This window comes from Mastigoproctus giganteus, chromosome 1 (assembly GCF_048544385.1).
Source record: "Mastigoproctus giganteus isolate SK-2022 chromosome 1, ASM4854438v1, whole genome shotgun sequence".
Classification (NCBI taxonomy): domain Eukaryota; kingdom Metazoa; phylum Arthropoda; class Arachnida; order Uropygi; family Thelyphonidae; genus Mastigoproctus; species Mastigoproctus giganteus.
In genome coordinates, this window is record NC_143575.1 from 194,255,555 (window position 1) to 194,377,450 (window position 121,896).

A 121,896-nucleotide genomic window follows, 5' to 3' on the forward strand; every position below is an offset into this window, starting at 1 on the left:
CTAAGAACAATCCATTATATACGTACTACTATTTAATAACTTGAAAAGTTATATATATTGATTAACTATCATATTGATTAAATATCATAGTGATTAAAAATCCATTCAGATACATTCTCAAGGTTTGATAGCAAAACACACAATAAATGCTTATGAAGGTTATATTATAAACGAAATAGGTAACATACTTGACCCATTTATAAAGCAATGATTTTAGAAAGTGCATAGTTGATATTGACAGGTGCTACAATGCTGCCAATTATCCATACAATTAATAACATAAACAATTATCTTAAAACCTACTTATTTATCTAAAAAAAAAGTAATTTCCGCATACATATGATTATTATTATTTTTTTTTTTATAATATATATTTATATTTTTTTTTTTTTTTTTTTTTTTTTTTATTAATTTACATATAAGACCATTTCATATATAGCTGGTCAATAATTAAATTTAAGCAGTATTAGCAGTAAGTTATTAGTTATAAAATAGCCAAAAATACATGTTAGTTACAATAGGATATGGTTATAATCAATACACTCTGTTTGGAGAGAGGTTTTCTCCCCATTTTTTCTCAATCATAAAAGATCCTCCTGGGATACTTCTTTTCATTAGTCTAAAGAGGATCACTCCCACCATTCAGTCGAGCTGGTCTCACTACGCAGCTGGATCAGGCCCTCAGATTCTGCCCACTGAGTGAGGACACCGATCGAGTGGACCGCGCAAAACTTCTCTTGGTGACCCCAAGGACATCTAAATTGGTGGTTTCGAACTGCAGGGAGACGGTCTTGAGCAGGGCAGGAGAAGTCTTTAATGTTCAGGACGGTCTTGAAAACAAGAGACTCACGGAGAAGCCGTGCCTTTTCCAAACCATCTGTGAGAATCACATGATAGCTTCTTAGGGGTTGGGTTAGCTGAGAATCAAACTCCGGGGAAAAGAGGGTTCCTGGTTGGAGAAGGAAAGCACCATCCTGACCATCTGCTGTAATGAAGGCAAGTTCTTCAACTGGCCCTGACTCCTGGATATCTCTCGTAAAACGAGCGTCTAAAAATGCCCAATCTTTAAATGGCACCTCGAGCGTCTTGTAAGGGCGACTCGTAGTGGCAATCTGGGATGGGGTAAGCTTGATAAACGACGGTCTGGCATCTTCAGCGTGCTGCTCCGGGGTGTGACGGGGAAGACTACCTTCTAAGGAGCTGTCGTCTTCACGTCTCCTTTTTACCACACGCATTCTTGCTGCCTCATGTCTTCGGCAGTGCCTGGCAAGTTTTTCCGGCGTCAATACCAGCTGTGCCCTGGTATGGTCTTGGCAGGAACTCCGAGAGGGGGGAAGAGGGTGCTGCATCCCTCCAAAACCAATTCACATGAGTGCCGAGGAAGATCCTCAGGCAACTCAACACATACCCCCATAATTTGGTTATTGCTGAAACTGTGAGTGGGAAGAAACAAAGAGAAATAGATGCTAAATTAATCTCTGTTTTTTTTTTATTTATTCTCCTCACTCCTTCCTTTTAGACAAAAATTTGCTTCATTTGTACTTCTGTTCACCTCTTATGTTGGAATCAAGCAGGAGGACATTTGCTGTCATTTACTCTTCACATTCATACTATCCATTTACTGTTCACATTTTTAATCTTCTTTCATTCCTCTTCACATATAGAATTTTAATTTTTTAACTAATATTATCCTTATTATTTATTATTATTTGCGAAAACAAGCTAAGCATGTCGAGACAATAAATGATCCTAATAAGGCCATAGAAAGGAGTATAATAGGTATTTTAATCCAAGAAATGAGGCCTCCATCCATTAATTGGTGGAACCACACTGTCCATGGCGACAGTTCCGATGCGTAACTTGCTATGTGTGAAACTTGTGAAAAGTTTGGGTGGTTTACTTGTAATGCTGGGTCTTCTAAACAGAATTCTATGTCCTTACAAGCTGTAATAGTTCGTGCGACTAGGCACAAGTTCTCATTATGGCATTTAATATCGGTCTTGAATTGAATAGTGTATGTACTAGTTTCTTGAGTTAACTTAACTGATCTTGTGGCCACTAATATGTTTTGAAAGTTTACAGAAACTGTTCCAGAAAGACATGTCGAAAATGCTTGAAAAGTAAGTGTATCCAGTGTATCACATGTAAAACATCCAATCGGTTTGGTAACCTCATCCACAAACTTTGGACAAACTGTGTGTGTTTCCAAGTAAAATTCGAATCCGAGAAACGACAAGTCTAAGGTTAATGGAGCTGATTGCAGCATTTTTGATGTGAGCCTACCAGAAGGCTCAACTTCTAGCTGATGAGAAACCTGCGTTTTGGGGAGCTTATTTATTTTGCTGGCTACCATTTGTTCTAAATAAGACTCGCTTTTTTGACAACGAACTTTCTCTTCATAGTATTGACACTGAATCATTCTGTCATCAAAAATAAAATGTTTCGACACACTATAATTCGCTTGTACGTCACCAATCTCTCCGTATTTTGGCCGTGATATCAAAGCTGCTTGGTCTAAGTAGGCTTCAGTACTATCACCAACTCTCAGAATTAAATGGTGTTCGAGAATGTCGGTGGGTTGATCAAATGCTCCTAAAACTTGAATTTCAATGTTATTTCGTGTGATAGCGAAATTCTTTAATGACAACGTCTCAACGGTTGTATTAGCGTGTGATTGTACTTCCACTATGTATCTACAAGTAACTCCTTCAATCTTTCGGACTTCATACACACGTGTGAAGTCGGGAACTAGCCAAACTCGATAGTGTAAACAGGGCTGGCTATCGATAATGAAACAATTCGAACCACTATCTCCTGCAATGCAATTTGTAATCCCTGGCCAACTCAAGGATTCCTTAGTCAATGCCTCAAAAAATATACATTCTAGCATACTCTTCTCATTAGTCAAAAACTGATAATTTTTACTTATTTTATTTATTTAATTTATATTATTTTTTTAATCCCTCCAAGCATCTCTGAGGAGGCTTGACCAATTAAAACTCTTTTCACTGTCCTGTGAATCAACCCTTGATGCAAGTGGTCCAAGCATCCACTGTAATGTCCTTTCGGCACCACCTGGTGGTTCATTTTGTTCAGGACTACTAAGGTCTACACTACAAGATTCTGCTCTTGAACTTCATCACTCGGCATCTCTACTTCAAGAATGGGATTACTCTGTCCTGTTTCCTCTCTTTCACTGGGAACTGATTCGGGAACTAACACTTCATTTTGTGGTGGGGGAGTGATAGTCACTACATGCGGAGTATGAGTCACTCGATTTCGGCTACGCAAGTTGTATCCATGTGTCTGTGTTGGCACTTGGGTAGCTTCAACTGATTTATCAGCCAGAATATTTTTATTCCGACTTGGGAGATTCCTTAAGGGAATGGATACTGGCACAGTTGTAGGCCGAACTGGTCTTGTTATCGCCGGCCTAGGGTCTATTGGTGGGATTAAATCACAAGCTTCCACAACAGGTTCATCAAATATCCAAGTTTCCTTAGGCACTGTCTCTGTACACGTTTCTTCCAGCGGTTCATTATCTTCAGCTTCTGCTGTCTCTTCAACTCTCAGTTCAGGGAAAACTTTTCGATCAACTACCTTTGTCAATCGGTCTACATGCACTAATTGCTTGTCTCTTGGGTTGAACAGATTCTGAATCTCAAAATTTACTGGCGAAGTTTGGTTGGTTACACGGTAAGGACCTGTACTCAATCGAGCCAGTTTCTTTGTTGTGCCTACTTTTATTTTAGGAGTAAAAAGATAGACAAGACTTCCCACACGAATATTCTTGTCTACAGCTACGGTAGCTCTTCGTTCTTCTTGTTTTTGCACTGCCTCTTCCAGATGTTGGGCCACAATCTCATAGGTTCTTCTAAGACGCGCACACAACTTTTCAGAGTAATTTTCCAAGGATGCATAAGACTGTTTTTCTTTCGCATGCCATAAATCAGAAGGCAACAGTAAGTCTCTACCATAAATTAAGAAGTTAGGCGATTCCTGAGTAGCACTATGGGTTGCTGCATGGTACACAGCTATCGCCAATGGCGTCATTTCATCCCAGTCTGATTGAGCCTCATTTGTGACATGCGATAAAATATTTGCTAAGGTGCGATTTAGACGTTCTACCTTGGCATTTGTTTGCGGATGATATCGAGACGTATGAATTTGATGAATATTTAACCTCTCACACACTTGTCGTAACAAAGAAGACATGAAATTTGTGCCTTGGTCTGTAAGAATGTACTTAGGAATTCCATGCCTAGCAATCACATTATTAATAAAAGCTGTTGCAACTTCATCCGCTTTTTGAGTCTGCAGTGGGACCACTTCGGCATAACGCGTAAAGTTGTCAACTGCCAACAGCAAATACTTGTTTCCTTTCAGCGTCATTGGGAGAGGTCCCAAAATATCTAACGACACCCTCACCCAAGGGGCGTTTTCGACTGGGACTCTCATCAGAGCCGCTTTCGCTTTAGGGTTAAAACCTCTACGTTCTAAACAAGATGGGCATGATTCAATATAATTACGGATGTCTGCGTACATGCCTGACCAGAAAAAGTCCCTCTTAACTTTTTCCAGTGTCTTCTGTAACCCAAAATGGCCTCCAGAAAGTAAATCGTCGTGGCATGATTTTAAAATTTCCCCCTTCAGACCTTCTGGAACAACTAACTGTTCATTTGGGTCTTCTCGGGTGTTTCCAGAGCCAGATAGAGTATAGTGGTATAATAATCCATCATTACTCATATAAAAGGAATCTGGCACTCTTGTTGATGCCTGGGGTGTTCCTTCTAGCGCTTCAATTAATTTCCGCAAAATCGGATCTTCTCTCTGTAGAGTTTTGATCAAAGTTCTGGTTTGATTTTGAGGAAAAATCACTGATTCCTGATTTGCCTCTGTTGATAATGGAGCGACTACCTTCGTATTTCTTGGTTTCCTATTTTTTTTTGTGTCTCATCTTCCTCTAAAACCGGTCTAGAAAGAAAGTCTGCATTTGAATGCACTTTACCAGGACGGTAGATAATTTGAAAATCGTATTCTTGCAACATCATACTCCATCTAGCTAAGCGGGGCGATGGATTCTTTAGATTAAGCAAAAAGCTCAATGGTTGATGATCCGTTATTAAGGTAAAATGATTTGACACTAAATAAGGCCTGAATTGCATGACTGCAAAGATTATAGCCAAGGCTTCTTTCTCTGTAGTACTATAGTTCAACTCTGACTTTTTTAACAATCTGGACGCATAAGCTACTGGCTGTCTAGAATTCTCATCTATCTGTACTTCTAAGCATGCCGCGACACAATATGAAGACGCATCAGCAGATAGGACGAAAGGTCGGGAAAAGTCAGGATAGACCAGCAAAGGTGGTGTAGTCAAAACAGCCTTTAACTGATCGAAAGCCTGCTGCGTTGAGCTGTTCCAGACGAATGGTGTTCCTTTCTTCGTCAAATTTGTTAAAGGTCTCGCAATCTCCGAAAAATTAGGAATAAACTTCCTGTAAAACCCTGCCATTCCTAGGAAAGATCGCACTTGTTTTGCATTCCGAGGAGGATGCGCATTTCGAACAGCAGCCACCTGGTCTGCATCAGGACGAATACCTTCAGAATTGATTAGATGCCCAAGGTATTTTAAATGTTCTTTTAGGAACTCGCATTTCTTGGGTTTTAGCTTAAGGTCGTATTCTCTCAAACGCTGGAAAACCTTTCGCAACTTCAAGAGATGTAAATCAAGGTTGGGCGAAGCAATAATTATATGTTCAAGGTAAGGGAAAACCGATTCTTCTCCGAGTCCATGAAGCACTAATGATAAGGCTTTTAAAAGCGACGTAAAACTATTCTTTAACCCATGTGGCATTCGAGAGAATTCATACAAAGATTCACCAGTAGTGAAGGCGGTTTTGTGACGATCAGCTTGGTGCACTTCGATTTGGTGGAATGCACTTCGTAAATCGAGAGAAGTAAAATAACGCGCTTGCCTGAGATGTTGGAGTACCTCGTTAACATTAGGGAGAGAATAATTTTCAGAAAGAATTTTTGAATTTAATTTTCGAAAGTCCACACACATTTTATAACTCGAATCAGGCTTTTTGACTAGAACTATAGGCGCTGCGTATGGGGAATGGCTTGGTTGTATGATGTTGGACTCCAATAGTTCATTTACCTGCCTTTGAACTTCATTTTTTAGCAAATATGGAACTCTATAGGCTGTCTGCTTCACCGGTGTATCATCAGTCAATCTAATCCTATGTTTTAGCACCTTCGAATTTCCTAGCTGAGCTGGGGACTTGGCGAAGATATCTCTATATTCGTATAACAAATCAGACAGTTTATGCCTTTGATCATCTGTCAAGTGATCGAGGTCAAAGTCTTGCAAAGTCACGGGAGATGTAGCTTTCTCATTAGCTTTCTTACCTGTAAAAACAACTGTATTATCCCTAACACCCTCAAGACTAGCAATATTCATCCCTTTGGGAAGGTGGAGCGGCTCGTCTGTCAGATTGGCAACAAGAACTGCCACTTTGCCATCTGGACCTACTCTGTCTATTGAGCATTTAACTGCCAGGTCGTCACGACCTAAGTTAGAGTTAGGTTCTGTCAAAACCAACTGTTCGGCAAAAACAGCAAGTTGGTTACAAACAGCTGTTACTACTTTTTCTGATGAGGCGGGGATCAAATGTTTACCTGTTAATTTAGCTACCGACGGTTTTAAATTCAAATACTGGTCTCTTACGCCTTTCTCCTCGCTACCCTCTTCCCTTAAGCAAATGTTCAATGGGGCAGAGTGTATAATTCCGTTACCTAGATCTATGGTAAATGAAAAACGTCTTAAGACATTAAGTCCTAATATTAAATCATAACGACCCTTAAAATTCCCTGAAGCTACTAAAACACTTTCTTGGAAAGTAGCATCACCTAACTTAAAATTCGCTGTAACCTCAGTATAAATTGGAACAATATAGCCAGAAACTCCGGTTATAGTTAGGTCTGGTGTTCTCGAATTTAATGACTTATCATGCTTAATTTTATTATATAAATCTGTATTCATAAGCGTTATGCTAGCTCCTGTGTCCACTAGAAATTTAGCCGGAACACCTTGAATAAACCCACTAATCAATGGCAATTTGGAATCATCATCTAATATATATACCCCTTGTTGTACGTTTTTACTACGGGCATACGATTTAGCGACTCCGTTTACATTTTTTTTCAATGAGGTGGTTCTATAACATGAAAAACTCTTTCTGTTTGGTGCAGGAATTGATCTTTGTCACATATATCTCTCCCTATCTGTTTTGTAATTAACTTGATTCATTTGCCTTCCCAAAACAGCTTTAGGTTGAGTTTGTTCTAAAATACGCCCACTTTTATTTATTTCTCTTCTTTCCCTATTATACGAGTTCATATTACCCTTATTTCGATTACTATAATACGTTCTATTTGCTATTTTGTCTCTATTCCTGTTAAAATTGTAACCCTGACTGTTAGCATGGGGTGTCCCATTTTTTGGTAAGGTAGTGTACTCGCGCGCGGTATACCTCGCGCACCGAGGAGGAGAACAATCTGGCGTCGGGTAATAGTTGCCCCGACAGCCGCATCGATCAGAACAGCGGCCCCTGCCTGCTGTAGTGTTAGCTTGGTTACGGTATGCTTGCTTCCCGGCATAACTCGGTTCTCCGTAGCGCCTGTGATAACGAGTATCGCTAGCGTCTCTTGGCAACGCCCTGTTCGACTGTAAGTGCCTTACCGGGAACGCTTCGCGGTCGCACGAAGGGGAAGATGCATAAGCTCCGGTGCTCCATTTTTGACATGAATTATTTTCATTGTTTGTAGAATCTTGCGTTTCTAATTTATTTTGCATAACATTATTTACTGATAGAGTATATAACGATTGTTGTAGGTCTCGTATCTGTTCTTGTAACGGCTTTAAAAATTCTTTAAAATAGCTTACTTGTTGATTGAGCATTTCTCCATCACTATTAGTTTGCCCACAAAGAGTGTTAACGGATCTATGTTTTGAATCCGATATGAGGTCATTTGTTTCCTCACGCTTCGCTATGTTTATCGCTTGTGAGAAAGTTAACGGATTTTGGGAGAGCACCATCCTTCTAATTTTATTTGATACCCCCCTGAGAAATTGAGCCAACATTGCCTGGTCTAAAATTGATAATGCCTCAGGCGACTCACTTTGGGTTTTAAACGCTAGTCGTCCCAAATTTCTAACGCGGGCGCTAAAGTTCGCCACATTTTCGGTGGGCCCCTGAACAGCATTTGAGAATTGACTCAAGCATGTCACTATTGGTTCCGTTTTTTCGAACTGGGCTAAGAAAGCATTCTTGAACACGGTATAGTCTTTTTCTCTACGTAATTCTAATGACTGTGCTAAGAATTCTGCTGCAAGAGAGCGAAACTTAGCTTTACAGACTGCCAGAAGTTCAGAATTTCCCCAAAGAGCTAATTCTCCTACACTTTCTAGCATTTCGAAAAAATATTGAACAGATGGGCCTTCATCAGGGCTGCCTGAAAAAACTGGAACAAGACCCAAGTAACCTGCAATATTAGCCAACTGCGGTCTAGCTGCATCGGGAGGAGACTGAGTCTGTTCTGTTACGAATAATGGAGCTGAAGGATCTATTCCGACCTGTGTGGTTTGTGGGGACTGTCCCTCCATTTTAAACTTATTCCTGTGTAAGTGAAATTAGATGACCCTATTAGTTTTCAGATAAAATGTTGGGGTAAGCCTATCTATGTACTGTGGGATCCCGTTTTCCAAAATAGTGTGACCTACCTTTACGTCGCTGAAAACATAATTATATAACGTTAGTAATCAATACTCTTAAACAAAAGTGTTACAACATATAGCAACTATTTATTTTATTGGTTTTCCCTTCTCTCTTAGGTGTAAAAATAGTACTAGTTACTAGTTGCTAACTGTTGTTCAATGTGGGTGTTCCTGAAGAGGACCGTGTTACTTGTGCTGATGTGCTGAAAAACAAACTGCCTCTACCATTCTCTGCAAACACATCCACGGTACAAGTGTCTTCCCTTCTACAGTAGTAATTTTCTTCTATTTCTTCTTCTCTATTTTCGTTCGTTCTACTGCTGTTTCACACTTCAGTCTACAGCAATCCTAGTTACCAATAAGTACTCGTAAAACAGTTTTTCATCCCGAAATGACACATTCAATCCTGGTCGCGATTAGCGCCAGTGTAACGCCGCCTTTTCTCTCCGTTATAGCGCGGGCATGCTACTGTAACTTTCACCAATATCCATACAACCTTCAAGCATGCTCAACACTAAAATGAATGTCCAGAGAGTCGGGTTTTAATGTGCTCGTCTACCAGTTTGTATTAGGACATAAACCTCACGTGTTCTTCAATCTTATTCGTGGAATAAAATTGGCAACATCGGAGGGCGCTGTGTTCTCCACCCCGATTCTCTATTGACTTAATAGAGCCTCGAGAGTGGCCGCAAATAAAGGTTCTTTCTTAATTCGGATTCCGTGATCCGTGTGTAACCAGAGAATGTCATGAGGCAAAATTAGCAAACTAACATGGTTTATTAAACAGCAACATTACATAACAACATTACATATAACATACAATAAACATAATATAACCGTGTCTAGTATCCAGATAATTGTTAAGTTAGTTTAAGGGATATTTGGTTGGTACATTAAATCTGTGTATCTTCATGTAGTTAGGCAAACAACGATTCCTTTCCTTTAGATGATAACATAGATATTCTCCTATCTTAGTGTTAAATGAGTAGCAAAGGTAATTGCTGGGTAAATAATAGAACACAATATGGTATCATTGGATAATATTACTTTACTGTTACAATCACATCAAACACATCTTGAAGCTTACTTCAATGAGAAGAAAGGTGGGTATAATATGACATACTATCATATACAATTCTATTGATTAAAATGGGGTGAACTTACCGCAAAGTTCCGAGCCACGTCGGAGCGAGGACTTCACTACCTCCGGCATCATCTTATCTCGCTTCTACTCGGGGTAATACCGCTCTCTGCCTCTTTTCTCCTTACTGCTCTCGAATCAACTCGACTGCGACCACTGGACCACGGCAACTGGACAACTTTCTGCTCAACGAACTGGACCACTCCCTCGACGACGACTCGCCTCCTCTCCTTTGTTCTCAATCTCTATATATAAGTTTGTCCCCTTTCTGCCGTCCCCTCTGAGATGCAGGTGTTCATCTGGACGGTCAGGCAAAAAGGGTTTTTGCTTGACACTTTTAGGACCTGACTCACCCAGGGACGATATTTATTAAGGGGCTTGCATATTCGTGCAGGGCTGCTATGGAGAAGTTTATGTGACATTCACCTCTCCCCTTTTTAGCCTCCCCACTACCAAACATTCCGCTGATACATGATTCAGTCGGCCTCAGTAGTATGACTCTTACAGGGGCGACTTTTCTCACTTCAGAGTGTCATATCTCACATCCTCTCTTTTGAAAACATGCGTCAGCCCACTGCCTGGGGGAAGATGACCACTCTCCACTAGCTGGCGGCACATGACGGGGGCGATACTGTTTCACTTGCGCGGCGTCACCTGCCCACCACAGGGGGCAGCGACGCAGCCTTCTCCGTTGGGGAGGGAGGAAGCTTTTACTTCTACAGGCCGTGGCAGAGAATTAGCGTTATGAAGATTACTTATTAAGATAAGCCCAAGAGGTAAAATAAAGCTATTTTACAAAACTCTCACAGAGAATGATCTTTAGAATTATTCAGATCATTTGTGTTCTTTAAAAAGTGAAATTAAAATTAGATTTGAGGTGAAGCCATGGATGTTAGATCCAATTGGATGCGATGCCTGGTCTGCTAGTAAAGAAATTCAAGAACTCGTTGAATTAAAATGTAACGAAGAATGCAAATATAAATTCGAAAAGGTGGAATGGCTGAGTTGTGGGGATAATACAACTAAACTTCTTTATCCAACTATGTCGTCTGAATTGGCCAAGAGAATACATTAGAATTAAACATACTAATATCATACCAAAAAATTACCTTTTAGCTAAGAAGCATGAGGCTCAGGGATTCCATTGAATAAAAAAAGTATAAAGTATTTTCTTGTTTATATTTTCATGGGGGGGGGCGATTAGGGAAAAAATTGTCCTTCGGGGGCGATAATTAGAAAAAGTTTTGAGAAACACTGGTCTACGTGAATGCAGTGTACCTATATACCTACCAAGCGGTGGGGTCGTCTGCTAGCGAGAGGGTTGACGGCGTCGCATTGCCCAGCAATCCTACGAATTCTATCTTTTCAGTGTACTTTACTATATTACGGAAATTATATACTGTGCCGTTGCAAAGTAATTAGTCCGTTTAATGTTTCCGTGCACGCTCATATTATGGAAATTTCTTCTGTCTTACCGTGTAGTTAGATCTGTTTCCCCTTAACTTGCAATTTGCACATATCGCAGGCTGATGTTAACAGCTGCGATATGAGTTTCCGGGAGAAAAAACTATGCTACCTTCCGACACCGACTACATCAGCCACATTGTGAAGAAGGCCCATAAAAATTCCTCCCGTCATCGAGGGGGACTCGAACTCATTTCTTTTCCATCCGGTGTGGGGAAGCCGGCGATCGTACTCACACCGGGTAGGAGGACCTGTGCTACCCACGAAGGCTCACACTGAATGAGATCTTTTCAGATAGTGAGCAGGGGTAAGAGTTGTAAACAGTTATTTCTGTGCTTAAGGCAGATAATTTTTTCTTCCGAAGTAAATAAATAAATAAATTTTCTGTTTATACTCAGGAACGACCAAACGGTCAGAGGAGTTAACAAGATAGACAGATTACAAGAAACAGCACCGTATTCAGTAGTCACGGGCTTGAACCCCGGTCACTCAAGGCACGTGTACTTATGCACCCGCGCGCCTGACCATTAGGCTACGGCGGCAGTTGATGGTAGTTCGGAAGTGTTTTCACTCATCTTCAAGTTGATATGTTATAAAAGGTCATGCGGTCTTCCTTATATTATTAATTTTTTAAAACGTTTATGGTCCTTCCAGCCTTGTTCTAGATACATATAATATGATCATGTCCAGGCTCTGAAAGGAGAGGAATTTTCTTGTCTTTTACAAGTATTGATACACTGTATGTCCTCAACAGTCATTACTTTCTTACACTATGTATGGAAAAGTCTGGGTCCGATTCCAGTTTTCAATTGAATTTAAATACACTTTCTAGTAAGAACGGAGAAACTTCCATACTGATGCCAGCCTCAGAAGGAAAGTCCTTATATCGACTTAGAGATGTAGTCAAGACTGAATTTACCGAGTGCAGCGGCGAGGTTCTTCTAGAGGTGGTAAGTTAGCATGAGGATTACAGAACATTGCATTTAGTGTTATTCTGGAGTAGTAAGTGGTTATAATCGCCTTCTGCTATAAAAAGGCCAGGGTTGGAATCCCATCAATAACGCAAGGAACTTTTATGGACTTCTTTTAATACACTGTATGTATTAAAATGTAACTACACTGTACTTTTAATACACTCCATTTCTGGGTTATTTGCTCTTAGGCAAGGAAATTAAGGTTTCTCTCCCATCCCTTCTCCCCCGATATTTACGGGAGGGAAAACCATAGAAAAATTGTTTTTTCATCCGGCAAAACCGAGAACAGACACGCGGTAATTCGAAATGAGGTAATTCTCGAATAGCCCAAATATGACATTTTTATTTTACCCAAACACTTCCAAATTAACGGCCCTCGTGGGCAGCACCGTTGATAGAATCATCGTCCTCCCCACATCGGGTGGAAAAGACCTGAGTTCGAGTCCCGTCGATGACGTAAGGAACTTTTATGGGCCTTTTTCCCAACGTGACTGTGTTAGTCTGACTTAGGCGAGGATAGCATGGTTTTTACTTCCTAAAATCTGAGTTTTCTTCCAGCATAAACAAAAAATCGACTACAGAACACACGCTATTTACAAACAGCATGTATGCGAAGCAATATGGTATTAGTCACTAATGCTCCTAAAATCAAATGACAACCAAAATACCGCACTGGTTACAGTCGCATGCTTTTTTCGCCCGTAAATTTTTTTTTTTTTTTTTTTTTATCCCACAAAATCCTCGTGGGTAATCGTTGTTCTCACTACACCACGTGGAAAAGAGCTGAGTTCGAATTCCGTGAATGAGGCGAGAAATTTTTACAGGTCTTTTTTACAAAGTGTTTGAAGTATTCTGTCTCAGGTGAGGGTAGCATGGAATTTTCTACTGGAACCTCGGAATTGTCATCCAGCAAACGACTTCAGAACGCACATATTACACTGAAAGGACAGAATTCGTGGGACACCTGGTTTCTGGGCAACGCGACGCTGTCGTTCAGAAAACAGCAAACGACCACAGAACACACATACAATTTACACATATTACACTGAAAGGAGAGAATTCATGGGATACCTGTTCCTGGAGAACGCTACGCTATCAACCCTCTCTCTAGTAGACGAACCCACCGCTTGGGAGGTATATAGGCACACTGCATTCACGTAGACGGTAATTCGAAGTCGGTATGGATAAACGTTGTGAGTTAACCGACTTTGAAAGAGGGGCGATAGTGGTTGCCCGATGCATGGGTCACTCTATCGCGGAGATGATACAGAAATTGCACTGACCCCGTTCGATAGTATCAAGAGTGTATAGGGAACACACCATATCATAAACAGCACTGTGGGCAGAGGAAGGTAGTGGATGAACGTGCCCGTCGACGTCTGTCGCGCATTGTTTCAGCCAAATGGAGAGCAACAGTAGCAGAAATCACCTCCAACTTCAATGAGGGAGATGCCAGAAACGTCTCCACCAAGACCATCAGGAGATCATTAGCTGTAATAGGTTATGAAAGCCACCAACCCACCAGAGTCCCATTGCTAACACCATGACACAGGACTCTACACCTCAACTGGGCGAAAGAACATCGGCACTGGACCTTGGATGATTGGAGACGGGTCTCCTGGTCCGATGAGTCTCGTTTCCAGTTATCTCGAGCGGACAGGAGGGTGCGTAGCACGAAGGTATGCACCCGTCATTTCAACAAGGAACTGTTCAGGCAGGTGGACGGTAGTAATGATTTGGGGCGTGTTCAACTAGCACGAGTTGGGACCTCTGGTACGTCTAGACGCATCTCTGAACGGTCCAGGTTACGTGTTCCTCTTTGTAGACCATCTGCATCCCTTCGTGGTCATCGTGCACCCAAGAAAAATAACTCTTTCAGCAGGATAATGCGGCTCCCCAGAGCCATGGTGACCAGAACATGGTTCGAAGAGCATTTCCATTTCCATTTATTTACACACACAATTTTATGTACATTCTCATGATATAAATAATTTATATACAAGATTATATACAGTTTTATAGACATTATCATATATATATATATATATATATATATATATCCATACTATATAATGGTAATCAAAGTACTGTGTGTGTTTGCATGTGTGTTCTTATATTGGGGTGGCTTCTAGGCCTTAGCCCATCTCCACCTTTGTACTCTGTTATTTTGCAGAAACTCTGCATAATGGGTCTGAAAAGTATCAGTGTATGTGTGTTGTTTTGTTTGTGGCAGGCTATTATGCCACCAGGGTGCAGCCAACGTATGGGCAGCTGCTGCCTGGTGCCCATCCCTTAGCACCGGGCCTGGGTCAACAGTCCTCCTATACCGGTGTTATTACCACCGAAAATCTCGCACCCGCCAGAGGGAGTGCAATACTGGCGAGTGCCTGCAATCCCGCTCCCAGGTTTCCCTTACCGGAGAGCCAGCAAAAAAAAAAAAAAAAAAAAACTAGTAGTTATATACATAATGTTCTAGCAAAACAATTGTAACAATTATATTAACATATATTCTAGTCTTAGTCTTTTTCACCACAGTTCATTTATTCTCAGTACATTTTCTTATTTTCAAATGAAGTCACAAGTTGAACTGTCCAGTTTGATTTCATTCAAGAAAGAAGTCAGTTCCAGAAGTAGTCTTCCCCGGATCTCAGATGGTTGGAAGTCTCAGATTGGATGCTTCGATAGAACTCTAATGGGAGGATATACAGGTACCCTCGGGTGTTAACAGGATTCTCATAAGAAGAGCATTCCGCAGATTTTATCCCCATGGAATAGCCTCCCCCTTCCCTGGACATGAACCATGTGGACAGTAACGCTGGGTTCCTATGTGCCGCCAGTAAGCAAATTAAAATTTGCTGGCCAAAATGTTGAATACTGATAAGCGTTAACCAATTAGAAAACAATGTTGAAAAAATTTCGGCGCGCTCTTGAACTGCCGCCCGTAAACGACGCTTATCTCGCCTACCCACTTACGGTGGCCATGCCCGTGGAGCGTCTTTGGGATGCTGTGGAAAGATCCGCTCGAGTTTTGGATCCTCAACCCAGGAATGCGACGGAATTATGGACAGCAGTGAATGGAAATACGTGCGGAAAGCTTTCGTGAACTAATGGACTCAATGCATCGCCGTGCGACTGCCCTTATCCGTGTGATAGGTGGGCCTACCAATTACTTGGTAGACATCCCAAGATTTCTGTCCAATAGGTGTACATGCTTCGCAATATGGCCTTTGTTGCTGATATGCCTGAAACCCTACAAGAGTCTACAACCTACCTATCCCACCAAACAGTAAATCTGCTATACATATGCAATTTACAGATACAATATATTGATGCCTTGCGTCTATACATCGTGTGTTGTCTTGATGAATACTATAAACAATCCCAATCCAACTAAGCCCTGCCTTATTCAGTTTTAACTAACATTTCATTTATTATTATTATTATTATTATTATTATTATTAGCTACATGGTGCAAGGAAGCCTGAGGCTTATGTTGCACCAGCCAAAAAAAAAAAAAAAAATCCCGAGTTACCCAGTGTGTGAGAGAGAGAGAGAGAGAGAGTCAAAAGTAGAAGGGAATCACCAAGAAAGAGAAGAATGATGACACCCAGCTCAGGACCTTGGGCGTGCCAAGCCCATACTCACCAGATATGAGCCCCTGGGGTGACTAATAATGAATGTTCCGTCATTACTTTTTCTGTTCTTTTGTTCTTCTGCTTTCTGTATTCATTAAATTAATTCTTGCCCGGATTACAGAACCGTTATTTAAGAGTGTTAATTCTGTGCTTATTATTATCTATTATTACATTACTATAACATTAAGTATTTTTTAATTTTCGCACTGTATAGAGAAGAAAGTAACATGAAACGCAGAGGCCGCTTTTTTGTTTTGTTTTAGAACTAAACATGGCGAGTTCCTTGCCAAGTGTTCCTCCAGCTTTGAAAGCTATTCAGCCGTATGTAAAATTGGCTATTGAACATGAGAAGAGAGACCCAGTTATTACTTATTGGAGTAAGTAGAGCATTCGTTATTTATGTTCATTAATTATTTCATTATGCTATTAACAAAAGAAGAAAGAAAAGTAACAAACTACAGCACAAATTTGTAAGTTCTTTTAGAAAGTGTAACAGCGTAAAAGCATAAGAAAAAAAATGAAAATTATTTATTTTTTTAATGTATATACAAATAATGGCCAAGAAACAGTTGGTTTTAATAATAAAAGGATACCCCTTTTGGAATGAGTTGTACACGAAATGCACGAATTAAAACGATAGTATAGTTATCCAACATTGAATGTCTTATTAGCATTGGTAGAGGCATATGATGCAAGAAGGTTATGCAGCATCAGCCAAAAAAAAAAAAAAAAAAACTTCCATTTCACCCCTCCGTTCGTTCGAAATACCCGTCCAGCTGAGCCTTAAATTTATTTAGGCTGTCAACTTCCACAGCAAGGATGGAAGTCTGTTCCACCAACCAACTACCCGCTGGCTAAAGGCAAATTTCCTCACACCTATCCTGTCTTTCTTCAGTCTGAATTTATGCCCTCCCAGGTGATTATTTGGAGCAAGAGGAAGAATCCCATCGGCACTGAGCATGCTGAAACCATTCAAGGCTTTATATACCTCTATCAGATCACCTCGCCGGTGTCTAGTCTCCAGACAGTGTAATTTGCATTGTAATATAAATGACGAGAAGAAAATACAAAATTTGAAAAGAATAAAAACTGGTTTTTTTTGTTTTTTTTTGTATTTGTTGGCGCATCGGCTTCTGTGGCCATAATGCACCTCCCAAGGTTTTTGCAGTACTTTGATCCAAGCCCGAGGCGGGATTCGAACCCGCAACCTTTGGGTTGCCAGGCAGGCACTTTACCCACCCGGCTAGCCCGGTTGGCTATAAAAACTGTGCATTACTAATAATATGTACTGTAACTGTTTAAAGATATTTAGAATAGGGTCTCCCATCGAGACTGCATCAGTTTTAGGGTGTTTCCTCCACCCCCCTCCCTTCACGCTGTTTTAAAATAGGAAAACGAGTTCCCTATTTTAAAACAGTGGCAAGGGGTGGATAAACACCATAACTAACACTAATGTTTAGTGGGTTAGACATGTCGATCACTGCCTTCTTTTTCTCGCTGCCAGTTTGGAAGTGGGATCTTGTTCTAAATTTTACCAAGATCTTTTCATATACAAATTTATTTGTATGGCGATTTCGTTATAATTTTTTTTTTTTTATTTCATTAACATAGATTTTCAGTGTTCTTTTCAGTACCCACAAGATACTGAAAAATCATATTCAATGATTTAGCAGTAGAGCACAGCAGTTTTAATTAGTGGGCAGGCATGGTTTGAATTTCTTTGGTGCTGATTCAAAACAGACCCCCAACCACACAGCCATTTTTGACTACTTCCCATAAAGAAGTGTTTTATATATACAGTGAAGCTTGAATAATTCGAAATTACTTAATTCGAAATAATTTTTATGCCCCTTCAGCTTTAAATTATCCAAGCTCTACTGTCTATATATTGGTTTTAACAGTCCTCAAGCATGCTGTCATAGCCTAAGTCTTGTCTGTAGAAGTGCGTGTGTTGGCTGATTTGCATGTTGTCTATCTGAAAAATCTGGAATAACTCATGGGGCCGTTTTACATCCACCACCTGAGACTGGAGAACTACAACTGCAGTTGAAGAGGACTTTAGAAATTCCTTCAGTTATCAGTGAGAATCAAACTCTGACCACTCCAAACAAGTGGCAGCACCACATTTATCAGTCATGGGCTTGAACGCTGGTCACTCAAAGCACATGTTCTTATATACTCTTGTGTGAATCTACTTTACCACTCAGCTATGGCGGCCTTCAAACAAGTGGTAGATGTCAGTGTATCATGCCAGCTAAGCTGCAACATAAGTCCATAAAAAAGTTTTGTTTTGAGCAATTAGGGTTCCTATGAGAGCATTCTAAATGGAATGGCAACATAATGATTTATGATCTATCCATAATCGGAGAAGTCATTCAAATATTCCCTTTTTAGAGTGTTGTACAAGCCAAAACTTAATTCCCTAAACCTGTTGAAACTAGACATTATCCTTAATGCTAAGAATGAATTTTGGCACAAAAATTTTGAAACAACAGTTATTTTTCAGAATCATCAAAAATATATGATTAGAGCAATTGACTGCCATGCATTCCAGCCCATAGCATGAATATTTCTGAGTTTAATTCTACTTTATATATGAAATATGAATTTTGTGGGAGATTGACTAGGTACTACAAGACTAGGGTGGTTTGCTCATATATGACTAGTGAGCAGCACTCAGAGTAAGTAGTAGCTTATTGGTGAAAATCTACATCATCTCTCAAAACAGCAAGTGTAACATGTAGTAGTAGTGGCATGTGATGCAAGAAAGCAAATGTATGAGCTTATGCAGCATCAGCCAAAAAAAAATCACACCATTCCCTCCAAATGCCTGTCCAGTTCCTCCTTAAATTTATTCAACCTATCAACTTCCACAACGACAGATGGAAGTTTGTTCCAGCAATTAACCACCTGCTGGCTAAAGGCAAATTTCCGCACATCTATTCTACATCTGTCTTTTCTTAATTTGAATTTATGCCCCCTTAGGTTCGTAATCTGAACAAGTGGAAGGATCCCATCAGAATTCAGCGTGCTCAACCCATTCAAGGCCTTATATACCTAGAAAGGAATAGCGAAAGCTTAAAAAAAAGGCCTTATATACCTCAATCAGATCACCGTGCAGGTGCCTAGTCTCCAGCCACTGCAATTTGTAGAACTTAAGCCTCTCTTGGTAAGAGGATCCCTTCATTCCCCTCACCAATCTTGTTGCCCTTCTCTGTACATGCTCAAGTAAATCAACATCCTTCCTAAAATGAGGCCTCCAGACCTGTACGCAGTACTCAAGGCGTGGCCTGACCATTGCCTTATACAGAGGGATAATCGCCTCCTTTTCCCTGCTAGCAAAATTCCTATATATCATTGTCAAAACCCCATGACCTGCCCTGGCAGCCTGTCTGCATTGCTCAGAGAACTTCATATCTGCCTGCGCAATTACTCCCAGGTCTTTTTCATTTTCTACCACCTTAAGCGTAGTACCACACAGTTGGTACGTTTCTCTGGGGTTACTTCTACCCATATGCAGTACTTTGCATTTGTCAAGGTTAAACTTCAGTTGCCACTTCTTAGCCCATCTGCCCAAATTATCTAGATCCTGTGGCGGTAGCACACTGCCATTAACAACCCTGCCAACCTTTGTATCATCTGCAAACTTTGACATTAAGCCTGATATACCTTCATCAATATCATTGATAAATATACAAAACAACAGTGGACCTAACACCGAACCCTGTGGGACTCCACTAATAACATTAGTCCAAGAAGAGCAGCACCCATTGATTACCACCCTCTGTCTTCTCGCACTTAACCATCCTTTTATCCATTGTAGCAACTTACCCTTAATACCATTCTGCTCCAATTTGTACAATAGTCTTCCATGCGCAACAGTGTCAAAAGCTTTCCTGAAATCCAAATATATAATATCAAAATTATTTTTTGCATCCAGTTCCTTTGTAACCACATCATAATATCCTATCAAATTTGTCAGACAAGACTTTCCTTTAACAAACCCATGCTGTGTCTGAATTATTGCTGCAGTCTTGTCTAGATGATCCTGCAATGCATCTTTAACCAGCGACTCCATTATATAACTGGAACAGAAGTTAAACTAACTGGTCTGTAATTACTCGTGTCACCCTTCAATCCCCCTTTGTGAATTGGGGATACATTTGCACATCTCCAGTCCGTGGGAACCTCCCCTGAGTCCAAGGATGCTCTCATAATTATGGCTAAGGGTTTGCTTAGTTGCTTTGCCGCCTCCTTTAATATAACTGGATAGATCCCATCCACCCCAGGTGCTTTTCTTACGTTTAACTTCAACAATTTCTCTTCTAGTTTGCTCTCAGTTATTACAAAATCATTAAGTATCTTGCTACAATTTGATAACCTTCTGCCATTTTCAAACCTTAATAATTCCTCACATGTGAATGTAGATGCAAAATACTCATTCAGTTTGTTTGCTATCTGAGCAGGATCATCAGCAGTCAAACCATCGATGTCAAGTGGACCAATCAGATTCGCCGACCGGGCTAGCCGAGTGGGTAAAGTACCTACCCGGCAACCCAAAGGTCGCGGGTTCGATTCCCGCCTCGGGCTTGGATCAAAGTACTGCAAAAAAAAAACCTTGGGAGGTGCAATATGGCCACAGAAGCCGATGCGCCAACAACTACCAAATCAAAAAAAAAAAAAAAAAAAAAAACCAATCAGATTCATCCCCTTCCTTTTAGAGTTTATATAAGTAAAGAAATCCTTGCTGTTTTTCTTAGCATCTTTTGCCAAGGATTTCTCGTAATCTGCCGAACCTCCTTTGTGACCTGATTACAGATTAACTTATATCTGCCATAGGCTTCTGAGTCGCTTGATAATTTATATGCATCCCATGCATTTTTCTTCTCTGTTACGAGTCTCATTAGTTCATTTGACAACCATTTAGGCCTAAACCTTGAACAGTATTTCTTAATAGGTATGAAACTTTTAGTAGCTTCCACGATTAATTCCTTGAATGCTTCCCACTTAGAATTTACTGTTGGTAACATCGTCAGTTGATCCCACTGTACAGAATTTAAAAACTGCCGGAGACCACTGTACTCGCCTTTACGGAAGCAAAAACCGTTTCCTTTACCCCTGATGGTAATTAAATCTTTAAGTAAATCCCACGTCAGTACACTGTGATCACTGCCACCTAGTGGTTCTTTTATCTGCAAATTCCTAATAGATGAATGATCACTGCTGATAACCAGATCAAGAGTATTACTTTCTCTGGTTACCTCTCGAACATGCTGCTGCAGAAAACAATCATCCAATAAATCCACAAAAGTCTGACTAGTGTGTGAGTGCCCAATCCACAAGTTCCAGTCAATATCTGGGAAGTTAAAATCCCCCATTATTAAGACATTCCGATTTACTAGCCCACTCTTATTTCTCTGTACAATTGTTCATTGTACTCATTCGAGTCATTAGGCCTATAACACACTCCTACTCTAATTTTTGCTTTCGCAGTGCTTATGTCACACCAAACTGACTCAACAGTGCACTGTTCATCTATATAAACTGGATGCACTTCTTTTGATTTTATGTTTTTCTTTATTAACAGCATAAATATTCTGTTTAACTAGATGGATGTGTTTACAGTACATTACACATGTGACATATTAATTTTTTTGTAGTATATCAATATGTACCTTTTGGCCCTTGACATTTATTTCTAGTGAGAAAATTATGAAAATAGATGCATTGTTTTTTTGTTTACTGTCTCCTTCAATCCAAAAATATGTGTATGGGTTTTTCTAAACTCCTTATAATTTCAGCGATGTCATACTCTTTGTCTACTTACAGCTGAAACTTCCATTACCTTTCAACAGAAATGTTTTTATTGATTTCTCCATTGAAAATTCCAGAAAACTGTTAGCTATCACACAAAAACAAGAGAAATGCAGGATAAAGTTGAGCCTATTCTCAATAATTATATGCACGTGTTAAAAAACAGTTTAAAATTAGTATTATCTTTCATGGGAACCAATGTAAGCAGGAGTTGAGGGGGTTGTGTCCACACCACACAGAGAAATGTTGCCCCCTCAGTGTTACCAGGCAACACTAGTTGGTAGATGACTCTCCTTTACTGGTGCTATACTGCCACTCCACTTATTTGAGGTTTGAAGTGGTGAAACTCATGTTTAGTCTCTAGAGCAAAGTTCCAGCAACCTCCATCTATTCCATCATGCAGTATGATGAAAGTATAATTAATATATTTTGAGGTTAAGCTGGGCATCGTGGCAAGATACAATCTTCCTTATACAGTCGGACCTCTATACAGGGTGTCTCAAAAATATTGGTACAAACATTTAGGGGAGGTAGGTAACATCTAAAGGAATGTGACTCACATAGGAACCCATAACTGGAAATGTCACCGTAAGTCGGTACACGGCGCTTCATCAGTTCGCGAGAGGAAAAATTTCTGGTTTACTCGTTCAAGCAGTAGTCACCGCACAAAGAACATGCATTGATATATGAACTGTGAGCTGGCAGACATGAACCTAGTGTATGGATTAGCAGAGGGCCCACACGGTGTGTGCCCCCATGTGGCACAACATCGCTTCGCAGTAAATGAGCGGGCAGGTATGGTCGGTGACTGCTTAGTCGGCCCATACCTGTTACCATCCCGCATGAACTCTGCTAAATATCGGATCTTTCTTGAACAAGTTCTACCAGGGTTACTTGACGACGTTCCGGCAAATGTGAGACGCAACATTTGGTTTCAACATGACGGGGCACCTGCTCATTATGGAAGGTGTGTTCGTGACAATTTGAACAGCCATTTTGGGCGTTGATGGATTGGCCATGGTGGGGCCCTCAAATCTATCGTGTATAAATCGCCTGTGGAGACGGAAATGGATCTTGTGGCGAGACTCGTCTGCGCTGCTGCTACTGTCAAAGAAACTCCAGGTATGTTCGACCATGTTTGCCAATCCATGCTGGGTCAGTGTCATGCATGCATCGCATCTTATGGTGGAACCTTCAAGCATATGTTGTAACATCATGAAATGCATCCATCTCGTACTCCATTGTTAATATTATGTCAAATAAATGTTTGCCACTAATTGCTGTCTTGTGTCATTTCTGCTTCTTGTGCGTCTGCTACTACTTTCCCGTGACGTTTCCGGTTATAGGTTCCTATGCGATTCACATTCCTTTAGATGTTACCTACCTCCCCTAAATGTTTGTACCAATATTTTTGAGACACCCTGTATAACGAAATTGATCATTCCCTTTAAAAAAATTCGTTATACAGAAATTTCATTATAAAGAAATATGACCTTTTCAACAATGAAAAAATACTGTAAATTCAGAAATATAGTAAAAGATGGGAAAGAAGTGGGAATGAATAAATTTTCTAACATTTAAAACAATTTATTAATACATACATATTAAGAAATAACTACTTACATGATGCCCACAATTTATTATATACACTTTTATGAATTGTCGTAAAATTCTTGGTTGTTTTTTATTCTACACTGGATTCTACTATATACATTTGTTTGCATTTGTTTAAACTGTAAACACTCAGATATTTTCTGTTATATTTTCTTTCCACTGAAGGCCTCAATGCAAAGTTTCAAATGCTGCCATTTGTTTGGAAGGTTTAATATTGCCCTCATTTTCATCCAACTCATTGTTGATATTGTCACTAGTTCTTTAAATACGCCCCAAAATGTTGGCATCGCTCAGATATTCAGCTACTATGACATCATTATAAACCCCTAAAAATTTGTCAAGAACAATTTCTCCATATTAATAAATGGAACTCTTCCTAAGATTGCTCAGTGTCTTCTAGTAGTTCACCCCCATCTCTGTTAATTAGCATTTTAGCAAAACCTGCTTTTGCGAAACAATTCTTAATCATTGTTTTCATCACATCTGGACTCCACACTTTTGTCAACTCTGATATACACATCTGCAAATCTATAGGTTGGTTGAGTTTCTGTTCTCAATATAATTTTTTTCAGTATGCGCCTTCAGTGCATTTTCAAATTCTTGATCATGTCTTGGTCACTTGACTGCAGTTAAGATGAATTATTCAGAAGGAAGAAAACAAGCTTCACACTTATAAGTTTCGAAATTACCAAGCGAAGTTGGGCAGGGCAGTTGTCGACAGTTGACAATCATTGCGATTTTTCTGTTTTCTTTCATCATTCTATCGAAATTTAAAAATCCACTGCTCAAAAATTTCGCTTGCATTCAAGGTTTTTTGTTGTAGTTGTAGTCCAACTCTAATGACATTACTGCTCTGAAACATTGGGGTTTACTTTTGTCTCTTACTAAAAGCTTCAGTTTTTCATTACTAGCCATATTTGCAACTAAGAGCGTAATTCTCTCCTTACTGTTTTTACCACCTAAACATTTATCACCTTTAAAAATCAGTGTCTTGTTCGACAGACATTTAAAAAAATAGACATGTTAGATCGTGGATATAGCTTAGCTTAATTTTAACTAAACATTATAGTAACATTTTGAAATTAATATATATAATACAATACAGTATTTAAATGTTTAAGGTTTTTCTTAGAATTTTAAAGACTAACATAAATTACTATATTCATTTTGTATTTAAAGTTTGCAAAAGTATTTTTAAAAAAGTGTATTATTTTTTGTTTTTAGTAGAGAACTTTTGCAACATCAGTTTTCAAGATGTCAGTATCCAACAACTACTCAATCTGAATTTCTGTTAAATGTGGCTGTCCAAGAAATCCCTTTGTGAATATCACATTCATCTGTAACAGAATCAGCCCTCTTTTTTTTTCTTTTTTTTTTTTTTTCAATTTCCCGTTCAGGCATGTTATCATGGTCAGTTTCTGTTGCTTCATAAGAGGCATCATGTTTTTTCCAACCATTGTGAATATTGCTTCTCTCAGTACAGAGTTCCACACAATACTCACTTTGTGTGCAGCTTCTGTAAGTGTTAACGAAGTCAGGAACTTCATTGTCAGAAGAAATGTCACTTCTGTAATTGACTTTGAATGCATGAATGAGTCATTGATGAAGAGGCCAGATCAAAACGGCATTATTTTTGGTCGATGCATAGCTTTTATTTTACCATCTGTAGATACAAGTGAATCAGTAGGCTGATGAGTGGGTAATTATCCAAAAGCAGTAATGCTTAAATTCCAAACATTTCTTTATCACTTGCTGGCTAACTGATGAAATAAAACTCTCTTGAAACCATTCCAAGAAAGCATTTCTAGAAAGTTATCCATACATTTTAATAAATTTTACTGTTTGCAGCTGTTTCATATTTACATTTTTAAAATATTGCAGTCTAATTGTCCCAGTTACAAAACTGACAGCCTCTGGCTTCCAGCTTACGCAAAGGAGCAGTGTAACAAACAAACTAACTTAGTGTTAATCTTGCCTTCTTAGGAGCCAATTTAGGTCAAGAGATTTGCATGTAATATCATATAATGTAATTTCAGCACAATTGTACAACTGTTCACGGCGCCTCCATAGCCAGGTGGGCAGGAGCGGCAGTGCGTAGCACACGCTTCTTAATTAGACGGCCGACCGGGCTAGCCGAGTGGGTAAAGTACCTGCCCAGCAACCCAAAGGTCGCGGGTTCGATTCCCGCCTCGGGCTTGGATCAAAGTACTGCAAAAACCTTGGGAGGTGCAATATGGCCACAGAAGCCGATGCGCCAACAACTACCAAATCGAAATCAATCAATCTTAATTAGACCGGGGTTCGAGCCCGTGACCACCAAATATGGGGGATGTGGAAAGGGCAGGGAATGACCACCGCATATCCCCGGAGCAATATGGCCTTAGTTGCTAATGCTCCTAAAAACCAAATAACAACTGTTCACCACACTATCCCTCTTTATTTATTACTCTTTACTTTTCACTTCCACAAAGTTTTGATTCCCCCTGCTAGTTATTTCACCAGTTTTGTTTTTGTCAGAGCATTTGTAGTAGTAGACAATTCTTCACATTTTAAAAGTGTGAAAAAAATCTGCATATTTTTTGATTATTGGTCCTGAAACTACTAACCTTGAACTCTTCTTCTGGACAAACTGTCTGTATAAGCAAATATTGACAGTTCCTTCTTTGAAAGTTATCTTTTCCTCCTTTCTAGGCTGGGGGCATCATCCATGTATGCTCCCCCCCCCCCCCAAGAATATCAGACTTTTAATTTGAGCTTTTGAAATTCCATTTTTAACTTTCTAAATTATAAATAGTTCCCCTGCAACTTTCTTTTATTTACCATTAAAATGTTTCAATGTCATAAAAAATTTAAGAAGAAAAATTAAATATTATTTAATCTATACCTAGCAAATTGTACAAAACCATGTTTGTCCCATGAGAATAATGTGACCCCATTGGTGAATGTTTACAAACATTTGTTCAGAAATAAGCTGAGGACTATTCTCGCTATAGCAGACAGAAAGTAATTATTTGTGCATTTAAATACTGGACATTCATAGCTGAATCCATGGTTTATAATTGATAACAGTATAACCAGGAGCACTGTATTTTAAGGGATAGCATAGGTAAAGTTGGTAAAAGTTTATAAAAGGAGATAACATATTGCATTACAAAATATATGGCAGGAAATCTATTTTATGTTATCAAAACCATTCTTAAATGTGTTTGTGTGCAATATTGGTCTCGAGTTTAGGATATTAACCAGAATTAACGAGTTAATTTTTAAATACAAAACTAAATAGTTGGTATGTTTGTGAAAATGACTACTTGAAATTGTAAATGGGATAATAATTTTCTGTTTATACAGCAGTATGACCACTGGTTTAGAGGAGTTTACAGTTATTTTGACCATGATACAGTAATTATATTTAGCAGTCACACAGGTTGAACCCCACAGTCCACTCATGTGTTTCTGCATGCTCATGCTTGACTACTTGGCTACATTGCACTTATAAACAAAATGATAACAGTTGCATCAGTAGTGTAACAGATAAAATAGTTCTGTATGACAACTTATTACTTTGGGTATATATGATCAAATGTAGATGTAGGCATTTGATAATGCCGATTTATAAAATTAAACACTATTATACCATGTTGAAGAAACAGTTAGGAACTGCAACCAGTAATGTGAAGTGGTGCCAGCTGTTACCTGTATATGAGTGAAAACTACCGAATAAAAAGAAAATTAGAAATAAATGAGCAGAAGTTTATACACCCTGGAAAGCATAGACTTCCTACTTAAGAGTATGGTGCAACTGCTACCAGAGACCATCTAGGAAACCCCACTCTGCTTTGCACAATAGGCAAGTGCAGATACTTACTAAAGAAAAAAAGTTTATGGGAACAACACTAACCACTTCTTCAGACAGGCATTGATCCTGCAGAAATTCCCAAAAACATCCATTTCTGTCATGGCTTGCTGACAGCAAAAGAATCATGGATGCCCCACTGCCAGGCATCAAGACAGATACGACAATAGAAAATACATCTTAAATATACTTATCCTAATAACTAAGAATTAACTCAAACACTAAAAGACAAAATGTAAATTATATATTGATCACCTGATCGACAAACCAAATAAAATACAAATATGCAACATAACGTCTGACTGAAATTACACAACAGAATTGCAAATTAACTACAAAATTAAATTTTTAATTTCATAACCAAACAAGTTAAGACTGAAAAAATGCAATTAAATTAACAAACTAAATTAGAGTGTGAGTAACCATACCGAATAATCAAACTGTAAAAAGAAGGGACCCAAAAAACAAAGGAAAAGTGTATTTATCTTTTGTTCTGCATTTACTTTTTAGTTGGCATTTTTTTCTTTTTATCTATCCTAAACTATTCCTTGATTCTTGATAGGAAAATGAAGTCATATAAATAAGAGATAAATAAAAAAAAAACAAAAAACATGTCAATGGAAAGGGAATTGTTGATTAAATAAATTAACCACTGAACTTTAAACTAGAACTTTAATTTTGACCTTTATATTACTGATATTTTTAATTTGGTAATAAAATTTTTGATTATAGTACTAGGAGTTAGTATTATTATAGTTCAGTAACTCATTTAAAAAAAAAAAAAAAATCATATGCAAAGCAGACTTCAAATCTTGCCGTGTTAGCTAACTTGTTTATAATATTCTCGGTATATGCAGACCCACATATGGAATACATATTTGAACTTTATTAGCTTGGAAAAATTGTTAATTTGTCTCTCTAAATGCAACATGTCTTTCATAGTTCATGCTCGAACTCTACCATTGCTTTTGAGACCTACTTTCTTCTTTGGCAGTATTTTTTTTTTTTTTTTTTTTTTTTCCCTTCTCCAAAGAAGGCTTGCAGCTACACAGCCTTTGACCACATGCTCAATTAACCTGTATTCTTATAACTTAGGAAATATATCAATTTTTTTTTCACAAAAAAACAAATTTTAACTTATTATTCACTCCATTTTTTGAAATATTTATAAATTGAAATACACTAAACCCTCACTAATCCGGTTACAGTTAATGTGGATTGAAATACCAAAAATTCTTTTGCAGTTGAGTACTGTACTTTGAAAGACACATGGGATTTAGGAAGACAGATGAGTCACTCTGACTGCACTGAGAGAGAGAGAGAGAGAGAGATGGAACAAACATAATGTTGTCTTGCGTGTTGTTCAGTAATGTTGTTGACTCTGAGTCGGATGGGTGTTATTGCATATATCGCTTCATTTGCTAGTGCTTTATATGCATATAATACAGGGTGCCCCAAAAGTCACTATCCATTTGGCTAAATAAGATGAATTTCATAAAAATGACCAAATTACATGATTATACGCATATTTTTCTGCAAATTTTTTTATTATATTGTTCTACAACTTTTCATAATTTATTATTACTTTTTTCTTTCCAGACCCAAACGTACATATAATATTGCCATTAAAACATTTTTTTGAAATTCGCCTTATTTAGCCTAATAGATGGTGACTTTTGGGAGACCCTGTATTATAGATTTTTATAATTGTTGGCCAAACCACAACACCATTGCTTTGTTGTCGTCATTTTTCTGATAGTCATGTGTTTAATGCTATCAGATGTGCCCACAAAATCTAATAGCTTCCGTTTATTTTTTATGATGTTGCATATGGTTTGGTTACCAACATTATAATAGTTTATCAAAGATTTAATGGATGCACCATTTTAAAACTTTTGAATAATTTCAAGTTTTTGTTCGATTGAAAGCACAACTCTTTTGCATTTACCCACCATTTTCACGATTTCTAAACAAAAAAAAAATCTTTCTATACATTAAAATAATTTTCATCCTAGTGATATTTATTCAGCCAATGGGAGAAGAGAGATGTGGGTTACGTGGTAATATGTAACAAATACAAGAATACCTAACAGAAGCTTGTTTTAATGTGGTAAAACAAACTTCTGTTTAAGCGTGATCACGCGCTATGTTTATCTTACATGACTACGTGGTACCATTCTTGATTTCCATATATAACATATTTATTTAAATAAACTAAATGCAACAAGGCACAATTTATTTTTAGAGTTTAAGATTCTATATCTATATAATATTGGTGTAGATACACCATAGACAACTCTTAAAGAAAAACTACGATTGTAGTGTGAAAGGCACCCACCGATGAAGAGCCAACTAGTTTTGAAACGGTGCTGTCTTGGTTGTGGGGTCCACCGAGAATAAGTAAATAGTCTTTTCTATTAGTGAGGTGTTATTTATTCGTCGTAGTGCAATACTTGGTAACTCTTTGTGAAGGATGAACACAATATGAGATACAGATGAAATGATGCCTTTCACGCTACGATCGTAGTTTTTCTTTAAGAGTTGTCTATGGTGTATCTACACCGATATTATATAGATATAGTAACGTATTTATGTATTCATAGCTGAGGAAGAGAGACGCACAGAATCAAAATCTTCTGTATTTTTTTAATCAAAAGAAGTGAGCAGGTGGCAAAGCCCCCTAGTTTACTATTAAAATTTTTACACTCCTGACATAAATAACGAAATTTTTTTTTTTTGTGGTGCAATGGAGCACAACAATCCACGCGATGCCCTAAAACAAACTAAACATTTGTTCTCTTTCCATTGTTTTTTTTTTTGAGCTGCGGGTGTGAAGACAGTGGGGGTTGTGGGATAATAGGTACATTCATCTCCCAATCACGACTTAAATGCAGCTTCTTGTCTCTTATTTACAACTTGCAAAACATCTATTTATACCTATTCTATTTATTTCTTGAATTTTTATGATTTCCAGTGGATGGTTTTTTTTTTTTATTTTTTTTTTTTAATTTTGGCATCTTGAAGTGTCCCAGTTAATCGAGAGTCTGCTATACAACTTCTGAGTCTTTTTTCGATGAATAAATGCGTTGTCTTTTTATAGTTTTTTTAAAAAAGGCTCTACAGTGATTTTTTTTTTTATTTATTTTCTTCAACACTACCTATATTATTAAATTTTCTATTTATTCTAAGTTTTCTTAGTTTTTTTGTCTTTTATTGCAATCTTCACTAATCCAGATTATTGCTTAATTTGCATGACCTCTCCCCCAATTAATCTGGATTAGCATTAGCGAGGGTCTGCTGTAGTTCTATAAAACAACACTGCTCTGTGTTAGATTTTACACTTGACTATCTGGGAATTCTGTTATTTCAGTGATGGAGATAGCACTTGGGATTAAGCTCTTCAGAATGAATTATATTTGTCTACAGAGTCAAAATTAACCAAAAGTAACATATCATTTTTAATTGGATAGCATCACCCAGTAGACAAATCCATTATCTATTAAAAACTGAAGGTACTGCTGTGACTTGGCTTTGGAACTATTTGGTTCTGTCATCAGGCAGCCCATATTGGTGACCAAAGTTTTGCTAATATGGATTGTCTGATGGTGCCACAGGGACACAGGTCCATGTTGATTGAATGCTCCCCACACTTGTTGCAAATTGGATGGTTTGCAGATCTCTACTCTTGTTTGATCTTATTTCACAGGCACTTATTTGGATTGAGATCTGGTAACTAAGAAGGTGAATTCAGACATGAGAATGAATTCACTCATGTCTGTGGAACCAGTTCTGTATAGTTCTCTCTTTGTGGCATGCATTATTCTGTAAGAAAAACCCATTCAGAGGTGATACAGTGCAGCCATGAGGGGATGTGCCTGGTTAAAAACAATTTCCAGATAACCTCTGGCATCCAGATGTAGCCTCACAGTATCAGAGCCCTGTGTTCACCATAAAAACAGTGCCTATACATTACATTTCCACCACAAGCCTGCAGTGTTGACACCTTGCAGGATGGGTCCATGGACTTACATTGTTTTTTGCCATATTGTGGCACTCCCATCAGTGTGAAATAGGTAGAACTGGGATTTGTCAGACCAGATAACATTTTCTTCTAATCCTTCAGTTCTGGAGCCCACTAACCAGATCTTGTTTTTTTGCTGACCATTGTTGGATACAAAACCCCATCCTTGACAGGGTGCAAGTTAGCATTACCATTAGTGGCATATGATGCAAAAAAGCAAGCTTATACAGCATCAGCAAAAAGGGAAAAAACCCTTCCCATTTCACCTATCCATTCCCCACAACAGTTTATCTAGTTGTTCCTTCAATTCATTTAAGCTATCAACTTCCACAACAACAGTTGGATGTTTGTTTCAGCAATCAACCACCCGCTGGCTAAAGGCAAGCTTCCGCAAATCTATTCTGCAACCATCCTTTCTCAATTTGAATTTGTGCCCCCACATCTGTGTAGTCTGATCAGGTGGAAAAATGCCATCAGCATTGAGCTTGCTCAATCCGTTCAAAGCCTTAAATACCTCAATCAGATCACCTGTCAGTAATAACCCTGCCACCCTTTGTATCACCTGCAAACCTGGACATTAAGCCTGATATGCATGCCTTCATCAATATTATTGATAAATATTGAAAACAACAATGGGTCCCACACCAAATCTTGCAAGACTCCACTAATAACTTTAATCTACAAAGAGCAGTGTCTGTCAATTACTGCTCTTTGTCTTCTCCCACTCAATCTTCTTCTTATCCATAGCAGCAACTTGCCCTTAATGCCACACTGGCCAAATTTGTACAGCAGTCTTATGTACAGTATCAAAAGCTTTCCTGAAACCGAAGTATATACAGTAGACTTTCAGAATAACGGCACCTTCGGAGATTCAAGATGCAGTTATTTCGATTTTTTTCGTTATCTGGAAAGTTTTATTTTTAATATATTTAATGCAGAAATAATGAGGCTAAATAAGAAATAGAGATTAAGATTGCAATTTTACAATTGAATGATTTGTAGAATTTCTTCAAATTCAACAAATTTTTATGGCAGAATATAACAATGGATTGTCATCATGTTGACAATCCATTGTTATATTCTGCCATTAATACACTCCTACCTTATTATATCAAGTTTAGTCTGCGCAGTTAAGCACGGCAGTATTGTCACTGTCCTCCCCACACTGGGTAGAAAAGGCCCAGGTTCGAATCGCATTAATGATGCGAGGAACTTTTATGGGCGTTTTTTTTCACTCTGTGGCTGAGTTAGTCAGGCTCAGGCATAGAGCCTGTTTTTCGTCCAGCAAAACAGGCAAATTGACCACAGAATACACGCAGTTTACAGACACAATACATGGGTATATGAGTTAACTTTCCGGGTGACCCTAATATAATAGTTTGGATTATATCAAGTTTGTCACTTAGCTTTAATGTTGTTCTTATTTGTTCTCTGTATGAAATTTATTAACTTTAGGAGCCATAGTGAGGGATTTTTAATTTAAAATAAATGTAAAACAGCAATATAATCCGTGATATCAGTACAGAATTCACTTTCAAAATGGCGAATGTAAAAAAATACAGTAATCATGTGACTTTCCGCTTTCTTTTTTCGGCACTGCTGACATCCAATCTCAATGTGCTGTTAGCTCGAATGTTCTGTTATTTGGGGTGCTGTCATTTCGACAGTCTACTGTAATATCAAAATAATTTTTTGCATCCAGTTCCTTTGCGACCACATCATAATAACCAATCAAATTTGTCAGACAAGACTTTCCCCTTAACAAACCCATGCTGTGTCTAAATTATTGCTGCAGTCTTCTCTAGATGATCCTGCATTACTGCTTTAACCAGCAACTCCATTATTTTCCCTGGAACAGAAGTTAAACTAGCAGGTCCGTAATTATTCATGTTACCTTTTGATCCCCTTTGTTAATTGGGGATACGTTCACAATTCTCCAGTCTGCAGGGTCATTCCCTGAATCAAGGATGCTCTCATAATTATGGCTGCCTCCCTTAATATAATTAGATAGTCCCATCAGCCTCAGGTGCCTTTCTTATGTTTAACTTCAATTTCTCACCCACTTTCCTCAGTTATTACAAAATCATTTATCTTCCTGTTAGTCTGATAAACTTGACTACACTTCCCTAAAGAATTCCTCTTGTATGAATGTGGGTGCAAAACACTCAATCAGTTTGTCAACAGCCTGAGCAGGATCATCAATGTTTAAATTGTCGACCTTAAGTAGACCATTGCAATTCAACCACTTCCTTCTACCCTTAATATAAGTAAAATATTTGTTGCTTTTCTTGGCATTCCTTGCCAGACTTCTCATAATCTGCATTCGCTTGCTTAACCTCCTTTGTGATTGCAGACTAGTTTATATCTACCATAGGATTTTATATCACCTGATAATTTATACATACATTTTTCTTTTCTGCCATGAATCTTATCAGTTCATCTGATGTCCATATAGCCCTATGGACATCAGATGAAGACTATTTCTTCATCTGATGTCCTTGAAGAATATTGAAAAATATATTTTATTTGGTATGAAGAGCCTTGTAGCTTCTACAATTAATTCCTTAAATGCTTCCCATTTAGAAATTGCTGATGGTAACATTGTGAATTGGTCCAACTGTATAGAATTTAAAAACTGAGACCACTGTAATCACCCTTATGAAAGCAAAAATCCTTCCATTTTCTCCTGATGGTAGTTGTCTTTAAGTAAAAAGTTAAGAGTTGGTGTTTAATATCCTCACACCTTACATTGAACACAGTCATCCCTCTTAGGAATATCATGTCCTCTTCTAGATGGATCTTCAAACATCAAACAAGCAGTGCATTTTATGAGACCATGATTCAGAGAACAATGCCCCTTCAATTCTCCCCTGAGCCACAGCACTCTCACTATCTCGATCATTTGCTTTGCTGCTCTTCTCATGCTGAATTTTCTGAACTTCATGTCAGAATGTATATTTACTCCTAGGTTTGAATGTAATTTGACAGACCCCCATGAGTTATCTTAGTAGCCCATCTGCACTGCTCAGAAAACTTCATGTCAGACTATATATTTATCCCTATACCTTTTTCATTCTCTACCACTTTGAATATTGTATTGCCCAATTGCTATGTTATTTTGGGATTACTACCACCCAAATGCAGTATCTTGCATTTATCAATATTAAACCTCAGTTGCCATTTTGCAGCTTATCTGCATAATTTTTCCAAGAAGTAGCATACACTGATTCCTGTCATTAACCACCCTGCCAGCCTTTGTATCATCAGCAAACTTGAGACATTAAACTTGATTTGCCTTCGTCATTATTATTAAGTTTTAATGACACTGAAGTAGATTCTACAGTTACAGTTACTTTCCTGAACACTTCCCACTTAGAATTTGCATTTGTCAACTTCAGTTAGTCCTACTGAAAAGAGGACTAACTGACGCTATATAGGCTTGCTTTCTTGCATCATATGCCTATGCTAATGATAATATCCCTATAATGTATGCATTTGATGACTTAACCAATGCCTCCAATTTGTCAAATTTATTTACTATACCTTGCAATTGTATGCTGGACATGTACTTGCTTGTACAAGGTTTGATCAATAAGTAATTCCTCTTTGGCCATAAAAATATAGAGACAACAGATACAAAGTTGAAATTTGTATCATTTATTAAACAAACACAGGGAAGCATGTGTATATTATTCTACATAACCACATTTTTGCCATCATTCTTTCCAACTCATATATATACTGTAATAGGATGGACCCTGTTGAAACTCACCTGGCACTCTTTTCAGCTTCTCATCAAAAAATGTTTTTCACAAAGATAGCTCTTTATGTCCAGACAGAAAAAAATTGTGTGCCAAGCATGCATAGCAGGAGTTATGTGAAATTTCTTTAGTCTTTTGAAATATTTATACCATCTCCTTTGTACTCAAAGGAGGTGGTTTGGGTGGTCGCATTGCACGTATATGTGCTCTATAAGCCTTATAATGCTCACTATTAGTCTTCAGCATGTTGAATTTTTTTTTCCATCGAAATTTTTTATGAAATAAGGTAGAGAATGATGAAATAAATATTTTGGTTTTTAAATTTTTGAAATTGAACTACTAGAAGCTGAGATATAGTGATTTAAAACTTAAATGCGACACTCGTGCGAGTACCATGGTCATGCTATAGGGGTACTGATTGCATCGCTGCTACGTACGGTGCCATGCGTATCCACAGAAGCAAGTTACTCCCATGTGAAAACTGCCTGGGACATGCCTAAAAAAGTTTCACTTAAAGGAAATTGGGCAGAACCAAGTTTGGATGAGAATCAGGATCAAAATTCTTCACCCTACGTCTGCAATTTTCATCCAAGTCATATGAACAGTGTGTGACTTGGCATTATTATGGTGGAATATAATTTGATGTTCTGTTAGAGGTTTCTTTTTTGTTTTTTAGCCTTATTAAGCTTATCAAGCAGAACTTAACGAGCCTAATAAGACTATAAAAACAAAAAAGATTTGACAATACCGTTCCTTATTTATAGTATGAACTTTCAAAAAATCAATCAAAATTTGGCCTTCTCTCTCTCCCCCACCAAAAAAAAACCATTGTGGCCATAATGTTTTGTGAGGATCTGGCAATTCAAGGATTTTTCGTCATTAGAGATGACAGCTGTGGCAATTCTATAGGCTGGCATTTGGAATAAGAGTCATAATGGAAATCCCAGGTCTCATCACCTGTTATCAGGCCCTCAAAAAAATCGTGAAAATTATTGCACTCCAACAGATTCTTCTGCCTGGAAAATTTCATTTCCTTTGTTAACAACTTGGATTTGCAGCATAGTTTCCCATAATCCAATGTGTCCAAAGTGGTTAATACACTTCTCTTTGAATACCCTAGTGCTTGCATCATTGCATATGTGGTTACTGTCTTTTCTTTTTGTATCATTTAAGTATGTCTCATATTGTGAATACCTTCACGAGTTATCATGATATTGCACTACCTCGAATACATAACACTTCACCAATGGAGAAGTCTATTGTTACTTATTCGAGGTAATGCAATATCATGGCAACTCATTGTGAAGGTATTCACAATATGAGATATACTTAAATGATGTGAATTGTTAACTACTTTAGTAGGTTGCTGCGTACTAAAATGATGTTGCACTAACCTATACGTCAGTAAACATTTTTGCAACCATTTCACCACCGTTAGAGATGTTTTGAGCATGGTTGAATGTACCCTATCCTCAAAGATGGGTTATCCAAGGAGGTCCAGTTACCCAGCCACCATAATCTTTATAGTTGTCAGTTATGTTGATTTTTATATATGGGACTTTGTGAAGAAGAAAGTTTATGCTGAAAAAATCTAGTGAAGAAAGCTAATATTCCAAAGTGCCACCGCTGAAATCTATAACAATCTTCAACTATTGTGAGTTCCTGCATTTGTTTTGCAACATTGCTTAGCATGCTTTGAGGCTTAGGGTGGCTAGTTAAAACATTTGCTTGTAAACCTTTTTTAGAGTATGAATGCTGTTTTTTTTTTTTTTTTTTCTTCATTTATGTTGTTATATTATGCAGTTGGAGTTTCCTATTTTCAATACTTAAGTTTTAAATTACCTAAACATCAGGTAAAAAAAATAAGTTTTTTTATAAATATTTATTCGTTTATTTGCACAGTCATCTCCAACAAAGAGGAAGTGATGTCACAGGACTTGAACCCCAGAGCTAGGTGTGTGGGTCTTCAAGATCCCATGCCACTTTCAGTGATTTTGTGCTCTTTGTCTACTTAGTCTGCACAGATGACACACTCAATACCTTTCAATGAATGTGTTTCCTCTGATTTTGCCACTGAAATTTCCAGAAGTCTTTGTTAGTTGTTGCATTTAAAAAAAAAAAAAAAAAAATTGCAGGACCAATTTAAGCCTATTCTGGGTAATTATAGATGCACACTCTGAAAAACATGAACTTAAAATTAGCATATCTCTCTCGTGTTTATCCACACCATGGTTAGGGTCTGGCTAGTGTACAGTTGTTGAGTGCACAGGTTTTTCTTATGATGTTTTTCTCACTTTCAGTGAAAGATAATATTTAAATAAGAGACGATAGAAAATATCTAAAGCACTTGCAGAGGCACTTCATTTTATTTTCAAAAAATAATTCAAAATATATGTTTTTAATATAAAAAAATGATTTTTCAAAGTTGTGTTCATAAAAGGGTGAAGTAAATGTGGCATTAAAAAGTAAAGAGATTTGAATTATTTGTTGCCAATTTTTAAGGTATAACTTTTTACAGGTTAATCACTATTATCTCAAAAACTAAGCTTAAAAGGAAAAAAATGGCTAAGGAATTTTTTCTTCAAAATTGCCTTCTAAATCAAATATTTAAGTAGAACACCCTGTATGTCAGTGCTGTTTGCTTATATCTAATATCTTTAGGGATATCTGTTTTTGCATGAAGTTGATCTGTGAAGTCAAGTATGTGTACTTTATTGTAACATATATCTCTAGATAATTCTTTGTTATTAGACCTGCCTATCCAGTCAAAGTATTTGACTGGATAGGCAGTCAAATACTGCCATCCAGTTACATATGAATGGTCTTTCTGTTTTATTGATATTAATGTTACCTTTTGGTGTGTTGCATTCCAATGAATTCTTGCCCTGATTTGGAAGAAAATCTTATTTACTACATCCTTAATTTTGTTTGTTATACCTTCATCTTTTTATGACTGTTTTAACTGATCTTGTGCACACAAGATCAGTTAAAACAGTTTGGACCAGGTAACAGTGTTAATGGGGCTACACAGAAGAATGTATTTAATTTCAAGCCACAATGGCTTGTCATAGTCTCCATCAACTCCAAATTACATTTTTAATAAGGGTTAAAAAAAAAAAAAGGCTATTTGCAAATAAGTGAGCTATTTTCTTTTCAAAATAAAGTTTGATGATAGTATTGTAGTATTGTGTTATAGTGATGATTCTATTAGTTTATTAACAGAATTTTTAAGAAACAGTTATTAAAATTTGATTTGAAATACAGGGTTGTTAAAATTAAAAGTATCCATATGTAGAGAGCTCTGGAGTGAGTTCTAAGGCTTGTACTGAAGAGAAATTTGGACAACAGGTACAATAAAGAATGTGCTTACCATTTATTGGAAAAAAAAATTAGTTACAAAATTTGTCACTATATGGCACTGTGGCAATACAAATCATTTGGACAGTGCTACAATTGTTCAATGTGTCCTCCATTTTGAAGAACAGCATTTTCTACAGCAGAACGTAACATGTAACTAGAATAGCCAGCAGATGACGTCTAATGCTATCCTTCAAATCTGCCAGAGTTTGATATCCTTTCCGATACACCTGGTTCTTCTAAAAAAACCCACAACCAGAAGTTGCATGGAGTGGCCAAGATGTCTGGAAACAGCGGCCGATGACCCGTTCGTCTGTAAGGTGTTGCCTTGGCAATCTTTGGACACAACGGTGGATGTGGGGTGGGGAACCATCTTGCGTGAATATGGTATCCTGAAGGCACCCACATTGTTGCAGCTCTGGTATGGCGAAATTTGCCAACATTTCATAATATTGCTGTCCAGTGACGGAGCAGGTGCTGGGTTCAGTCAGTGTTACCTGTTCAAAAATATGGCCCTATCATGAATGTGGCCGTAAATCCACACCACATTGTCACTTTTGGAGAATGCAAAGGGACCTCTTGGATAACTCGAGGGTTTTCTGGTGCCCAAATGCAATAGTTGTGCATATTCACTTGTCCATTTTAGCAGAGTGGGCTTCATCACTCCAAAGGATGTTCCATGGCCAAGTGATATCCACTGTCATTTGTGCCAGAAGTGCATATGTAAAACGAATATCTGCATCACCATGCTTTAGCTGCTGTAGCATGTGCATTTGTAAGGATAGTACTGCAACACCTGATGCATTACAGTGGAATACGGCATGTCCACTTTATGAGAAACAGCTGGCACACTTGCACTACTACATGGAGATTGACTTGATAAGTCCACAACAGCCATAGCCACATCTTCAACACGAGAGGAGTCCACTCGTTTTTGTCCTCTACCTGGTTGAATACCAAGATGCCCTGTCGCTTCAAATTTTGCAATCATTTTGCAGACAGCACAAACAGTCATAGGTCCATGTGGGCCTTATGCACTTCTGACGCCGAAATTCTCTGATAGCCGCAGCTGCATTGTTGCTGTTCTGATACTACAGCTTCACCAATAGCATCTTTTCCTGCAATGTTGTTGGCATTACTGCTGTAGTGCAGACAAACATCTACTGTGTGATTTTGAAGAGACTGCTTTGCTTTTATACAGTACAGTAGAGCTGAGTAGTGGTGCTGTGGCAATAACTTACGATTATTCAAATAACATAAGTTATTTCCATAATCGTAACTAAGATAGTTAGGTGCCATACAGTGACAAATTTTATAACTAATTTTTTTTTTTTTTCCAATAAATGGCAAACACATTCTCTATTGTACCTGTTGTCCAAATTTCTCTTCAGTACGAGCCTTAGAACTCACTCCAGAGCCCTCTACATAGGGATACTTTAATTTTAACAACCCTGTATTTATTTTTATTTTAGCATGTCTATATGCTCTACAAACTGGACTGAAAATTGATAGAAAATCTAAGGAGAGCTTAAATTTTCTGATGGCAGCCATGGACTGGCTAGAACAGGTAGGGTTGCTAGGTGTTGAAATTAGTAAAGCTTTTGGTGTCTGTGCTTAATTCAACAGTCAACCATTGTACCATAAATTTTTTTAAATATTGTTTTTTTAACATCTTAAGTAAGAAAGCGTGAATCTTTAAACTACTGATTGATGGGAATTTGAAATCAATCTGTTCTCTTCAAAATATAGTTAACACTATAGATAACAAAATATAGTTTGCCAGGGTGGCCAAGTGTAACCACTTGGCCACCCTGGCAAACTATATTTTGTTATCTTACGAGAATATTCAAATATCTTACGAGAGGTTCAATATAATAAAAGGTTCAAAATAATGACAGAGGTCTGGTCCACATTTGTTGTGGTCGTGGGTTCGAATCCCACCCCTGGTGTAACGTTAAAGGGATTTCATAGATAACACTCGATACTGAAACATAAATATAGCGTTATAACTGTGTTGGGATACAAGTTTAGGGTTTTAATTTTGTACTGAAATTTTAATTTTATTGAAATTAAATCGAAATCATGACTCGGACCAGAGCAGCAAAACAAAAGGCTCAAGCTAATGGAAGTGCTGTGGCTCAGGGGAGAACTGAGGGGAGGCAGTTGCCCTCTGAATCACAGCCTTTTAAAATGCACTATTTGCTTGATGTTTGTGGAGCAGTCAGGTACGGGACATGATACTGACATGGGGGATGTCTTTGTATGTGCGCGATGCAAGGAGTGTAAGGAAATCAGGCGACAACTCAGCGTTGTTATGGGCCTATATGAGAGCTTGAAGGACAGGGTGCATGCCCTCGAAGGATTAAAAGTGAGGGGCCCATCAAGCTCTCAACTGCCCACACCAACACCAGAGCTTGCACTTGGGCATTACGCAACACAGCGGCAACCCCCAAGGCAGAATGCGCTGGTTCCAAAGGAACTAGTAGTTGTTGGGGACTCTATTGTCAGGGAAACGGGAAACATGCTTTGTAAAAGGGATAGGTGGAACAGGACCAGGGTATGTCTGCCAGGGGCAAAGGTTGATGATGTTGTAGAGCGGATATCTTTTAAGGGCACAAAAGGTGATATAGTTGTACACGTTGGCACTAATGATATTAAGAGTAGGAGACCGGCGGAATTACTTAACAAGTACAGGTCACTGTTGAAAAAAAGCCGTGAATTAGGGTTGAATTTGAAAGTGTCTGCAATTCTGCCCAGACACGATAGGAGGGAGTATATGATATGAGAGCCCTGTCGATCAATTTGGCCCTGGAAAGATTGTGCAAGGCTCAAGGGGTAAACTTTTTTTCAGCCTGGTCTGTACTTGTTAACAGGAGAGACTGCTTCTACAGGGATGGGATACACTTAAATAGAAAGGATGCAAGAATGTTTGCTGATGCTATCGAGGCAGTGTTAGATGGGTCGGAAAACTGCTAGATTGGAGGGATACAAGGACTAATAGATTAAGAGTAGCCACTGGCAGAGGTGAAAGTGATTCTTGAACTGCTTCTATTGGAATGAGCAGCAGCCTGGAAAAGAAGATGCAGGATATTTCAGAGACTGCTGGGAGCCATTGGGGTACAAGTAAACACATGGGTTGTGTTAGGGTAGCTAAGAAAAAGAACAGGTGCATGTATACTTGCGTGTACACCAATGCTAGGAGTTTAGTAAATAAATTTGATGAATTTGAGGTATTGCTCAAAGCATCAAAGGCGGATATTGTTGGGATATCAGAGATGTGGTGTCACACAGATATAAGTAATGCAGAACTGGAATTTGGGGAGTACAATATCTACAAAAAGGATAGACAGGATAGGAAGGGAGGAGGGGTTATGCTATTAGTTAAGAAACACATAAAATCCAAGGAAGTGAAGCCAGTCGACATCGCTGGACAGTGCAGTGTCGAGTCAGTTTGGTGTGACATAAGCATTGGGAGATCAAAATTGAGAGTAGGAGTGTGCTATAGGCCTAATGACTCTGATGACTATAATAAGAAACTGTACAGGGAAATAGAGTGGGCCAGTAAATCAGAGAGTCTTATAATGGGGGATTTTAATTTCCCAGATATTGACTGGAATTTGTGGGTTGGTCACTCACACACTAGCAAGGCTTTTGTGGATGTATTGGATGATTGTTTTCTAAATCAGCATGTTTGGGAGGCAACTAGAGGGAGCAATACTCTTGATTTGATTATAAGTAGTGATTCTTCATGCATTAAGAATCTGCAGATACAGGAACCACTAGGTGGCAGTGATCACAGTGTGCTGAAGTGGGATTTACTCAAGGAGGTAACTACCATCAGGAGTAAAGAGAAGGGTTATTGCCTTTGTAAAGGCGACTACGATGGTCTGAGACAGTATTTAAATTCTATACAGTGGGACCAACTGATGATGTTACCAACAGCAAACTCAAAATGGGAAGCATTCAAAGAACTTATCTTGGAAGCTACTAGGCTTTGTATACCAACTAAGAAATATTGTTCAGGGTTCAGGCCTAAATGGATGTCAGATGAACTAATGAGACATGGTAGAGAAGAAAAATGCATGGGATACGTATAAATTAACATGTGACACAGAAGCCTATGATAGATATAAGTTGATCTGTAACCAAGTTACAAAGGAGGTTAGGCAGGCGAAGGCAGATTACGAGAAATCTTTGGCAAGGGATGCAAAGAAAAACAGAAAGGAGTTCTTTACTTATGTAAACTCTAGAAGGAAGGGGATGAATCATATTGGACCACTTGATATTGATGGTCAACTGTTCATGATTCTGCTCAGGTAGCTAACAAACTAAATCAATATTTTGCATTCACACATGAGGAGTTATTCAGGAAGGGGAATGCCATAGATGAAGTAAACACTGGCAGTGAGGTAGATGATCTTGTAATAATTGAGAGTAAAGTGGAGGAGAAATTGTTGAAGATAAATACAAGAAAGGCACCTGGAGTGGATGGGATCTATCCAGTTATATTAAAGGAGACAGCAAAGGAAGTAAGCAATCAGTTAGCCATAATTATGAGAGCTTCCTTGGACTCAGGGGGAGGTACCCACAGACTGGAGATGTGCAAATGTAACCTCAATTCACAAAGTAGGATCAAAGGCTGACACAAGTAATTATAGACCTGTGAGTTTAACTTCTGTTCCAAGAAAGTTAAAGAAGCACTGCAGGATCATCTTGACAAGAATTCAGTTATAGCTCAGACACAGCATGGTTTTGTTAAGGGAAGGTCTTGTCTGACCAATTTGATTGGATACTATGATGTAGTCACAAAAGAATTGGATGCAGAGAATAACTTTGATATTATATATTTGGATCTTAGAAAGGCTTTTGATACTGTTGCACATGGAAGACTGCTGCACAAATTGGAGCAGTGTGGCATTGGTGGCAAATTGTTGCTATGGATAAAGGGATGGTTGAGGGGGAGAAGACAGAGAGTGGTAATCAATGGACACTGCTCATTGTGGACTAATGTTATTAGTGGAATCCCTCAGGGTTCAGTGTTGGGTCCATTATTGTTTTCTGTATTTATAAATGATATTGATGATGGTATATCAAGCTTAATGTCCAAGTTTGCAGACAATACAAAGGTTGGCAGGGTTGTTAAGGATGCTACTGATGCTATGCTGCTGCAACAGGATCTGGAAAGGTTAAGCAGATGGGCTGAGAGGTGGCAAATGAAGTTTAATATTGACAAATGTAAAGTACTACATATGGGAAACAGCAACCCCAGAGCAACGTATCAACTCTGTGGTACTACACTGACAGTGGTAGAGAATGAAAAGGACCTGGGGGTAATTGTGCAGGCAGATATGAAGTTCTGTGAGCAGTGCAGACGGGCTGCAAGAGTAGCTCATGGTGTCTTATAAATGATATACAGGAATTTTTCTAGCAGGGATAGAGAGGTGACTATTCCCTTGTATAAGGCAATGGTCAGGCCGCACCTTGAGTACTGTATATGGGTCTTTAGGCCTCATTTCAAGAAGGATGTAGAGCTGCTGGAATGAGTACAGAGAAGGGCAACAAGGTTAGTGAACGGAACGAAGAGTTGCTCTTACAAAGAAAGGCTTAAGTTTTGCAAATTACAGTGTCTGGAGACTAGGCACCGGCGAGGTGATCTGATAGTGGTGTACAAAGCCTTGAATGGTTTGAGCATGCTCAATGCTGATGGGATACTGCCTCTTGCTCAGAATAATCACCTGAGAGGGCATAAATTCAAATTGAGGAAAGACAGATGTAGGATAGATGTGCGGAAATTTGCCTTTAGCCAGCGGGTAGTTGGTTGGTGGAACAGACTTCCATCCCTTGTTGTGGAAGTTGATAGCCTAAATAAATTTAAGGCTCAGCTGGACAGGTATTTCGAACGAACGGAGGGGTGAAGTGGAAGGGTTTTTTTTTTTTTTTTTGTTTTTTTTGGCTGATGCTGCATAAGCTTGCTTTCTTGCATCACATGCCTCTACTAATGCTAATACCTGTTAACTCTGGTTTTAAAATAAAAAAAATAGACAAACCAACCTTTAAAATGTCATTTACAGACATAAGACACTGGTGGTTACCTTGCCACTAATCTGAATAATCCAGTTCAAGGTGCCTTGATTGAAGAAAGGTTTACAGTAATTTTACTTGGTTAACAGATTGAAACAGAATTGTTCCCTTATGTTGCTATGCAAAAGTAAGGTTTTGCTAAAAGAAAACAATTACCTTTCAGATGACTTAGATTGTGTTTATGAAATGTTTGGAGTGTCTTATACATGACAATTGAAGTAGTGGCAAAAAAACCCTGAACACTTACCAAATTAATTATTATTGATCTCAGAAAACAAACCATTTTTGAAATTAATCATCAAATAAATTTTTCAAAATTTATATAAAAATTACTCTGTTTAAAGACCAGAATAAAACCATTGGTCTTTAAATACAATGTGACCTAAAAGTCAGGAACCTCAAAGTTTCATTTGTTATATATGACATAAAATATATGGTAACTTAATGTCAAACTGATTGAATATCAGTGAATCGCAAACAGTAATACAAAATGGCAGTGACCATGCAAAATTGTTTTCCTTGTTGAAAGTTACTTTTCGTCCAGACCTTACAAAAAGCAACAGCATATGGACAAAAAATTGAACACATACGGTATGTGTCCATGTAATTAGCTCTTCGGAAAATTATGAATGAGATTTCTCTTCTTCTAAACCTTAGAATGGAAGGCATTGAGTTTTGTATATAGTGTCATATAAGTGTCTTGATTTTTGTATATATGCAAGATGTTAGTAATTGGCTGTGGCAGTTCGTGGGAATCACTGTGGCACCTATTCTTGCAGTCTGGACTACCAGATGACTCTTCCCAAAGAAAAACTTTACTCCCCTAATGTATTATACAATAAAAGAACTAGATAAATGTAAGTGGTTCACCTGTTGACAATGATTTTAATGTTGTATTGCAAACAATTGAAAAACCACACATTTTATACTGTTAAAGCTTAGTTTCATCGTTCAGATTGTATTAACAGCTAAAACACTATTTGGAGAAAGGAGAATTCACATTCATTCCATGTGAAGAGTGTTTCTCTTGAAATTCACATTTGCTTTATAGCAGGGGTGGCCAACTTAATTTGTGATGCAATCTACTTTTTTTCTTCAAAATGTGCTGCGATCTACCATCTCAAGAATTTCATTGCATGGTTAAAAAAGTTAATCAACACATATTGAAAAATGTTGTTTATAAATTTTAAAATTAAATACAATTCAGAATTCTTATTTTAAATTCATACATATTTAAATTTAATTTTTGTGAAGTTTGTGAAGTTTGTGCCTTAATGTCATCTGCCAAGCTTTCAAAAATTCGGGAATATATTGTGATAAGGCCAACCGTAAGAATCTTCTGCATGCAAGTCTGGAAGAGTAGAGTGAGTCTTCATCTTTGTTTGTTTCAAGTACAGAAAGGCTGATTCACATAGATATGTGGAACCGAAACAGGAATTTAAAAGTTCACTGCATTTTTTTCATTTTGGTACTTTTCTTGGCAAACATATTTCCAAAATTCTTTTTCTGACGACCTGGCTTTTAGAAAGATATTGTTCGCAATGTAATATTTTCTCCATGTGAAAAATCTCAGTGAATTTTTTTTCCGCAATTTGTTTTTTTATCTTAGTCGACATTAAATGGATAAGAAATATATTGAACAATGGCTTCAATTGTTAAATTTAAAAACAGGATATTTTTGCAAATGATCTTGCATATTTGCAAAATGATTGAATTTTTTTTCTTTGAGATCCTTAGCCATTGCCAAAAACTGATATTTATATGCAGAAATAGTACTAATCATATCACTCACATTTTTATTTTTTCCTTGTAATTCCAAATTCAGATCACTTAATTTACTGGTAAAATCTGCCAAAAAGCCAGATCACACAACCACTCCGTATCTTGTAGCTACTGATAATCATCTCCCCTTTGATCAACAATTTTTTTAATTTCATCCAGCAAATTTTGAAATCTCTGTAGAAACTTACTCCAACTCAGCCACCTCACATCTATGTGTAATATCAGATCTAGTTCATTTTCATTGAATTGCATTTTGTAATGTCTCCTTTGAAGAGATTGTCCTCTGATGGAATTCACAATTTTGAAAGCTATGTCCATAACACTTTTAGTATATAATCTTTTGCTGGCTAACACTTGTTGGTGGATGATACAGTGGTAACTCAAAAAATGAATCCATTAAGATGTCCCGTCATTGCTTTAGCCCCATCTGTTGTTATTGATACTAGCTTAAATAGTGGTAATTTAATTTTTTTCAATAAAATTTTTGAATGCATTAAATATATCAAGACCTAGTTCTTTCTTTTAACGAAACCATACCCAGCAGTTTTTCTCTAGTGGCAGAATAATCGAAAACCATGCGAATAACTGACGTCTGTAGATTCATCCAGTTGTAAAGAAAATGACACAGTATTAGCAATATGAGCATGCAATACTCATTTTTTTGATGTATTTCAAGTATTTCACAGTATTTCAAGATAATTGCAGCTCTTGAATAGCACTTTTAATTTCAATTTTGTTCTTAAAATTGTCAAAAAGAGAATCTGTTATTTTTAAAAAATGTCTTTGAATTTGACCATCAGAAAATGGTTTGCATATTTTTGCAAGAAGATGACTCACTTTAAATCATGCTACAATTACTGCTTTAGATTGTAAATTAGGTGTCACGAAAAAATTTTGTTGTGCGAATAATCTGGATTTAAGTTCTTTTAATTTATTTTTTCTAAGGTCACTATTAGGCAGAAAATCCAATTGGTATTTACATGAAGTGCGTTGAAGTGCCTTTCTAAATTTCCATTTTTGGGTCTAGCCTTAAAAGAAGCATTACAAATCGAACAACATTTTCCTTTTATCATTACAAAAAAGTATTCTAGTTCCCACTCTTGATGAAAATGATGTTTTACTCTTTTTCATAGTATTATTTTAAATCAAAGGGTATTAAATTAATGTATAAGTACTGTTCAGTTATTAATATTAAGGATTTGACACATACACTATGCTCTCCACAACATAACTGTGTGAATTTTCACTAGTCAAGCCTAGCGGCTGTGTGGTGACAAGAGTAGTCACGTGGTTCAATGGATTTGTAATAAGAGTATATAGTGTGGCACATATAATAACATTGAGATTTTGACTAATCTATTTTTATATATATTTAAAATTCGTCGTGATTGACTGAAATTAAAGCCGCAATCGACTTGTTGGCCACCCCTAGTTTATAGCATAGTTACAAATGATTAGACCCATTTTTTTAAAAATACACTACTTTCTGAAGGATATTTACCGAATTTCCAAGCTTTTTGATTGGGTGGAAGGTGTCAAGAAGGTTATTCTCAAAAGATTATGCAACTTGCCATGCCAACTGTGCTACAGAGACTGAAGTTGCCTTGATGCTCAGTGATTTATTATCTCAGACCATGAATCTCCTGATCTGAATTTGCCAGATTATTTCTTGCGGTGTTATCCCAAGGAATATGCTTTTAACACATTTGCTGCTGCTTATATTTGTGGCCCCGAGTGCCAAGCGATATTAGTGACCACAGCGCCTTTCCAGAGTGATTATCTAGTACGCTTAATTGTAAATACGTTATACCTGAGTTTCGAAAGTCCGATAACTCCTGAATATTATAATTAAATAGATATATTCAAATACTATAACCTAGAAAGGACAACCACCTTTCTTTAATCCCTCTTTTTATTTTTAGTTATTACTAACCCTTTTCTTCGCTTGGGTCACTAGGCGGCACCGCTCTTGCCTCCACGTGGCGGGGCTGGTAACCTGGGAGAAAAAGACAATCTCCCGGGGCCAAAAAGAGCATATCATGAGTAAATCAAACTCAGACTTATCTGGGCTGCCAGACGCAACCCAGATATCAAAAAAGAAAGACAGTTCCACAGCAGGAACGGCAAAGCGCCAAAAAACTGAGCCAGAGACATATCCAATTCCAACCTATCTGATCATCCATTCAACTGGTGAGAATGCAGTTGGCAAACTTTCTCCCTTTAGAATTCAAAAGGAATTGGAAAGTAAAGCAGGATCTCCGAAATCCGTAAAAAGACTCAGATCAGGAGATCTTCTCATAGAGACGTCTAATACCAAACATTCTGAGCGACTTCTGAAAACAAATTACTTTGCAGGTCTCCCAGTAACTGTAACACCCCACAGATCACTAAACACCTCTAAAGGAGTGATCTCAAACTGGGACTTACTAGATGTAACTGAAGAAATGCTAGAAGAACTGAAAGAACAAGGAGTTACTCATGTCAAGAGAATCTCCACGAGAAAAGATGGTAATCTGATCCCTACCCGCAATCTGATCTTGACCTTTAACACACCGAATCGTCCATCATCCATTAAGGCCGGATATCTGGTATGTAATGTCAGACCGTATGTCCCAAACCTGCTACGGTGTTTCCGATGCCAGAAGTATGGACATTCCCAAACAGCTTGCCGGGGAACCCCTACTTGCGCAAAGTGTGGTTCAATCGAACATGATTGCGAAAACTGTAATGCTCCTCAATCAGTATGTCCAAACTGCAAGAAAGATCATCCCGCTTATGCCAGAATATGCGAGCGCTGGAAAAGTGAGAAACTTATCCAGAAATATAAAACTGAGCATAATGTTTCTTACCAAGAAGCAAAAAGAATCATCTCACCACCAACTCATGCAGACAGACCTACGTATGCCCAAGCCATCAAAAAATTCCAATCAACCGGATCGCAAACTGAACTAACAGTATCCCCAAAACAGTCTTTCTCAAATTACGTAAAATCTTTGTACAGTGCAACTCAAACCCAAGCAGTAAATACACCAATTACCATACCACAAGAAAATGTCCAGAGTCCGGATCAAGGACCCAAAGAAAAACATATCCTAACTTCTAGTCACCAACAACAAATGGACACTGAAGAAAAATCAGCAGATGACCCTGTTCTTCAAATTTTTGTTGAAGAAGACATGGACACCGAAAGGCCTTCCTTCCCAAAAAAAGATAAAAGCAAAAATGAAAAACAGAAAACTTCAGCAACCCGAAAACGCTCAGAAAGCCTAATAAGAGATAAATAATGCACAGAATAATACAGTGGAATTGTCGTGGATTCCGTGCCAATATCGATGACCTATACGATCTTTCTTGTAAGTACTCACCAATATGTCTCTGCCTTCAAGAGACGTATTTAAAACCCCAAAATACACCAAAACTGTCTCGTTACAACATTATTAGAAAAGACAGAACCAATGGGAATATTGCACATGGTGGTGTAGCCATTTTAACAAACCAACATATTGCTACCAAACAGGTCTCACTGAACTCTCCCCTCGAGGCAGTAGCAGTCCGTGTGGCAGTTGACATCCATATGACAATCTGCTCCTTATACATCCCACCAAGCTATACCTTCCAACAAAATGATCTCAACAATCTTATAGCTCAACTCCCAACACCTTTCCTCATTTTGGGAGACTTAAATGGTCATCACACTCTATGGGGTAACAACAACATCGACCAAAGAGGAAAACTAATTGAACAGTGTCTAGACTATAACAACCTCCTTCTTCTAAATGACGGTTCACCAACATACGTTCACCTTCCTTCAGGAACAAGCACTGCAATAGACTTGTCTATCTGTTCAGCAACCTTATATCCTATTCTAAAGTGGACGATAAACAACGATCCGCTACATAGCGATCATTTCCCCATAATAATTGAATTACTTAATAAGCCATCTCATCATCCTACTAAAATTCCACATTGGCTCACTGAAAAAGCCGATTGGCAGTCCTATAAAAAATTAACTAAGCTTGATTCCGAAATAATCCAAAATTCCACAACTGATGAAGCAGTTGACTATGTCACAAAAACGATATTACATGCAGCAGAACAAACTATCCCGAAATCCTCATCTAAATTACCGATTCATCCAAAAACCTGGTGGAGTGATGAATGCCTTGTGGCTAAAAAAGAGCAAAGCAAAGCTTGGAATTCTTTTCGCCGGAGTCCAACTACAACCAATCTCATTCAATATAAGCGCACTAGAGCAAGAGCGAGATATGTCAGACGCTGCAATAAAAAGGCTGCTTGGATCCGATTCACTTCAACTATTAATCAAACAACGCCTACACATAAAATTTGGAAAGCAATCAGAAAAATGAGTGGCAAATATAAAACGATACCTCTACCCATCATGGAATGGAGAGGGCAGTATGTAAATGATCCTGCTGAAATTGCCAATATACTGGGCGAAACCTTTGCAAAAACATCAGCAATAGAAAGTTATACACCGACTTTCAGAAGATTAAAAACAAGTTTAGAAAAACAAAAGTTAAACTTCTCTTCAAAAGGAGATGAACAATACAACTTACCTTTTACCATTCACGAATTACACAGAGCCTTGTCAACATCTAGACGCAGTGCTGTAGGACCAGATAATATTCACTATTCCATGATTCAGAAACTTAGTACCGAATCATTACAGTTACTTCTTCATCTATTCAATAGACTCTTCCTGGAAGATAAATTCCCTAATCAATGGCATCGTGCCACAGTCCTTGCCTTCCCTAAACCAGGTAAAGACCCTACAAATCCCACCCATTATAGACCAATTGCCTTGACCAGCTGCATTTGCAAAACTCTCGAAAAGATGGTGAACCGCCGACTGATCTGGTACCTTGAAAATCTCAATCTCCTACATTCTGCACAATACGGTGTCAGACAAAACAGATCTACACTAGATATACTAGTCAGACTAGAAAATTCCATCCGAAATGCATTCCTCAGATCGGAACACCATGTGTTAGTCTGCTTTGACATCAGTAAGGCCTATGATTCCACGTGGAAGTATGGAATACTCCGTGAATTACATCGTCATGGACTTCGGGGTCACCTCCCGATTTTCATACAGAATTTTCTATGCAAGCGTACATTCCAGGTTCGATTCAAAACCTCACTGTCCCAAGTATTTTCCCAAGAAGAAGGAGTTCCTCAAGGCTCTGTACTCAGTGCTTCACTTTTTATAATTGCAATAAACACCATTGCCGGACAAATTCCAAACACTATTGATAAAGCACTGTTTGTAGACGACCTGAGTATTTGGTGTCATGCAAAAAACATGAATACTATTGAGAGACAGTTGCAAGGGGCAATAAATAAGATCTGTTCATGGGCTCAGACTAATGGATTTCAACTTTGTCCGGAAAAATCATTTTGCATCCATTTTTGCCGCCAACGAAAACTCCATCCCAATCCAGAGCTAGAACTGAATCGCCAACCAATAGCAGTTCAACCGAGCATACGGTTCTTAGGAATCACTTTAGACCAGAAACTCACCTTTGTTGAGCATATCAAAAGACTAAGAAACTCATGTCAACAAAAACTAAATATCATCCGGGTTCTCTCTGCAACTAATTGGGGAGCTGATCGCCTTACTTTATTACGGCTATATAGAGCATTAATAAGATCAAAGCTTGACTACGGAGCACAAGTCTATAGTTCAGCAAGACCTAGTGCCCTTCGCTGGCTTGACCCTATCCATCATAGTGGCATACGGATTGCATTAGGAGCATATCGCACGTCTCCAATACATAGCTTATATGCTGAAGCACACGAACCTCCTCTTTCGATCAGGCGACAACAACTGATACTACGTTACGCCTATAAAATTAGATCTATGCCAGAACACCCAAATTGGCAGATACTTTTTTCATCACAGCACACCAGGTTATACCAAAACCGCCCTAATGTTAATCGTCCTTTGGGCATGAGAATAAAACACCTCTTAGAAGAACTAAATCTGACCTTAGACAATGTGGCAAATAGCCTCCCATCCTCTCTTGCTCCTTGGAATATCATTCCGCCCTCATGTGACTTACATCTACATGAATGGAATAAATCTACATTGCATAGAGAAAATTTCTTGCAGCTATACCATGCAGTAGTGAACCAGTTTCCTAGCTTTTCCATAGTACATACTGATGGATCAAAGAATGATGTCCACGTTGGAATCGCCGCAGTTTTCCCAAACATCACATTAGCTTATCAGTTATCACGTGAGTTCAGTATATTTTCCGCAGAACTAATAGCAATTCAGGTTGCACTGAATCATATCGAGTCTTCCGATATTAACAACAGCATTATTTTCACAGATTCCTTAAGTGCCCTTCAAGCACTAAAAAACACAATGAACATGTCCAACCCAGTCGTGGAAAGAATAGTCAACTCTCTGCATACCTTATCAGTACTTGGGAAAAACATACACTTCTGCTGGGTCCCAGGACATATGGCAATTCCTGGAAATGAACTAGCGGACAATGCTGCCAAATTAGCTCACCTTTCATCTGAGAACAAGTGGAAAGTGCCTCATCAAGACTATCGACCAATAATCCATGAAAAATGCACGCGCCAATGGCAGTTATTATGGGAAAATCAGCCAAACAATAAACTTCGAAGTATCAAGCCAAACCTTGAGCGATGGCCTTCCAGCTTCAGTTCAATCCGACACCAGGAGGTAATATTGGCTCGTCTGCGAATAGGACATACAAATGTAACTCATAGTTATCTTTTAAGAGGAGAGATACCCCCCTCAATGTCATCACTGTAATACAATGCTCACAGTGAAACACATTCTGGTCGAATGCACAAAATATACAAGAGAACGCCAGATGCTTTGCACTTCAGCCACAACAAAAGATCCTACACTCACCTCAATTTTAAACAATGAGACAAATGTCTCAAGCATTTATAATTTTCTCAAGATAATTAAAGTATATCACCTCCTTTAGTTAGAAAAACCTTTTGGTCCCTTCTTTCCATTTTCTCTATTTGAAAAGAAATTACATGCATAGTTACCATATGCATGGCGCACTATGGCCATAGTTGCCGATGCGCCCAATAAATTCCGAAACAAACAAACAAACAGCTTATATTTGTTTGGATTCTTTATTTGTGCTTTGGGGCATTTCTCTGGGGCACTGGAACAAGTAGGCACTGCTTTTTAGTAAATGGATTTCATCTGTGAAGAATCATCACTCCTAGTAACACCAACATCTGTTGTTTATAGCGTTCTAACATCAATAAGTCCCCTCAACGTGGGCACCTGTACGTGGTGAGGGGACCTCCCAGTGATGCTGCTGGGTTTCCAGATTAGCATCACTGGGATCTAACGCCCATACCTTGGTTCCAGGGTTACATCTTTGGAATCCGGCGTGTGCAGCCGTGCGCCGCGACCCGTGGAAGCGGAAAGGGGGATCCTGGTGGTTGAGGGGCCCAGCCTTAATACACCACTTTGGCCCCTGCTTCGACAAGACGGGCGGTCCCGGACCGGCTCGACTGGGATCAATCGGCGGGTGGTTCTATACTGCTAGGGTCAACTGCGTTCCAATAAGTCTCCCTCCCTTTGGTCCTGGGACGGGATAAAGACTTATTGGTAACGTGGGTATGGTGTTCTAAGCGAACTCGGCGTCCCATTCGTGTACGCAGTACCTGCTAGTTCACGGGTGGGCGCCCCCTCGTAGGGCTCCGTGGTGGGTGAGGTACTTAGGCATCAGACATTTTTTCTTTACTCTCATGAGTAATTTAAATCCTTCTTCTGGGGCCCCAACAAGGCCCCTACCTAATCGATCGTTAGATGAGAGTGAAAGTAATTCAGCTAAAAGAGCCAGAACTGAGGAGAAAACAACATCTGTGACACCTCTTTTCCTCATTCTCCATTCCACCGGAGAGCAGTCACTTGGGAAAATGTCACCCTTCTTCATCCAGAAAGGATTAGAAGGGATGGCAGGTTCACCCAAATCCGTAAAACGGCTGCGTTCTGGAGATATTCTAATAGAAGCATCAAATGTAAATCAAGCTGAAAAGTTTTTGAAAGCCACATCTATAGGGGGAATACCCATCATCACAACCCCTCACAAAACTTTGAACTCTTCAAGAGGTGTGATATCAGAGTGGGATCTTCTTCACGTTTCTGAAGAAGAGATCTGCTCTGAATTAAAAGAACAAGGAGTAACAGCTGTCAAGCGAATATCCATGCGTAAGGATGGGAATCTTGTCCCTACCCGAGTTCTCATCCTAACATTCAACACCCCAAGGCCTCCAAGTTCCATCAAGGCAGGGTACTTAAACTGCCCAGTGAGGATTTACGTTCCAAACCCACTGAGGTGTTTTAAATGTCAAAAGTACGGCTACTCACAAACAGCTTGTCGTGGTAACCCTGCCTGTGCTCGATGTGGTGCTAAAGATCACGAGAGCAAGGAATGTATAGCTCCTAAGCCTAACTGTATTAACTGCCAAGGAGAGCACCCTGCATACTCTCGAGCATGCCAGCGGTGGAAGGACGAAAAGGAGATACAAAAGTTAAAAACGGAGCTAAACATCTCCTACCCAGAGGCCAGAAAACGCATACAACCAATAAATAGCGGAAAGCCTTCATATGCTCAGAAGGTTTCTGCGAAGTGCACTATCGGTACACAAACAGATATGACTATACCACCAAGAGAGTCATTCACGCCGATTGCACGCTATTTATTGAGTTCACAAAAGCCCACCACAAAAACACAATCAGCTGCTACTCCAATATCCGTACCTCCTAGTGCTCCACCACTAACAAAACCAAGTGGTAAAAAAGAGCAACCAAAATTAACAGAATCAATGGATGTAGAGGACAAGGAGGTACCGGACGATTCAGTCTTGCAACTCTTCGTGGAGGAAGAAATGGACACCGGACAGCGTCCATTCTTCCCCAAAAAAGATAAAGCCAAGACTGATAAAAGTAAGCCCTCAGCACCTCGGAAGCCGCCTGATGGACCCACCAAGCCAAAATAATGGCTAAATTCCTACAATGGAATTGTCGTGGATTCCGGCGAAATACAGATGATATCAAGGCCCTCCTGCAAAAGCATGAGCCAGTTTGCTTTTGCTTGCAGGAGACATATCTAAAGGCAAATGATGATCCTACCATGCATAACATCACAATCTTTCGTAAGGATAGAATTGCGGATGGTCCTGCTCATGGAGGAGTGGCTATCCTTGTGAGTAATCAGACCCCAGTTCAGCCTTTGCTAATTACAACCAGCATAGAGGCTGTTGCAATTCGCCTTACAGTGGGATTTTTATTAACGGTCTGCTCTATTTATTTGCCACCTGGGACTGACATCTCCCAGGAAGACCTTGATGATCTTCTAACGCAGTTGCCACCCCCTTTCTTACTTCTTGGGGATTTTAATGGACATAACACCCTGTGGGGTAGTGCTAACATCAATGGAAGGGGGCGGGTCATAGAGCGTATGCTCAATGACAATGCCCTTTCCCTTCTAAATACTGGAACAAACACCTTCTTCCATATGCCTACCCGTACTTTTTCTGCCATTGATCTCTCTATCTGCTCCCCTTCTCTACTCCCATCACTCACTTGGGAAGTGGAGGAGAATCCATACGGAAGTGATCACTTCCCTGTGATAACCTTGTTACACAGTGGGAGACCATGTCTTCCTTTTAGGTTACCACGGTGGAAGTTTGATCAGGCTGACTGGAATGCCTTCCAACATCAGGCAAATTTTGAACTCAGTACAGTCAGTCAGGAGCCTATCAATGACGCAGTAACGTACATCACAGAAATCATTGTCCAAGCAGCTGCGAATGCTGTTCCAAAAACATCTGCCCGGTTTCCACCATTTCCCAAACCTTGGTGGAATTCACAATGCACGGCAGCAAAAAAGGCTCAAAACAAAGCGTGGGGGATATTCCGTCGATATCCTACCACTTGTAATCTAATAGCCTTCAAGCGTGCACGAGCCAAAGCACGCTACATTCGCCGTCAGAGTCAAAAGGAATCATGGATCCGTTTTACATCATCTATTAACCAGGCTACCAATTCTAAGGTAGTCTGGGATAAAATCCGGAAAATGAAGGGAAAATATACATCCCACCCTTCTTCAATCCTAGATTATAATGGATGCGCTATTGCAGATCCAACTGCAATAGCCAATGCTCTTGGGGAAACATTCTCTAACATCTCCGCAACATCTTCGTATTCCCCAGAGTTCCTGGTCCTGAAACATAAAATTGAAAAGCAGGCACTTAATTTCAAGTCCAAGGGCCTCTATCCCTACAACGGGGCATTCACTATGCAGGAACTGAAGAGAGCCCTCACTCTTTCTAATGCAAGTGCTGTTGGACCAGATGGCATCCATTATGAAATGATTAAACGGCTTTCACCAAAATCTATGGATTATCTGCTCCTTCTTTATAACAGAATCTTTATTGAAGGGCAGTTTCCGGACTCCTGGCGGAAGGCAATCGTCCTTGCTTTTCCTAAGCCAGGAAAGGATCCAAAAGTCACCACCAATTATCGTCCTATAGCTCTGACTAGCTGTCTGTGCAAAATCCTGGAGAGAATGGTTAATTCTCGTTTAATATGGTACTTAGAAACAAATGACCTTCTCTCCAACATCCAGTGCGGCTTCCGAAGGAACCGGTCCACTTTGGACCATCTTATTAGATTGGAAACATCCATCCGGGATGCTTTCCTAAAACGCGAACACTTGGTGTCGGTGTTCTTTGACATGGAGAAAGCGTATGACACAACTTGGAGATTTGGCATCATAAAAGATCTGCATAGCCTTGGTCTTAGGGGACGACTCCCCATTTTTATTGAAAACTTTTTAGCCGATCGATCTTTCCAAGTTCGTGTGGGATCCTCACTCTCTCGTTCCTTTAGCCAAGAGGAGGGAGTACCACAGGGATCAGTTTTAAGTGTCACGCTTTTCGCCATCAAAGTAAATTCCATCACAGAACAACTTCCTCCAACCGTAAACGGTGCCCTCTATGTTGATGACTTTAGCATATTTTGTCAGTCATGCAACATGAGGGTTATTGAAAGACAACTGCAGAAAGCCATTGATTGCCTCAACTCCTGGGCACTTGAAAATGGTTTCAGGTTCTCGCCGGAGAAGACCGTTTGCGTACACTTTTGTCGTAAGCGTAATCTTCATCCTGAACCTGAATTAAGGCTCGGACAAAATGCTATTCCAGTTGCGGCGGATACAAAATTTCTGGGACTCGTATTTGATAAAAAGTTGACCTTTCTTGATCACATTCGTCAACTCCGCACCAAGTGCACAAGAGGGCTAAATATCCTCCGCTCTCTCTCCTCTACATCTTGGGGAGCAGACCGATGTACCCTCCTTCGGCTTTACCGTGCACTTGTGCGATCCAGACTAGATTACGGGTCCCTGGTATACAATTCGGCCAGAGACAGTGTACTTCGGTGGCTGGATCCTGTCCATCATCTGGCACTCCGTACCGCTATTGGAGCATATCGAACATCTCCAGTCCAGAGCTTATACGTCGAAGCAAACGAACCGCCGTTATCGCTTCGTCGTAAGCAGTTGTCTCTAAACTACGTTTTCAAACTGAAATCCCTGCCAGACCATCCTACGTGGCTATCCGTTTTTGAGCCACGATGGGAAAATTTGTATAACACACGTAAGACTGCCAACCGACCTTTTGGTATTCGTGTCCAAGAGCTACTCAAAGAATTTAATATCAAGGTAGACAAGGTTGCCCAAACACCGAAGCAACCCCTTCCACCCTGGCATGCTCATTTCCCGGCATGTGACTTGTCACTTAGAAATTGGGGAAAGTCGGACACTCCATCGTCTGTCTACCTGCAGCTTTATTCAGCACACCGAGCTGAATATTCTGACTTCGCGCCAGTTTACACAGACGGCTCGAAGTCGGAATCATATGTGGGATCTGCTGCTGTCTTTACAGACAGCATTACATCAGAGCAGATTCCCTCTGAATGCAGCATATTTACTGCAGAGCTGCTCGCTATAGAGTTAGCCTTGGATCACATTAGTAAATGCGAATACCAACGGTTCATTTTGTATACCGACGCTCTCAGCGTGTTACAGGCTTTAATATCTGTGAGATATAATTCTCATCCAGTTCTGTCTAGCATTCAGCAGAAGATTCACTTCCTCCGAGAACGTGAATATGATATCCGCTTCTGCTGGATTCCCAGCCACATTGGGATTAAGGGAAATGATTTGGCTGACAATGCAGCCAAATCAGCAGTTCCCAATAATAATCGCTGCCTGTCAGTCCCTTATACAGACTGCAGGCGAATAATACACGAAAAGATACACTCCCAATGGCAGGATTCGTGGAATAGACAGACTGCGAATAAATTATATCTTATAAAGCCTTTAATTGAACCGTGGCAGTCTAGTCTGCGCAGGAATCGTAAAGAGGAAGTTGTTCTCGCCCGGACCCGCATAGGACATAGTCATTTGACTCATTCGTTTTTGCTGAGGGCTGATGACCCTCCTATGTGTGAGTCCTGTGGCACAATTTTATCAATTAGACACATTTTAGTTGACTGTCCAGATTTTAGCAATATCCGTTTTACCGCTTTTAGCCATCTGACTGAGCCGTATACACTCAGTCAGATTTTATCTGACAATGACAATGTGTCTGCTATTTTTAGCTTTTTGAAAGCAATAAACGTTTTTAATCGTATTTAAAATTCATGTTATTATTATTTCGTTTATTGATTTATCATTGTAATTAGATCTGGACACGGTGGCCTAATTAATTAGGTCACTGAGATGTTAAATTTTTATATATTACCTGGTCTTGGCGCATTATAGCCTTAGATGCTAATGCGCCAATAAAACCAAACCAAACCAAACCAAACCAAACATCAATAAGTGCATTTAAATGAGATTCAAATGCATTTGTTAATGTCAGAACGCTTTATGATATGTCATCAGCATTAACATATTGTCCATCCCTGTTACTTTTCAGTCTTGATGTCCCAGGTTGTGGGTCCATTATAGCAACCCTCTAGGGTAAAATTTTATAGAAAAACACTTCTACAAAATTTTATCAGTAGACACATACTTAGGATGATGTTTTTCTTTTTCACAAAACTAAAGAATTAAAATTCAGCAAGCATAATCTTCAAAACATTTCACCTTTTCTTATAGAAAATACTAAACTAGATAAAATAATTTCAACATAAGCAAAGAACATATGAAACTGTAAACTAAGTATATAGCAATTAAAGCTAAGCAAAATCCCAGCTGTAATACAGTAGTCCATGGTTCAGTTGTTCATTTCATGTACTTTTTCCTTTTACAGTGCCCATTTATTTATCACAATTGAATAGACATATTTGTGTTATGGCACAAAAATTTCAGTTCGTTTTTAAACAAGTTTGCGTTCCAGCAGCTACTGTGACATCATCCTTGACTGTTGCCATTACTGAAAATGAGGCAAGAGTTTTGAATATTAGTATTAGTAGTGGCATATGAGGCAAGAAAGAAAGCTTATGAAGCATTGGGCGGGGGGAAGACTCCTACATTGCTTCTCCATTCTCTCCAAAAATTTGTCCAGTTTTTCCTTGACTTTATTATACTGCCCACTTCCACAGCAGCACATGGAAGCTTGTTCCAACAGTCAACCATCCACTTGAAGGCAAACCTCCACATGTATATCCTGCAACCAACCTTCCTCAATTTGAATTTATGCTCACTCATGAGTAGTTCACACAAGAGGAAGGAGGCCATCAGCATTAAGCTTATTCAATCCTTTCAGGTGCCTAGCCTCCAGACACTGCACTTTGCAGAACTGAGGCTTTCCTTAGAACACCATTTTGTTCCCTTCACTGATCTCGTTGATATTTTCTGCACCCATTCCAGCAGATCCACATCTTCCTAAAATGAGGCATCCAGACTAGTGTGCAGTATTCTAATGTGTTGCCTTGACAAAACCCTCGTGAGCTGTCATTGCAGCCTGTCTGCACTGTCAGAGAACTCCATGTCAGATTGCACAATTACCCAAGATTATTTTCAATATCCACCAACCTGAGTGTGATACCACACAGTTGGTATGTTATTATGGGATTGCTACTATATTACTACTACCCATTTGCAATGCCTTGCATTTGTCAATGTTAAATTTCAGTTAGCACTTTTCAACCTGTCTGCTTAATTTTTCTATATCTTCTTTAAGGCATTAAGCTTGATATGCCTTCATCAGTATCATTAATGAATGTTGCACATAAAGACTGCTGTACAAATTAGAGCAGTGTTGCAGCACCATCTTTAAGAACCTAAGTGGGAAACTTTGTATAATCACAAACCAGCAGGTATACATTTGTGAAACCTGCTCATGGAGCGGTAGATTAATCTGGACAGTATTGCAAAATATAGCTAAACACCACATCCCCCAGTCCTATTTCCACTCCACCAAACATGAGAAATATAACAATGGGAAAAAATACCATTCCAAATCAAAGCATCCAATAATTACAAGTTTCTGGAGTGTTATCATAAGCACATACATAGCATTATAATCTAAATGGTGGTATGTGAAAATCAGCACTCAGGTCACAGAATTAAAAGAAAACTACTGCCATTATGATTATAATGGTAGTAGTTTCTGATGTTAGAGTTATTTTAATGTTACAGAGAAAATTATTGAATTGACTAGGACAAAAAATAAATGTGAAATATTCAAATTAAAATCATGTTAAGATGAATTTTGGATGACTGCATTTTCTGTCAAATGCTCTCATTAGACAGAAAATCCACTCATCCAAACATCACTCATATTAAGAAGAAAATGCCAGGGTAATGTGTTCCTATCTCTGTAGGTAAAGAAATGCTTTTTTTTTTTCCCCTTCTTATGAAAACCCCAAACACGAGAGGTATTGGAACCTATAGTACTTAGTACTGTACATGGGTTAGAGGTTAATAAAATTAAACAAGATGAAAGAAGATATTCATTGGCATTAGACTTGAACTTCTGTAAATTGTAATTTTCAGGAAATATGTATGTATGAAGGAAGGTTGTTCCAGAAAACGTAAGTTGAATGAATAAATGAGGAAGAAGAAAAGTTGGTTTTGTGAGTTTTGAAGTTGGACAGTAAATGGATGTTGACTAGTTGCGGCGCATGTTCAGACTGCTTTGAAAGAGAGAGCAGGAATTATAGAAGAACAGTGCCCATGGAAGTATCTATAGAAAAGGCATGCAACAGAAACAGAACATCTATGAGACAGAGTGGTGAGACTGTTAGAGATGAGTCATTGATTAATCTAACTGCCCTCTTTTGAATGAAATCTAGAAGCATGAGAGAGGTTTTGAGGGCACTGCCCCAGATGTGGGAACGATATTCCATGGTAGGGCAGATTTGCAATTTTTACAGAGTGAACAGCTGTTTGGAAGAAAAGTAATGCCAAGAGCAAAAAGAGAAAACCCAATTTTTCAGATGCAGAGGAAGCAGTATTTGTAATGTGCTCGTGCCAAGAGAAATTAGAAGTCAAGGTAATCTCCAATAGAGATATATGATCTTGCCTCGAAATCGGAGTATCTTCGAAGATAAGAATAGGAGTAGAAAAATCTAAGATTAGTATTAATAGAGACATATGATGTAAGAAAGCAAGCCTATATAGCATCAGCCAAAAAAAAAAAAAAAAAAACTCCCATTTCACCCATCCATTCATTCCAAATGTTTTTCTAGTTCTGCCTTGAACTTATTTAAGTTGTCCACCTCCACAATGACAGATGGAAATTTGTTTCAACGATCAACCACCCGCTGGCTAAAGATTAATTTCCGCATATCTATTCTACAACTGTCTTTCCTCAATTTGAATTTATATACCCTCAGGTGAGTAATCTGAGCAAGAGGAAAAATTCCTTCAGCATTGAGCCTTCTCAAACCATTCAAGACCTTATACACCTCAATCAGATCACCTCGAAGGTGCCTAGTCTCCAGACGCTGCAATTTGCAGAACTTAGGGCTTTCTTGGTAACAGCAACCATTTGTTCCATTCATCAATCTCATTGCCCTTCTCTGTACTCATTCCGGCAACTCTACATCCTTCCTAAAATGAGGCCTCCAGACCTATATATGATACTCAAGGTGTGGGGTGATCATTGCCTTATACAAGTGGATAATCACCTCCTTATCCCCGCTAGCAAAATTCTTGTATATCATTGACAAGACACCATGAACTACTCTTGCAGCCCGTCTGCACTGCTCAGAAAACTTTATATCTGACTGCACAATTCCACAGGTATTTTTCATTCCGCACTGCCCTGAGTAGTAGTAGTAGTAGTAGTGGCACATGATGCAAGAAAGCAAGTGTAGGAGCTTATGCAGCATGGAGCTTATGTTGTACCACATGGTACATTACTCTGGGGTTACTGCTACCCATATGTAAGACAGATATAAGACAGGACTGAGTTTTAGAAGGATTGAAATCAACTAAGTTATCTTTGCCCCCACTGGAGAATTACCTGGAAATTGGCATTTAAGGAATTGGTAATGGATATTCAAGAAGTTGAAGCTGCTTGTGCAGGGCAAGGTTTCTCAATCTGGAAGGTGGAATGCAATGTGCTATCATCAGCAAAACTATAGATGGGATTTCCGGTCAATGGAAGAAGCTCATTAATATACAAAAGGAAAAGAGCAAGTGGAGAGCCATCTACCATCACTTGCAATAAGCAGTCAAAGAGAAAATTGGATACCCGATTACAAAAATCAGTTGGCAAACCATAAGATGGAAGCTTATTTAGAAGACCTTTATGCCAAACACAATCAAAAGCCTTTGAAATGTCAAGAGCAACTGCTTGAGTTTCACCAACCTTTTCCATTGAATTTGTCCAAAGATGGGTAACATAATCCAGAATATCACCAGTGGATTGACATTGACGAATTCATACTGGCAATTGTTGATCAGATAGAAAGTTTCTAGATAGTTTTCAGAGTTGGCAGTTATTTGATTCCCCATTACTTTAGAAAGAGTAGAAGTAACTATAATGGGACAATAATTGTCACCCTTTTTAGGACCTGGCTGGATATGAGCAAATTTCCAAGCAGAAGGTGTTTTACCTTTGGAATAAGAAAGTGGAAAAAAGGCAACACAAAACAGGAGTAAATTCAGTAGCACAGTTTCTGAGAACAAGTGGAGAAATACCATCAGGACCTGGAGCTTTCTTTGCATCAAGATTCATCAAAATCCTTTTGGCATCCTTTTTACAGAAGACCACAGGAGGCATTGAATGAGCATATTGAGAACTGTGGTATGTCATTTACTAAGAACATAAATATACAAGTTGGAAGAAAAATAGGATGCTGGCAGGTCGGCCTTATCCATGGCTGAAGTGGCAATAGAACCATCTGGTTTTGACAGAGATGGGCAAAAGATGTGGCCACTAGCTTTAGCAAGAGACTAGATTGCTCAGCTACCATTTGGACAAGAAGCAAGTTTTCTACTGTTTGCCTGTTCAAAATCTTGTTTGGACTGATTAATAACTTTACAATTGTTACAAGCTTTGGTGTAAGCAGAAAATGAAACTGAAGATTTGGAAACAAGCCAATTAAGATATGCAACATTCTTCTCTTGAATAACCTTAGCACGTTTATTGGAAAACCAAGGTTTAGATAAAGGGTGAGATTTTAAGGTAGTGTTGGAATAAAGGATTCCATCCCTACAAGAATAATTTCACTGACACAATCCAAGCAAACACTGACATCAGAAGTTTAGAAACAGTAATCTGACCAAAGAAAAGAAGAAAAGAAATCGCACAGATCATCCCATTTTGCATTCTTGTAATGCCAAACAACATGAGGTTGGAAATAATCATGAGAGACAGGCTCCATTGGGGTAGAGACCATCATCGGGTTGTCATCTGAAGTACCTAGAGGACCACTCACCTTGACTGTGTACCTAGAAGGGTTGTTTGTGAGAAAAAGATCAAGCATGTTGGCTGTGTGATTAAGATTGTCTGGTATTCTGGTAGGTAAATGAACAATCTGTGCAAGGTCATTAGGGCACAGAGTGCCAAGCGATCTTTCTAGCTTTTTCCCTAGGCCGAATACTAGTGCTTTAATAATCCCTCGCTGAGCAACCTCACTGCTTCACCACTAGCAACGTTACTGCTAACCTCGCTTGCAATGTTTCTGCTATCATTAGCAACGTACTGCTCTCCTCTTCTGCTAATTGCTTGGTCACTGGTTGGCACCACTCCTGCCTCCACGTGGCGGGGTCGGTAACCCGGGAGAAGGAATTCCCTCTTCCAGGGCTAAAAGGAGCACCGATGGATTGCGATGCATATCCAGACCTGTTAACTGTAAATCAGAGCATGACTCGAATCGTGCAAAGAGACTACGGACAGAAAAACAAACTACAGGCATGCCAGCATTTCTCATAATGCAATTGCTATCCACACAACCTGTCAGCAAGCTATCACCTTTTCTAATACAAAAATGTTTAGAATCGGTTGTTGGATCTCCCAAAATGGTTAAATGTCTCCAATCTGGAGACCACCTAATTGAAGCTGCTAAGCCAAGTCACTCAGAAAATTAACAACTTTTAACAATATTCCTGTGTCGGTAACAGCCCATAACACTCTGAACACCTCTAAAGGAGTTATCAGCGAATGGGACTTACTAAATGTGTCTGAAGAAGAGATCATTCAAGAGCTTAGCGAACAAAAAGTGACTCGTGCACGGAAAATTATGACAAAAAAAGGTGGCAACCTACTACCAACCAGGTCCATTATTTTAACATTCAGTATTCCGAATCTCCCATCTTCTGTAAAAGCAGGTTACTTAAACTGCAAGATTCGACCTTACATCCCAAATCCCATTCGCTGCTTTAAGTGCCAGAAATACAGCGATTCTCAGACGGCATGCCGAGGCAATGCCGTGTACCCTATTTGTGGCTCCAAGGATACTTTTTAGCTTCCACTCCCACTTGCCCAAACTGTAAAGGAAGCCATCCTGCATTTTCTAAAGCATGTGACCTTTGGAAAATAGGTAAAAAAATCCAGAAGTATAAAGTGGAGCATAAAGTCACATACTCTGAAGCAAGAATGCTAACCATACTATGATTTTTTTAGTGTTTCTCACCAACCATTGAAGTAAAAACGAAAGACGAAAAACCAAATTCTTAAAATTTTAATATTTACAATAAATTTATTTACAAACAAAACAAAATACCATATTACTGATGATAGCAATTTTAAAATAAGACAACTGTGATATACAGTAAATATACAAGGTGATAATACAAATACCGAATTTAAAATACAATAAAATATACTAGGTTAAAAGCGCTAAAATACTAACTGAAGCTTTCAAAGGCTTCTGCCTTCTTTCTCAACAGTGTACTTCTATTCTGCGGTGCATCATTAAATACCAGCAGGTTCGCGGTGCGTCTCACATAAACGTATACTGTTCCCGTCGGAACCGGAAGTGGCTCAGGAGCGTTTCAGGCAAAAACGTTCATCCCCTCCAAGGATTACCGCCTCAAAGAGGGGATGAATGCGTGCGCCCCTATCTCTATATTATTCTCAATAGAACTAATTCGTAAGCTCTCGAGCCACTTGCGGTCCCAAAATCTATGCGCCCGATCAGTGATGACAGCTTTGTCTGGGGAGATTTGATGTTGCTTCTCCCAGAAATGTTCAGCTACAGTGGATTTACCATAGTCTGCATTTCTTATTGCATTTGTGTGCTCCCCCAGACGATCTTTGAGACGCCGTTTTGTTTCTCCCACATAACACTCCCCACACTCTGGGAGTGTGGGGAGTGTTATGTGTATGCTAACCATGCCTAGCTGATCATATGCATCAGTCACCCAAAACAGTTGCTCAGCTGTAACCCAAACAGATGTCTTCATAGAACCGAATATTTCCTTTGCCACCTGGGCCAAAACTGTGCTAACTTACAATAAGAAAACTGCAGTCAGTGAGACCAGCAACACTCCAATCAGTATCCCAACTGATGCTATCTCAACCTTGGCCCAAAACAACAAAATCAGCTACTATTGAAAACCAGAAGAAAGTGAAACCACGCATTAGTAACATGGAAATGGAGGTTCAGTCAGAGGATGAAGACACAGTACTAGAGTTACATGCTAATGATACCATGGATACAGGACACCCAACCTTTCCCAGAAATGAAAAATCAAAACTAAGCAGACAGAAACCTCAGAAAAAACATTCAGATCAATCTTCCTCAAATAAATCCAACCAATGAATAAATTTCTTCAATGGAACTGTAGAGAATTACGCAGATGATTTGAATAGATGATATAGATGACTTGAATGATTTACTCGTACAAACTAAAGCAATATGTGTATGTTTACAGGAAACCTTTTTATCACTAGAAGTTTCTCTGAAAATTAAAACTTATACTATGTTTGGGTGAGACAGGGATTCTGACACTCCTGCCTGTGGTGGGGTGGCTATTCTTATCAAAACTACCATACCGTCAAGACAGCTCCAACTCCAAACCTCCTTAGAAGTTGTAGTGGTTGGATAGTAACGGGAATATTGTTAACCCTTGTATCCATCTATATCCCACTGAATTATCCTTGCTCCCAGACTGAACTTGGCAATCTTATCACACAACTGCCACCTCCAGTCTGTTTGCTCGGTGATTTCAACGATCACCATCCATTGTGGGGATCTTTCAACATGGATAGGAGAGGCCAATTAATAGAAATATATTCCTGGATAACCATAACCTGACTCTGTTGAATTCTGGCTCTCCAACTCATATCCAACTACCTACTGGTACTACATCAGCCATAGACTTATCCATATGTTCAGCATCTCTTTTTCCAAGCATGAAATGGTTAGTGCTAAGTGATTCATTCCACAGTGACCATTTTCTTATCAGTTTAATTCAAACACAGACAGTGTCATGTCTTAAACCGTACTTCTTGGAATTTTCATAAAGCAGACTGGAAAAACTATTCAACTTGTGTCCTACTTGACAACCTATATGTAAAACAAAAACACATTGTCAACGTAATTGATCACATTACAAGCCATATATTATCTGCAGCAGAAATTTCCATTCCAAAATCTGATCAGTGCAAGCATGTACACCAAAATCAGCGGTGAAATGAAGAATGCTCCAAAGCGAAATGAGAAAAAAACCGAGCCTGGAACCAGTTTCACAAATTTCCAACTACCACTAACCTAATTATGTACAAAAAACTCAGAGCCAAAGCAAGACAAATTAGGAAGACAGCAAAACATGACTCCTGGATTAAATTTGCCTCAAATATTAACAAAAATACTGACACTCGAATCATTTGGAAAAACATTCAAGCTCTCAATGGGAAATTTCTACCACTGCAATCTCTGATAATAACAATGCAGTGGGCAGGAATTATACTCTCCTAATGACATTGCGAATGCTTTAGCAGAATCTTTTTATAACATTTCTGCCTTTTATGTGACTCCCTTTTAATGCACTAAAACTGATGCAGAACGTCATAAATTTAATTTCTCATACATCCGTATAACCAGCTGTTTACTCTATCTGAACTGAAAGAATCTTTGAGCAAATGAACGAACTTTACCGAATAAAACCAGATCCGAAGTTGTGCCTCTCCAGTTTTCGGAAAAGCAGATGAGAAGTAATTCTGGGAAGGCTAAGAATTGGGCATACCCGACTCGCACACCTCTATCTATTAACGAATGACAGCGCTCCTCGATGCACATGTCGTGTACAACTGACTATTCGTTATTTATTAGTGGACTGTCCTCACCTTCTCAGTATCCACTGAAACAGCTTTAAATCATTTGCTAATGCACTGTCTTCACTAACATTATTGCAGATTCTTGGAGATGACCCTAATAAAACAGAACTGTTTGCCTTCCTAAATAACATAGGAATATAACAGGTATTGCAATAAAGTTAGTATTTCCTATTAATCATTAGAAAGCACAATATGGCCCTAGCAGCTTATGTGTTGTTAAATTTCATAACAACAACAATGAGGTCATTAGTAATAGTGAAAGCCTTAGCATTATGACAGCTGGGTCTTTGTGACTAGAAAATGGAAGCCAGCTGGAGTTGTGAACACTAAAATCACCAAGAAAAATCACTTCACTGTTAGGAAAGTTGAACTGGAGAAAGTCAAGTTTCAAAGAGTTCCAAGTGATTAGTGGAGTGGGAGAGCAATAGAGGCAACAGGTGAATCTGACGGAATGTGGTAGATCCAGAGAAGATCGAAAAGAGGAGATTCCAAATTACCAGGTCTCTGACATGAATATCAGAACAGACATATGCACAAGTTGTTGTTTGTTATTTGTTATTTGGTTTTTAGGAGCATTGGCAACTAAGGCCATATTGCTCCGGGAATATGCGGTGGTCAATTCCTGACCTTTCCGCATCCTCCGTATTTGGTGGTGACGGGCTCGAACCCCGGTCTAATCAAGAAGCGTGTGCTACGCACTGCTGCTCCTTCCCACCTGGCTACGGAGGCGCAATATGCACAAGTACCACCATTGAATTGATAGGAATCATACAGAAAATAATTTGGACAACTGAGATGAGCAGTGGTAGAATCAACTGATAACTGAGATTTGTCAGAAAAGGTATATGTGGTTTGGCAGACTAAGTAGAAATGGACATCATTGAGAGTAGAACTGAGACCACGAATATTTGTGAAATGAATGAGGAAGTGTTTGGAAGGTTTAGATCTCTTCGCATATAAGTTTGCTGTATTAGTTTGACAATTCATGATATATTCGGTATTAAGAAAAGGTGGGGAAACATTCTGTATGAAGTCATGCAATTTTTAGATATGGCATACCCAGCTCCTTGACATAAAGTGGCATAGTGTCGCCCCCACATACACACTACTCGAACTCCCTCCAGTCACTATCTGGCAGAGTAGAGGCAAAGAGATTATACACTAGCTGATCTGGAAGCCTCCTAGAAAGTTACCAATAGGTCTGGTGCGGTATACTAACTAGCGACTGGCCTGCAAACACTGTTTTTTCGAGGGTACCCCGAAGGTACCGTGGGCTGTACTCGCAAAATGTAAGGAAGATTGGATCTTGCCATGATATCCATCATAACTTCAAAAGACATCAATCATACTGCATGATGGAAGAGATGGGGGGTCACCAGAGCTTTGCTCTGAAGACTAAACATGGGTTCCACCACTTAAAGCCTCTAATAAGCAAAGTGGTGGTATTGCACCATTTGATGAAAGTCATCTACCACATGGTATTTCCTGGTAACAGAGGAGCAGCATTCCTCCATGTGGTGTGGGCATCATACCTCAACCCCTGCTTACATTGGTTCACACCTGGGTGGTCACCCACAGTGTGCTAGGTGCCATATTTCAGGACTAGGGTTTCCGGAATAGGGAAACTTAAATTAAAACCATCCGGTATATATACGTATAGATAAGTAGATTGGACAAAAGTGGAGAAAAGCTGACAAAACTGGAAATAGTAATGATGAAAAAAATCATTATATATACGTCAACTTCTCATTTACTTACAACTACATTTGACTTCGCTTCCGCATGCACTTTTTCAGCTTGGTTTCATTATTTTAACTAAGTGATACGTATATTTCATATCAGAAACAGAGACCTTGCTATATTTCCTTTAGTTTTGGCTGCTGACCCTTGATGAAGATGTTAAAATCATCAGATCTGTGGCATTAAGGACTATTTATAATATATTACTTTTATTTTTCAGATACCTAATGATTTTTTCCATTGTTACTGCTTCTGGTTTTTTCAGCTTTTCCCCAATCTACTTATCTACATTCAGTTATAGTCATTGGGTATTTCTAGTGCCCCTACTAGAAATAGTAGAAATATATTTTGTAACCTTAGTCCATAAACCATCCTAATATATCTCTAAATATCATTCTTTATTTTGCTCTAAATGTTCACTATAACCTCTTATTATTATATTAAGACATTGTGTATATAAATGAAAATGAGTGAAAGAAGTAAGAAAGTAAGCTAATGCAGTCAAAGGTAACTAGTGCTATACCTCAACAGTACATGAAGAATGTAATAATAATAATAATAAGGGAGGAGTGGAGAGAGAGAGAGAGGAGATGGGAAAAAAAAAAAAAGGAAGGACAAGTGAAATGTAAAAAAAAAATGGAGGAAAGGAGATAAATAGGGGAAAGGGAAGAGAGAAGAAAGGACAGTTCTAAAAAAAAAAAAAAACATATAATTCATATAAAACATAAATTTAATCAAGAAAGGATGTTGCCATACAATTCATGACCCAGGCATCTTCATAAGGTTTCAACCACCAGAATTGCAAGAAATAACAGCATTGTGTCTCTTTTTCTGATGTAAAATTCATGCCAATAAGTGTAAAAACTAATTTAGTATCATTTTTTAAATTCAAAAAATAAAAATTTAAAAAAAATTTCATCTCCTTACTCTTACTCTCCCTTATTATTTCTTTATTTTATATTATTATGTATACATATAATTTATGGATAAAAGTAATGGAGAGAAAGGGAAATAGAAGAGTGAATAAATAGAAAAGGAATAAAGGAGTAAGGAAATAAAATAAAATATTAAAAAATACATTGGAATGAAAAAATTATAATTCCTCAGAGCAGTTTAATTTCAGAATACACATACAAGTACGGTTAATATATTAATTTATATTTATATATTAACCGTACTTGTATGTGTATTCTGAAATTAAACCGCTCTGAGGAATTATAATTTTCATTCCAATAATATGAATCCGGAGCGCATAGGCCTCTTTCAATTTAAAAAATACAAATACAATAAAAAAGAATATTGTCATATAAATTACTTAACCTTAGTGTTCTATTTATTAGCTTGGTGTTTTATTATTTACAATATTAAGTGCTTAATATTATAATAAGCGCTTATTGTCTTCTGCATGTGACAACTTGACTCAGTGGACTGATCTTCATGAAATTTTATATTTAGTTCTTTTAAAATGCTATTCCAGATTTCATTAAAGTTGCACAAATAGAAATATGGCAGTTATTTCTTTTTTCCATACAATTTGTATGTAAAAAATTAATTCATAGATTAAACGTGGTTTTAATGCAGTATTGTTAGCTTTAGACAGTCCATGCATTCTTTTCATGTGCTGTTATGTAAAAACTCATGAACCTCGTACCACTTGTGAAGATATATATAGAAAGGGACAGACTTAAAAAAAAGTATACAGAAGAAGAGTAATGAATATTATCCATTGTAATTAAACTTAACATCTAAGTTTAGAGATCTAAAACTTTTTTTTTTTTTTTTTTTATTAAGTGTTCTATGAAGTTATAATCTTAGTAATTAGTTGATAAGAAGATAACTATATTTACTTTTTGCTTCTGTTAATCACAGAAAAGAAAAAATTCAATTAATTTTAAGAAAAAAAAATCAAAACAGCTGAAATGCAAAGTACTGCATACATTACATGATTTTCCTTTACTTATCTCTGAGTATTAGTTATACCAAGATTTTTCCTACTTTCTTATTAGTAATATCACCTCACCATTTTTCCCATCTGTTAGTTCTATTTATTTTTCTGAAAAATCTCATATCAGAAGGTTCTGATTTTTGATCAGTTTCTTTATCCATTTCTTAGCTATATAAGTTAAAACAGGTCTGAAAACTGTTTTGTCTTTTGGTGAATTCCTGCTTTGTTCCAATGAGTTTAATTGGCTTATTAGACCTGCAGTTTAGTTATTATTTATTTATTTATTATTATTATATATTTTTTTTCATACTTTGCATTCTGAAGACAGCCTCTTTTGTCTACAAAATTCTACAACTGTTGTAAATATAATATGGTTAGGTTTGTGTAGTGGATATACCTTAGGATAAATTTAAATTTTCTTTCATGAAAATTTTGGTAATTATTTTATGACTATTTTGATTTTGGAGATTACAGTAAAATTACTAAATTTTACATAAATGTGTATCATATAATAAATATGTAATAATTCGCATATCTTTTATATTTTTAGGAAAAAAAATCACGACATGACAATGATGCTATTACTAGTGAAATAGTAGCTCAAGCACATGTTGAAAATTATGGTCTTAAATTGTTTCTTTGGGCTGATGGAGAGGACAGAGCAGCTAGGTTTAATAAGTAAATATTTGTTAATTAATATCAGTATTCTGTGAATGGAGTTTTAATGAAATCATTTAACTTGATATATTAAAAATATACAAGGTGATCATCAAATTGTGCAACCCATGTAGTGAATCTACTTTTTTCACCAAAAAATGCAGTGTATTTATGAAAGGCAGTGCATATTCTGGTATACATTGCAATATTCTACTTTGCACAGCATTGTGCATGTGACTTTGAGTTATTTGCAGGTACATTGTGTTCGTTGAGCATTTATGCATTGTTCTTGCACAGTGTCAATACATGCGAGATGGTATCAAAAAGTTCATACCCCTACCTTGATAAAACATCAGTAGGAAGATGCTGTTTTTAATATAAGTTGTCTGCATGTGAAATTTCATTCCTGTAGGTGATCGTACACCAGAGGTGGAGCCCGGAATCTGAGGAAGGATGCTATATTCATATATTATGTAAAAACAGAGTGGAGTATCGAGCAGTGATCAAGTTCCTGCACTTGCAGGGCAAGAAAGCTCAGGAAATTGATGAAGAAATGAAATCTATGTATGGACAATTCTGTCCATCCTATGATACTGTAAAAAAGTGGAAATGGAAATTCTAGTGTGGTCGTATAAGAGTCTTTGACAAGCCAAGAGAAGGAAGGCCATCAACATCCACAGGCAGTGAGACGGTTACAAAGGTTGAGCAGCTATTGCTGAGCGGCAGACATGTGACAATTCATTTCATCACAAATGCAGTGCGAATTAGTTATGGGTCTGCCCACAGCATTTTACATGATCATCTGCACATGTCTAAGGTCTCCGCAAAGTGGGTTCCAAGATTGCTGTCGCCTTTGCAGAAGCATTGTGAAATGCAATGTTCTTGCCAACTGTTGGATTTGTGTAATGCAGGTGTTGAACTTTTTTCATCGGTTGGTGACAAATGCTGGATGTACCAGTATGATCCATAGACTAAAGGCATGTCAAAGCAGTGGAAGCACACCTCCTCTCAAAAAGCAAAGACCACGCCATCTGCGAAGATGATGTTGTTCGTGTTTTGGGACAGAAAAGGGGTTATCTTTACAGATTACCTACCTCTGTATTACCTACTGGAGAATATTACAGAAATCTTTTGTGTTTGAAAAAGGTACGTGATGCTTTGAAGGTGAAAAGGCATAGAATGTTAACCAAAGGTGTCTGTCTTCTGTCAGACAATGTACCGGCTCACACAGCCATTGCCACCACCATCTTTATTGCCCAGTGTGGCTTCGAACTACTGCAGCACCCACCCTATTCTCCTCACCTAGCACCATCAGACTTCTTGTTTTGAGAAATATAGAAACCATTGTGTGGACACCGCTTTATTTCTTCTCATGAAGTCATCAGTGAAGTGGAATCGTGATTTCAGGAAAAAAGTGTGGACTTCTATGATCAAGGCATTAAACAACTGATCCATAGGTGGGAGAAATGTGTTACTATACGTGGAGAGTACATAGAAAAGAATTAAAGTTCCTGTGAAGTTTCGCCTTTCTAGGTAAGAGTACAAACTTTTTGATACCCCCTCATACAGATAGGCATTTCCAGCTTATCTGATTCTGATGAAATCAACAGTTTTCCTCTCATTGTTCATTTTCATGAGATGAAACATCAAGGACCAGTATCCAAGATATCAAGCATCAATGATAAGACCAGTCTAGTTGATCTGTACTCAGCAGTGGAACTTAATAACATTCATCATACAAAAATCACTCAGAAAACTTGCTCTGCAAACTAAATTTTGCCTAGAGGAGTGTACAGAAGCCTATGAAATATTTATAGTTTCATCCTTATGGCATTCAAAGTTATTTGTGAACTTATAAAACCATACATAGAAAAATTTGCATTCTTTTCAGTGCTTTCAGCAGTTCATGTAAGGCAGTGTCAACAGCTTGGATGCTTTTTATTTTTTTAAGGGTTACCTAAGGCTTGACATAGCCGAGTGGTCAGGAGTGCGAGTGCAGTAGCACACTCTCTTTGAGTGGACCGGGGTTCAAGCCCCGTGACTGCTAAATACGATTAACATTTGTGTTGATTGATTTATTGTAAACTCCACTGACGTGGTGGTTGTGCTGGAGTATAAACAAGAACGTTAATTTCTAAGGACTTGTGGGTAGTCATCAAAAATCTCCAGGCTTATCTTCACCTGAATTTTTCTTTTAGGGCTATTTAAAACAAATTTTGCATGTAAATAACTTGCACACCAGAGGAATCCAAATTACAAATCATGTCAACTTGGGTATATTAGAAGCCAGCATCTGCATGCTGAAACTTTTGGCTGCAAAGAATAAATTCTTTGAAATCTATATTTCACTCAGTTGGGGAATTCCCCCTGGATACATAAGATTTGCACCTGCTCTACAACTTAAACTTACAAGATTGAAGAATATGAACTTTTTCATTAACAAAGCTCCGACCTGGTATGAGCAATAGATGAGATGACAATTTTTACTTATCCAAATCAAACTCTGTTCACTTTTTTGAAAAATTTGAAAGAAATACTCTAGTTTGAATTTTGAAGCAACTAGTGAAAGAATCAGATTTCTAGTGTGTGTGTGTGTGTGCATGATTTTTGTTCTTGGTTGCTTCAGACTCAACATGGATGGATATAGATTTATAGAAATGTGGCCGAATGCACTAATAATAAATGCATTAAAATACTAATCTGCTCTTATTTTGACTTTGCCCAATATTAGAATAAAATTATTGTTAAATCAAATTAGAATTATTTTTAAAATTTGTAAAAAAAAAAAAAAAAAAAAAAAATGGAAATGAAATCCTCGTTACTTTATTTTTATGCAGTAATATCCTCTACATCTGTTTCTTCAATTTTCTCTTTTGTATGCCCAAATTGAATGACTGATATCAACAGATATGATCCCTCCAGTTTTAAAACCTGTTTTTGTATTATTTATAATAAGCTATCTACAATTATTTGGAAACACAAAAAAAAGGTGGCAGCATGTACTTTAAAAAATAAGAAGTCATTTTAAATATTAACAATAGACACGTTTGAAGCAACTTTCAAAATATATACAGACAGTTCCTGCTTTGAGAGCTTTTTTTTTTTTTTTTTTTCCTCAAGTATCAACAAAATCGAAAATATGAACATTTAACTGCAAAAATAAATAAATGCTGCTAAACATTCACAAATAAGGCATTTAAAACTACATGCATAGCTATACAGTACTATTGTGTATTATTGTGCTATTATAGGTGCATTTGTTTGTTCAGGCAGAGATAAGGAGGAAGGTCCAACTCTTAATGAATTTTGGAAAGAATTCCATATTTTAGATGCAATCAAAATAATAAAACAAGCCTGGGACAAAATACAGAGAACACGAATGGTGTTTGGAATAAACTCTATCCTCAGTTTATTGATAATTTTAAAGGATTTCGAGAACAGCAGAGATCATAAAAAATGAAACAGAAGTGGTCATTAGTATTGCTAACCAATTGCAGTTTGAGATTTCTATAAATTACATCACTGATTTGCTTATCAAGCCCACAATGGAGAGCTCACAAATGAAGACCACCTTGAAATTACAAAATGTGAAGAATCTGAGGAAGAAGATTTAACAGCTGAAACCCCTAAACGTTCCTTCACTCTCAAGGGGTTTGACGAAGTTTTTCAACACGAAAAATATGAGATCTAAAAAAAAAAATACTGAAAGGGATTAAGAAAAAGATTCAGCTGTGTTAGGTTCCTGAATTACAGCCAGATCAAAAGAACTATATGATTGTATAAAGCTGTTGCACTTAATAGCTGTAGACTTAATCTTAAAGATGTTATCAGTAGCCAACCCTTTAACTTTTCTTTGTTTGAAACATGCTTGTCTGATAACATCTTTAAGTGTTTTTCTTAATTTTGACACACACACATGGCGCCTCCATAGCCAGGTGGGAAGGAGCAGCAGTGCATAGCACACGCTGCTTGATTAGACTGGGGTTTGAGCCCGTCACCGCCAAATATGGAGGATGCGGAAAGGTCAGGGAATGACCACCGCATATTCCTGGAGCAATATGGCCTTAGTTGCTAATGCTCCTAAAAACCAAATAACAACGACACACACATACAACTACTTTAGACCAGGATATTAAGAGACTTGGTGATCTCTGACCTGATTGTATGATAGGGAATCCAAGTCGTGACTTGGAACAGTTTAATTTGCTAAAGTTAATTTCTTTATAAATACTTTGTCATTGTCTTTATAGTTGGAACCAATTTTGATATATAGAGAGCTGTTCATATACAAATTTTGCATACTATCAGAATTCTGTAAACCATACAGGTGGTACACAAATAATTTTTAGCACCAGCATAATCCTTAGTTGCTTTGGGGGGGGGGACATTTCAAATAAAACCACCATAGCTTTTGCAAGAAACTATTTCTAGTTTATTATTGATCAGTTATATTACATGCTCAACTTTGCTCTATAATAATCACTGAAGCAACGCACTAGCCTCTACAGATACTTCTCACAGTAGCATGCTGTATTTTTCTTATTGCCATTCTGAAGGCATAAACAACATCTTTTTTGTATTATTACAGGTCTCTTCATATTTAGAGGGAATTTTACAAGTGCATGCAAAATGTCAGCATTCTTCTATCACTAGAATTCTTCTAATGACAGAAGAATGAACAGATTTCTTATACCAACAAAAACTGTCTGTTTCATATGGATAGTAAGACATCATTTGGTTTTTACAATCCGCTACAGACATATTTGTTGTATCAACAAACAGTATTGGGCTTGATTTTTGTTTGGCCTCTCTTGTTTAATAGAAATTATCAGAAAATCTCTTGTCTTTCTTTTGATAGCGACACCATTGGCATAACTGCATATACTTTCAGTTTTTATATTTTGCTGTTGTGACAATCTTTGGATTGTCTTTTCTGGCAGCATGTAATGTACAGTATTTCTTAGCCTTGAGTAATTGTACTGCAAGAGTATAGGAATTGTAGCAAGTAATCCATACAAAGAATATGTAATATGCATCTTATCTTCCACAAGTTTCAATATCACATTTGCAGAATACCCTTTTCCTTTAATCTCATCCAATACTCTTGTGTTTACTAGATACTTCAATATGACTGTTTGGCTCAGTCAGCATGTACTGTTTTATTACTTACTTCTCTTCTATTTTTGATGCATTGTCTAAAAAGTAAACAGCCTCTCCCAGAGGATTATGGATTTGTCTAGTGACAGCTGTTTACCAGGATAATAAATTTTTATAACTGTGCTGTTTGGGTGATCCTGTAAAGACCTGATTTTATATAGATAGCTCTCAAATTGTTGCTTAAAGGTGAAAATGACTCCTTGATCCATGGACTTTCTTTTTCATCCCACCAGTTCCAGAAGCATCACCACCTTGTATTCTCTTTACACTTACTTGAATCACACAGAAACAAAGGTTCAAAACATTTGTTTTAGTTTTGCTTTCAGATTATTTTCCAATCTCAGAAATAAGTAAATTTTGTGTTCATACTCTGGACAATCACAGGAATCAGGAGTGTACAATTACTATAGCCATTTACTAAGATAACATTGTAATACACCAAAGACACGAAACCATATGTAACTACAGTATGGTTACCAAGCATTTGGTGTAGTATTGGGTGAGTAGGTAGCACTTACTGTGTTATTATACTTACTTTATTTAATCCTTGATTTTTAAATTTAAAAAGAATGTAATTGAAAAAGTTAACTTTTTCAAGTGCATTCTTTATTGTGTTTATACTTAATAGTGACGTTTTCGCTTGAATGCATGTATTCCAGGAACAAAACTAATTTTGATAATAATAAAAAAATAAATAAAATAAAAAACACCCAAAATCAATTTTCAATTTTATTTAACTTCTGTATATAATTTTTGTGTAATGCATATTTGTTGATATTTATATTTGTTATCTGTCTGATACCCAAGATCTATCCAGCAAGTCTGGACAGAACTAAGCATAAGAAATATACCTATATTTTTTTATTTTTCCTCTATTAGAAATGTGGTTAAATCATTTTATACTGCTGGTATGATTTTTGACATTCTCACAACCTTTGGAGATTTAAGTGATGAGGTGAGTATTTCAATTGAAATGTGATTAATATGGATTTTTCGTGTGTAATATAAATAAAAATAATGCTAATAAATAAAAACTTCCTTATAAAATTTATAAGTGTTATAGTTGTAATTTCAGTGAAGTCTCTTTCTGTCTGTATACTCTCTATAAAGAAGTCTGAATGCCAGTTTCCTTAACTGCTAACTCATGTGGCGCATTATGTACACCCTGATATTCCTTGTCTGAGAATTCTTAATCTAGACTTTTTTTTTTTTTTTTTTATCTCCTTTGATTCAAAGTCCTTGACCTGTTCTTGTGAAAAATGTCTTCTGTAGACGACTGTTAGCCACTCCAGTCATATGTGAACAATATTGTAGTTTGGTTATGGAATAATTTCATAAATATTAACACAAATACATATTGCTGTCTTTATTGTATTTGCTTGCTAAGCTCACACCTGCCAACTTCAGATTTTTCTTGGCTTTGAAGCCAGTATTCTGCATGCACGCATGCACACGTGCACAGAGTTAGTTGTCTCTATATTTTAATCATTACAATTAAGAACAGATGTTTGAAAAGTTCTGAGACTGTACCTGTTATTTGGAACCAGAACTACATCAGAGCATGAGGAACATAAATCTGTGATGACAGACACATAGCTTGATATCCGTGCACATTACTCTGGTGGAAAAGGACAACATGGTTCACAGCTTCAGATTGACTGATTCAGGCAGTTTTACTATTTATTGTTCATAATGGATTGGTTGCATATTTAGCAGGCATCACCTTGCCTGCTGAACATGCAACATAGACTTTCCTGGTTAGTAAAGATGGGATGTAGTTTTGTGTCATGCTCGCATTTGGGAGAAGAGTGGTATAGAGTGGTCTCATCCATATTTTGAACTGGAAAATAGGTCCTCAAGATTTTGTCTAATTCTCTTCAAAAGGTGTTCTGATATCCTTGCCATAGTAGGCTTTCTGATCATTAACATCTGTGAAAACTCATGCCGAAACTTTTCTTAACTTCAAGAAGTTAATTTGCTTCTTAATCTTAACTTCTTGAAGTTAATATTAACTTCAAGAAGTTAATAGTATATCAACCAGTTATTCAAGTATAATTGGTTGATATACTATAATGCAATGCCTGCAGATATACCAACAGACTCGGCAGTTTGTGTAACATTAATGAATTGATAGAAGTTGATTGACCTCAGTGGTGGTTATCTTTGCATGCCACTTGATGGCAGTGGAAAATACCAGAGAAGTGTTGGCATCATATCAGTGTGATCCTCTGTTGCAAATATGCCCTTAAAATGCAGATACTTGATAACAATATGAAGTTTGGGTTTCTTCAATTTTGGTATTTTAAGCAGACATGGCTTACAAAAAAAGTTAGATATTGTGCTCATTGCATTACATTTCAGGTAAATATGATGATTGAAATTGCTTGAAATGTAGCACACTTCTTTCATAATACAGTAAACCCCTGCTATTCGTGGTCGCCGATTTAATATAAAATGAAACCTAAAAAAATGTGAATTTTAAAGTGCCGTGAACGTTTTCCGCCATAAAAAAACATGGGCGTGGCTAAAATTATCTTTCCTGGTCAAAACAGCGCTCGGTGGGTGGGTGGGGAGAGGGGTGACAAAATCATGCACGTGGATGTTTCTCGCTAATCCTTGTTCAGTATGTGTTATACGCTTGCCATGGAAGGTTTCGTCGTTTGCTTTTAATTTATATGCTTATAAATTGAATAAATTTATCAATTTATAAATTGATATGATTACAAAAGTGATAAATCTACCATTTTGTAGTGTAAAACAGACTTTTTCTAGTGTGTTAATGGAAGAAAGTGACTTTATTGTGGGCAAGTTCTTTCTAACCCGTACAAAAATATGGCTACGAATAACAGGGGAAATGTGAAAAGATCAAAGAAGGTGATGACATTAGCAAGTAAAATTCAGTTATTAGACAAAATTTCTAATGGTGAAAGTGTCTCCTCAGTGGCAAAACATTATAAAATCAAGGAGTCAACGGTACGATCAATCAAGAAATTGGAAGAAAAAATCTGACGTAGTGTCCGTGAAAATATGCTAATTGCTTCAAAAATTTGCTCTGTAACTCGTGAAGTTAAATTAGAAAAAATGGAAAAGGCTTTAAATCTGCGGATAGAAGACCGAACTCAAAATAAAATTCCGTTAAGTTCACTCATCATTCGTGAAAAGGCAAAACTCCTTTATCAACACTTTAGCAAAACTGGTGATAGCACTGCCGGGATAAGTTTTTTAGCTAGCAAAGGCGCTGGTTTGAAAGATTTATTTGAAATTTCTAATAAATATTACATTTAATATTAAATTGTTTCTTATTTTTATTTCGATGCCATATGCTTGCATTTCACTATGTACTGTATGTACATAGTCATATTATGAAGGTACATATAATACATACATAGACAAAATTTTAGACTAGTTTTTCTTTTATATTTCATACTTTGGAACGGAACCCCTTTATTACTATGGGAGCCATAACTCAGTATTCACATTTTCGGTATTTGCAGCATTTCTCAGGAACATAACCCCCGCAAATAGCTGGGGTTTACTGTACTGCTCTGTGTTTGAAAGAGATGATTTTTTTTTAATCATATGAAGGTACTTGATAACAATATGAAGTTTGGGTTTCTTCAATTTGGTATTTTAAGCAGATATGGCTTACAAAAAAAAAGCTAGATATTGTTCTCATTGCATTGCATTTTAGGCAAATATGATAATTGAAATTGCCTGAAATGTAGCACACTTCTTTTATAATACTGCTCTGTGTTTGAAAGAGATGATTTTTTTTTAATCATATGAAAGTACATGTAGTTTACTGAAACAACCTTATCTTCTTTGCAACATGTGCTTTCAAGTGTTTTAAATTTGCAAACTAAAATATCCAAAGGTAAATGATTGAATACAATTAAAATATGGTGGGGGAAGCATTTCATCTGCCAGGTCCCATCTTGTCACAAGACACATGACATCTGAAACAACCAAGGGAAGTAGCATTTCGGTAACTGCTGAATCTGCCAAAGGTATGGAGTTGAGAGGTTGTGGTCCTATGCAATGTAAACCACTAACAAAGGTCAAACTAGGCAGAAATGTTCTGTAGAGAAAATTTTTTGATCTGCCTGTTTTTGTATCCCCTCCACAGCATCCTCTGAAAAAATAAATCAGATAATGGGATTAGCAGAATGGACAATTTATGGAAAATTATAAAATACCTAGCGCAGAAATGGACCTGGATATTCCAAAGTAATCAACAGCAAAACAGATGCCAACAAACAATATGTACAAAAAATGTCTATGCAGGATGCAGTGGGGGGGGAGAAAACACCGACCTCAAACCTACTGATGCTAGCAGTAGCCTACTGAAATGTTTAGCTAGCGATAAACTTTTTCACAAAGGAAATTTGCTGAAAAAACTTCAGACATTAGTAACAAATAGATATGAGACATTGCTGTAGCAGTGTGCCAGTTTTGCCTCACTACTCTGGCATAACTTGAGTGTGAATTACGTATACGAATGGCCACAGAACAAAAGAATGCCAGTCCTATTTTTTGATCAATTTTTCATTAGAGTGCACTGTGTGGGGGTGATCTGTGGAAAGTTTCTGTCTGGGCTTCTTTGAATCTTCTGCCTTTAATTGGCAAATTGTTAGTGGTTTGCATAACATAGGACCACAGCCTTTAAACCCCAGTCCTTTGGCAGGTTTACAGATTACTGAAATGCTATTTTCCTTGGTTGTTTCAAATGCTGGTGCCTTGTGGTTCCTGATATGAAATTGGGGCCACTTTTTTTTCATCATATTATTAAATTTATTTTAATTCAAAAACTCAAAAATCATACTGTTTCAATGCAGAGAAGTGTATGCAAGTAGTTTGTAATTCCTTTACATTTGTTCCCTTCACTCACACTTTTGAAATGTAATGCAGTTATCAAATAACATGCCTGCCTTAGAGATTAACAACTTCAAGAAGTGCTTACCAAAACTACCTCCACGTGTCAGTGACAAGTGGTTTGGTTTCAAAATTGGTCCTTCTGTCACCACTACTATTGTTTCTAATACACAGCAGAACAAATTTATATCTGTTCCTTTGAACTGACATTTTATAATGTAGAGAAATTGTTGTTTTCTAATAAATTTATTTGTATGGTTTTAAATTTATAGGAAATTCAATTCTCTTAATTGCTTAGTGTTAGATATATAGAAACAAATTATGATAATATGCATTAATGTCATAAATATTTTATATATTAAACATAACATGTGACATAAGTGGTTGTAATTATAATCTGTAGTGGCAATCAGAATATTATAAATATAAGAAATTTTTGTAACAAGATTCTAAAAAAAAAAAAAAAAAAAATTTTGTTAATTAGATAAATTTTATACAGGTGAAATGTAATAATTAACTTTTGAAAGAATCTGTCAGTGTATTGTAGCAGTTGTCTGCAGCATGATTGCTACTATAGGTAATTGCAACTGCTTTTAATTATAATCTGATTATTTCTGTTTGAAAGAACTATGGACCGATGCAAACATCCACTTTTTGGTTTTAAGCAATGATGTAATTGCTGTCTGAAACCAGACATCAGTTACATCGTTGCTTGAAATTCAAATGGTGGATGTTTTGCATAACACAGTAAGGAGAGAGGGAGAGGAGCTGATAGGTAGTAATAGCTGCTAAAATTAATAGTTAATTCAAGAATTTTGCATTGATATTTATGCTTTAATTGTTTAATATGCAATAGTAGAAAGTTGTAGCTGCATCCTATAAAGCCAAAGATATTCTGCTGCTGATATTCTCTTTGCTTGAAAGAAACATACTTTTATATATAATTTTATTCTAATAATATAATATAATATATTATATAATAATTGAATAATATACCAGTAATTATATACTTGAATATATACCAGTAATTATATACTTGAATATATAATTCATATACAGCAATAAAATATAAATTATCTAGTCCTAGGAATCTCATGGCATTTTGATTCTTATCCTGTTACAGAAAATTTTATGTAAAATGATTTACAGAAGGAAACTTTTTGAGCTAATACTAAATATGTTCACTGTTTCTCCTGGTTGTTTTAACTATGGTTTTATTTGATATATGTTTTTAAGATTTATTTTTGTGATAATACATTAGTAGGATAAAAAAAGGTCCAGAACTGAATTATCTTTATTTTGTAACTTAGAATGTCTAGAATTGTTTACAGTAGCATTTTGGTTGCATATGCTGAAAGGATTATTTTTATCTGTGGTTAAAAATAAGTAATTTCATATCTTTTTGGAATTGCTTTTTGAACGAATAACTGTAAAATTTTAATTTTACTTAAAAGAAATTTGACTCCGACTTGTGTGTTAGTCACTCGTGCACTAGAAAAACCTTTGTGGATTTATTGGATGACTGTATTCTATAGCAGCATGTTAGAGAAGTAACAAGACGAAGCAATACCCTTGATAAGATTATCAGCAGTGATTCTTCATGCATTAAGAACCTGAAGGTAAAAAACCTGGATAGTTCTGACCACTATGTGCTGATATGGGATTTACTTAAAGACATAACTACTGTCAGGGGTTAAAGGGAAGGGCTTTTGCTTTCATAAGGATGACCACAGTAGTCTCAGACAGTTTTTTAAATTCTATTCAGTGGTACTGTCTGATGTTACAAACAACAAATTCTAACAGAGTGGTTATTAATGGATGCTGCTCTCCATAGGGCCCGTTGTTGTTTTCTATATTTATTAAAGATATTGATGGTGTATCAGGCATAATGTCTAAGTATGCAGATGATATTGATGATACAAAGCTTGGCAGGGTGGTTAGTGACAGTAATCAAGGTATGCTACCACTACAAGATCTAAAAAAATTAGGCACATGGGCTGAGAAATGGTACTTGAAGTTTAACATTAACAAATTCAAGGTACTGCATATGGGTAACAGTGATTCTGGATTAATGTACCAACTGTGTGTGGTAGTGGAAAATAAAAAAGACCTGTGGGGGGTAATTTTGCAGTAAGATATGAAGTTCTCTGAACAGTGCAGGCAGGCTGTCAAGACAGCCCATGGGATTTTGTCAATGATATACAGTAACTTTGCTAACAGGGATCAGGAAGTGATCCCATTGTATAAAGCAATTGTCAGGGCTCATCTTTAGTACTGCATACAGGTCTGGAGGTCTCATTTTAGAGGGGATATAGATCTGATGGAATAGGTGCAGAAAAGGGCAACGTGATTGGTGAAGGGAACGAAAGAATGGTGTTACTAAGGCAGGCTTCAGTTCTGCAAATTGCAGCATCTGGGGACTAGGCCCTCATGAGGTGATCTGATTGTGGTATTTAAGTTTTTGAATGGATTGAGCTAGCTCAATTCTGATGGCATTTTCCTCCTTCTCAGACTACATGCAGGAGGGGGCATAAATTCAAATTGAAGGACCATTTCAGGATAGATGTGCAGAGGTTTGCCTTCAGCCAGCAGGTAGTTGATTGTTGGAAGAAACTTTTGTCTGTTGTTGTGGAAGTGGGCAGTTTGAATACATTCAAGAACTGGACAAGTTATTGGAGGATATGAACAGGTGAGGTGGGAGGATTTTTTTGTTGTTGTTTTTTGCTGATGCTTTGTAAACTTTCTTTTTTTTTTTTGGATCATATGCCACTACTACTACTAATAATGTCTCCCAGGGGAACAAAAAAATTTATTTACAGATCTAAAATTAAAGTTATGCTAGGATTGTTTTTTGACTAGAAAAGCATAATTCACTTTGAATTTTTATCAAGAGGTCATAATGTTAATACAACTACAATAAACCTCCCAATTTATGAACATTGTGTGTTTCTGAAAAGTAATTCATATCATGAAAGTTTGTAAATTGAGTGCATTTCCCCATAGATGGTATAATAAGAAGATATGTTTCAAAAGAATGAAACAAGAAAATGTTTACTAATTGAAATCTTCACACCTTATTTTTACTGCAATAAAATAATACAAAAGCAGCTTATTTAAGTTAGAAGCATGAAATTAACCTTTTCTGTTAATTAAAAAATCAACAAATCAGTTTTAAATTAAAATCAATTAAAAAATTAAATTAATTTTTCTCTAAAAGGAGATACTGTTGATAATATGCCCTTCCACTACTTGTGTATATTTCAAGAAACATATACTTTAAACAGTGTACTTTGACTGATTGCATGTATAGTATGTTAAATATGGTAAACATAATATATAAGCTGAAAATATATCATTCTTACCCATTTTACTTTCAAATGGTGATGCTTCATGAAGTTACTGAAAAGTTTGACATAGGAGGTGAGTGTATAAATCAAATGTCTGGTTTCAAAAATTTTTGTTCACGACATCAGAGGTTCATAAATTAGTTGTTTGTAAACCGGAAATTCAATTTATATATACTAAGAAATCATTAAGTACTTGGGAGATGAAATCAGAAGATACTAGCAGAGATATTGGAATATTAGTTTATTAGATTAATATGACTAATTACCACCTTATTTCTTGTTATTAGAGAGCAACTTCCAGAAATAAATATTCATTTCACATACATGGAACAAGTTGGTTTCCTTTTCTAATTTATGAAGTTTTCAACCCATGCTGGCCTACAAAACTCATCTTGCATATACAGATAATTAACTTATCTCATGTAACAAACAATTTATATTTTGTTACTATGTATGGTTTTTTTTTTTTTTTTTATAAAATAATTCAACATCTGTTTCAACCAGTTGGCTTTGTCAGTTTTCACACCTTTACATGAAAATTTTGTTTTTATACTTCAACAAAGTGCAGCTACATTTATTTAATATTAGTCATACTTGCATTCATAGCAGTATTCTTCAGCTCTTTCATTATCAACAAAGATTTTGTTTCTTAATTTGAACTTATTATGACTTGCATTCAGAAATACCATTTAATCACAGACTGCAATTTGAGTTTCCAGATCGATAATTACAGATAATTTCTTGGACCTCTGTTCAAATATGGATATTTTAAACTCACAAAATTTGTCACATAGATATCTATAAAAGCTGTTTTTGTTAGTTACAGTATTAATGAAATAATGGCATTGAAGAGAACTGCTCAATCAGGTGTCATTTTTGATTTACCATTGAATAAAAATTCTTTGCTTTGCTGAAAAACATTATACTAATGTTTTTCTTTGTTATCATTCAACACTAAATCAAGTTCATTTCCTGCAATTCTATCAGCACTGATTTCCTGAAATCGGTGCTGATAAAATTGCAGTATCAGAATATATGCTGTAAATTTTTAAAAAATTCAGTGGAGTACGCTTTTTTTTATTTGTTGTTTTAAATTACTTTCAATTAAGGTTGCCCAACATAGAAAATATGCTAAATGGAAAGCTGCATATATTCACAACTGCTTGAAGCAAGGAGAAACTCCTGTTCCTGGACCAATGAATGAAGATGATGATTCAGAGTTTACAGGTATTTCATATATTTTATTTATTTATTTTTGCCAGTGAATGACTGTTACAAATATAAATCTGGTATATGAAATCTGGAATGAAAACTAATACAGTTGTCCTCTTCAGTCATGTGTCCCTCATTCATACTTACGAATTCTTTTATTTTCAGCGGATCTGTCACAAATAATCTCTTCCACAGAAGCATTGCTGAATATGTATACCATATTTTTCATTTATTTTGAAGATATTATGGAAGCTGTTTTACTCTTTTGATCTTTTTTATGCTCTTAATGAATTTATTGCAATAACTCTTAAGCGAAAGAAAGACAAAAATATCATCAGATAAATGATAAATATCATCAGATAAACTCCTATATATTGTATCTTGTGCATTTTCAGCGCCATTTTTATGACAAGTTACCTTTAATTTTTTTTGTTCTTTAACTTATTTTTAGATTATTGCAGTTGGTTTCTTATTTACATTGTCTCTTTGGTCTGGAAAATAACTTTACATATAAAATAAATCAAAATTGATTTCTACTTGTATTCTGTGTGGCCACTGCAACCAGAGGAGTTTACAACTTAATTGTAGCCATTCTGTCATTGTAGCCAGTATGCAAGCACAAAAGCTAGCAGTGAGCTATCTCTGTGACAGCATAGTAATTTTTTTATTCATTTGGAGAGGTCTGGGTTCAAATCTTGATGGGAACTGTAGGAATTCTTAAAGTCCCCCCCCCCCCTCAGTTGAGGTTATAGTTAGTCAATCCCAATAAAATAAAATAGGATTTCTCCTTGAGTTATTCAACATTTTTCAGTCCACATAACATGCAAATTGTTCCTTGAATGTACATTTTACAAACATAATACACTGGTATAATGTGACCTAAGATGTTGCTCTGCCATAAAACTAATTCTTGACCAGAAATTTTTTGCAGAATTCTACATTATATCTCTATTTAAAACTATACCTAGTATTAAATAGCAGAATAATAAGAAAGCAAAGCTTATACATCTCAAACATCTCATTGAAATAAATAAAACAAAATGTCACCCAAGTATTCTTATTTTATCTTCAACTTCCAAATATTTACCTAATCCCTCTTTAAATCTACATAAGATCCTACATCTACAAAGCTGACTTGTAACTTGTGCCAGTAGTAAATTATTCTTTGATCAAAGGCAAGTTTCCTTACATTCAGCCTACAATTACCTCTACTTAATTGGAATCTGTACCCTTGTATCATCCTTTCATGGGTGTAAACATCTCAACATATCCCCGTACAGATGACTAGTTTCCAAACTTTGCAGCTTGCAGAGTCTCTTCCTGTATGAGTTTCTCTTCACATCTCACACAACTCTTCATCATCCCTCAAGGGATGATGCCATATATTGTTCTTGCAGTTTTCCTTGCTACACGAGAGAGAGAGAGAGAGCGAGAGAGAGAGAGAGAGAGAGAGAGAGAGAGAGAGAGAGCTGTAATAGTCAGAGACTTCATAGACTGTGTTACAGCACTGAAATCCTCTTCATCTTCAACAGTATTAATCTGATAATTTAACTTGGGATCATTGTGGCCCTGAGGCAGAACCTCCAATTTACTATCATGAAATCTTAATTGCCATTTTTTAGAACAAATGTATATTTTGTCTAAATCTTGTTAATGAGAATCAGTGAATGTCTAAGCAGCAGTCCCTGGTTCTCATTAACAGCCCTCTAGAATTTAATAACAATCAGAAACTTTGACATGAAACTAATACTACTATTATCAATATCATTGAAAATTAAAGGCAAGAGCTCCACCACAAAACCTTGAGGAATTACACTCCTAACATTGCTGTATTTGGAGTGTTACCCATTAATAACTGCTGTTTGTCTTCTGCCATTTAATCGTCCCTTTGTCCAATGTAGCACCACGTGTACAGAATTTTTTTGTTAGCTCTCCCCGTGAATGATATTGGAGTGTTTTAAAAGTACAAAAATAATAAAGCACTGTATAAATAAAAACAAAAATTCATTTTTCTCAAATTTTCAGTTGTGTGGGGATATCATCTTTCTGTAAGTCGTTTCCGATGTCAGCTCCAGAAAGATGAAGCTGTTTTTCAGTTTGTATTTGTGCCCTAATTCCAGGATCTGCTATGATTTAAATGTTATGGAGAAGTAACTGCATGGTTATAAACAAGGGAGACTTGGATCACTTTCCTGCTGAATCTCATGCAAGGTGGGCTTGGCCCACTGTAAAAATGAACACTATCAGATGTTCTTCAGCATTATAAGGAACTACTGCTATCACCCGGCTAAAGAACTAAGGACTTGTTCCACATTTTCACTGAATAATTGGCTTTACGTTGGCATTACATTGGTCAATACACTGGCTTGAAGGGACTTAGTACACCTGTAGTATTTATTAGCCCGACTTGAAGAAAAATTGGACTTCGTTCGCTATACTTCTGACCCACTCGTATCATTCTTCATACCTCCTTATTTGCCAATAACTCACCCCAAATATGTAAAGGTATCAATTTACTCAACTGTTTATTTTCACTTTGTTATCTTCTGTTTTGTTGTGTGTTAATTTTCAATATCTTTGTTTTATTTATATTTATTCTTAAGCCAAATGTTTCAGATTTATTACTTGAATTCTTTATTTGTTGTTGCATATGTTGATGTGTTTGGGCTAATATGCATATATCATCAGCAAAGTCTAAATTATTTAATCTGGTCAACAATCCCCATTGTATTTGTGCATTTGTTTTTTTGATTTGTTTGATGCTTTCATTATTCACTCCATAATAATTAGGAAAATTGTAAGCGATGGTATACACATCCTTGTCTGACATCATTATTAGTAGTAACCTCTTTAGTCAGTTGGCCATTACAGAGAATCTTTACTTTATATTCTATATACATTTTTTCTATAAAGTAGAAATAGCCCACAATATGTATTAATTTCCACATTGCCTTTCTATCCATATCTTTCTAGCTGTCAAATTCCCTTTCAATAAAGCTTATAAATAATACTACTCTGTCTGGTTTTCAACTTTTGTTTTTAACTAAGTTTTTTATGCTGATTTCAGATTTTTCCCCCCCTATCACATACAGTTTATTTTTTCACAAGTTACTTAAGTTGATATCAGGCATTCTGTTATTGAATATATTAAATTAGGAGTGAAAATTTGTAAACAACATCTTCACATGTTGGCAACACTGTCTTCAGTCATTTGTTTCTTGACCTTGTGAGCTCCATGCAGCAGTGTTTATCAGTGTGAGCACAAGTTTGACATATATCATGTCAAACTTGTACTGAAAAGTGAGTAAAATATCCTCGCACAAGTGTTTGAACAAACTTATTTTGTTATATTTGTGGAAGTTATGTAGTCCTTGAGCAAAGACAAGATATTACAAAATTTGTAAAAAAAAAATGTGTATTATGCTTATTTTGGGGTGAAACTTGGTGACCAAGATAAACAATGGGCCCCACATAAAGTTTGCTGAACCTATGTTGAAGCATTGAGATTGTGGAAAAATAATAAAAAGAAGGCTATTCCATTTGCAATTCCCGTGATTTGGTGGGAGTCTACAAACCATTGTGATGACTTACTTTTACTTAGTTAATGTAGAGAGATACAATGCAAAGAGTAAGAAGGGCATTGTGTATCCTAATATTCCATCTGCCATTAGACCAGTCTCACATGGAGATAACCTGGTGGTTCCATGCCCTCCACTTATACTGGAAAATGTAGCAGCAGAAAGTGCTGAAAGAGAAGTTTCTGAAAATCAAACCGAAGTGTACATGCCTGGAGACAGAGTCCAGCCTCAGTTATTTTCACAGCATAAACTCAGTGATCTGATGAGATTTAAATTTACCAAAGGAATCTGCAGAACTCCTTGGTTCTAGGCTTAAGTCATAAAATCTTCTAGCATGTGGAATGTTTTTCTCATGGTACAGACAAAGAATAAGAACAAGTCCCCTACTTTTCTGCAGACAATTTTATGTTTTTTTGCAGTCTCAAAGGTGTGTTACTCCACAATGGAAATAAATATGGGTCAATTCCAAATTCTGCCCAGACACGATAGGAGGGAGTATATGATGAGAGCCTTGTCGATCAATTCGGCCCTGGAAAGATTGTGCAAGGCTCAAGGGGTAGAATTTTTTTTCAGCCTGGACTGTACTTGTTAACAGGAGAGATTGCTTCTACAGGGATGGAATACATTTAAATAGAAAGGGTGCAAGAATATTTGCTGATGCTATCGAGGCAGTGTTAGGTGGGTCGGAAAACTGCTAGCTTGGGGGGAGACAAAGACCAATAGATTGACAGTAGCCACTGGCAGAGGTGAAAGAGATTCTTGCACTGCTTCTATTAGAATGAGCAGAAGCCTGAAAAACAAGATGCATGATATTTCAGAGACTGCTGGGAGCCATTGCGGTACAAGTAAACACATGGGTTGTGTTAGGGTAGCTAAGAATAGAAACAGGTGCAGGTATACTTGCGTGTACACCAATGCTAGGAGTTTAGTAAGTAAATTTGATGAATTTGAGGTATTGCTCAAAACATCAAAGGCAGATATTGTTGGGATATCAGAGACGTGGTGTCAGACAGATATAAGGGATGCAGAACTGCAATTTGGGGAGTACGTCTACAGAAAGGATAGACAGGATAGGAAGGGGGGGAGGGGTTATGCTATTAGTTAAGAAACACATAAAAACCAAGGAAGTGAAGCCAGTCGTCATCGCTGGACAGTGCAGTATTGAGTCAGTTTGGTGTGACATTAGCATTGGGAGATCAAAATTGAGAGTAGGAGTGTGCTATAGGCCTAATGACTCTGATGAGTATAATAAGAAACTGTACAGGGAAATAGAGTGGGCCAGTAAATCAGAGAGTCTTATAATGGGGGATTTTAATTTCCCAGATATTGACTGGAATTTGTGGGTTGGTCACTCACACACTAGCAAGGCTTTTGTGGATTTATTGGATGATTGTTTTCTACATCAGCATGTTCGGGAGGCAACTAGAGGGAGTAATACTCTTGATTTGATTATCAGCAGTGATTCTTCATGCATTAAGAATCTGCAGATAAATGAACCACTAGGTGGCAGTGATCACAGTGTGCTGAAGTGGGATTTACTCAAAGAGGTAACTACCATTAGGGGTAAAGGGAAGGGTTATTGCTTCCGTAAAGGCGACTACGATGGACTGAGACAGTATTTAAATTCTATACAGTGGGACCAACTGATGATGTTACCAACAGCAAATTCAAAATGGGAAGCATTCAAAGAACTTATCTTGGAAGCTACTAGGCTTTACATACCAACTAAGAAATATTGTTCAAGGTTTAGGCCAAAATGGATGTCAGATGAACTAATGAGGCATATGGCAGAGAAGAAAAATGCATGGGATACTTACAAATTAACACATGACACAGAAGCCTATGATGGATACAAGTTGATATGCAACCAAGTTACAAAGGAGGTTAGGCAGGCGAAGGCAGATTACGAGAAATCCTTGGCAAGGGATGCAAAGAAAAACAGCAAAGAGTTCTTTACTTATGTAAACTCTAGAAGGAAGGGGATGAATCAGATTGGTCTACTTGATATTGATGGGTCAACTGTTGATGATCCTGCTCAGGTAGCTAACAAACTAAATGAATATTTTGCATCGACATTCACACATGAGGAGTTATTCAGCGAGGGGAATGCCAGAGGTGTATTCAACTCTAGCAGTAAGCTACAGAATCTTGAAATAACTGGGAGTAAAGCGGAGGAGAAACTGTTGAAGATAAACACAAGAAAGGCACCTGGGGTGGATGGGATCTATCCAGTTATATTAAAGGAGGCAGCAAAGGAAGTAAGCAAACCCTTAGCCATAATTATGAGAGCTTCCTTGGACTCAGGTGAGGTACCCATAGACTGGAAATATGCAAATGTGACCCCAATTCACAAAGGAGGAACAAAGGCTGACACAAGTAATTATAGACCTGTGAGCTTAACTTCTGTTCCAGGAAAATTAATGGAGGCACTGGTTAAAGAAGCACTGTAGAATCATTTAGACAAGACTTCAGTTATAGCTCGGACACAGCATGGTTTTGTTAAGGGGAAGTCTTGCCTGACCAATTTGATTGGATACTATGATGCAGTCACAAAAGAACTGGATGCAGGGAATAGCTTTGATATTATATACTTGGATCTTAGAAAGGCTTTTGATACTGTTGCACATGGAAGACTGCTACACAAATTGGAGCAGTGTGACATTGGAGGCAAATTGCTGCTATGGATAAAGGGGTGATTGAGGGAGAAGACAGAGAGTGGTAATCAATGGACACTGCTCATCGTGGACTAATGTTATTAGTGGAGTCCCTCAGGGCTCAGTGTTGGGTCCATTATTGTTTTCTGTATTTATAAATGATATTGATGATGGTATATCAAGCTTAATGTCCAAGTTTGCAGACGATACAAAGGTTGGCAGGGTTGTCAAGGACACTACTGACACTATGCTACTGCAACAGGATCTGGAAAGGTTGAGCAGATGGGCTGAGAGGTGGCAAATGAAGTTTAACATTGACAAATGTAAAGTACTACACATGGGAAACAGCAACCCCAGAGCACCGTATCAACTCTGTGGTACTACACTGACAGTGGTAGAGAATGAAAGGGACTTGGGGGTGGTTGTGCAGGCAGATATGACCCCTCGACGTGGGCACCTGTACGTGGTGAGTGGACCTCCCAGTGACGCTGCTGGACTTCCAGACTAGCATCACTGGGATCCAACGCCCACAGCCTAGGTTCCGGGCTTACATCAATGGAATCCGGCGTGTTTGCCGTGCGCTGCGACCCGTGGAAATTCGGAAAGGGGGATCCTGGTGGTTGAGGGGCCCAGCTTCAATACACCACTTTGGCCCCTGCTTCGACAAGACGGGTGGTCCTGGAAGGCCCGGCTAGGATCAATCGGCTAGTAGGCTCGCCTGCGAGGGTCAACCGTGTCAATGCCACGCCCCTACCCTCATGGTCCGAGGGACAGGATTCAGGCTGGCGGCGGTGCGGGTATAGTGTCTGGGTAGCCCTGGTGTCCCACTCCCGAGCGCATTTATTGCATGCCGGGTAGTGGGCGTCCCTTTAGGCTCCGTGGTGGGTGGGGAGCCCGGGCACTGAACAATTTAAAAAACTATATGAATCCTGAGAAACTTACTCCTTCAGGGGCCCCAACGCGGTCCCTATCTGAAAATTTAGACAGAGAATCAGATAGCATTATTGCTAATAAGAGGCAGCGAACCGAATTACCATCAGGGCCAGTCCCAAGGTTCCTAATCATGCACTCAACCGGTGAAAAACTGATTGGTAAAATGTCGCCCTTCTTCATTCAAAAAGGGTTAGATGGGTTAGCAGGTTCTCCCAAATCAGTTAAGAGGCTCCGTTCTGGAGACCTCTTAATTGAAACCAAAAATGACAGGCAATCCGAACATCTACTCCGAACAACATCAATCGGAGGAATACCTATAACGGTGACATCACACAGAACACTCAATTCATCGAGAGGTGTCATTTCGGAGTGGGACCTTCTCGACGTAACCGAGGAGGAAATCTGCTCCGAATTAAAACCCCAGGGAGTTATTGCCGTCAAGAGAATTACTGCGCGAAGGGATGGAAAAATAGTTAAAACCAGGAGCGTTATCCTGACTTTTAACTCTCCTAAACCTCCTGACGAGATAAAAGCTGGATACATCAACTGTTCAGTGCGTCCATACGTTCCAAACCCTTTGCGGTGTTTTAAATGCCAGAAGTATGGACAGTCTCAAATGGCCTGCCGTGGAGTCCTTGCATGCGCTCAATGCGGTGCAAAGGACCACGAAACAGCAGCATGTTCAGCCACAAAACCCACCTGTATTAACTGTGAGGGCGAACACCCGGCCTACTCACGAGCATGCCAGAGGTGGAAAGAAGAAAAAGAAATTCAACGGCTGAAGGCAGAGCTAAATATATCATACCAGGAGGCAAGGAAATCGGTCAAACCCCTGAATATCAACAAACCTACCTACGCCCAGAAGGTAGCAGGGAGATGTTCCGTCGGAACTCAGACGGACATGACCATTCCTCCAAAGGAGTCTTTCACTCCCATCGCGCGGTATCTCTTAACATCTCAAAAACCTGCACAAAAGGACCAATCAGCTGCCACTCCTATATCGGTACCTCCTAATGCTCCACAAGTAACAAAGATAATTATGAAAGAAAAGAATAAGAAAGGGAAAGTCCCCCCTAGTACCCAAGAAAAGATGGATGTGGAGCAGAAGGAGGTACCCGAAGATTCAGTCTTGGAACTCTTTGCGGAGGAGGAAATAGACACGGGACAGCGTCCATTCTTCCCCAAAAAAGACAAATCCAAGACTGATAAAAGTAAGCCCTCAGCACCTCGGAAGCCGCCTGATGGACCCACCAAGCCAAAATAATGGCTAAATTCCTACAATGGAATTGTCGTGGATTCCGGCGAAACATTGATGACATCAAGGCCCTCCTGCAAAAGCACGAGCCAGTTTGCTTTTGCTTGCAGGAGACATATCTAAAGGCAAATGATGATCCCACCATGCACAACATCACAGTTTTTCGAAAGGATAGAATTGCGGGTGGCTCTGTACATGGGGGAGTGGCTATCCTTGTGGGTAACCAGACCCCAGTGCAGCCCTTGCTAATTACAACCAGCATAGAGGCTGTTGCAATTCGCCTTTCAGTGGGATTTTTATTAACTGTGTGCTCCATTTATTTGCCACCTGGGACTGACATCACCCAGGCAGACCTTGATGACCTTCTAATGCAGCTGCCTCCCCCTTTCCTACATCTCGGGGATTTTAACGGACATAACACCCTGTGGGGTAGTGCTAACATCAACGGAAGGGGACGAGTCATAGAGCGTATGCTCAATGACAATGACCTTTCCCTTCTAAATACTGGAACAAACACCTTCTTCCACATGCCTACCCGTACTTTTTCTGCCATTGATCTCTCTATCTGCTCCCCTTCTCTACTCCCTTCACTCACTTGGGAAGTGGAGGAGAATCCGTACGGAAGCGATCACTTCCCTGTGATAACCTTGTTACACAGTGGGAGACCATGTCTTCCCTTCAGGTTACCACGGTGGAAGATTGATCAGGCTGACTGGACTGCCTTCCAACATCAGGCAAATTTTGATCTTAGCACAGTCAGTCAAGAGCCTATCAATGATGCAGTTAAGTACATCACAGAAAATATTGTCCAAGCAGCTGCGAATACAGTTCCAAAAACATCTGCCCGGTTTCCACCATTTCCCAAACCTTGGTGGAATTCACAATGCACAATGCACAGCAGCAAAAAAGGCTCAAAACAAAGCGTGGGGGATATTCCGCCGATATCCTGCCACGACCAACCTTATAGCCTTTAAACGTGCACGAGCCAAAGCACGATATATCCGTCGTCAGAGTCAAAAGGAATCGTGGATCCGTTTTACATCATCTATTAACCAGTCTACCAACTCTAAGGTAGTCTGGGATAAAATCCGGAAAATGAAGGGAAAATATACATCCCACCCTTCTTCAATCCTAGATTATAATGGATGCGCTATTGCAGATCCAACTGCAATAGCCAATGCTCTTGGGGAAACATTCTCTAACATCTCCGCAACATCCTCGTACTCCCCAGAGTTCCTGGTCCTGAAACATAAATTGGAAAAACAAGCACTTAATTTTAAGACCAAGGGCCTCTATCCCTATAACGGGGCGTTCATTATAGAGGAACTGAAAAGAGCCCTCACTCTTTCCAAAGCAAGTGCCGTTGGGCCAGATGGCATCCATTATGAAATGATTAAACATCTATCACCAAAATCTATGGATTGTCTGCTCCTTCTGTACAACAGAATCTTTACTGAAGGGCAGTTTCCGGACTCCTGGCGAAAGGCAATCGTTCTTGCCTTCCCTAAGCCAGGAAAGGATCCAAAAGTCACCACCAACTATCGTCCTATTGCTCTGACTAGCTGTCTGTGCAAAATCCTGGAGAGAATGGTTAATTCTCGCTTAATATGGTATCTCGAGTCAAATGACCTTCTCTCCAACATCCAGTGCGGCTTCCGAAGGAACCGGTCCACTTTGGACCATCTTATTAGATTGGAAGCATCCATCCGGGATGCTTTCCTAAAACGCGAACACTTGGTGTCGGTGTTCTTCGACATGGAAAAAGCGTATGACACAACTTGGAGATTTGGCATTTTAAAAGATTTACATAACCTTGGCCTTAGAGGGCATCTCCCCCTTTTTATTCAAACGTTTTTAGCCAATCGATCTTTCCAAGTTCGTGTGGGATCCTCACTCTCTCGTTCCTTCACTCAAGAGGAGGGAGTACCACAAGGATCAGTATTAAGTGTCACGCTTTTTGCCATCAAAATAAATTCCATCACAGAACAACTTCCTCCAACGGTAAACAGTGCCCTCTATGTTGATGACTTTAGCATTTTTTGTCAGTCATGCAACATGAGGGTTATTGAAAGACAACTGCAGAAAGCCATTGATCGACTGAATTCCTGGGCACTTGCTAATGGCTTCAGGTTCTCGCCGGAGAAGACCTTTTGCATACACTTTTGTCGCAAGCGTAATCTTCATCCTGAACCTGAATTAAGGCTCGGACAAAATGTTATTCCAGTAGTGTCAGACACAAAATTCTTGGGACTTGTGTTCGATAAAAAGTTGACCTTTCTCGAACATATTCGTCAACTTCGTACAAAATGCACAAGGGGACTCAATATTCTCCGCTCTCTCTCCTCAACGCGTTGGGGAGCAGATCGATGCACCCTACTACGGCTTTACCGTGCACTTGTACGACCCAAATTAGACTACGGGTCCCAGGTATACTCCTCAGCTAGAGATAGTGTCCTCCGATGGCTGGACCCTGTCCACCATCAGGCTATCCGTATCGCTACTGGAGCTTTTCGAACATCTCTTGTCCAGAGCTTATACGTCGAAGCAAACAAACCATCGTTATCCCTTCGACGTAAGCAGTTGTCTTCAAACTATGCTTTAAAGTTGAAATCCCTGCCAGACCATCCTACGTGGGCATCCGTTTTTGAGCCACGTTGGGAAAACTTGTACAATACCCGTCAGACTGCCAACCGACCTTTTGGTATTCGTGTCCAAGAGCTACTAAGAGAGTTTAACATCATGGTAGACAAGGTTGCACAAACACCAAAAGAGACTCTTCCACCCTGGCATGCTCATACTCCATCGTGCAACATCTCCCTTCAGAAATGGGTAAAATCTGAAACCTCGTCATCTGTCTACCAGAAGCTCTACTCTGCACACCAAGCTGAGTACTCAGACTTCCTGCCCGTTTACACAGACGGCTCGAAGTCTGAATCGTGCGTAGGATCTGCTGCTGTGTTTCCGGACACTATAATATCTCAGTAGATTCCTCCTGAATCCAGCATATACACTGCAGAGCTGTATGCTATAGAGCTAGCCTTGGATCACATTCGAACTTGTCAATATCAAAGGTCAATAATATATTCCGACTCATTGAGTGTATTACAGGCTTTATTATCTCCGAGATACAATTCTCATCCAGTTCTTTGTCGAGTTCAGCAGAAGATACATTCTCTTCATGAATACAAGTTTGATATCCGCTTCTGCTGGATTCCTAGCCACATTGGGATAAAGGGAAATGATTTGGCTGACGCTGCAGCCAAATCAGCAACACCCACTCGTAATCATTGCCTGTCAGTCTCCTATACAGACTACAGGCAAATAATACGGAACAAGATATATTCCCAATGGCAAGAACATTATACCAAATAAAGCCTGTAATAGAAACATGGCAGTCTAGTCTGCGCAGGAATCGGAGCGAGGAAGTTGTTCTTGCCCGACTCCGCATAGGACAGTCATTTGACACATTCTTTTCTGCTGGGGGCGGATGACCCTCCTATGTGCGTGTCTTGCGACACCGTTTTATCTCTGAAGCATATTTTAATAGATTGCGTTCATTATACCCATGTTCGCAATATACATTTTACCGCTTTTACTCATCTGACTGAGCCTTATACACTCAGTCAGATTTTATCAGACAACGACCACGTGTCGGCAGTCTTTAAATTTTTAAAAGCTATTAATATATACACACATATATAAATAACAATTTGACGAGGTAACCTTTTTAAAGGTTACCAGAATTTATCTTTATTGTTATTTTAATCGTTACTTGGCGCAATATGACCATAGTTGTTTTTGCGCCAATAAAATCAAATCAAATCAAAGCAGGCAGATATGAAGTTCTCTGAGCAGTGCAGACGGGCTGCAAGAGTAGCTCATGGAGTATTGTCAATGATATACAGGAATTTTTCCAGCAGGGATAAGGAAGTGATTATTCCCTTGTATAAGGCAATGGTCAGGCCACACCTAGAGTACTGTATACATGTCTGGAGGCCTCATTTCAAGAAGGATGTAGAGCTGCTGGAACGAGTACAGAGAAGGGCAACAAGATTAGTGAATGGAACAAAGGGGTGCTCTTACGAAGAAAGGCTTAAGTTTTGCAAATTACAGTGTCTGGAGACTAGGCACCAGCGAGGTGATCTGATAGAGTTGTATAAAGCCTTGAATGGTTTGAGCATTCTCAATGCTGATGGGATTCTTCCTCTAGCTCAGAAAAATCACCTGAGAGGACATAAATTCAAATTGAGGAAAGACAGATGTAGGATAGACGTGCGGAAATTTGACTTCAGCCAGCGGGTGGTTGGTTGGTGGAACAGACTTCCATCCCTTGTGGTGGAGGTTGATTGATAGCCTAAATAAGTTTAAGGCTCGGCTGGACAGGTATTTTGAACGAACAGAGGGGTGAAGTGGAAGTGGTTTTTTTTTTTTTTTTTTTTTTTTGGCTGATGCTGCATAAGCTCGCTTTCTTGCATCAAATGCCTCTACTAATGCTAATGCTAGCTCACTCTGTGCATTCGAAAGAAACATATGAGAACTTGAACTTCATACTTAATATTTGTTAACAACTATTAACAAATTTGTTAATATTTGTTAACTAATATTAGAACTTGAACTTCATACTTAATATTTGTTAACAACTATTAACAAATTTGTTAATATTTGTTAACAAATATTAAGTATGAAGTTCAAGTTCTCATATGTTTCTTTCAAATGCACAGAGTGAGCTATTGGAATTGACCCATATTTATTTCCATTGTGGAGTAACACACCTTTGAGACTGCAAAAAAACATAAAATTGTCTGCAGAAAAGTAGGGGACTTGTTCTTATTCTTTGTCTGTACCGTGAGAAAAACATTCCACGTGCTAGAAGATTTTATGGTAAAGCTTTCACAGTTTGTGAAAGCTTTACCTCAGGAAGGTTCCTGCATCAACTAGCTTTGTACTAAATTCCCATCGATGGCCCAAGAAAAGCTAAAACAAAGTATTTTTGTTGGACCTCAAATTCGCAAACTGATAAGGGAGTGGGATTTTGAAGGAAGTATGAATAAAGGAGAAAAACAGGCATGGATTAGCTTCAGGTCTGTTGAGAACCTTCTCAGGGAACAATAAGGATCCAGACCACAAGAATATAGTTGGCAAACTTCAAGAAGCTGGGCTGCAACATGAGTGTCAAGGTACATTTTTTACACTTCTGCATTGACTACTTCCCAGGAAGTCTAGGAAGTGTTAGTGAAGAACAGGATGAGAGGTTTTACCAGTACATTAAAGATATGGAGATTAGGTACCAGGGGAGGTGGAATGTCAACATGATGGCTGACTACTGCTGGATGCTGAAAGGGGACTGTAGTACATATTTTTATATTACCCCATATCATTGTCCTCCTGGCTGTGGCGGGCACAAGGATCTGAAAGAAAATAAAAAAAATTTACCCATCATAAATCAGTTTTTAAAATTAGAGGTGAGTGTTTAGTGGACTTTTTACCACACTGCCCTTTTCAATAGTGTTTTCGACATGTATTTAAATATAAAAGTCTAGTAAAGTAGCATTTTGTAATAATTTCAGTGCACAAATTCTGTCAAAATTAATAAAAATTGTGAAAATTCAAATTTTCTTTGTGATTTTTGAAGAAACCTGATGTGATGGAAACAAATGGAAGTCATTTTTGAAAGCAGCATTAGAAAGTAATTCAGAAACACTCTTTTCTGAGAAAACATCATTGAAATTTTTTCAAAATGCAGAGTAGTGTAAAGTGTACTAGGCCACTATCAACTATTCTTATTATTTTCAGTGTTGAAATTTGATTGATACAAGTTCTGTTGTTTCTGAAACCTGCTTGCTTTATCCTTTCAAGTATTATCCTTAATAATGCTTTTCCTATAATACTCAAAAGCATTATTCCCCTCCAGGTTTTACATATAGTTTTCTTTCCCCCATTTTTTTTTTTTTTTTTTTTTTAACAATTATAACCTATAACCTTATGTTTTACCTGTGGCCATTTTTCCTACCTCTGAATATCATTCAATAAAGGATAAAATATATCCATAGTTATTTTGATTTTTAGAAGCATTAGCAACTAAGGCCATATTGCTCCGGGGATATGCGGTGGTCATTCCCTGACCTTTCCGCATCCTCCGTATTTGGTGGGCATGGGCTCAAACCCCGGTCTAATCAAGAAGTGTGTGCTACGTACTGCTGCTCCTGCCCACCTGGCTACGGAGGCGCCCAGCTGATAGGCACGCCTCTGCGGGAATTGAAGGCTGTGGAGATTTAGAAGGGGTTTTTTCCAACGCATCACAAAATTTCTCTGCAGCTTTAGAATTGGCACTGGTGACTTCACCGCATACTTTAATGTTTTGGAAACCAGCACAATGCTTGAACCTGTTACTTGCTACGAACTTGGCTTGGGGTTTGCTGTACTTATCCTTAATATCTTCCTAAATACTTCATGCTTTTGCTTGAATGGCCACTAGACTCAGGGGTGCTTGCTTCTGAATCTGATTTTCCATCCATATAATTAATAGCTTTTCCATTTTCGATATAGCACCTGAACGCTGTTTTGTGATCACTGTTGATCTTAAATGTGTTGATCCTTTAATGTTCTTTTATGCGCGCACTGTCCCTTAAAATAGCATTCACTGTTGAAGCAACGAGACCTAATTCCATGCAATAAATGACAAACTTTGTCCTGCTTCGTACTTCTTAATTAATCATCTTCATTTCTAAATCAATTTTGTTTTGTTTCCTAGCACTGCCAGCACTTTCACTTTCCATTGGTCCCTTCCCCTTCATCATTGTAATAAGTAAATAGGAATAAAGAGAAGATTCTGAAAATTTGTTTTTTATATGATTGAAGATTTCAGTGAAGGGGAACAAATTTCACCATAATAACGTAAAAACCCACACAATTGAAGTTATCGGTATTAATGCAAATGCAATAAGACTGCGTTTACTACCCGTTTATAATTAGATGCACTAACAGAAAAGCCCAATAAACCGGAAAGTGCAAATTGTTTTTATTGTTTTATGGTTTGTGACCTCCAGAAACGTGCTTTAGAAAAATATCACAAAGGCATTCAAAATTGATTCTTATAACGGAACATATGATAAAGATGAAAGTATAGTGCAATTTCCATTATAAAAATGACCTTTTAGAGAGATAAATAGCTTAGTTATATAGCAAAAATTTCAACTTCCAAGGTCTTGGAACGAATTACCAAAAAACAATGTGTTATTGGGTTCACATTACGATATTTTTAAGTTTGCCCTGGCCAGCAAAAACTTACGTAAAGTCGAATTTCTTAAGTAGAGTATTACATAAGCCGGGGAGTGGCTGTTTAATGTTTTGAGGTTATTTAATGTTTCTGTAAAATACTTAATCTGTCTATCTTGTATCTCTTTCATTGTTTCAGGATTTTCCCTTCCTTATTCTTTGTTTCCCTCTGTTATTTTGGCACCTCCGTAGCCAGGTGGGAAGGAGCAGCAGTGCGTAGCACACGGTTCTTGATTAGACCGGGGTTCGAGCCCGTCCCCACCAAATACGGAGGATGCGGAAAGGTCAAGGAATGACCACCGCATATCCCGGAGCAATATGGCCTTAGTTGCTAATGCTCCTAAAAACCAAGCAACAAGATCCTCTGTTATTCTTACTTCCACATAATATTTTTGTTAATTTAAAGTCTTATTTCCCCATCTCTTTCCATGCACTTTTGATGACCTGTTCGTTCTTGTATGTATTCTTGATCTAATATTTTATTTTGTAATAGTTTCTTAATTTCCTTCTTTCCCCTACAAGTTGAATTGTTTGATTCAAAGTCCAACCTTTGTGCTTCCTTTGTTTCTTCTCCAAAATTTTTTTTTTTCCAGATGAACTTGTCCATCTTTCTTTAAAGATAGTCCTTTTATTTCTAATATTTTCTCTCCCAGTCTTTTTATTTATATTGTAAATTGTTCTTTATTTTTTTAATTTTTATTTCCAATTTCACTAATGAAAACTTTGTTCTTGGCTTTTTTTTTTTTTTTTTTTTTTTAAATTTTTGCCAACTTTATTTATATTGTTTCTGTTAAACGTTGATGTGTATATGCATCTGCTCCTCTCCAGTTTCTGAAATCTGTGGAAGATCTCCATCTCTTTATTGTTGTGGTTAATTTGGTTTTCTTGTCTGGTGATATCTGTTTTCTTATGTATTTCTGTATGTGCAAATGGCATTCCTTCTGTTCCCACTCATTAAAGGCACAGAAATCTTTGAACACATCTCCATTTTCATTCTCTATTGTTCCCCCTCTTCCCATTATGCATGTTTTTTTGTTTTTTTTTTTTTGCTGTTGTCTTTGCCAGCTTAGCATTCAAATCTTCCACAACAATTATATCTCTGCTTTTTATTTTATCTGTTACTCTTTGTAGCTTCTCATAGAAAATCTTTCTCTTCACTTTCTGCATTGTGTGTCAGTACATTTTATACAGTCGAAGCTCTATATAACAACCCTCCAGGGGAATGAGAAAAATTATAATTATATCAATCGTTTATAAAATCAGCAGTAAAACAAGTAAAAGCTTGAACATTTAATGTAATTCTACTAATACAATATAGTACAGTGGATTCGGTTTATTTGAGCCACTGGTTAATGGGGAGCAGCCACTTATTTGGGACAAATTTTAAAGAAAAGAACCTAATCGAGAAAAGGGTTTTCTTCGCTTAATCGAGGCAGGAGACCACAGCACTCGAGATTACCCTACGATTGTCTCCAGCCATACCACGTAGTCAGGTTGGACTTCTGGAGGTCGCAACCATAAAACAATGAAAACAATCAGCAGTTTCCAATTTATTGGGCTTTTCTGTTAGTGTAATCTATTATAAACAGATAGTAAACTCAATCTTATTGAATTTGCAATAATACCAATAGCTGCAATTCTGTGGGTTTTTACATTATTGTGGTGAAATGTGTTTCCCCTTCCATGAAATCTTTAATCATATAAAAAACATAACAAAAAATTTCAGAATCTTCTCTTTGTTATTGATTGCTTATCTTTTTTACTGTTTTAAATTTTAACCCTCCCCCAAATGTCAGTGACCCGAAATATCAACTATTTAATATGTACATATTACAGTAACGTATTAATTAAGCTGTGTGTGTAAGTGTAAATTTATTTTTATTTTGCTAACCAGTGGAAATTATTCTTCCGATTTTCACATATCATTTAATTTTTTAATTGGTAAGGTAATAAAAGTGTAAATTTGTGCTTAATATACCTTTACTTTTATAACCTGTGGATATTCCTCCTATTTTTGTTAATATTAGAATCGTGGTTTAATAGAATTAAAATTCAATTCACAAACATGATTACAGTGACCGGCGCTTACTACATATCATATAGTGAATGGTACTTTACTATGGTGAGTCCATCGTAGCATCATTTGATTGTAAAGCATGGGTTCGCTGTATTTTTAACTATTTACATGAAACTTTGCATAATTGGGGTAGACGTTTAATCGAGCCAAGATGCATTAGTCCCGATGTGTCCCAAATAACCGGAATCCACTGTGTAATCTTACTTATAATATATATTACAGTATTAAACAAGAAAATTATGATTGTAAATTTTGCATTGATTGTAGAGTGCAGTAAGGTTATAATTAAATTGTAAATTTCACTGCATTGGCTATATACCTATCAGATCTTAGCAAGAGAATTGTTTCATACTTTAAAATCTGTCAAAACACTGTTTGAATGGTAGAGCATGTTTTAAAAGAGAATGTTGAAGGTGCACAATAGCAGTTATTTTACTTTTGCAGTTAGGCTGCTTTACCCATCTCATACATAGTTCAAACATTCCAGCATCCTATTCTAGTCTTTGATTTGATAGAGAAGATATTCCTTGTATGGTTCATCCTCATCCCAGCTTCCCTTTCAGGGCTTTCACCAAGATAATTCATATCTCCAGTAGGCCTTTCTTTTGAGTCATTGATTTCAAGCTGCTATTTCAGTTTCTGTAGCAGTAATGTTTTTAGTATGATATGGCTACTAGCCACATGCAAAACTCTCCTTCTTTTGCATGTGGGCTTGGAACTGACATTGGCAGAGTTAAAATATTTTAATGATGTAAAAATTTATTGAGGAAAGTGCGTGCAGCAATGTTAGAAAATTACTGTTGGCCAAAAATGAAAGAACTAAATGTTGATTAGCAGCCCAACTCATCTGGAAAAAAAAAATAATGTAACTAAATGTATATTACTGTGCCAGTAATGTATAATATATATTTTATTTATTTTTAAATAAAGTTCATATCTCTCAAAAACAGTAGTATGAGTTTTTAGATAATTTTTTGAAGTTATAAAAAATTAATAGAATTGCCAAAATTAAAAAAAAAAAGTTTAAATTTGTTGTTTACTGAATTCAGAGAAGTTTATAAGAAAAGCCTTATCTTGAATGACTTACTTTATTTTATGAACTGTAATTTTTTTTTAATTTCATTCCATTTTATTGAATAACTTAAAAAAATATATGTAATAACCCTTTAACTTAGGAACTGACAGAGAAGGTTTTACTCAGCCTGTTTATCCCAGTGAACCTGATGAAACGCAAGAAAACACAGGAATGTATCCTCCTCCTCAGTCATTTCCTTTCATGCCTTCAGCAAACATTTCTACCAATTCTACCACTTCTCTGGTTGCTCCCATTCCTGGAGCACATGCTCCACCTTCTACTCCAAGTGGATCTAGTCAGCCTTCTCCATCATCATCAGGAATCTGTTATGTTCCTCCTCAAGCTTCAAGTAAGTTCAAGATATATATCACCCAGATATTTATGAATACATTAACTATATAACTGTTATTGCAGAAACTTATCAAGTATCTTTCTCACCTTGTAATATAATGACAAGAAGAGTGTAAGCATAAAGATGGATATTCTGTATCACTTTATCATTCTGCAGCTCTTTCTTGGGATCAGGTGTGGCTTTTTGACAACCAAGACAAATTCATTATCCTCGAACTAGTGGTCTCCATATCTCATTTTGTAACATAGGAATAGATCATAGAATCTCAACAGCATGGTAGCTCAGACCACATAACATGCAGATGTAGTTTCAGTTTCATCCTCGGGAAATATCTGAATTAAACATTGATTTTTGGTTTATTGAATGGTTACAATTGACAACTGTATAGCAGTCTAAAATCTACATTATTTCAGACTTTTCGAAAACCTTGTGGTCAAACTAAGTTATTATAATCTTATGCAGAATTTATATTTGTGTAACATTCAATAACAAAATGAAAGGGGGGGGGGGGTAAGTGCATATCTTTGAAACCGATGTATTCATTTTGAAAAAGTGAATTTCACAGATTATGCACATCAAAAAAAAAAAAAATTATCATCCAAATATGAATATTTGGATGATACAATTTTTTTTAAATATTTGCCCATCACTCTTATCAAAGTTATGTAATGCTAGATTTCAATTTAATAACTTGTGTTTTTTTTTTTTAAGTGTATGCTTAAAAGAAAATTATTGACTCTAGGCTTGCTTCTAATTCTGTTCAAAAATTATGAAAATTTCTATTGTCTTGTGAACTAAGAAAGCTGAACTGGCAGTGAGTGAAGCTTCTGCTTCACAACCCATTATTAATAATAAATGTAACAAATGCTTTCTTACTAATATCCCATTGTGAATGAATCAAAATAACATTGCATAAAAATCAACTGAAATCATATCATTAAGTAACAGAATGCCTAAGGAATTTGGAAGCTATGACCAGTACAAACATAAATAAAAGAAAAATAAGCATGCTGCACATATTGCATGCATTTCTTTGATTGAAACTAGTTCTCCTTCAACCGTATTATTGGCCATGTTTCTTGTGATTTTTTGCAGCACACATTAGCAGCAGCAAAGTGATGTGTCGAATTTTTTCCAACAACATAACAGGATACCAAGGTTTTAGCTTTTATTTCTCTGTGGGATATCCCCTTGGGCCATTATTAAAAAAATATTCATTTGAGCTGGTTCTCTCTTCTTTTGCACCATGTTTCACAGCAAATTTATGCACCTCACTGCACTTAACAGCAACAACAAAGTGATTACAATTAACAATGTCAAATTTCTATTATCTACGCATATTTCTATAGTAAAATATGCATAGTATTTCCTTGGATGCTGGGAAAAAAATTTCCTCAATAAAATATCCAACTAACTGACCTGCATAAGTTTTCCAATATGTGAACCAATGAAAATATCCTCCTTGATTTTTATTTCACTTATTCTCAGGAATTTATTTTAAATTATAAAATCCATTATCTGATTGTGAAATCAAGTGGGACATAATTACTGCAGATGGCTGAAGCTGTGGATAAATCGAGGCACTGTACTCAGTTTGTTGGCTGAGACATTGCTTTATTTTTCTTCCTTCAGGTGGACAGAACTGGCTCAAAGAATTGTAGTGCCCCAAACTTTCCTATGGTACCCATGTCCCCCATCCCATTCACAAGGTAAAAAAAAGGTTTTTCAGTTCATTTTAATAAAATAAAAAATATAATTTATTGATTTAAATATAATGAGAGTAGCATTGATTATTACATGGTCACTAACTTTTTGGGCCTTAACAACTACAAATCTCTGGATCATTTCATCAGGTCTAAACCCTTGGAGACAGCATGTTTACTTGATTAGATTGCCAGCCTATCAAACCATATTGTGTCATTGTGGAATGGAGGTAGATGTGATTAACCTCATCTTTGATAAAACTTCCCTCAGCACTGGACACTGATACTAGCAGTGTTACAAGAATGTTGTGAAATTGTTCGAGCATATGAATTGCGAGAATTTTAGTGGGAATAACTGCCTTCAAAATGGTTTTGCAAATAATTTAATTCTTTTATAAATTGCTGACAGAGATGACTTTCTGATCACCACCTGCACTCAGAATTTTGAAATTCATATTGGAATTAATCATTATGATCAACTCAATGATATCTTTCATTGACTGGATTGTGCTGTCTGAAAATGTTGAAAAAGTGGATCCTAAAATTTTCCTTCAATCCTTCCACCTTCTTCATGGTGTTCATTATCAGACATTCTCTTTTGGTGGTCAACTCTTATTTGCTCAAATTCCAGTTTAATTGCCAACTTTTTTTGTATCATCTAGAACAGTTTCCAAATTTTTTTCAAATGCCAGCCACTTTTATATTTGAGATAAAAGCTATGGGTCACAAAAAATATTAAACTAATATGCAAATATATTAATAACTGTTTTTTTTTTAAATACAATGATAATCATACTTATCGTATAAAATATACATTAGTTTGTTATAGGTATACCTATATTTCCCCATATATCTGTGTTAATAGGATTGTTGCCAACTGAAAAAAAGCTGTTTTACTGTGAAGTCATACAGAGCACTTTCATAAATCACATGAACTACAAGTGGTGCAGACCACAGGTTGGGAAATGCTGATGTAGAAAACATTTACATTTGTCATCTGGTCTGCAATTTTTCAGTTATTCAATTAATTGTGAAAGCAGGGAGAAGGTTATGAAGAGAGCTTTGCTTGTAATGTTTATTTGGCCCAAAATGTTGCACCAAACAATTAGGTAAAGGTTCTAGTTTTTTCAGTGGTAAAAAATTCAGTCCTTACTTTCCTATATAGAATTCCTTTTTTAAACTCTTCACTTCTTTCTTGTTTGATTTTTTTTCTGTTGGTTTTTCAATTTTTGGCAATCCCCTGAACTTCAGTGCCCAGAACTAATTCCACTTTGGCTCAACCCTTAATACAGCCATGCCATGCATGTAGATGAGGTGAGTTCTTATCATGAGAAATTGACCAGATAACAAATACCAGTTTCAGGTGTTGCACAGAGGTTTGAAGAAAATCCTGGTTACCCTTAACAATTAAAAAAAAAAAAAAAAAAAATTCCATATATTGGAATGGCAAGTAGCATTATGACTGTAACTCCCTGACCATCTCCCACCAACCTAGCACAAGAACTGAAGTGTTTGGGGCACCTAGCTTTTTTTTCTGATCTTGACCCTTACCTCCAAAGTATAATGCATATGCCTTCTTAATCAGTAGAGTAAATACTTGTTTTAAGATTTGAAAGTTAATTCCCCATTGGGATGAAAAACATGCTTTTGAGACATTATGCATGAAATTAAATAGCTAAATATCTCTGTGGTTCACTAGAGAGCAACTAAACAAAATGAAAACTAACAAGCAGTGGGAAAGCCACAAGATAGCTGGTCTGGTATGATTGTCACATCGTGAAAATCTGATCGATGATTGAGTGAAATCGGGCATTATATTAACCAACACTTAATACTCTCCAAGCTGAATCACTGTAAGGTTGTGGCCCCTTGCTCTCCCACAAACATACATTTTCCAATAAAATTGGGGGGAGAGAGAGGGTTAGGGAACATATTTGGTAATATTTTCATAATTAAAGCAAAAAAAAACAACTCTGTAATAAGAAGAAAATCAGCATTATTAACCCACAGCACAATTTTTTGCCTTAATTTTTAACAATCTTTATAAGAAGTAAGTCCATGATGATTTACAGCTATACGTGAGTGTTTCGGCACATTTTATTGTGCACATACACCTTGAGTCTTTTTGATCAAATTTTAGTTTGTTGAGAAAAGCTTTGTGCCTGAGATTTGCATAATTATTTTCATAACATATTAATTGCCATGAGAAGTGGTTTGTCTTACATTTTTTTAAGATTATGCCATGTGACACAACATTAATATCACGGTTCATTTTATTGTTCAGGAAGCGTGACTATATATTTGTCACCGTATGTTGTTATTCGTAGTAAAAGCACTCCCCAGCTTATGTAATACTCAACTTAAGAAATCCGACTTTACGTAAGTTTTGGCCAGCCAGTGCAAACTTAAAAAAATCGTGGAATGTATTTTGCGTCCCGTAGGAATAAATGAAGGTATTGTGAAAATATCGTAATGTGAACCCAATAACACATGTTTTTTTGGTTATTCGTTCCAAGATCTCAGAAATTGAAATTTTTGTTATATAACTAAGTTATTTATCTCTCTAAAAGATAATTTTTATAATGGAAATTGCACTACACTTTCATCATTATCATATGTTCCATTATAAAAATCAATTTTGAACAGCTTTTTTGATATTTTTCTAAAGAACATTTCTGGAATTCACTACCATAAAACAATAAAAACAATTTGCACTTTCCGGTTTATTGGGCTTTTCTGTTAGCGCAATCTATTATAAATGGGTAGTAAACTCGATCTTATTGCATTTACGATAATACCAACAACTGGAATTCTGTGGGTTTTTACATTACGGTATTATGGTGAAATGAGTTCCCTTTCACTGAGATCTTCAATCACATAAAAAACATAAATAAATTTTCAGAATGTTAAAGGACAGTGTATAAAAGAACATGTTAAAGGATCAATGCATTTAAAATCAACAGTGATCACAAAACAGTGTTCGGATGCTATATCGAAGATGGAAAAGCTATTAATAATATTAATGGAAAATCAAATTCAGACGCGTGTGCAGTGGCCATTCAAGCAAAAGTAAGAAGTATTTATGAAGATATTAAGGATAAGTACAGCGAACCCCAAGCCAAGTTCGTGGCAAGCAACGGGTGGTTTAATAGGTTCAAGCATTGCGCTGGTTTCCAAAACATTAAAGTATGCAATGAAGTCGCCAGTGCTGATTCTGCAGCTGCAGAGAAATTTTGTGATGTGTTGGCAAAAACCCCTTCTAAATCTCCACTGCCCTCAACTTCTGCAGCGTTCTGCTTATGTTAATTCTGGCAACAAGGCTTGAATGGTAAAACTTGCAGACATTATGCCTGTCACCTCTCTCTTTGTAATTTTATAATTTTTCAATTTTTAATTTTTCCTTGCATGAAATAAAAAAAATTGAATAAATAATTCTATTTACATGTTCATCGAACATTTTTTTTTTTTTTTTTTGCTTCAATCAAATTCAGTGCGCATAGTTGCAAGTGCGGCATGCATAAGCATTTAGGGAAGTTCCGACTTATGTCAAATTTGACTTACATAATGTTGCATGGAACACAACCCTTACGTAAGTCGGGGAGCAGCTGTACAATTATATTTTCAAAAAAAAAAAAAAAAAAAAAAAAATTGACGGCCCCGACAAATTTTTATTTTCATTTTTTCTATTATTAACATTATGGTGATTAACATGTTAAGCTTCATTACAATTATATATTAGTATTAGAATGGTCAAATGATGCAGGGAAGTGGACTTACTCTGAATTTCCTTCAAAAAATCCTCAGTCATTTGTATTATATCTATCACCAACAAGTGACCATCTTGGGACAATGTAATCAGTGGAACTGCTGTAATTTGTTTCATCGCTCTACAACATGCTATTCCAAAGGTAACTTCCTGATACCTAGTCTTCTGTTACTCCCCAAGATTTTATATATACATTGCTGTTCAAAGAAAATGCATCACCTAGGAATTTCACATTTCTAACCCTTTTTCACAATGATACATTACATTAATGACTAGAATCACAAGTAGAAATATAAACAAGATATTTATTAATGGTTAAGGCAAAGCTGAGTAATTTTTGACAGGTGCTCTCAAAATATTCCAAAATGAGCGTTTTCAATCTTCATACAACAGTTTTGGTAAACATCACAATTATGGCTGAAATGTTATCAGAAGTCCTCAATTTGCTTCAGTTTATCATTTTAAATGGAAAACAAAATGAAAAGTTCAACTAAATATTAGTTTGCACCTGGTGAAAACTAATATTTAGTTGAACCTGACTCTGATGACAACAGCACACCATCGAGGCATTGACAAGGTCAATTTTTGAAGATAATCAAATGATAGTTCATGGTTCCAAACACGAATTATGACTTCCTGAAGTTCACAAAGGGTCTTTGGCTTCTTTCTGGCAACTGCAGATTACACACGATGCCAACAGTTCTCTATAGTATTCAGGTCTGGTCGGGCTGTTTCCTGGCCAACTAAGAGTTTGTAATGGACCATTCTTCCAACCATTTTTTCACCTGTAACAAATGTAAACACGTTACTGTCGAAACTCTAATGCAGAAATGAAGCTAAAGCAACTACAGAAGTGCCTACTTACACTTTTTTCCCGATGACAAGGAGCAGAGTCGTCCTGAAAGATACAGTTACTTGGTAGGTTGAAATGGTCTCTAATGGTTGGAGCAATTTGCCTTCCAATATAGCCAGGTATCCATTGGCATTTACAGAACCTTTTATAAACTGCAGGTGACCTACTCCGTGATACGAAATGCACCCCCATATCATTTGGCTGATAGGGAATTTCACTGTAGACACTATACAGTCTCTGGATGGTATCCTTCACCACATCTACGGCGGCAGGACGCATCCGTAGCCGGGTGGGCAGGAGCAGCAGTGCATAGCACACGCTTCTTGATTAGACCGGGGTTTTTGAGCCCATGACCACCAAATACGGAGGATGCGGAAAGGCCAGGGAATGACCACCGCATATCCCTGGAGCAATATGGCCTTAGTTGCTAATGCTCCTAAAAACCAAACAACAACATCTACAGCAAATCATTTGTCTCCCATTAGAGCGATGCAAGTTGAATTTCTTCTCATCCGAGAAAATAACTGACTTCCACTGCTCTCGGGTCCATTTGACATGATCCTTACACCAAATTAATTGGGTCTTTTTCATTTTTTGTGTGGGGAGGGGACTTTTTCTTAGGACAACAGGCTACAAGTCCATTTTTGAAGCAGCGTCTTCTGACTGTTACTGCACTTGCTACCACTCCTGTATGTTCTTCCCATTCTCTTTTCAGCTCAGACAAAGAAGCTGTACAGTTTTTAAGGCATAAGCACTTCAAAACACAGTCCTGTTTTGGTGGAGACTCGTTTCCATCCGGTTCCTTTTTTTCCTATCAGCAGAACCAGTATTCTTGAGTTTGGAAAGAAATCTACTCGCTGCCGACTGATTACAAGGCACTCTATAAGTAATATGACGGGAAGAACATCCTTCCTCATGTAAAGCAACAATAGCACTCTTTGTTCGAGGCGTCAACTGCACGTAACTCTCCATCCTGACACCAGCAAGGAATGACTGCAACTCTTGCAGAGCGTGCTTATATAGCTGAAAGTACCAGCTGATGCAATATTATGTCATCACCTTCGCATACTAATTTTATCTGATGCAATCCATAAGAAATATTGCCCTATACTTAAGTTATTTGGGCAACAATTACAGTTTTAAAGGGTGATGCACTTTCTTTGAACACCAGTGTATATCTTGGTTCCTGTCTCACTAGTCAGCTTCAGTGTACTTCCCTAATTCATTTTACTCATTTCCTTTGGGCACTGATATACCTGAGGTCCCTCCCCCTTAATGTCCAAACTTTCCACTCCTCACCAGCCTGACTGTCCTTTGAACGTGCTCTAAATGCTGTATGGCATTTTAGATACAGCTTTCAGACCTGAGTACAATATTCCAAGTCGTATATACCAGAATGACTAATTCTTTCTCCCTACTTGCAAAGAACTAACAAATCGTTGATAGGAATTTCTAGTTATGTTTGTATCATAACTCCTCTCTTAGCCTTTCTTGTCCTGAACAACCTTTAACTCCTAGGTTTTTGTTCTTCAGCCATGAGATCTTATATTTAATAGCATTTAAGCTTTAATTGCAATTTTTCAGACCATGTTTGAAGCCAATCCACGTCATTTTGAAGCATCATAGTCTAATTTCAGTTGTCGACGACTCCTCTTACTTTCAAATCATTAGCAGAATTTGACAGCTAATTCTCTACTCCCTTGTAATTGTCATTAAGGAAGATTGGAAACAAGAGACCAAGCACTAAACCTGAAAAATACCACTTGCTACACTGGCCCACTCTGATGCATGCACATTTATGATACTATTTATCTCCTATCCTTTAGGTCCTCCGTGACAGCAATTTTTTACCCACTCATCACTTATTTAGAGGCCAGAGTTCAAATCTTGTTGATGACTGGAGGAATTCTTAAAGGCACCCTCAGTTGGGGCTATATTTAGCCAATCTCATATGGAAGGTGTACGGATTTTTTGCCTGTGAGTTATTCATGGTTCATCACCTCACAACATGCAAATCAGCCCATGAACATTCACTTTTACAAACATAATACACTGACATAATATGGCCTAAAATGCTGTTATACCATAAAACTAACAACAGTGGTCTTTTAACAGTCCCTGATCCGCTTAAGAATTCCTATAATCCCAGCTTGCTCAAGCTTGTATAGTACAACTTCTTGTGTGGAACTATGTCAAAAGCTTTACTGAAAATAGTGCATAATATCAGACTTGTTTCTTGCATCCAAGTAGTTTGACCTGGCCATAAGTAATTAATCAGATTGGTCTTCCCCTTTACAGATCCATTCTGTGATCCCTTTAGGGTTCTATTCTCATTGATGAATGAGAATATACACACCACCAAGAATAACCCTAATTGTTGTATTAATTTGCTACATTTGTTTCATGTTTAATCCTTTCCCCCCCCCCTTCTTTGCTATAGCCTTGCAATCACAAACGTACCATTTTCAATAAAATGGGGTATGATGGAACATTTTCATAATTAGGGCATAAAATAATAAAATTCTGTATTATGTCCTTGACCATAGATTCTATGATCTCAGCCACTGTAGACGTCAGACTCAGTCTATAGTTGTCCATTATCTCATTCTCTCTCTTTTGGATTAGGGAAGCATGAGGGTCTCTCTCATCTGAAGGGAGCTGATTGAACACCATAATCAAATTGCTATTCTAAGTACATGACATGACAAACTCCCTGACCAATGGAGTATTGTATTAACCAGTAGCTGTACCTGATACTACCCAAACTAAATCATTGTGAGGTGTGGCACTTTCGTATTTTTTTAAAATAAATCACAAAAGTAACTTTACTTCAAGATCAAACATGGTTATGTATCTAAGACTGTTGTAGGAATATAGAAAAAAGAAAACACTAATTATACCACAAAACAAATGCTGCAAATTAATGCAACAATCAAGAATTATTTTTGGTAAGGTGTGTTTCTCCTACCTGTGTACCAAGGTACCCTAACAATCAAATAAACATAAAAATAAATTATCTTCCATGAAGTACTGCATATGAGTAGAAGTAACCCCAGAGAAACGTACCAACTGTGTGGTACTACACTTAAGGTGGTAAAAAATGAAAAAGACCTGGGAGTAATTGTGCAGTCAGATATGAAGTTTTCTGAGCAATGCAGACAGGGTGCCAGGGCAGGTCATGGGGTTTTGTCAATGATATATAGGAATTTTGCTAGCAGGGAAAAGGAGGTGATTGTCCCTCTGTATAAGGCAATGGTCAGGCCACGCCTTGAGTACTGCGTACAGGTTTGGAAGCCTCATTTTGCTTGAGCGTATACAGAGAAGGGCAACAAGATTGGTGAGGGGAATGAAGGGATTCTCTTACCAAGAGAGGCTTAAGTTCTGCAGATTGCAGTGGCTGGAGACTAGGCACCTGCGCAGTGATCTGATTAAGGTGTATAAGACCTTGAATGGGTCGAGCACGCTGAATTCTGATGGGATCCTTCCACTTGTTCAGATTACGAACCTAAGGGGACATAAATTCAAATTAAGAAAAGACAGATGTGCGGAAATTTGCTTTTTTTTTTTTTTTTTTTTGGCTAATGCATACACGCTTTCTTGCATCACATGCCACTACTACTACTACTATTATTAACCCTCAAATTTCAATATTTTGTGTAATGATCTTTTTAAGAAGCAAGTCTATGATGATTTGTAGCCAAATCTGAGTGATTCGGCCCTACATGCACACATAATTGCCTTGAGTCTCTTTGATCAAATTTCAGTTGTCGAGAAGAGCTTTGTGTCTGAGACTTGCATAATTATTTTCTTAACATGTTAATTGCCTCGAGACACAGCATTTGAATAGGTCATGGTATATTTGTCGCAGTATGTTGTTAATCGTTATGATATTTTCAAAAAAAATTTTGAATCCCCTAGCAATCTTATTTTTTATTAACATTATGGTGATTAATGCGTTAAACTTCATTATATTCATGATGTAGGGAAGTGGAATTATTCTACATCTGCTGAAAAGAAGTAAAGAAAATTCCCGATCACTTATATCATATCTATTACCAGAAATTGCCCATCCAGTTCCTTCTTGATATTTCCCATCTGTCTTTGTTGACCATCTTGGAGAGAAGTTTGTTCTCTATTGTCTTTTTTGAAAATAGTACATCAAAACAAAAAAATTTTGACCCTGACATTTCTCAAAAGTGCAGAAGAATGTTAATAACTGCAACCTAAAAGTTTCTATAAAGCCAGGTAAAAACTCCTCAGATAGAATATATAAAGGAATGTACTGCACAGTGGCATGAAAAATTACACAATACCATTTTAATGCCAGAACCTTCACGTAACATTGATTGAGATGCAAATAAGACAATGTGAAGAAGAAAAAATAAGATGTGATAATACATGTATTCTGTGTTATGCTGATGCCTTTTTTTAATATAAGTTGTCTACATATTCAATAACTAACGTGAAATTTCATTCCCATAGGTGATCATACACTAGAGGTGGAGCCCGGAATCTGAAGAAGGATGCTATGGTTAAAAAAGTGGAGTATCGAGCAGTGATAAAGTTCCTGCATTTGTAGGGCAAGAAAGCTCAGGAAATTGACGAAGAAATGAAAGCTATGTATGGGCAGAATTGTCCATCCTGTGACACTGTAAAAAAGTGGAAGTGGGAGTTCCAGTGCGGTCGTACAAGTGTCTTTGATGAGCCAAGAGAAGAAAGGCCATCACCATCCACAGGCAGTGGTTGCAGAAGTTGAGCAGCTGGTGCTGAGTGACAGACGTGTGACAATTCATTTCATTGCAAGTGCAGTGGGAATTAGTTATGCATTTTACATAACCACCTGCGCATGTCTAAGGTCTCCACACAATGAGTTCCAAGATTGCCGACGCTGTTGCAGAAGCAATATGAAATGCAATGTTCTTGCCAACTGTTGGATTTGTGTAATGCGGATGTTGAGAACTTTTTTGATTGGTTGGTGACGAATGCTGGGTGTACAATGAAGAAACCATTGTATGGATGCCCCTTTGATTCGTCTCAGGAAGTCATCAATTAAGTGGAATCGTGGTTTCAGGCAAAAAGTACGGACTTCTATGATCAAGGCATTAAACAACTGATCCATAGATGGGAGAAATATGTTACTATACATGGAAAATACATAGAAAAGGATTAAAGTTCCTGTGAAGTTTCACCTTTCTAGGGCTATATGTGAAGTTTCACCTTTCTATTCATCTTTCTAGGTAAGGGTACAAACTTTTTGTACCCCCTTGTATGTGATCAACTTTTAAAAATTTGCCTAAACAGTATGGTAAATATTTAGCTGCATATGTCAGTTTAGACCAGTACTTATCAAGATTTGTTGATGCCTACACACTATGCATGTGCCAAAACTAATTTGACATCCCACTCAGAATTTTGTAATGATATGCAACTTCCTTTATATCAGACCAAAAATATGTAAACAACAATAAGAGAAGGAAGGTTTGTGGTATATACTAATCACAAGCTTAACCAAAGCCATCTGAAATCATCAACATATATTAACCATTAAATATAATATTTTAATGATTAATGTATGGTGTTCCTGCCACATTTGCATACAAAAAACTTTCTTAGACATTTACCATAACTGATGCAGGAATAACTTTTGGCCAAAGTGACCAAAATTACAACCATTCATGCTGTGTGTTATTTGTTGATAACAATATGAATACACAGAGGGTGGCAGATCTACTTTGACAGCTTTTTGGCCTCATCCCACAGATGTTTGGTGGGAGTTCAAGTCAAGATCATTGTAAGAGGCTGATTGGTGTGCTGAACACTCTTCAGTGTTGAGCACACCATTCAGTCATGATGTTGCACACTCTGAAGAGTGTTCAGGAAAACATTCCTTCATACATCTGGTCTGGCAGCATGGTGCATTACCTTGCTGAAAGATGGCTCATCATCAGGGAACATGTATGTATGCCAATAATAGTGCAAGTAGGTCTCTGCTGTCAATATCCTTGCTGGCATATTAGAGGATCTAAGATTTCCCAGAAAATCATTCCCCAGATCAAATTACTGCTACTACCAGCCTGCACTCTCTACACAATTCCATCAGCATGACACAAAAGGAAATTCCGGTCATCTGCTGTCCAACTGTGTTTGTGGCACCACGTGAATGCAAATGTCTATGGAATGCATTCAGGAGGAGATGCCACATCAGCCATCTCTGATACTCCATTCAATGAAATACATCAGAGTCCTGCTGCAAAGTGCACTTGATGTCCTCACATTATATCCTGTGATCAGTTACAACATGACTGTCTGTATGGGCCACTGTCACCATCTCTCAATCCATTCATTCAACATGAGTTTTGTACCACAACTTTTGTTCAAGGTAGTTGTTTTGCCTTTTGTCTGTCACAAATGTGGACCTGCTTTTTCCACCTTACACTAACATTCATAACTCATTGAAAATCTGTCATATCGCGGCTTCTTCCATGCACATCATGGTTAACACTGTATGCATAGCCATGTATTGACCGTTTACCAGTATCACCAGGTTGTGCTTTTATTCCTGTGATGTAGTCTACTTACTCCCATTAGGGCAGATGGTCCTATTTCATCATCCTTTCATTAAAGCAAATGCTTCTTTACTTTGTATACAACAGCATTCCCATTTTGAGAATGTTATTCTAATACTTTTGGTGACATAGTTGATGTTACTTTTGCAAGTCAGCTATATAAAATAAATGTCTTTGCATTAACTCATATTTTATGTTCTCTAAATTTACCAGATTAAGTGAATAGTGTACTTGGTGTATTTAATTTCAAAAAAACTTGATTTTTATTCTAAATAATTTCTTTGTACTAATGGTATCTGGTTTAGGAACTGAAAATTATTATTTATTTTTATTTTTTTAGATGGAATCATTCTTCGCCCTGAAGACTTTCATAAGGCACAAAAGTACTGTAAATGGGCAGGAAGTGCACTACAATATGAAGATGTACCTACTGCAATTGAAAATCTACAAAAAGCTTTATTGCTTCTTACAACAGGAAAAAATGAATAACTTAACAATCATTTCCGAACTGACACTGGATGTATAAATGCATCATAAAGCCTTTAAAATTTGTAAAAGTAGCACCTAGGAAGGCTGTCGTACCATGATTGTGTTGTGTATATATATATATATATATGTATGTAGAAATATATTACATGACATTTAACTTGCTTCTGGACAGTATTCACACAATTCTCAAAATAGTGCCTAAAGATTGTGCTTGCACAGTTAACTTGAATTAAGGTATTCTTGCCTTAATAGCTGTGATAAATGTTATCCTTTCTCTCTATACTGTTATTGCTGCCAATTGAACTTGTTATGGTTAGGGTAATTTAAGGCTATTCTACTTTTTAAAAACCTCTTGGTATTGACTTAATATTTTTCATCTTGTGTCAGATACACAGTTAATTGGCTAATTTATTAATTTTTTTAACATATATAGTTTCTCCTGATCTTTTGTTATCTTAAAAGAACCTTCCTGTTTTCTTAATTCTGTTTATAAAATACTGACACAATGTGACATATCTTAAGTTATTATACCAGTGAATTTGCATTTTCTTTTTTTCTTTATTTTGCAATTCACAATTTTAGAAATTGTTCAGAAAATTACATTAAAGTTAGTTAATTTTAAATGAGTAATCCAATTTAGGTATTCAGCATAAAAAAAAATAAAAAAGATTCTTTGTATGCATTAAATCAGCAAAGATCATGTATATTTTATTTGTGCTTTATTTAGCATTCTGATATAAACTTTAAATCCTGAATGTATTAAGTGTTAAAGCCATTTTTTTTTTTTTTTTTTTTTTGATGAAGTATGATATTACTCTTTAATGTAATGTAAAGCTGTCTTATTTTATGTATTGCAATAGACAGACCATGTGTGAAGAGGTGGTTATGCTCAAAGTTCCATTGAAAAATTTGTCATTGTAGCAAAAACGATGAATAAATGGCAAATGTCATTGTTATGCTCATCCATTTATGGGTAAAAATGTGTGCTATTATATTTCATTTAGCTGCTGTTATTTGTAATTATAAGAATTTCATTTATAATTTTTACTGTGCTTCAATACATGTTATAAAGCAAAAAATTTTATATTGTAATGTTCAGATCTTGTCTGCTTTTATTTAATTTTATTCTAGCCAATTAATGATGTTTGCTCCTGTTTATGGTTTTTATATCTGCTGTAGTTATACAACCAAATTTGAAAAGGTAAAATTATCTGAAAATTAGCATTTTATGATATATATTTCACTAATTTTTCTCAAAGTGCAGTTCTGCTAAATGCTTTATTAAATTTGGACTGGTATGAAATTAATATGATATAATTATCAAAATATATGAAAATAAGTACGTCTCTTCAGCAGGCCACACTGCTCTCATTTGCAACCTTGCCTTTCATTAAAGATGGGGAAATTCTCAAAAGTAAGTCTTCTCAGAGATATTTTGAAATAGCATAGAGTTGTGACTACATTTCTTTATAAGATTGTATGCTGGTGTCATAAAATTTTGTGATAAGCTATGTTATCTGCTGATATTATTTAATAAAATTACCTAAATCAGGAAAAATTTTCCTTGTTACTTGCCGACCGGGTTAGCCGAGTGGGTAAAGTACCTACCCGGCAACCCAAAGGTCGCGGGTTCGATTCCCGCCTCGGGCTTGGATCAAAGTACTGCAAAAACCTTGGGAGGTGCAATATGGTCACAGAAGCCGATGCACCAACAACTACCAAATCAAAAAAAAAAAAAAAAAAACCTTGTTACTTATTTCCAAATATTGTTAAAGAATTGTTTCATTTATTTCTTGAAAAATTAATTTCCTTGATCTTACAAGGAAGTTAATTTTTCTTAGTACCAAACTGAAATATCAGGTTATACGAACCAGGTTAATTTTAAGCTCTGAATTTTTGAACTCCCTCAGTTTCAAATTGTGGGGGGTCACCGAAATCAAAACACTGACTTAAGCTGTATCTTGATTTACATCTTGACTTAGGTGTGTGTAATATTTGACTAATATGAAATAAAGAGCAGATACCACATCAATGGTCCAAATATCAGTGATTGCTGAAATGACTACATGAATTAGTTAATGTAGAAATGATATGAGAATGAAGGTAGAAACATTGCAATTAACAGGATTAAATGGATTAGACAGCTGTTGCTACTCGTGCTCAGCAGACTGATAACCCATGATATTAGTCTTTTTCATTCTTGGGATATTTCCTGTTACTGTTGTTTTTTGTGTATAATAACAGCAGTAATTATACACAAAAAAAATTATATACTGTATTCTATTTCATTTTGCCATGACTGAAACTTTAAAATGCTTATAGTGAACCTGCCA

General features: G+C 37.5%; 1 protein-coding gene across 1 annotated transcript; it reads left to right on the plus strand.

The window, feature by feature from the left end:
- The first annotated feature begins 16,256 nt into the window (after window positions 1-16,256).
- Window positions 16,257-119,922, plus strand: Vta1 (vesicle trafficking 1). The gene is made up of 7 exons (XM_090383775.1): window positions 16,257-16,371; window positions 39,887-39,981; window positions 72,293-72,420; window positions 78,436-78,511; window positions 86,885-87,002; window positions 105,935-106,183; window positions 119,415-119,922. Exons 1-7 carry the CDS (start codon window positions 16,266-16,268, stop codon window positions 119,561-119,563), a joined length of 921 nt encoding a protein of 306 aa, XP_090239901.1. The 5' UTR covers window positions 16,257-16,265; the 3' UTR covers window positions 119,564-119,922.
- The last annotated feature ends 1,974 nt before the right edge of the window (window positions 119,923-121,896 follow it).

What these genes read in the sequence shown, in the direction of transcription:
- Vta1 (XM_090383775.1), top strand. Translation starts at nt 16,266, where the DNA reads ATGGCGAGTTCCTTGCCAAGTGTTCCTCCAGCTTTGAAAGCTATTCAG. An exon ending in AGAGCAGCTAGGTTTAATAA is followed by an intron (nt 72,421 to 78,435) that starts GTAAATATTTGT and finishes TTCCTCTATTAG; the next exon opens with AAATGTGGTTAAATCATTTT. An exon ending in TGTTCCTCCTCAAGCTTCAA is followed by an intron (nt 106,184 to 119,414) that starts GTAAGTTCAAGA and finishes TTATTTTTTTAG; the next exon opens with ATGGAATCATTCTTCGCCCT.